We start from the raw sequence: 106,660 nt of genomic DNA on the forward strand, positions 1-106,660 counted from the left end.
TAAACTGAACAGCCCTGACTTCCTTAGCCTTACCGCGAAGGGCAGCCGTTCCATACCCTATGAGGTAAGGCTATCCTTTATCTATCCTTTATCTAATTATTTTTATGGGTCCAAAACTGCGAGTGATGAAGGTGGGATGGAAACTTTACAGTTGGATAGTCCCAATCTTTCTACTTTTTTGGAAGTGTCCATAGATGATATGTTCTCTAGATGTACTTTATTAGTTTCATTTGTGGCAGAAAGAGATAAAGATTTGATTTTCCAAAAGTATTTTAAGAATAAGGATTTTTTTGTTCTGTGGCCGGAAGATTAACATTTTTCCTGACATCACTCAAGTTACTCAACTTCAGAGAAAATCTTTCCTCCAGTTGAAACAGACAGTTTTGGCCCTTGGAGTCATTTTCTATCTTACATTTCCCTGCAGGTGTTTAATTGCTTTATCATATTAATACGTTTACCTTCTTTGAACTATTCATTTGGAAACGTTTAAGTTGACAAGGAGGGATTGAATAGAGGTGGTAATAGGTAACTAAGGAGGGTGGTTTAGGCCTACATCGATGGTGATTTTCAAACCAGTGCGCAGGTGCACACTGGCCCGCGCGTGCATCAGCCTGCACCCAGGTACGCGGCCATTTCACAGCTGGCACGTGTATGTGCAAGCATGTTATAAAATAGCCTGGCTGCGTGCCATGTACGCCCAGTTTTAAGTGGATGTGCGCCTGGGCACACAAATCCCGCTTGTACCGTGTAAGTCGGGGGATTTTAAAAGGTGCGCGCGCCGATGCCAATCCCCGTTTACCAGTTTGTCCACCAGTTTGCCTCCAACCCCACCCTACCTTGATAGCTTAGACACACCACACTCCCCCCCTCCCCAATTACCCCAGACCCTTTAAAGCAGGCAGAAATTGCTGGTTTTAATTTTTTATTTTTTTTTTAAATTAAAACCGCCTCCCTAGGAGAAATAAATTTATGAGGCAGAGGACCTGGGCATGAGCCAGGGCGGTGAAGAATTTGTGTGCACATCTCTTGGTTATGCCTTGAAACACCCAGGCCGTGCCTAGACCCCGCCCCCTTTTTTTTTTTTTTTTTTTTTAAATCAAGTGACGAGAGCGCGCAGCGGGAGATACGCACGCATCTGGGCAGCTTGTGAAATCTGATTGGCGCTCATAAACCCGACTTGTGCGCGCATCCCCTCATTTATGTGTGCGCCGGGCTTTTATAAATTCACCTTACAGTGTTTTGCTCTCCTTAACATTTTTCTTGTTTTCTCTGAATAGGCCCCTCGTCTTTCTTTGGGGGACTTTTCCTGATTATGGTATTATCGTTACTTTTGTATTTGTGTGGTATTTTATTGCTTGCTGTTGTCAGAATTTCTTGATCATTGATGCATATGTACTAACGATGTAAATTTAATAAAAATTATTTAAAAAAAAGAAAGAATGCTACAGTCCCTGTCTTCCATTCTGGGGTAAAAGGAAGTGCTGTTTTATTTATTTAAGATCTTAAAATGATTAACACAGACCTGCTGTAACACTGCGCCTTCTATTTTATTTGAGAAGTCGTGAATGTAAACCTTGACCCGCTGTAACACACTCTGAGCTCACTTGTTGGAAAAGGTCGAAATAAATAAATAACTGGTGAGGAAGCTGGTCAGCCACTGGAGAAAAAAGGCTAAGCTTCTTTTTAACTCTACTTATGCAAGTTAGCAGAGGCTCCTTTCCGAAACGCATGCATTAAAAAAAAAAAAAAAAAACAACCCTCCACATTTCCTCTGCTGGCATGCGATTAAGTGATTTCCCCAGTAAGTGGCTCAGTTACGTTGATGATGACCAGAATTGCCTCTGGAGGTTTAGCTCAGCTCCCCAGAACGTGCACGCTGGTCGCGCTCCTCGCAGCACGCACAGGAGCACCATGCACGCTGGTTGCACTCCTCGCAGCACACACACAGGAGCACCATGCACGCTGGTCGCACTCCTCGCAGCATGCACAGGAACGCCATGCACGCTGGTCGCGCTCCTCGCAGCACGCACAGGAGCGCCATGCACGCTGGTCGCGCTCCTCGCAGCACGCACAGGAACGCCATGCACGCTGGTCGCGCTCCTCGCAGCACGCACAGGAGCGCCATGCACGCTGGTCGCGCTCCTCGCAGCATGCACAGGAGTGCCATGCACGCTGGTCGCGCTCCTCGCAGCACGCACAGGAGCGCCATGCACGCTGGTCGCGCTCCTCGCAGCACGCACAGGAGCGCCATGCACGCTGGTCGCGCTCCTCGCAGCATGCACAGGAGCGCCATGCACGCTGGTCGCGCTCCTCGCAGCACGCACAGGAGCGCCATGCACGCTGGTCGCGCTCCTCGCAGCACGCACAGGAACGCCATGCACGCTGGTCGCGCTCCTCGCAGCACGCACAGGAGCGCCATGCACGCTGGTCGCGCTCCTCGCAGCACGCACAGGAGCGCCATGCACGCTGGTCGCGCTCCTCGCAGCACGCACAGGAGTGCCATGCACGTTGGTCGCGCTCCTCGCAGCACGCACAGGAGCGCCATGCACGCTGGTCGCGCTCCTCGCAGCATGCACAGGAACGCCATGCAGCAGCAGCAGTCAGCACCTCTGCTGGAAAATGCTTTCTCCTAGACCGTTCCTGGGGGGGGAGCTCTGGACAATGCATGCCCCCTCCATTTGAAAATTTGCAAAACCTAAATTTCCTCTAGCTGGGTGACTGGGTGAACTGGTTCCTTGAGTGTTCTTAAGAGGACTCGTCTGACAGAGGGGAGCTCCCAAAGCCTTGCTGGTTTTCAGCACAGTCCTCCACTGTTTACGTTTTAGCCTTCTCTGCACCATTTTTTCGAAGGTTTTATGTCTCATTTATTGTGTGCGTATCGGGGGGGGGGGGGGAGGGGAACGGGCTGGGTGCAGGGATATGGCTAATTCTTAAATATGAAATCCATCTGTGAAACATATTGTATATTCACACTGAAGGATAAAGTCAGTTTTTAATTAAAAAATTTCTATACCATTTGTGTTTCACGTGGTCCTGGTTTTTATGAAACATTTCAATCTTCTTCCTAAAACACATATGTCTTCCACGTTTCAAGATGTTCCTTGTTGCTCATGCGGAACCAGCTTCTGAGTTCTGTCACTACGGCGCCATCTGTTCCGGGGTTCATTTCAATTCCCTGTCTGGCATTTGTGTAGGCAGCATCTTGGCTGTCACACCAGTAAGCTCTATACTATTATTCTAATCTTTTTGTAAAGCTTCTCAGGAGACATAAAGCAGTGAAAAGTGTTGAATAACTTATGTGTATTAACTTCGCTCAAAGAGGTTCTTTTTGTGTTCTTCCTTTCCTGCAGGCCCTCGCCTCTCTTTCCCTTCCAGCATTGGAGCCGTTCTGTGTGGCCACTAGTTATCGTCCCAGTTTGACACACACACACACACACACACACACACACACACACACACACACACACCCTCAAAACTCTCCAGCCTTCCCTTCCCCCCTCTTTCGCAGTGTTGATTTTTATTGCAAACTCTCCGTGGATGTGAGGGAATCCTCAGGCCACTGGAGATCAATGGCAGAGAACTCTCTCGGCTAACCCAGGACTGTTTTCTTTGAGATTCCCACTGTGTTGCCTCTGAAAATGCAGAGAACCTACCTGTTAGTTAATAAGGACTGAAGAGGTTCTGTAAATCTGAAGTTGATTCCGAGGCAGGGCCGGCGTGTTCCATTAGGGGGCACCGAAGAGCAGCCATGTGGGGCCGGAGCCAAGCCTATCCCACTCGCGGCAAAGAGAAGTAGAGATTTGTCGGGCTGCGAGCGGCACCCAACCTGCTTGCAGCCCAGAGAAGCACACATTCGGCGGGCGCGACTGAGGTAGGAGTTGGGGCTGAGACCGGGGGGGTGGTGCGACCGGGGAGGAGGGGGCGGCACATGGCAGAAGGTTTGCCTAGGGCGTCTAATACCCTTGCACCTGCCCTGTTTTGAGTTACAAATAGTGGACATGAGGAAAGGAATTTTAGCCAGAGGATACCCTAATAAATGTGTAACAGAGGGAAATAAAGCAGAATTATCCAACAGAGATCTGATAAGCTGAAAGAACAGAAGAGGATATGTCTGATCGAAAATCTTTTAAGAAATCATTGGCATATTGTTCAGGATTTGAGCTGCTGTGAGGATAACTACTTTATGTAGGACTTCACTAAGAGTTGCAATATAAAAGACAAATTGGTTTCATCTGCCTGTGCCAGTGCAGCCCCACAAAGTCATTTCACACGTGGCAGCTGTTGAGTGTCCCCCGAGTTTTGACAACCAATTGTTTTGTACATCCACTTACTGGCATGACAATTCATTTCAAGCATTTCTCTAAACTTTCTTAAACTTACACCATACAAAGTACAGATTAACCTACCCTACGAGGTGGCAATACTAAAATCATCAAAACGAAACAAAGGATTTCTCTATTGCCTCCCCTACCCCCGCAATACTTCAAAAAGAATATTCACCTTTAATCCAATTATTCACCCAAGCATTTCCAGCACTTGACTCTATACCAGAGCTTCCCAAACCTGTCCTGGGGACCCCACAGCCAGTCGGGTTTTCACAACGAATATGCATGAGATATTCACAATGAACATGCATGAGATACATTTGCATGGAGATTCTGTATATGCAAATTTAACTCATGCATATTCATTGTGGATATCCTGATAATCTGACTGCTGTGGGGTCCCCAGAACAGGTTTGGTAAGCCCTGCTCTACACTAATCGGAGGAGACTTTAACTTGCACATAGATAAAACACCAAAATCCAGTGCATGGGAAATCTTTTTAGACACAATAGGGCCGATGCAATATTTGTGTGCAGAAAGCGCCTGCTTTCCTAAAGTGCCCCCACTTTATTTAAATTAGGGGTCGCTTTATCAAGGAGGCGCTAGGCTTGAAAACCCAACCCACTCTTAAAGCGGGTCATATCCTAGATCTAATATATGCCAACTACAATAACTGCCTAATCAATACCATCCACAAAATATTACCCTGGTCTGATCACCAACTAATAAAAGTGAACATAACCCTCCTCAACGCAAAGCAAACAAACCCCAATAATAGCCAAATTTTCCCCTTCAGAAAAAAAGATGAAAAATCAATAAAAAAAATAAGCTAGTTGATTTTAACCAAACTAATGCCTCTTCAGCCTTTGAATCCTGGGAACAAATCATCATTGATATTGCAGATAACCTAAGCCCAGTAGAGACAAAAACAATCCAAAATGATCAGATCACATCTAAACAAAAGTACCTTGGTACAACGAAGAGCTAAAACTCTGAGAAAATCTGAGAAACAGTGGCAAAAATGCCTGTGGAATCCCTAGAAAAATGCAGATCCCTCCTAGCTAAATACAGTGAACAAATCAATAAAACAAAAAAAGACTACTATGCAAAATGGATACATGGGGTAATATTTAATTCCAAATTACTCTTCTAAACTATAAAACACCTAATCAAGGACTCATCTTCATCCTTCTCTAGTAGCTCCAACTTCTCAAAGAATGCTTGCAATGAATATGCTACCTCATTGTTAGATAAAATCAATAAGTTAAAAACACAATTTTCCAATTGCTCACCGACTAAAGAACCTGAAGAAAAGCATGGGTAACTTAAATGGAACACTTTTCACTTAGTTGCTAAAATGGAAATAAACCAAATCATTATCAAAATAAAACCAGCTAGCCACCCACTGGACCCAATTCCAGAAAGTATTCCCTGAAAGCAGTACACAATGTAATCACTCCAACAACTGCAACCATAATCAACCACTCTCTCTCAGGAGTGGTCCTGACAAGGTGAAACAAGCTGTGATTAAACCAATCCTAAAAAATAAAACTGGCAGATTCGATGACTGGGACAATTATAGAACAATATCCAACTTATGTTTTATCGCAAAAATTCTAGAAAAAGCAGTGTTATCTCAACTGGAAAACCACCTAGAAGACAATGATATTCTATTCCCAAACTAATTTGGATTCAGAAAAGATCGCTCAACAGAAACTCTACTTATATCCTTAATGGACCTGGTACTACAAGGGTTTGATAATGACGAATCTTACATCTTGATTCTATTAGACTTGAAAGCAGTCTTCGACACTGTAGACCATACCCTGGCTCTGCAATCAGACGAGAAAAATTGGCATAGACGGAAGGCGTTCTCAAATGGTTCTCTTCCTTCCTGACAGGACATTTCAAGTCAAACTGGGCAACCACATATCTGACACTTTCCCCATCGATACAGGTGTCCCCCAGGGTTCAGCACTATCTGCAACACTTTTCAACTTTTATATGCTTCCGAAGGGGTTGCTTTTAGAACCCACGCGCGTGTGTCCATGTGCGTGCGGTTCCCGGCACGTGCACATGGACGTGGCTATTATTTTATAACATGTGCGCATGTTATAAAATACAATTCCCATGAACACATATGTGCCCAATTTTATTATCGGCACACGCATGTGTGGGTGGGTCACGACTTGCACACGCGCAGGAGGGAATTTTGTAAAGCACGCGTGGTGACACGATCGGGCCTTTGCACAGTTCCCTCCCATTCCATTCCAGTTAAGGAGTGGGCTGGGAGGGAACTTCCCTATACCCCTACCTACCCTTCCTCCCTTTTCCCCTCTCCTCCCCAACCCCTAAACTAATCCTATCTAACCCCCATTTTTTTGTTTACTTTCTTACTGCTCCTTTGGAGCAGAAGTAAATTCCGTGCGTCGGCCGGCTGCTGGCTCGCACTTCCCTGGGACAGCGTCTATTGGCACTATCCTAGCCAGACCCTGCCCCCAGGCCCAACCATACCCTGCCCACCCTTTTTGATTTACCGGCAATTCTGCGCATACTTGCAGATACACGCGTGGCCGTGCCATTTTTAAAATGTGCTCGGCACGCGCTCGGCCCGGCCACGTGCATATCTGCTGGGATTTGCACACGCTTTCATTTGAAAACTCAGGCGTTTGTGTATTCTACTAGCAAAACTAGGAATCAACTTTTTCTTATATGCTGATGACATACAGTTCCTCATTCCCTTCGCTAAATCAATTGAAAATACAGCGACAACACTCTCAACATACATGATGGCAAATCAGCACGAACTGAAACAGCTTAAACTGACACCAAACGCAAACAAAACTGAAATTGTATGGCTACGAAGAAACTCCTCCACAGTCAAACCACCACCCCTATACCTGGGTAACTTTCAGATTACACCCTCTGAAAAAGTACGAGACCTAGGAATACAGATCAATGAGAACGTCACAATGAAAAAACACATAAACAAATGAATCAAATCAGGATATTCCAAGTGGCGAATATTACATTGATTAAAACCATTACTAACATTCCAGGACTTCCACACTTTATTTCAAACACTAATATTCTCAAAGATAGATTACTGCAACTCCCTATTACTAAGCCCTACCACCTGGACTCATAAAACCTGTTCAGTTAATAAAAAATGCCTCTGCAAGACTTCTATTAGGGCCAAGGAAATGTGACCACATCACCCCCTCACTGATAGCTCTGCACTGGCTGCCAGAACAATACTGAATCCATTAGAAAGTACTAACTCTAATTTATAACATTATCAACGTTAGAAGCCCCCGCTTAATAGGTGTAAATCTCCAATCATACACACCACAGTGAATACTAAGATCACAAAATAAAGGGCGACGTAACTGTGCCTACAACGCAAAGTGCACATCTATCGTAAAAAAGGGACTGAATGTTTTCCATAGCAGGCCCCAAGCTGCGGAACTCTCTATCAGAGACATTACCTCTGTTAATAGAAAGAAAGAGATTAGAAAGTGAGCTGAAAACCTGGCTCTTCAGAAATGCATATGACCTAACACAGTATATCAGTATGCAGAGAAGTACAACATCAAAAAAATAAAAACATAGTCAATCTCATAAGTTTGAACAAGACATTATGAATGATATAAAATGCCCTAAGACAAATTCCTGACTACTATATGAAGACAATTGAAATGGAAATTATGTAACACAAACCACCATATAAACCTTCGAGTTAACATGATATTACATGTTTTTAAATGTTTTAAATGTTTAAGTGTACTGTTGGCCTATGTTTAAGTGTACTGTTGGCCTATACAATGAATATTGCTCATTACATGTATTAAGTATTTTGTTGACCTATGTTAAGAATGCCATTTTTATAAACAGTTGTGATCTTCTATTGGAATGTCAGTATATAAAATGTTTAAATAAATAAATAAATACATTTAATACTAAATATGTGGTTATGACAATTCAATGTCCATGTAAGATGCTCTATATTGGCAAAACAAAAAAAATAAATAAATAAAAACTAGGTTGCTGGAGCATAGGAGCTTTGTCATAAGGAGATTCATAGAAGCACCCATCATTGAACATTCGCAGGCCGAGCACACCATTTAGCCCAGTTTGACTGCACATTTTACACACACTATTATTACCCCATATACTGTAAGGGGTAATAGCGCGTTGAAAACGCGCGGCCAACCCCCCTGAAACTAAAAGTGCTCATCACATGCAAATGCATGTAGATGAGCCTATTATTTATCCCTGTGGGATACTGAAAGTAATAAAACAATTTAAATTGTTTTATTTATATTTTCTTTTATGATTATTTAGAATTTTTATTTTCATTTAGGGGGTACATATTCAAAAGCAATTTAGGCAGATAACGGGAAAGTTATCTGTCTAAATGGCTTAGTTGCATTTTTAAAATGCTTACCTGGCTAGAATGAATGAATTATCCAGCTAGAATTTAGCAGGGTAAGTCAGGCGTGTTCCTGGGGCGGGAAGTAGGCAATCCAGGGAGGAGCTGAGTAAGCTGGTTAAGTTAACCAACTATCTCCAACTAACTCTAGATGTGTTTTAGGGCAGGTCTAAAGTTAGTCAGATACCACATATCCATCTAAATGTAACTTATCTGGGTATATTCAGCAGCGCAGCTGAATGTAATGTCACAGCTAGATATCCCGTTAAGTTGGCCTGATATGGGTATTGGTTAACTAGCCACTTAATGGCTAAATATTTATCCCTTAGGCCTAGATTCATAAATTTTGCATGAATAACGCCCGCAAAAAAGGGGTGTGGTTAGGGTAATTTATGAGTTAGTGCAACATAACCTATTTTACCACAACACATATTAAAATATTTTGGGGCCACTTTTACATTCACAGTGAGACATACGAACAGAACAGTACATGTCAGTAAACATCTGATGTGATTTGGAATGAGAAACCATCAAGCTAGGGCGAGAGTACATTGTAGAAATCTCACCTTTGTGTCCCTTTCCTCATTCCAAATCACATCAAATCTTCACTGATGAGGACTGTGCTGTTCGTTCGTCTCACTGTGAGTGTAAAGCTGGCCCCTAAACCCTAGACTATCACCAAAACATTTCCTCGAGTTACTAGTTGATCCTCCTACAGTGGTATAAATACGTTGCCTAATATGTGTGCCATTCCAGAGGCCCTTTCTCCCTACCTACCTCTATTCCACTTCACTCCCCCTGTCTCCTCTTCTGCCCATAAACCCCACCCAAACTCCCCCCTTTGACTAAAATTTAAAAATTTGCATACACATCTCGCGATGTGATAAATAACACGTGCATTATGGCAACTATGTAAACTGCCTGGATAACTTGCCTGACGAGCGGTATGTAAAGTTCAATAAATGAAATTAGAATGAGTGAAAAGTACTTCTGCCTTACTCTGTCTGTCCCAGCTCAGCAGCACACACGTGTTGCCTTTCCTGGGCTCTTTTAATGTTTCTCTTTCTTTCAAGAAATCACCCTCAGGCTCAGGCTGTACTGTTCCCTTTTCATGAACTTCCAAGTGGATGCTACAGTTTTTTTTAGAGCCCTGTCTCTGAGTCACCGCCAAACCCAGCTTCGGTCCCCCTTGGGAGCCTATTGTGAGGTTGGATCTGTTGCTGCTGACTTCAGGCGGGCACAATAAGGTGCACTTGGCACCACATCGCAAAGTTTAACCCTCAGTTACGCGCAATTTTTTTGTGCAAATTTTACTGCTGATGCAACAAGGAATTTTGCACACAATAACGTGTATTTAAGTTGGCACCACCCTTACAGGGAGATTCCATGCTAAGGATGGTATTAGCTACTACTCCCCGCCAATGCAGAGAGGAGCACTGGCTTACCTCGCATTTTCTTAGCACTGGAAACTCAATTCTTAGTCCAAATTGCTGTTAAGTTTCCAGGGTAATAGGCCCGCTAGGCTGGGGGATCGCTCGCCGGCAACCTACGCCTGCCCGGAGGCAGGCGCAACTTAAATAATAAAGGTGGGGGGAGGGGGGATTTAGGTAGGGCTGGGGGGTAGGTTAGATAGGGGAAGGGAGGGGAAGGGCCAAAGGAAAGTTCCCTCCGAGGCCGCTTCAATTTCGGAGCGGCCTCGGAGGGAACGGGGAAAGCCATCGGGGCTCCCCTAGGGCTCGGCACACGCAAGGTGCGCCGACCACGGATTTTATAACATGCGCGCACAAATCTACGCCCGCACACAGGTTCGAAAATCTGGCCCACAGTAACATAGTAAATGTCTGATGGCAGAAAAAGTCAAAATGGCCCATCCAGTCTGCCCATGTTGCTTGGATGCCGCTACATGCAGGTTACCCTCCATAACTAATTTTGGGCTAAGGGCTAATTTTGAACTAAGGTATGGGCCTGCGTGACCTGGACCTGGGTCTCAGTGACTGGGTCTTGACCTCAGGCCCCAGGGAAGGGGGCCTCAGCAACCAGTACCCGGCCTTTCCCCATTCACTTCAATGTAAAATGTAAAAGCAAATTGGACAAATGAATACTTTGTTCATTCGACCAAAAACTAATGAAATGGATGGAGACACTCACCAAATGAACCAACGAACTGAACCACATTTTAAAAGGCTGATATCCCTATTAACCACTGATTACACAAAGCAAACTGGCAGACGACAAAAAAAGCAAAGAGGAAATCTATTTTTTTTTTCTTTTAGCGGTGTTTTCAATATTGTCAGAAAAAAAAAGGTGCGGATACTTTTCTCGCTGTATGAAAACCAGCATGCAATGATTCTTTTGCAGCACAGAATGGCATAAAAGTCTTTCTGAATTTAATACTATATACTATTGAACAGCTATGTACATAAGATCCTACTTAGCACAGTGTCCTTCACACTTTTCCTGCGTGCCCTGAAATAGCTGTGTTATGTGCTGCAGAATGGAGCCCTTGTTTACTGACTCTCTCCTGTATTAAAAAGTATTATAGATCACCAAGAAAGCATGATCCTTTGTGTGCTTTTAGTATACATATTTGTTCTTAGAGACAAATGGATTATACTCCAGTGCACCATAATCCATGCTGAAGATGTACTGTAAATTAGGCTGAAGGAAGGTGTTGAATGGCAGCCCTGAAATCTCCAGAGCTAGAAAGTGTCAGCTTGCATGGCTTTTCTGCTAAGCAACTGATGGTATCAAAAATTGCTATTACAACATTACTGATAGTAAGTTAAAGGCAAATGAAGAAATAGTAAAGCTCGATGCTTCATATACCGGAGAACTATTCAAGCTGGCTTATACTTCTCCACTGCTTTGTCCATGCCAACCCTTCCCCTGGCTCTGGAGTTTTGGATGAACATGCCCTCTTAAACCCATTTCAGCTCCCCAAGCCTTCCCAGGAAGCAGATGTACTGCATATTCCACTGAACTGCTTAATAAAGTACTTGGATGCCTACGCATGGGAATAATTGCTAATAAATGGTTCATTAGTAAGACTTGCAAAGTCATCACTAAGTCAGAACTTTATGGGGCTAAGGTTTCTCTGAAGGATATAGAATACCAAGAGGAGCCTACAGAAGAAGCTTCTCAATTATGAGAATTTAAAATAGATGAGCGTGCCCTTCACTAAGGTGATAATTCATTTAGCTAAAGCTGGACTTTCGTATCCCATTTGTTTTTGTAAGTGCAGTAGTGCATGAGTTTTTGAGAAAAACACAGGTAGCTTCTACAGGTTTTTCTTCAAGTGTCCTTGAGTAGCAATTGAGGGACCATTGCTGGACCAGTACTGATATAAATACAATCCCATCCCAACCTGTTCTTTATCAGGCCCGGTTTCATAAATGGAATTGCAGGCCTATGGCATTCATAGAAACATAGAAATGACGGCAGAAAAAGGCCAATCGGCCCAACCAGTCTGCCCAGCAAGCTTCTGCACTTATTTTCCCATACTTATCTGTTTCATCAACTACCAAGTTCAGGGCCCTTATTGGTAACTGTTTGATTCAAATTTCCTGCCCTCCCCTGTCATTGATGCAGAGAGTAATGTTGGAGTTGCATCAAAGGTGAGCATAAGGCTTATGGTTAAGGAAGGGTGACACTGAGCATAAGGCTTAATGGTTAAGGAATTCATTATGTCTTATTCTTATCTTGCTGTGTCAGGCGTACAGATGTAGCAGTATTCACAGTCGCTGCACTGCAGATTTCTATGCGAATCATTGGGCCAATTTTGAAAAGTAAAAACTAAGGGGTGCATTTTCAAATCATTATGCACATACGAATTAGTGCATATACGTGCGTAAATAGCTTCTACTTGCATATTTTCACTTTCACTCGCACATATATGCACATAAACTAAGGGGCAGTTTATAGTTGTTTCGGGGCAGGGCCAACATGTACGCGCGTAAGTTGCTACTTTAAAAGACGTTTTTATGCGTACATTTTTCAGCTTGCATATTTCTACACCTGCTAATTATCTGGCACAAGTGATATTAACTGCCCTTCAGTCTGACAAACATTTAGATTTAATAGTGCTTATCATTATTATGCAGTTTAGTCATGGAAGTTTGTTGATATTGTTTGAAGATTAAATCCCCCGTCACATTAATTTCCCTTCCCCTTTCTCACCATTCTCCCTCCTCTCCCTCCAATCCTTTCTGCCCTTTCTCCGCCTCTTCTCTCCCCTCTGTTCCCCTTTTCGTATATTCAAATGTAAAAGTAATAAAAATGAGACTGGGAGGGCAGCATGTTCATTTCAGGGCACGTACATTCCCCAAACCCCCCAAATCCCATGCTGCATTGAAGGCGATTGATTTCATAAAAGTGGAATAAACGTTTCTGAATTAAATTAAATATAGCATTGTTCAAGGATCGGAAAAAGGCAAATACGAAAATCAATTCTGTAGATCCAGGCCCAAAATCTCAGCCTGCTAGTTGTCTGACATAATCTGGATGTTCTATCTCCACCTTATACTTAACAAGACCAAGACGGAACTTCTTGTCTTTCTCCCAAACTCACTTCTCTCTCTTTCCTCTTTCTCCATCTCTTTCTCATCCTCCCAGTTCTCTTGGTCCTTAACCTTGGGGTCGTCATGGATAGATTTCCCTCTCTCTCTCTCCTAAGGATGTGCATTCATTTTAAATCAATGTTCCAACTGGGACGAATTAGGTCATTTTTGGTTCATTCCATTTGGAATGAACGTTTTTGGGTATTTCTGTTTCATGAAAAATTCTAAAAAGGGCCTCCCTGTGGGCTCTCCAACCACTCTCCTGCCCTGTAAAATCAAGTCCATGGTCTGGGCCTATCTGGCTGGTAACGCCAAGGCTCGTCTGGCCCCTTCAAACCCCAACCCAAACCATGCAAAAATCTGGTCCTTTACAGCTGGGCCTAACTGTTGTCCCTCTGACCCCTCAAAGGTTTCTGGTGGTGGGGACCTCCCTGACTCCCCCACTTACACACCAGGTGACATCCCCAGGTGCCTGAAAACTGGCACCCGTGGCCTGTTTTCAGGAACCATTATGTTGTACAAAGCTGTGTATATCTAGTAGCACTTTAGAAATTATAAAAAGTAGTAGTAGTAGTAGTAGTAGATATCATTACAAAGGGAGAGACATTAGTACTTTCGATACATTATTCCGGGCATTTGACTCATACACAGAATATATCATAGTATTTTTGGATATTTCAGCAGCGTTTGACACGGTTGATCATCAAATCCTCATTTCAGGTTTACAAGCAATAGGCATAACTGGTACAGTACTAAATTGGTTTTCATCCTTTCTTACAGACCGCCCTCAGCAAGTCATTATCAACCACCAATCTTTACTCATTATACAATTCCATCTGGCGTTCCCCAAGGATCATCACTATCCCCCATACTATTCAATATATATCTTCTTCCGCTTTGTCATATCCTATCCTCACTCAACTTACAATTTAAAATTTATGCAGACGATATTCAATTTCTTGTCCCCTACAAAACTTCCTGGTCCGATACTTTATCGTTAGTCTCACTCTATCTATTTACTATCAACTCTTGGCTATCCCATAACCGTCTGAAACTCAATCCATCAAAAACTGAACTAGTACACTTAACGTCTATCTCAGATACTTCCATAGGCCCTCCATCTCACTTTACTTTCAACGGCTCTACTATCCCAATAACTCGTCATGCCATAAATCTAGGTGTAACTATAAATACAGACCTATCCATGAAACAACAAATCTCCTCCCTAACAAAGAAATCATTTTACAAATTACAACTTTTGAAACGACTTCGTCCTCTTCTCTTCTATTGTGATTTCAGAACTGTTCTTCAATCTCTTATCTTCTCTGGTTTAGATTATTGTAATGCACTCTATCTAGGTTTATCCGATTCATCAATTCACCCACTTCAACTAGTCCAAAATAGTGCAGCTCGCTTATTATCTGGTACCCCGGTTCGCAATCATATAACTCCTATCTTACAATCTCTTCATTGGCTACCCATAAAATACAGGATAAAATACAAAATACTCTCAATCATTCACAGTTTAATCTATAACTCCTCCTCCACCTAGTTATGCACCTTACTTCGTATCTACAAACCGACCCGACATCTAAGATCACTCACTCAAAATCTTCTAGACATTCCCTCACCACGACAGGCCAGATTAGACATAACCAGAAAGAGAGCATTTTCAGTAGCAGGACCATCTCTTTGGAACTCTCTACCCAACCCTCTCCGGCTAATATCGAACCCTCATCACTTCAAAAAAGCTCTGAAAACATACTTTTTTCAACATGCATTTAATAACACCTCTAAGTATTCTTCCAACAAAACTGAAGTTCCCACCTCTTCAACCTCGTCCATTTGACACATACTACTTCAATTCTGCTCACTCAATACATAATACCCTAATTCTGTTTACCATGGCACGCTACTACTATTATTTTATTATTATTGTTTTATTTTTTAATTAAGAATTTTATTTTAAGCTAGTAATTATCTAGCTATTTAACTAAATTTATGTATCTTTTATTTAATTTAATTTCCACTTTATTTTTTAACTTATTTTAAACTACTGTAAACCGTTTTGATAAAATTTTATTTTAAAAAGCGGTATATAAATACCTTTAAATAAATAAATAAATAAATACCCCCGTGGAGCAGCAGAAGCTGAATGCAAGGGAATCAAACTGTATCAGACTTAGAGCAGCAAAATGCAAGGAGTGGTGAAATGGCCAGGAAAATGTATGACCCAACCTGGCTGAATAGATTTAGCACCAGGGATCATTTTTATGAGAGGATTTTGCTCTTGAGGATTTTTCAAATCTTGACTTATGGTTTGTGAACACCTTCCTGTTTTCCTGGGTCTTTAAAAATAAGAGAACCACATGGCATCTCACAAGAGCTTGCTCAGCTCATGACGCTTGGCATTAGGGACCCCTTTAGAAGATCTGCTGGACAGCAGGGTGCTCATGCTTTATTTTAGAATTGCATTAGCACTACCGTACCGGTGGTGACATGTTTGCAGGATACGTGATTCATCGGCTTATGTGAGTTTCTCAGCAGCCCAGCACCTACTACAAAGTCATCACTCCCTGCGTAAAAACAAGACAACCCATCTCTGAAACAATAATTCATGCTCTTGACAGACTTGTCAAGAAAATAAATAGTAATCATTTGCCCATAGACATGGACCTAGCATCAAAGATTAATAAGAAAACATGATGTGGTTTTGTTAATAATTTTTCCTGCCAGTGGCCCTGTATATTAACTATGATTTTGAAAACTTGCTATGCAAAGCAGTGTATGCTTATTAGGAGAATGTGATTCATCACAGCATGGGAGCAAAGGATATATGTTCCCACAATGCCGACAAGTCATTCCCTTGGAAAGAAAAGCCCGACAGATAAAGCTTTAGTCAGCTACAGATTTTTTTTTTTTGCAGTAATATTTTACCATTTTATAGCTTGTTTTAATTTGCTGCCGGAGTGTGTGCAAATTCCATTCCATTATTCTTCAAATTCTAACCTGCTTGGCATTTTTCCCATCTCATCAGCTCAAAGGTTTGAAAGCCTGTAGAATTTATCATCAAACACAAGCCCAAGAATACGGAAAAGTTACCCCAGCTGGTTTTTAAATAGACTTGACTCTGGCATCTACAATAGACTGAACTGTTTCGGCATTTGTTGTCTCCCTTTTATTCACTTGGAAAACAAAGTCGTCGTCCCCCCCCCCTCGTATATCACGGAGACGCTGCATGGAATGTTTGCACACTGCATGCTCTGCAATTCATCTCCATCTGGCGGAAGACGGCGCATCTCCACTTTATTATAGGCGAGGCGCTGCAGGAACCAAATTCTTCTGCCAGTGCCGCACAAGATCTGGAGGTCATTAGTGCAGCTGAAGAAGGTCTGCTCTCGCCCATTGTCCAAACCGAAAGCCTAGCACCCATCATCCAGCCAACCTATATGAATATCGACCTCGGGGTTTACATTCACTTCTTTTTTGTGCAAAGGGCAGGCAGCTTTCTCTTCCTTTCAGGTCGATACAAATCAGCAAGAAAGAAATAGGGCAGCTGAACTCACTGCTTGATGACGCTTCTTCGTGCAGCTTGGGTTCTTTTATAACTTGGCCTCGGGGTTGGCAGTGTGGACCTCGGGTGTTGTTTCACCGCATGGGAAAATCTTCCCCTTCAGTGGCTGTGGTTACAGGGTCCTGGAAGTTAACTTAAGGATGAGCAGGTTGCACCAATAGGAAAGTACGAGAAACCTTCCGACTTTATTTTCACAACTACATTTATTCAGGGCTACAACGAGGGGAGGGTCTTGAAAATGACCGAAATGCAAGAGTGGGCCAGCAGTGGATGAAAAGCCAGGAAGAGTGCTGCTGCCTTTCTACCATCCAGATTGAGGGGCCAGAGGCAGCAGGAGAAGAGCACTGGGGATGAGAGTGGAGGGGGGTGAAGATAGAAGAGTGGAGATCAAGGAGGGAAGTATAGGGGCAGCCAGAAATGCCTAGGAATGGCTCTGCACTGAGTGCTGCCTTCCAGTTTAAATGTTAAATAGCACTGCTGGATTGTTTAAGCAGTAACACCAATGACAAGAAACCTTCCAGGCAGTGAACCAGCATCTTTCTCTCGGAGCTTGGGATTCAACTTCCAGCCTTTGCTTCTTAAATATGGGTCACCTCACGGTATTCACAAGCCATAGCACTATTATAAGTGATTCCTCCACCTCCAGAATGGGAGCTCAGCAGGGTGGTTTGCACGTGCCTGCCTGCAAGCATAGACTTGTTCAACAAGAAAGCTAGGGTCACTCATATCCAACCTGGTCCCATGCGGACAGGCTCCTTTGCAATAAAAGCAGGAAGTTAAGTTTTACTCACAAAATGCCGCACCCCTCAAGCAACTGTTGCAGCTTATTCTATCTCCCCCTCTGGAGAATGTCCGGATCACATCTGGCTGGACCGTTAACTGTCCCTGCACCCAGTGCGACGGGCAGACCAGAGTGGCGAATAACCAGAGAGTACGACACAGACTGGATGTGAAATAGAGGAAACCCTAATTTGCTATCTTGCAGCAAGCACTGCTTGGTAATTGATCAGCGGTGTCTGGTGTGCAGTAGGCAATGCTGCAATTGCACCACCAACAATTATTTGTTTTGCAGAATGATGAGGAGGATTGGGTATGTGTGATTGGTGCTGCACAGACCACATGATCTCCCTCTCTCATTCTTTTCTACCACTAGGTATGCCCGGAGGGTGGGCTAGTGCGGGCCGGGACTAGACGGGTGACAGGCTGTTACTGTGGGAGGAGGAACCATATTGAATCAGGAGCCATCTTTATTTGGAAAGGGGGAGTTTGGGTGGGGGTGGGGACAGGAGGGCATGGTGTTGCCACGGGACTTACAAATTAATTTTTCTCAGTTTTTTCACTTGTGGGCTGCCTCTAGAGGCGGCAGGTTGGTGGGTGTGAGTCTTTTATATGTTGAGGGGAGTCTTTAGGACACTCATGGCCCTTTAAGAAACATTCCAGGAGTATCAGGATGCGTGTTAATGTCCTGATGCTTCCGGATAAAGCTAGCTACAGATCCTTTCAGGAAAATAATGTGGCTTGTGTTTTGTGAGGCACCAAGAATAGTCATTTACTTATTTATTTTAAAATGTACATCCTGCCTATCTACAGTGCAACCAACCACCAAATCTCGGTTCCCCCTTAAAAGGATCATCAACTACTGACCATATATAGGGAACACCCTAATGTGTGGTTATGTGCGGTAGCCATATATATGAAATAACCACACGGCCGAGAATTATGATAGAGAAGACGATTCTGAAGAGATGGATTCTTGTGCCAATTCCTTTCAGCCTGACACATCATCCTCTTACCGGAGGCCTGGTCGTGGGGATCCAACTGGAAGGTCTTTTAAATGGTCCCTTGGGCCTCCACTGATGATGATGCAGGTAAGGGGGCAGAGCTTACTGGCTCCTCCATTTGGCAGGCGTCGGGTTGACATGCAGGATATAAAATGCACGGTGCCTATAACAACAGGACTGTGCTTTTACTATGGCTGCTGACTACATTTCTGGTTTTCAGTTTTATAAATTACGGACGTTTATTTCTGCCAAAAGTGGTTCTAGACTGTTTTGGAACAATTGGCGCTGTTTCTAAGTTGCTTATGTGTGTACAATTTGGGGAGGGGGTGTTGGACACAGCACCATTTCCCAGCATCGCACTGTCATGCGGCTGTGCAGCCCAAATGAGAGTCTGGCTCCCAAGAGGGGACTTTCAGACCTGTGAAGTCGAGCTTGGGGATTATTTTTGTAATAAAAAGTGACATCTGCCTCTTCTTGTTGAAGCTGGTGTCTGTCTCTTTTTGTAAATGTGACTTCTCCAAGTAAGAGAAAATTTGCATTTGCTAGCTAGAGAGTCTCTGTGCATGAAATGACATGGTCAGAAAGTAAAATTTTTAACAGAGGAAAGCATGCACCGGTGTTATTTACAGGCGTGTTAAGCCCTGAATAAGGATGTGCATTTGTTTGAATCAGTGGCACTGTAAGAGGGCCAGAGCATCCCAGGATAACAGAGAGGGACAGGGCAAGAACACTATTGCATCAGCCCAGCAAGGAGCTGAACCAAGAAAACAGGCACGATCAGCAGACCATGCAGCAGCGGCAAGCATAGCATAGCGACTGGCAACAGTGCAGCCGAGCAGGAGAACAAACAGTATGGAAACGGGAACGCTGCATTTGTGCATTCTGTCCTCCTTCCACTTGCATGGGAATTCCGGGAAAGTGAGCAAAGAGGGGTTTCTATTAATGAACACCAACGTTTCCACCCACTCTGGCACCAGCTGTGAATGATGTGGACGCACAGTGTCCCCTGCCATTAAGAATATCCACTCACTATTATTTATTTTATTTATTTATTTATTTGTAGCTTTTATACACCGACATTCGTTTAGTAACATCACATCGGTTCACATTCAACAATATTTCGCAACAGCGCTAAATAAACATAGTGATTAGCAGCAGTGCTTTACAACTAATATTCCAACAAGAGAAAAATAACAAAGCCATATAAATGAAAAATTTAAAATAGTAGAAATTAACTTAATACGAGAAAGCTAAATAATTAAAACATAATATAATTTAAATTAACAGAAAAAGACAATGTGATACACGGTTATTGTAACTTGAGGAACAAATCTCATGGATCTCTATTTAATGAAACTATACTAATGGCATAATATCTATAGGGGCATTATTGATTGCACGTTAGAATAAGCAGCAGCGTATGATACATATAACAGATCTTGATAAATGCGTAATAAAGCGCATGGTAAAATTAAATGAATATGAATAATAGCTTGCAGAAATAACATCTCTGTAGATGGGGAAAATCTCTAGAGAGGAACATATCAGAAGAGCGAAGACATGGCATGTCACACGCTGGAAGGGAAGAGTCGAAAAATAAGAGGAAAGGGGCATATTTGTGTGTAAGAGTGCAGATAAAAGAGTTAAATGAAGGTGGAGTTATAAGGCTAATAGGGGAAAGAATTGCTGATATACGATTGTGATTACCTTATGTAAAAGCCTGTAAGAAAAGCCATGTTTTGAGTTTTTGTTTGAATTTCTTTGGGCATGGGATTCCTGATGGAGATCAGGTGGCATGTTGTTCCAGCATAGAGGCCCGGCTATGGCAATGGCACACTTTCTAGTTGCGTGGAGTAGAGTTGCTTTGTGAGAGGGTGTGTGTAGTGTGGCAGCATGTTGCGTTCTGGGGGGTCTGGAGTACTTGCGGAAGTGTAGGGCATTATTGAGCCAGATCATATTTTCGGTGTGTAGGGTCTTATGTATTAAAGATAGTGTTTTGTACATAATCCTTTGCACAATGGGCAGCCAGTGCAAATCTTTGAGAATGGGTGTAATATGTTCTGACCTTCGTGTGTCATTTTGTAGCATTTGTAATGGCAGGATGATGGTTTTGGGTAGGCCTAGAAGGAGGGCATTACAGTAGTCAACTTTTGCAAATATAAGGGATTGCAGTATGGTGAGGAAATCACATTGATATAGTAGACGTTTTAGTTTTTTTTAGGGTATGCAATTTAAAGTAACCATCCTTTTTAGTATTATTAATGTGCTTTTTAAAGTTAAGATGGTTGTCTATTGTGACTCCGAGGTTTTTTACGTTTTGTGTAATGGCGACTGAGGGGAATAGTGTGTGTGCAGAGGAATCAGTATTATTGCCTTTCTGAGGGGAGATGATCATGATTTCAGTTTTATCAGGGTTGATGGCAAGGTTAATGCTTGTAAGGAGTGCTCTAATAGTTGCAGGGGCTGTGTCCCATGCTTTGAGGGCATTGTTAAGGGAGTCATTGATGGGGATGACGATTTGTACATCATCAGTGTGAATGAAGTACATGAGTCCACGTTCTGACAGGAGGTGACAGAGGGGGAGGATGTATATATTAAAAAGGGTAGAAGAAAGGGCAGATCCTTGTGGTACTCCATGGCTTATACTATATAATTGCGATTCTTTGTTTCCAAAGTTGACTTTGTATTGCCTTCCTTGCAGGTAGGATTCAAACCAACGTAGTGGGGTATCAGCTATGCCTATTTCCCTAAGCCTGGTGATGAGAATATTGTGATTTATGGTGTCATATGCCGCCGATATGTCGAGCATGGCTAGAAGATAAGATTGCCCTATGTCTAGCCCACTGAGGATTGAGTTAGTGAGGGAGATAAGTAGGGTTTCAGTGCTGAGATGCTTACAAAAACAAAATTGTGAGGGTGAGAGAAATTCATGGTTTTCTAAGTGATCCGTGAGCTGCGTGTTTACAATTTTTTCTAGAATTTTCACCAAGAAAGGTAGGTTGGAAATGGGTCAGTAGTTGGTCAGGTTGTAGGCATCGGCTTTGGGCTTTTTCAGTATAGGTTTGATGATGGCTTGTTTAAGCACGGTGGGGACTTCACCAAAAGCAAGGGAGCAATTTATAATGTCAGCAATGGGAGGTGCTATAATTTCTGGGATAGACAGTAGAAGTTTCGTTGGTATGGTGACACTGGGGTGTGTGGTAGGATTGATTTTTTTAATGGTATTTTCAATTTCTAAGGAGGCGGTGGGTTCAAAGGCATTGAAGGTGGCATGTGGGATTTAAGGAATAGTTTTGGTTGGGGGATTGTTGCTTGGAAAACATGTCATGATTTTAGCTATTTTCTCATGAAAGAATTTGGCTAATTCTTCACTTCTATTTCCGGCATCCTTGTCAGAGGTGGGTGTAGTGTTGATTTTAGTCATTTCCGCTACATATGCAAAGAGAGCATTTGAGTTAAATTGCAAATCATGTATTCTTTTTGCATGGTAGTCCTTTTTTGTATTGTGGGTTTGCTCACGGTATTTGCGTAAGGATGCTCTGTATGCATTGAGTCGTATGAGTGAGGGGTTATTACACCAGTTTCTCTCTAATTTTCTGAGGGTGTGTTTCATCATTTTTAGTTCAGGCGTATACCAAGGTTTTTTTGTTGCATTGTGGTGGTTGATTTTCTTTGTGCGTAATGGGCATATTTCGTTGGCAATATTATTGGTAAGTGAATTCCATGATGCGATTGCAGTGTTAGTGTCTGATAGGTCAAGGTTGTGCAGTTCCTTATTGAGAGTATCACTAGGCATGCTAGTAGGTAGGTAGCGCAGAAAACTCTGGGCCATCTTGGCCAGGTCTGGATAAAAAAAAAAAATCCTGCAGTTTAGTTTTCCTATATAAACAAATGGATTTGAAAACAAATCGAAATGAAAATTTATATTATTTTTTAGGGCACTGTCCATTTGTTTGCTTTTAAACAAAAAGAAAATGTCCTGTTTTGTTTCAGATTACCTGTTCTGTTCATTTCAAATGAATGCACATCTCAGGGACACTGCTACCACTGCAGCTACAGATTGAATCTCTCTTTTTCTAGCTGCCTTCAGTCATTGCTAATTAAGAAAAAAATATAAATATGTTGAGACCTTGCTTTTGTGTCCTGAGTGGTAACATCAGCACAGCCAGTCTGTGAATTTTGAAAATGCTTCCAGGGCTGGCATTGTAGTGTAGGACGCTGAAGCTGCCTGTAATAAGATGAACTGGATTCTATGACCTAGACACAAAAACTATTGAACTTTTCGCTGTAATAATACCCCCTGAGGAAGGAGAAACCAGAAACACGAGCCATGTCGGCGATAAAAGAATTTAAATACAGCATTCTAAGATAAGTGTCTGGATGCTCTATTTGGCAATATAAGAATTTATGCATAGTTTCTTAAGAAAGGTATCTAGGGCATCTTACAATTAAGAATATTTTATTTGTAAAAAAAAAATTTCAGAAATAATATGAGACCGACGATTACAAAAGTCGGGCTTTGTTAATCTTAATGGCTATGTGAAGAATTCTTTATTCCTCTATACGTTATCTGATATGAAGGTCTCAATTTAACGATAAGCTTCTAAGTCCTATTACGTGTGATTTTGACTTTTTTGGCATTGTGAGGTACTGGCAGAAGCGTTTATGAAATGCGCCATCTTGCAAGCATGCCGAGTGTTGCTGACCTCTAGTATACAGCAATATTATATTTGGACCTGTTGACTGGGTTGAAACACTGCACAAATGCATGCAGACCTGAATTAACAGTTCACATTCAATGCATAAATTCTATTAACAAGGTGAATTAAGACTGAATTATTTCCTAAATTATTTTTTTTTACTGATAATAAAAGAGAAAAATGGTCGAATAAAGGTATCTTATATAGTCAGATATTACTGTTTGGTCTTACAGTGCCAAAATACAAAATCTTAAAAAATATCTCCCATTACATTTTGTTCTGTTCTTGGCAACCATTGAAATACAGAGAGAAAGCATGCAAAAAACTGAATGAAAAAAAAATGAGAGCAGCATTTCAAAATACAGCACAGCAGGGACATATTTTACTGTCTGTTTTGTTAGAGGCTATGTCATGGAGTCCTGCTGGATTCCACTATTTTACCTGGCAGACAGAGGAGGGTAATTACTACAAATATCAAAATGTTGCATCATTGACCAACCAAAAGTTGGATAGATAGAACACATGCATGGCATTTTATAGTGCCAGTACAGTATACTGTATACATTGGGGTAGATATTAATAAGTTAGCAATTTTTTGAAGTTAGCTGGGTAGACATATGCAGCTAACTGAAACGCGATATTCAGTGGATGGCTAAGTCGCTGAATATAGACGTACATATTGGTGCTTAGCCACATAAGTTATAACTGGCTAAGTTAGCCGCTAAGTGAGAACTGCCACAGAGTAGGACTAAGACTGAATATCGCTAGTTAGCCTTATAAGTTATATGGCTAAGTAGGTTCGCCCCAGTTCACCCACTACACACCCACAATTTGTGTGACTTTTTTCAGTCATATGTGGCTATGCGGCACCACTGAATATAAGTGCATATTCAGTGGCTCGCCACTTAGCTGCATAAGTATAACTTATGCAGCTAAATAGAGCTGAACGTGCTTTGAATATTGACCTCATTCTGATTATATAGAATTTTTTTCTGAAGTTAGAACATGGAGAAAATCCTTTTTAATCCAGTCCCATAGTTTTAATGTCCATCCTCCTTAGCAAGGAAAAAACGTATTTATTTATTTATTTAAAATCTTTTCTATTAGAGATGTGCTTCGTTTTTTTCTGCCGGGTCGTTTTTTGTCTCGGATACTTCATGGTAAATTTCGGGTTTCCTCGTTCCGTTTTTTTGAAAAACGAAACGAGGAAACCCGAAACCGGGCCAAAAAACGAAACGGCAAAGGAAGCTTAAAAAAAAACCCACCCCAAGCATTTAAAATCATTTTTTTACATACATACACTACCCCCCCCCCCATCCCGAACCCTCCCCAAGCCTTGGGGCTTGCCAATAATCCCTGGGGGTCCAGCGGGGGTCCGGGAGCGATTTCGTTGTCGGCTGCCAGTAATCAAAATGGCACTGATAGCCTTTGCCCATACTATGTCACAGAGGCTTTCGGCGCCATTGGTCAGCTCCAGTCACATGACAGGAGCACAAAATGGCGCCGATGGCCATGTGACAGGGGCTGACCAATGGCGCCGGTAGCCCCTGTGACATGGTAGTTCAGAGGCTATGCGGCACCATTTTAAAGAGCACGGCTTGCAGTAGCACGGGCACAGAGGGAAAATGGAACCCGGGACCCCGCTGGACCACCAGGGATGTACTTCGTAAGTCTTGGGGAGGGATCGGGATCAGGGGGGGGTGTTGTATTATAGTTAATGTAAATGTTTGGGGTGGTTTGGGGTGTTTTTTAATTTAAAAAAAAAATTTGTGCCCCTCTCCCCAGGCAAACCTGAAAAACGAAATTTCCCCGAAATTCAGGGAAAATTCTTTTCGGGTTTCGGGGCCTCCGAAACAAAAACGAAATAGGAAATTTCGGGTAATTTCCTATTTCGGGCGAAAAACGAACCACATCTCTATTTTCTATACCGTCGTTAAGTTATTTACCATCACAACGGTTTACAAAAGGCACATATGGAAATGTTCAAAAATTGAACTGGGTAATACGTGTGAGCTGCCTAGTAAAGATGTATAGTATATGGCAAGCACACAAACTCATGTAATAAAACATTTTTAAATAATGCAGATCTCAAAATGGACATTTTTGGCGCAACAGCCTGCATTATGCTTCTCAAAAAAGCTCAGCTATTGCAATATCTCACGTTTACAAGAAGCCTTTATATGCCCATCCCCTAGGGTTCATTCAATACAGGTTTCTTTGATATTAAATTTCAACACTCTTCCAATAACCATGTCAGACATTATCTTTTGATCCTCCTAATATTGCCATATTTTTGTATCCCCCAAAGTAAGAAGAAAAAAGCCAAGATGAGAATATGACATTGTTCATTTCCATCTGAACAGTTTATTAATTCCACAAAAGCAATTACAAGGACTATCTTCATCCAAAATATCCCCAGAGAAAGATATTAATGGCGAGTAGAATTAGAGCATTGATATCACAAATTCTCCTCCATTTTGGTTTTTCTTCAATACTGGTAAGTTTTCTTTCCAAAGCTTCTCGTTCTTCCTTAGTTAACCTTTTCACAGGGTCCCTGGATATACCACAAAACCAGTAGTACGATTTCTTCCACCAAGGAAACTCAGATGCTGAAGTAAAGCAAAGAAAAAAAAAATATGCTCTGTACTTTATGCATCCAGGTCAACAAAAACAGGTCTAAAGGAGTCCGTGTTTTCACCCATTTGGATGAGTCGGCTCCTGTTTTGCCAATACTCTCCATAACAATTCAGTTCCAGATCTCGCCCCAAAATCACACATCTAAATGACCTGTCCTCTCCTGAACATCTGTGATGTCTTCTTGCCATAGGATTTGCAAAAAGAAAAGGTTAACAGCAATGATGATTTTTTTTCTAACAATTAATGCAAGAGTGCCGGACCCGGGGTTATTCACAACTGTGATGGAGTTCAAGCATCGCTCGAGACAGATACAGAGGGTACAGGGAACAAAATGACTGGAGAAGGACTGAGATAAAAAAATGATATAGTTGGTTGGGGGAAACAGGCAGAGTCTTGACCCAATGACTCTGTCTGTTTCCCCCAACCAACTATTGGGTTAGTAGCATATAAATTGCATTAACCCTGATTGGGGAAAATCTTTGGGGTCTGATTTTCAAAAGCATTTATGCACTTAAAATGCACTTTCATGCACTTAAATAGACTGTTTGAAAATTGCCCTGGGCTTGTGTGCATAAAAGTATGTAAGAACATAAGAACATGCCATACTGGGTCAGAGCAAGGGCCCATCAAACCCAGCATCCTGTTTCCAACAGTGGCCAATCCAGGCCATAAGAACCTGGCAAATGCCCAAAAACTAAGTCTATTCCATGCAGTGGCTACTTTCTAAGTCAACTTAATTAATAGCAGGTAATGGACTTCTCCTCCTAGAACTTATCCAATCCTTTTTTAAACCCAGCTACACTAACTGCACTAACCACATCCCCTGGCAACAAATTCCAGAGTTTAATTGTGCGTTGAGTGAAAAAGAACTTTCTCCGATTACGGTAGTTTTAAATGTGCCCCATGCTAACTTCATGGAGTGCCCCCTAGTGATCCCATGCATACTTTTACATGCACTGGAAAGAGGTGTTCAAAGGGGCAGAGTTGGGGGTGGGGATAGCAGCCATTTATGTGTAGACTTTTAATTTTCGAAAATATGCGCATAAAAGTGACTCATATGCATGTATACACCTAATGTAAATCTCTGTGCGTATGCAGGGCTGAGTTCTGTGCGTTCATGCTCATTTTCAAAACGGACATGTGTACAAGTCCTGTTTGAATTGTGGGCTAAAGTCTGTGTGCACTCTCTACATGGAGACTTTAGCCCTGAGCGCAGTTATAACATTAGCCTTGTAGATGATAATTTTAACAGAACCCACGTAGGGTTCACGTCCACAATGTACTTCCATGCATAGTTTACTTTGAAAATTAGCAGGGGGTTATGCAAACTCCTGAGCGGCATCCACGCAGGCACTTACGCGTGCTTGGGAGCGGGTGCAAATCTGCATGCATGCATTTCCGGGCATACTTCTGAAAATCAAATGTAAAAGGGTTTCCCAACCCCCAACTGCGCCCCCAGGCTCACCTCTGTCAAGTATACATTATTGCTTCCACATGTACTTTATCGTGTACATCCTCCAAAGAGCCCATTTATGTACATAAATGCTTTTGAAAATCTAGCCTTACATAAATAATAACTGATAAAATCACCTTGTAACATTCGTCAAGAAAAGTCTGACCCATTCAGAAAGCAGAGATTGGAACAGAACATCCAGTAATATTACATTAGCATGGTTAATGCAATCATACTAAATAGAATCTTCAAAATATCAACTTGCCTTTTCCTGGAATTGGTTGCCTTTTTTTTTTTTTTAAACTTATTACTAGATCACTTTTCAATTTTTCTTAACATCATTCTTACATTTTTATACTTAACTGGAATTTTAAAAAGGCATGAACTCAGTGGTTAATCCCTACTGTTTTGTTGTTCAAATCTCCTTTCTCAAATCTACCCTTTGGGTGTCCACGAAACATTCACATCCTTTGTTGCAATTCTTATGAGGATCAGCACAACAACCCACCTGATTTACTATGGTTTATAATGATGGGAGTGACTAAGCAGGAGAAACTTTAAAAAAAGGAATAAAAACCAGAGGAATACCTACCAGAGGAATTAACTGAAATATATCTTTTGCTTGCTAGTACTTTTGAGGGCCTGCTTTTGGGTTGCGAAGCAACCTACATCTAAGAATACATCATTTCCAAATGACAACTGTCTGACTGTAAAAGGCCCTCATGCTAACACCTAGATGTGTTAGGCCAGAGGAAGGATCCCACTATCACGGGAGGTGGGTGTATTGTGATAGTGAGGCCCCTTCCCCCGTAAATATGTGGCTGTATTGTTTTCTCTCATGACCAAACACAGTGGGATAAAACAACACGGCCTGTGGGCCTTTAAGGGTGATGGTGGTCCCCAACCTCAAGGGAATGCCATCGTCTTAAAGGGCCGGCTGCTGACACCGGCAAAAATTAATATCCACAGAAGAAGAAAGCACTCGGGAGCTTTTTCCCCCCAGGGCAAATTTCAAAAGAGACAGCATGCATGTACTTTCTCCTTAATAAATGCTGCAAGGTCCATGGATAAAGTATCCGTGGGCTTTGCCTTCACGTCGGCTGGCAGTTCTGAAAACTGCCTCTGAAGAGCCATAAATTGGTAACATAACAACAGGTATTGCTCGCATCCTCTGATATTTCCTCCAGCGAGTACCCAATGGGAGAAATACTGCGTGGACCGATTTAAATCAAACGTTTGGCTGACATGTAGGCCACGGAGTGAGCGCTACATGTTGGGAAGACTGAACCGGCTGAGAGAATGTGCCCCTGCTGCACAGAATATCCAGGTAGTCAACGCACATTGCAGATGAGGCATTTAACCTAAGGATGGATGACCCAGTATTTTAAATACAAACTCCATCTGAATGGAGGAAGGCTTCCTAAGAGAGGTGACCAGAGCATCAGACTCCAGCTGTAGTCCCTCAGAAATAAAGGTAAACAGAGCCACCTGGGGTTTAACTTAGAACATTTTCAGCTCCGTATCTGGGCAGTCCAAAACTTGACGACCCCGTTCAGAAACTGAGATTTGCGCTTATATTCAGAAAACTCTCTGAACTCTTGGATTAGTTGTTTCTAAATATGAGTCTTCAGATATTCTGAATAATGCAAAGCATTGAATACTGAATAAAATTGGAACCGATCCAAGGATCTGGGTGGGAGGAATAAAAATAAAATGAGTGATACAAAACCAGGCTATATTTTTAAGGCAGACTGATTCTTCCAACGAATCTGACTAAACCATTTACAGGAGGAGCTTCACCCCTTGTAGACGTATTTGTACAGCGACAATGCTGAGATACCTGTTTGCGGATGTAAAACAACTTCTTGTCTTGGAGCTTCTGACTCATTTGATTGGTTCCAAGGTTCAACTAGATCAACTCTCTGAGCCCTGCTGTGCCGACTCCACCATGTCAAGCGAACAAGCTAGGGCAAAAAGGCATTGAAATTAGGAAAAAAAAGAAAACACTTCATTTTGGAACATTGTAATTCATTAGCAGTTTTTCCTAAGCTTTTAAAGCTGGTACCCTTCCAGAAGAAGGTTGAAGAACGGCCCAATTGGCCCTCTGTCCTTTTCAGTCATCATTTGTATTTTCAAGTCAGTTCTCAAGTCTTAATTTGGAAGTAATCATTATTCAATAAAGGGATGGACCTACATGCCATATGTTACATCATGAAGGCAACTCAACATTCATGGAGGAAGGAAGTACACAGAGATACCTACTCCCCCCACCAGAACAAATACCACTGCACTATCATTACATGACTTCCCTACGACTGTGTAGGTTATAGCTGAAGCAGCAGTAACAGGGATGGGGGAGGAAGGGGTAAAGACCCTGACTGAAGCAGCAGCCTTTATGAATTTGATGACAAAATCCAGGACACAGTGAGTGTTAATAGATGATAACATAACCTTGTTCCTCCAGCTAACAGGACTCAGTGGCACATGGGGGAGCGCAGAGGCCACATTCTGACCCATGCTCTTGGGTTCTTCTCCTGATGGGCGGAAAAGGCTCTTGGCACCCCATAACGACACCTGTGCTAAGTGCCCCCCCCCCCCAAAAACGGCTTGCCAACCCAGTTTTGTACATCAGATTGGGCAGGGATAAATCTAATCCCTGCCTGATCTGATTGCAAAGATGGAGTGCCATCAGCTATGTAATCCCCTTCCTTAAATTCACCTCCCTCCCACTTCCCTCAGCCTGCCACAGAAGAAGTGTTTAAGCAATCGACATCTCTGCTGCCGTGGGGGCCTATCTTGCAGCTCTTGCCACGGTTATCAGCCCCGAGGCAGCAGGAGATGGATGTTCCTTAAATGTGATTCCTGCCGCCACCTACCCACGCCAGGATGATTGGCGGAGTGGGAGGGAGCACTGCCTCCTCGCCAAACATAAAATGACCCGGCAGTCTGCTCCAGAGCCCGTCCCGCCGTGGCCGAACGAAAAATAGGGGAGACCCAAAGGCCACCAGCAGATCCCATTCCACTGGTGGCTGAAGAGAGAGAGGGGGTGGGGGGACACCCGACGGCTGCCAGAGGACCCCATCCTGCTGGCAGTTGAATAAAAAAAAGAGGGGGGATCTGGCAGTTAACAGCGAACCTTAACTTGCTGGCGGCTGTAGGAAACAGAGAGGGGATTCAGTGACTGCCAGTGGAACCCATCCCGCTGGTGCCTGAAAAAGAGAGTGTGTGTGGGTGTGGGTGTGAGAGAGAGAGTGGATGTGTGAGAGACAGGGAGAGAGAGAGAGTGAGAGAGAGAGTGGATGTGTGAGAGACAGGGAGAGAGAGAGAGTGAGAGAGAGAGTGGATGTGTGAGAGACAGGGAGAGAGAGAGAGTGAGAGAGAGAGTGGATGTGTGAGAGACAGGGAGAGAGAGAGTGAGAGAGAGTGGATGTGTGAGAGACAGGGAGAGAGAGAGTGAGAGAGAGAGTGGATGTGTGAGAGACAGGGAGAGAGAGAATGAGAGAGAGAGTGGATGTGTGAGAGACAGGGAGAGAGAGAGAATGAGAGAGAGAGTGGATGTGTGAGAGACAGGGAGAGAGAGAGTGAGAGAGAGTGGATGTGTGAGAGACAGGGAGAGAGAGAGTGAGAGAGAGAGTGGATGTGTGAGAGACAGGGAGAGAGAGAGTGAGAGAGAGAGTGGATGTGTGAGAGACAGGGAGAGAGAGAATGAGAGAGAGAGTGGATGTGTGAGAGACAGGGAGAGAGAGAGAATGAGAGAGAGAGTGGATGTGTGAGAGACAGGGAGAGAGAGAGTGAGAGAGAGTGGATGTGTGAGAGACAGGGAGAGAGAGAGTGAGAGAGAGAGTGGATGTGTGAGAGACAGGGAGAGAGAGAGTGAGAGAGAGAGTGGATGTGTGAGAGACAGGGAGAGAGAGAGTGAGAGAGAGAGAGGAAAAAGTTCGTGTACCTTCCTCACCCCTCCCCCACTAATCCATGATAATCTCAGGGCATCTGGAAATCAAACATTTCCAGATATGGAGCAAGGATTTTTTAAAAATCCTATTTGTTTTAATTATTTTGTGGTGTTTGATATATCTGGCATGCCTCTTTCCATACTTAAAGGTGACATTTAAAAGTCTGGCGCACACAGAAATTAGGGGCTGTGTGAATATGGCGGGCCGGTGCGCACCGAGCGGATTTTAAATGCCACTCGGACCAGTGTGTAAATGCCGCCGCGCACACCAGTGGAAAGTTTCCAGAAGGAGCGGGTTGTGGGCGTGGTCTGGGCAGGGCATGGGCGTTCTGGGAGTTTGACTTAAAATTAGCGAGTAAGTACTCACGCGATCCGGCGCGTGCCGGGCTCCCCTGCCGTGTAACTTTACTTCTGCTATGGGGGACGTGTAAATCACTAAACAAAAAATACCAGATCTGCAGATCAGCAGAGTTTTAAAGGTTGGGGCCAACAGTGAGGAATAAGGGCTATTAAGCTTGGGGGGGGCAGTTGGAAGTCCTATCCCTTAACTGGATGAACTGGGAACGAACTGGGAAAACCGGCAATGAGGTTGGCACCCGTGCCTTTTAAAATCCCCCCACATAGGCGGTAGAGGCGGCATTCGTGCACGCGACCACTTAAAATTGAGCGCGCATGTGCGCGCGGTCAGGCTATTTTATAACACCTGCGCATATTAAAATCTACCCCTATGTGCTTCAGAGGGACAGGGCACTTTACAGAAGGGGTTTGTACACGACGGGCCATGTTCCCAATGAAAGTCGCGAGAACTCCCAAAGAAGTCACTCTGAAGGTAAAGTCTTAACAAATGGTTTGGGGGATTTTAAGATGCCTTGAACAGTTTAACAGGCATTTATTTGGATAAAAGCTATATTTCGGGATGGCAGCTCTTCAGCTTTGACGCCGGCCCCACTGTCCATTTCTGTTGCTGCCAATCAGTAACGAAGCCCTTATATTCACGGACCTCTGTTTCTGAAGCACACTCATTTGTATGAAAAGTACCTTTCTCAGTAAAAAAACAAAACAAAAAAGTAAAACACCCCGGGAATAAAATTTGACTGGAAAAGACATGAAAACGAGTGAACTGAAAATATTTTGCCTTCACATCTCTAATAACTATGGGGAGTAATTTTGTAACATTGCGCATAAGTTAGCCGGCAAGTATGTGCATAAGCTGCTTTGAAAATTATTGTAGCAAAACTAAATGCAACCAATTATACCTGCAATTTGGTACATATAATTTAGCTGAGAGAATTCGCATGCATACTTTTAAAATAAAAAAATATATGCATGTCCCAACCCAACCAAACACACAATTTTCTAAAGGGACATTTTTGCTTTGAAAATTACCCTCCTGAAGTTCTAGTAGAAATGCAGGTCAATCTGGCAGGCCACACAGAGAATCTAAGAAGCTGGATGTTTGGATGATAAACAGTGGTAGATGTTCATATGGGTAGACCTTTAGAGTGTGGAAAGCTTTTTGGAGAGACAGGTACGGAGTGTGAAACTAAACGGGATATCTAGTATGCTCATTTGCCCAAGAAAGCAGAGTGCAAATATGGAAGATGACAAACTGTCCTGGGCAGGAAAAGATATCTTACTAGCAGTCATGCTATATGGCTTACAGCTGGGCTATATTCTTTGCAGTATGAATGGGAATAACTGGGTAGACGGAACAGGATGATTATTTTCTTCTGTCGTCACCTACTATGTTACTATAAAGCTTCTGTCATCACCTACTATGTTACTATAAAGGAGCTTATTATTATTATGGTGGTAATTTTAAAACGTGGGTGTGTGCTCTCATATAAACGTGTATAAGGACACGTGGCGAGATGCGCTGAAATTTTATATCCTGCACGTGGGTCCACACACGTTATAAAATAGGCCTCAAGCGTGTATGTGTGCTCCCTATTTTATTTGTGTACGTGCACAGCAGAGAAATGTCGGCTTTTAGACACACAAGGGAGGGAATTTTGAAACATGCACACATCCAGGATTATAACCAGTTTCACCAGTCCGTCCACCTCTTTCCCAGACTCCTCGGGCAGCTCATATATGGTTAGAAATAGTTTATTCTGACTTATACCGACATACGCGCACCAGGACGCCCATGTCCCGCCCACATTCTGCATCTCAGTGCTTGCGTGCGCATGTGGCAGGTTTATAAAATCAGGCGTACGGGCGCGTGCGCTAGAAGCGTGTGCAACTCCTGGTTTTGGCACGCGCATCACTTTGAAAATTCACCTTTATATCCTTTTTTTTTTTTTTTTTGATAAATATGGGTAAAATCAACAATGGTTCGATAAGGGAAAGCCAGAGAGCGTAAGCTTTTAAGGCAACCTCTTTAGGATAGAGAGGAAGTACAAAACAGCCATCAAAGCCTATTCCAAGCATAAAGAACAGCAAGGTGACGCTGGGAGCTGGTTATTGGCAATGGAGGAGGAGCTCACCTCTATGAAATATTGCTAAATCCAGTTTACAAAGCGACTTTAGTTTATGGTTTTTACTATAAGCTCCTAGAGGACGATATTCAGCTCCACATAGCCGGCTTAATTGGAGGTGGCTGAATATCCAGTCCCGTTCAGCAGCCACCACTGCTGGTTAAATAGTTAGCTGGGAGGTGATTGGCAGGATCTGGGCGTAACGGGAGGAGTTACTTATCCGGTTAACTTAGCTATAAGTGCCAATAAGTTAGCTGGATAAGTCAAAGACAGTCGTATAAAACCTATCCAGCTAACTTTAAACGTATTCAAGTGTGTTCAGCGGCTCAGCCGAGCTGCTGAATATCCTGGCTAACTTACCTAGCCGCATATCTTTAAATATCTACTTCATAGTTAACACACTATTTTGCAAAGAATTGCATGGTAGTGACTTCAAGCATGAATTTAAATAAAATTTCACAAGCATAAAACTACGCATGAAGAAAAAGCTGCTGTGTTTGTGAAGCAAATAGTTAAATTGTGCGTGCTAAAAGAAAAAATAATGCACACTATTAGTTTGGTTTTTTTTTAGCCTTTGCGCAGTTTTGCGTTTTGTGTGTGTGTGTGTGTGTGTGTGTGTGTGTGGTACGTCGGCCTCTTTGTTCAAAGAAACATTTGCGTGTGCTGCTCCTAGGTCCACTTTCTCAGCCCTGTATCATGACCCACAGTTCCGGAACTTTCTTTCCACTGATAAATGCTTGGTTCTTGAACATTACTTACACCTCTCAGGCCCCTGAAAGCCTCCATCGTATCACCCTTCTGCCTCTTGTCTCCTACAGAATGCGTATAGCTATAGTATTATGGATATTTGGTGGGCAGTAAGGGGGGGGGGGACACATCTCTCTAACCTTCTCTTCCAGCGATGTGCCACATCATAAGTTAATACAGCAATGTAGCAGGAAGTTTATTTGCTCAAAAGCATGAGTAAATACTAAATCTTTTTGCTTCATAATAAGCTGTTAACCTAATGGTACCAGATGATTGAAAACTACCATTATGCTTTCATGATTATGTGCCTAATGATGGATTTATCTGTCACTGATAACAGGCACGATCCAAGGAGAAAAATAAATTTGTTCCATGGTATTAACAGGTGTTGTGTCTTATATTGTAATTGACAGCAATGTAAATAAAAAGTGTCTGTAATTTAAAGAGATTTTTTTTTATAGGGTGCTGCATGGGAAAGGGACAAGCTTAGTGGCAGTGGCTCCACCATGTTGGGATCCATGACATTTTTTGGGGGGGGAGGGGGTGGACTGCATTTTTCCTTCTGCTTCTTTGGGTCTCCAGGTCAGTGGAGACCAAGGTTGGGATCTGATGCAACTGCCCAAGGATTTTCCCCTCTGTTTTATATCCCCTTCCAACTCACTTAGGCCTAGATAATGCAGTGACGACCGGAAGCCTTGCACCGGGCCATCTTCTGGATCCCTGCAATCAAGGGCCCTAAATTTGGCCACTAGGTGTCACCATTGCATGACACCTAGTGGCCAGAAATTGAATTGCGTGGCTCAGAAATTGAACCCAGGCCCTCCACATGTGGGCTGAAGTTGTGGGACTCTGGTGGCCAGAGCCAGTATCACATACCCTGGGGAGAAATTTTCAAACCATCGGCATTTGGATAAATTCCGCGAGTACTTTTCATCCATTGTCTTTGCATGGCTTTTCAAAGCTAAAGTTTGCAAGTGCCTTCACTTTGAAGCTGGCCAGGGGCTCTTTTGCACCAGCTTTTTCTGCGAGCACGTTTTCCATGCATCATTTTGAGAAGACAATCTATGTCTGCACTTTTCCTTGTCCGTCCTGAACATGCCCTCGGGAAGGTCTTCTCTAACTCTTAACTATTAGCCGCATCGAAAGGGCGCAATATTCATAGAGAGCTGAGTGACCAACACTAGTAGAACGCTTTTTAGCAGCATAAATCACTCTAAACCAGTGTAAGTAATGATGGCGAATGGGGAGGATGAGGAGGTGAAAGGCTCCTCTTTTGATGGCCTTGACAGTAAACTCATTAGGAGTTAAAACTTTAGGAACAGAATAATTGTTTGGTGGATGGTCTGGACGTTAAACAGATATCATTGAAATTGTTGGACCTTTAAACTCAATTTTGAAATGAACACCCATTTTGTAGACATACTACTTATTCTTAAGGGAGCAGTTTGTTTATCGCATTAACTTACAAATACTGATGTTTCTATGGCAAAATGTAATTATCATCGAGGTCCAAGTTCAGCGCCATTTGTCCGGCTAAGTTAGGATTTAGCTGGGAAAACTGCACCGTTCGTATATCCACCTAATCTCAGTGGCTAAATCTTAGTCTCTCAATGGGGGGGAAATATTTAAACCTCAGATTTATCCAACTAAGTTCCTAACTTAGCAGGACAAATCCTTTTGAATGCTGACCTCATAAGAACATAAGATATGCCATGCTGGGTCAGACCAGCATCTTCTCTCTGACAATAGCCAATCCAGGTCACGAGTGCCTGACAATCCCCAAAATGTAGATTTATTCCTTCTTACTCACTCCCAGGGATAGCAATGGCTTTCTCTAGTCTAGCTGGCAAATGATGTTTTATAGACTTTTGCTCCAGGAACTTATCCCAATCTCTTTTAAACCCCACCTTCTGGTAACAGATTCACCAGCTTGATTGGGCATCGATTTGAGAAGTATTTTCTACAATTTGATTTAAATCTTCTGCATGTAAGCTTCATTGAATATTTATTCTCTTGTTTTAGTATCATTGGAAAGGGTAACTAACCATCCTTTATTTACCTGCATCTTGCTCAGTGTCCTGGTCTTCAGCCTGTTCCAGTGTCTTGGTCTTTACCTTGTTCCAGCACCTGGTATCTTCAGCTTGTGTCAGCATCTTGCCAGTCTCTGTGTCTTCAGTCTGCCTCAGCACTCCGGTGCCTTCAGCCTTCAGGCCAGAATCCTGTTCCAAGTCTTCAGAGTCCTGCTCCTGAGTTCCTAGGCCTGTTCCATAGTCTTCTGAGTTTCCAAGTTCTGGTTCTGAGTTCCTAAGTTCTTGTGCATTCTCTTCTGGAGTCTTGATCCTGGCCTTGGTCTGTTTGGTCCTTGTTCTCAGTCTTTGCCTGGTCCCTTGTCTCATCTGGACTGCTTGTCTTCAGTCTTTGCCTGGCTCCTCATCTTGCTTGGACTCCGAGTCTTCAGCTTCAGCATTCCTCATGCCTGTATGCACTCACCCGCCAATGGTGTGGACCAAGGCCAACCCCAGGGTTGTGTTGATTGCGTCATGGCACGGGGGGCCCACGCAAAGCTGTAGTCCAAAATGGCTTCTGGAGTGGCCGGAGGGCTACCTCCTGGAACCAGCCCTAGGGGCTTCTGGGGCTGGGTTCCTATGATGGGTCTAATATGTATTTATTTATTTACCAGGTTTTCTATACCATCATTAAGATAAAATCCATCACAATGGTTTACACAATCTTCAAAAATCACCATAGCTAGCTCACATTTTTCCACACAGTCTCTTTCTCCAGAAAATGATGGGGTGAGACATGCAGGGACTTTTGTGGTCAAGTATCCGTGTCAACAAATTTTCAAAGAAAAACTATGCGGGGAGAGGGGCGAAGAAATTAGGTAAATAGTCAAGTGTTAACTTGTAAATAGAACCCTAAGACTGCCATTGGCTGTTAAATGTATGTGAATCATACAACTCGATTTGTCAAGTGCCGGGATGGCTCTGCAGATGTTGATACCACCTAAATCTTGTTTTTTTTCTGGCAAATACAAACAACACAGGGATTATCACACATTGACAAATGAATTACTTTGCTGTGATACCACATTCTTTTCCAATTCTTGCATAGTGATTTCTTTTGCAGTGAAATCATGGAAGTGGTGATAATCAACAAAGTTCCTATAAATAAAACTAAATCTTCTGTTTCAATCACCTTCAACTAAAGTTTTCCTGAAGCCAAGCGCTCAGTTTATGAAGAGCAGCAGAGTGAGTCATTTCTTGGTTCATGAAGAGAAAGTGTTTTGCACATTGCATCTCATGCAGCAGAATGAAATCTTCACATCTTAACACCTCTGAACTACCATTTCACATTCCTCCTCACATCAGCGCACACCACTTTCAGTCGGTTTCTTTCACACTGAACGAGGAAAAAAAACTGAGGCCGTAAGCAGGCTTTGGCCAGCTGCGCCCGCGTGTGACTATGACTACTGAATGTAATCCTGGAGGGGTCTTTAAGCATCTGCTGTACATTTTAACCCCCAGTTATAAAGCCCAGATTCGACACTATCTGCAAGGGCTGTTCATTCAGGGTAATCATTTGGATGTTGTCTGCCTCTTGCCCCAGGACAGTTATATGGAACACCACTGTGTCTGCTCTGTGATGGCTGCAGTGTGCCAGATTGTTGAAAAGAGCTGTAGAGTCTTCCCATTTTCAACCTTTTTGCTTCTGCTTTGGTTTGAGTGGCAGAGGGGATCCCCTAGCTAATATTACCGCACTTTCCTGATGCTAGTGCTAGCTGGTGGTGTTTCTATAGGTGATGCTGCATATAGCATTTCTCAGATACCCCAGTTTCATCCCTCAACTGATTGTCTTACTGCAGTGAAAACACTGAGCAAAACATACAAAATAAACTTTACAGACCAAGAAGAAAAACTGACAAGGTTGTTTTTCTGTTGTCTTTCTGCAGTCTGCATTATAAGCAGTGCGCTGTCATTATGCAGAATCAGATAGAGACGCAAAAAAAAATCATGTGCATTGCTTTTGTCTCTGCTTGGCCCCAGTGAATAGACAATGCAGCACCTCTGTCTCTCTCTCTCACAATAACAGAACTGTGACTGCAGCAGTAAAGATAACAAAAATTCCTATGCCAATATCAACATTTTTCTTCTCCGTTTCAAGAACCTTTTATTTCATTCTAACAGAGCTTCCAAAAAAGTAACCTTTCCCTGTGAAATCCAACAGAATCTTTTTCTGCATATGCTCAGACCTTTCAATGGGATGATGTCAGTGCACTTGATCCAGATGCCAGCTATAGACTAGTTTTAAAACAATGCTTCACATGTATTTGTCCTCTGTCTACTTTATTTCTCCTTACCTACTTCTCCTGCCTTGGCTCTGTTCAATGGTCAACATAAGCAAGTAGCTCAACATAATCAACAAATGATGTTGTTAAGCAATTTGATACCAGAAAATATGGTTCTAAATTTAAGTGATGAGTAAGCGAAGAGAGAAAAAAAGAATCTAAATGCAGATCAAATATTAGTTTGCTTTCAAAAGTTTGGGTAAAAGAGAGAAACTGAAATAGTGGATACTAAATTTTTGCTTACACTTTCATCAGGAATCGCTGGGGTACAGAGACTAACCACAATGGAGACGACTGTTGTTAGTGCAAAGAGAATCAGAGCAAAGTAGAGGTAATGGACATCCTTTAGCACAGATGGTCTTGTATCCTCCTCACCGCAATAGGGTGCCCGGTAAACAAAGTCCATGACCATTCGAATCAAACCTATCACAAGCCCCACAAGTAGACCCCAGAAAGCACCCTGTGGGGGAAAAAAACCCAATGAACAAGTGTGAAGAAACAAACTGCAACACAGAAGACATGGTTTGAAGTCATATTGAACTTAGGGATGGATGACCTTCCCCTATTCTGGTTCAAATTCTGCTTCAGATATATGAATATTAGACTCAGATTAAATTCAGTAATCAGAATTAAGATTCAATCATTGTTCAAATGTACCACCTCCACCCAAAAATTCAGACTGGTTCTCAGATGCAAATGTTCTCAGATACAAAAGCACTGGGAAGCAATTTTCAAAACTGTGCAGCCAATTGCAAAATCTGCAGGCATTTTTATGCACAGATTTTTCACCAAATCTCAGTACCTATAGAGATTTATAGCTATTTTTTCTGCACGTGCTTTTTCCAGCCAAAACAATGTGTCTATTTGGAAAATGCAAGGAATGCTTCCACAAACATGCAGGTAAAAGTGCACGCATGTGGAAGAATTTACATACTTTTACCCTCTTGCAGAGTGGGTAGTTTTCAGATGGCATTTACCTGGGTGAATGGCATTTGAAACATCCCTCTGAAAGATACTGGAGATGGCCAAATACTTTGAATGTGTGCGTGAATTTGTGAATATTCACATCTGAACTGATTCAGAAGGATTAAAATGGACCATTTGCATGGTCTTGTCATGGTTCAAGCAAGATCCATCTTTTTGTTTGTTTTATTCGTTGCATTTTACTGCGCATTAATTGACACGAAACAAATGACAGCTCATCCCTGTTGTCTGAATCTTCCCAGGTGAGTGTAAAGTACAGATTTAATCCACATTGATCTCTCTATTCTTAATTAAAAATTTAAAAAAACAGAAGATACAACACAGCTACTGAAAGAGACATGTTACAAAGCACTCTGGCAATATTAGCCGTTGTTTTGATCATTTTTTACAGAATGGAAAAAAAAAAAAAAGAAGATCTTCAGGTTGCCCATGTGAGACTGCTCTACCTAGGTCACCTTGCATGCTCCAGTCATAAAAACAGAAAAGTTTAAAGCCCTTAGACCACATGATATGACTTAGATAACTGTGAACCCCTTTATTTTAGAAGCAATTTTAAAACCCCATGGGGAACCTGCAGTCCTGCAGATACTTTGCATTCCCCCTGGAGTTTCCTTTTGAAAAGGTGAGGTTGATGATGCCACAAGTTCATCCCTTAGAACTTGCATCTGCTCTATGGCAGGAACAAAGTCCATACTACATCCAACATTGTCTGCCAGCTCCACTCTCTCCCCCACTTTTCAGCAGAGCGGGGGGGGGGGGATATTCATCCCCCTCCCCATTCTACCCGGGTAACTATTTAGTAACCTGGTAAAAATCATATGAAAAGTGTTCTCCTCAAACCTCTAGCATGATGGCCTCAAGGAATGTTGCGAGCACGCTCTTGAAAATAATGCTCAGGGCATGTTCAGTCTTCAGTATGTGTGGAGACTGCGTGTGCTGTGTTCATTGTTCAATCCAGATCTCTAGGAAGGACCCAACAGATCCCAAAGAGCAGATCCATTTCCTGCTGCCCATTTCCAGGGGATAAGTGGTAGCTTTCCCCAAGTCTGCCTGGCTAGGAATTCTTTATGGACTTTTCTTCCGGGAATTTGTCCAAACCCTTTAAACTCAACTGTGCTATATGCCTTGACCACATCCTCCAGCAACAAACTCCACAGTTTGATTGTGTATTGAGTGAAAACGTTGTCCTCTAAGGGGTAAATTTTCAATGCGGCTCGCAGACGTCCCGGTGCGTGCACATGGATGTGCCGATTTTATAACACCTAATGGCGCTGGCCCGGCTGGCCCCTGCCCCGCCCAGACCCTGCCCCAACCCTCCCCCAGCCTGCCCCTTTTTGCACAGCTGGCTCTTCCGCATGTACCGCGAGATACGTGCATGGCCGTGGGCGTTCTAACATGCCCGCGATGCACGCGCGACCTGGCCACACACGTATCTCACAGTTTTTACGTGCGCTGGCTATTTAAAATTTACCTGTAAGTGCATACAAATTGATTTTTATGCCCCTCATTTAAGGAGAACAGCCATAGGCAGGCAGTCTCTGACTGTCTTATTTTTGCACAGTGACATCGGAAGAATATTATTAATATTAGAGATGTGAATCGGAACCAGAATCAGTTCAGTTCCGGTTCCGATTCAAATCGTGCATTTTTTTTCGACCGGCCCGATCGGGTTGTTTTTTTTTTATCGGCTGCACCCGATCCGATAAACAAAAAACCCACCTGACCCTTTAAAACCGCTCCCTTAGCCTCCACCACCCTCCCGACCCCCCAAAAACGTTTTAAAATTACCTAGTGGTCCAGCGGGGGTCCAGGGAGCATTCTCTCACGCTCGGGCTGTCGGCCAATAAACAAAAAACCCACCCTGACCCTTTAAAACCGCTCCCTTAGCCTCCACCACCCTCCTGACCCCCCCCCCCCCCCCCAAACGTTTTAAAATTACCTAGTGGTCCAGTGGGCCCTGGGAGCGATCTCCCGCTCTCGGGCCATCGGCTGCCACTAATAAAAATGGCACCGATGGCCCTTTTCCCTTACCATGTGACAGGGTAACCGTGCCATTGGCCGGCCCCTGTCACATGGTAGGAGCACTGGACGTCCGGCGCCATCTTTAAAAATGGCGCGGGCCATCCAGTGGACGGCCGGCGCCATCTTTAATGGGTGGTTGGTTAGGTTTCCAAGAGAGTGAAACTCAAGATGCACAATGTAAACTCTATATACATCAATGGACTGATTTGCACTTGTTTGCACTTTGCATTACCCGACATCAAGCCTGGTATTCAATACTTGAGAACAGGCATCATTGAACTTGGACTAATTTGGAAATCATGCAGCAGCAGGCGTCAAAGGGCTACAATGATTAATCACAGTCAACCTGAAATTGATGGCTGCACCTCTAGAGCACAAGGCAATGGCATTAAGGAATATAATGGAAGGGGTTTTTATGTAACTGCTTTTATAGTCTTTGAAGAAACTCTGTGACAGACATTCAGGCACTATTTTATGCCTTTCTTGCTCCAACTCCTTTTCCAATGCAAAAATGTGCTTGTGTGAGAGAACTCTTCTGTTGAAGATGTTTATTAAACATTCAGTCAAGATACGTGACCGAAACAAAAAACCTTCTGGGTATTTGTGCAAGTCAATTAAGAGGGCAATTTTTAAAGTTATTTGAATAGGTCAAGCAGTGATTTACCTGCGTAAATTCAGACTTTTAGCTACCTAAGGAGGCGGCATTCCTGGGGCATGTTTTGGTCGGGGGAAGGGAAATTACACAAACGGTTCACATCTTCAGCTCTATGCACATCGTTTTCCATGATAAAAGCAAAGAAGTGCAAATGTCCGCAGGGACACTTTTACCTGCAGCAAGATTCAAACTGGAAGCATGTGTGCCCTTTCACAGTGAAACTTAGAGCAAAGTCCACACAGTTTGAAAATTACCCCTAAATGTCTTAAATTGACCTTAAAAATGTTTATATCCACCAAGAGATCAGAGGCAGCCAGGGTGTCTCATCATTCTCTGTGCTAGGGAGAGCCCCCTTGGTTCGGTGAAGATCGTAAGTGTACCTCTTTAACCTTTTCTGGTGGAGATCGATTGATCACTTACAGGCTCGTTGATTCTCTTGCAGAAGATCGCCAGTATAAATAGCGCAGCAACTGGTGGAGACAGGTAACTGGTTACTGACTGCATGTAGTCAAACAACTGGCCGCTATTAGCTGCCTGAATTATGGGAATCCAAAGAATGCTGATTACAACCAAGATGGCAACAAAGATTCTAAAAGAGAGGACATGGTGAAGGAAAGTTAGTTTTTTCATTTGTGCATCAGTTGAAAAGCCAAGTTTTGACCCCTGTTTTGAACTTTTTGATGCATGGTTCTCGACGGAGTACAGATGGCATCGAGTTCCAGAGGGTGGGTCCAGCAATGGATATGGCTCTTTCTCTGGTGGAGGTGAGAGAGGCACTTTTGAGTGAGGGGGTGTGGAGGGTGCCGGAGTGTGTGCTTCTTGAGGGGCGATTGGTGGCGTGGAGGCAGACGGGGTCCTCAAGCCAGGGGGTGATGATGATTGTGCAGTGAGTTGTGGATTATGGTCAGGGTTTTGTATTTGATACGAGAGGATATGGGCAGCCAGTGGAGTTCCTTCAGTATGGGGGCGATGTGCTCGGATTTACGTGTATGTGTGAGGATTCTTGCCATGGCGTTCTGTAGCATTTGCAAGGGTCTGATGGTAGTTATAGGGGAGGCCTAGGAGCAAGGAATTTAGGGGAAAATGACTCAGTCCCACAGCAAACCAAGTTGGAAGAACCGAGCGGACCTGCCCACGATCATAAGCTCCACCTCCGTTGCATGCCTACGTATCCTCAGCCAGATGTCCAGAGTAAAGAGAGTGCTGCTGCTGTTGAAGATCGAGGTAAGGGAACTCATGAGGGCAGCCATCATAACGGCCATCATCAAGCCCTTTAGACCTAGAAAGAAAAGGGGGTGGGGAATAAAGAGCCAGAGGAGAATCACGAACTGTAAATGGCACTCCAAGCAGGCAGAGTCAATGAAAACGTAAGACCCAGAAAATTCCAGCACAGAAGGCTCCACTGCCTCCACTGATGTCAGCGGGATGAACAAGTAATGGTAAAGGAAGCTTATGCACTCAGTTCAGACATATGGTCCTTAAGTAGCACTGGTCATTCCTCTTATCATATCACTCTCGGGAGGGGACTAGTTAAAGAGTTTTCCATAATAAACAAAAACACAAAACAGCAGAAGAAGAAGAGACGTCTTTTATAGAGATAAAGATCTCCTGTGGAGTACACTGTCCTCACCATGCATGCACATTAAGGGCTGCCATTCAAAGTGTGGGTTTACATGCATAGGTGGGCTTCTTCAAACATTACCCCGGCGTGGTACACACGGAAGCAATTTCACATGTACTTTTACTTGAAAGATGCATTCCCAGGGGGGGTGGAAAATCCACTTACATGAATACTTTTGCTTTTCGAAAGTATGCGCATAAATGTACCCGTGCGCATGTACCCCTGCTCCCAAGCAGACGGAAATGTGTGCCCGAATGCCGTCCAGGGTTCCGCCTATACCCACTAATATTCCAGGCGGACTTACATATGTAAATCTGCTTTGAACATTAGGGGTAAAGTTTACGTGTACTTTCTACATGCAAACTTCAGTTCTAGGTTATAAAATTACCTTCCAAGGGTGAATGTTTATGCATGTGTTTGCTCACATTTATTAAATCACTTCTATAATTCTTCTGCTTTTATATTTACTGCTGACCACTACAAGTAAAATGTGGATTTCCACATGCAATCTGAAAGCCCTTGACTGCTGATACTTAAAAAGAAAAATAAAGAGACATCTGGAGGTTTTTCCCTAAAGCTGACTGCAACAAAATCAGGAGAAATGCACATTTTAGCAGTCAGTGTTAGAAAAACAAACAATTCAGTTTTTACTATAGAACCATTCTGTGCAGGCTCGGCACAACCGGGTGTGCATTCAGTGCATTTGCATGGAGTGGCACACCCGAAGGGGGGGGGCAGGAGGCTGGTGGCAGCAGGAGAGGCCATGGGTCTTCCAGCAGAGCCTAACTCGCTGCAAGCTGCTGGTGGAGCTCAACTCGCTGGTGACTGAAAATGAGAGGCCCGGTATTCCCTTTTATTTGGGTGCAGGTACATGTGCCTGTAAACTTTTCCCGCGGGTGCGCACAGCTTCTGCTACCCCCCTCCCCCCAAGCAGTAAGGCTGGTGGGCCATGGCGGAGTTCATCCCACCATGGCCTGAACACAACAGGAGGCCCGTGGGGCCATGGTGGAGCTCATCCCACCCTGACCAAATGACAACAGGAAACACATGGGGCTGTGCTGTAGCTCATCCCTCCATGGCCTGATGACAACAGGAGACTTTGTTTGTATGCAAGTGAGCTTGTATGTGTGTGTGAGTAAGTGAGAGAGAACCTGGAATTGTCTGCGAGAGCCTATGTGTGTTTGTGTGACAGTCTGTGTGCCTGTGAATATGAGAACCTAAGTGTCACATATAGGCTCTCACAGGCATGTGCACACACACATACACACATAATGTATCTGTGAGGGAGAAGGAGCCTGTGTGAGAGATGACTGTTATTGATTGTGTGTGAGAGTGAGAGAGAGAGAGAGAGAGAAGATAAAGTTTGTGCAGCCCTGTTTCCCCCAGTCCACGACAATCTCAGGGTGACTAGAAATGAAAAGATCACGGGTATGGAGAGCAGGCGATTTTTTAATCTTTAATATTTACACCCAATCTTTATTAATTACAATCAATGATCTAATTATTGGGTGTAATTTGATGTTTCTGCTCTTTTGAAATATTTAATTTTGGGGGGGAACTAGAACATTAATTACTGGATTTTTTATTCATCAGATGTTTTGAAATATGTTATTGGTGTTTGGGAAATTTTGGATATTCTTATTCATTAACTGGTTTGAAATATTTATTCTTTTTACAAATATGATTTTACTATTATGATTGATGTTTTATATTTCTTGATTATATTATTTAATGTTTTTATGAAGAATGGTACTGTTTCTCTTTTCCATTGTTGCTCTGCATGTAGAGACTGGCTTGTTGTGGGTTCCAGTTCAGTTCCTCTTAGCATGTTTCTGTTTATACTTTCTGATCTCTTTATTCTGTATTTGGTGAGGGTCTCTCTGTGTTCCGTATATGTGACTGAGGTGAGGTATTTTGCTGGTATGTAATTTCTGTGAAGGAAGCTAAGTTTCCTAATAAGAGTTTTATTGGTGTTCTAGGGCCTGGTGTGATATGCTCAGTGTTGCCTTTTCATAGATAAGGTTGTTAGGGTTGTTTTGGTAAGGGAGCTTTACTATATTGTAATGGTAATAATTCTGTTTGTTTATGGCTTTCTGAGGGCCAAGTTCTCATCCAAAGTCTAATTCCATAGGAGCTCCAAGTGACTTTTTCAGATTTTTCTGGTTGGCAGCACAGCAGTGCATATAAATATAATGTGCATGTTGTAAGTGATATTTTGCCTCAGAGACTGTACTTTGAATGTTATTTGTCATGTAAAATGTGTTATAAATGCATAATTTAATTATGTGTGTCTGTAAAGGGTGTGGGGGTGTGGGGGTGGCATGTCTGCAAGGTTTGTCCGAGGTACCTCATTCCTTTCCCTATCCAGGGGTTCTAGGAGAAGGGGGGAGGGACGTGTTCGTTTTTAAAAACATACAGGCCAATTCAGTAAAAGTTGCGGGGAGAGCGGGCGGGCGAGCTCCCGCTCTCCTGTGCGCACGATTCGGGGGGGAGAAGATGCAAATTAGGGCCTGCGATAAAGAGAGGCGCTAGGGACACTAGCGCCTCCTTTTTGACAGGAGTGGGGGCTGTCAGCAAGTTTGACAGCCGACGCTCAATTTTTCTGGCATCGGTTCTCGAGCCCGCTGACAGCCACGCGTTCGGAAAACGATGCTGGCATAATTGAGCGTCCACCTTCCGACCCGCAGGCCGCCAGCCGATTTAAATTATTTAAATTTTTTTTTTTTTTTTTATTTTGGGGCCTCCAACTTAATATCACTATGATATTGTCGGAGGGTGTACAGTTTTTTCTGCTTTTCTGTACATTTTCCCGGTGCCGGCAGGCGTTAATTTCTGAAAGTAAACTGTGCGGCTTGGCTGCACATTTTGCTTTCTGGATCGCGCGGGAATACCTAATAGGCCCATCATCATGCATTTGCATGTTGTGGGTGCTATTAGTTTCAGGGGGGGCTGGACGCGCGTTTTCAACGCGCTATTACTGAATAAGGGGTAAAGCTAGCATATCTAAACCCGGGCTAACATTGCGCTCCACCGGAGCGCACTGTACTGTATCGGCCCGACAGATTGCAGGAGGGAGCTTGGCTTTATTTGATGGGCCTGGGACAGAGACTGAATATTGGGGAGGTGGGGAAGGGGGCAGCACAATAATTGTTTGCACAGGGCAGCAAAAAAGCCAGCATGGCATGTGTGTGTGTCCGTGATTGCATGCGACTGTGTGAGAGTGTTCTGTGTGAATGAACATTGACGTGTGTGTCAGTGAGTATGTGAGAGTGTATATTTGTTGTGTGTGTATGAGAGCAAGAGGAGAAAGTCTGTGCACATCCCTCAGGTCCAACCATCTCAGGGTTTTTGGAATCAAAAGTTCTGACATATTGTATTTATTTATTTATTTTGATGTAAGAGTATGGGACCTTTTATCTTTATTGGTTTTAATTGTTTTGAAATATTTTATTGACGTTTGGGAAATTTTTTAAACATTTTATATACAATTGTAATTATTTGATATTTTTTTCATTGACTGTTTTGAATACGTATTCTTTTTATTAGCATGTTTTCTTCTATTATGATTGATGCTTTATGATTTTGTTTATTTTATGAAACACGATGATGTTTCTGTTTTTCCATTGTTGCACTGCATATAGACACTGGCTGGTTGCGGTTTCCAGTTCTGTTTTATCTGCATATTTCTATTTATACTTTATGGTTTCTTTATTCTATATTTGGTGAGGGTCTTTCTGTGTTCTGCATGTATAACTGAGGTGAGGGATTCTGCTAGTGTGGGGATCAGTAGCATCCCAAATTCCTTTGTTTTCCTAATAGGAGGTATATCGGTGTTTTAGGGCCTGGTGTAATATTCATAATGTTACCTTTTCATAGGTGGGATTGTTACTCTTTGAGTGCTGGCTGGTAGTGCTATTTTGGTATGGGAGGTTTACTATAATGTAATTCAGTTTATGCAAAACTTTCCAAGGGCCAAGTCTAAGCCTAACAATAGACCTAACACCATATGGGTGCCAAATGTCTTTTGCAGGGTTTTGTGGTTGGCACCCCAGCAGTGCATGTAAATAAGTAATGTTTTAGTTTAGAAGACTGTACTTTGAATGTCCTTTTTCATGTACATTCAATTATAAATGCATCATTTTTAATTGTGAGTGGGGAGGGTAGGGGGTGCAAAACTGTAAGATTTACCTAGGGTGCCTAATACCCATGCACAGGCCCTGATTGCACTGGTTCCATACGGGAAAGCAGGAAGCCACCTCGAGCTTTGTGTCAGTAGCTGTCCCCAGTCTTGGCTGCAGCAGTGATTACGTGCAGTCTTGGCTATGGCTAAATTTTATTTTTTATAATCCATGAGAAATCCAGCGGCATGAACGACTTCTGGTCCTCCCTACCCTGGAATAAGTAGGCAGAGCAGAACCTGAAAAACCATAACTATAAAAGCAGCAGACTGTGCAGCACAGTCAATGGGAAGGGGCTGAAGTAGCAGGGGGTGGCAAGCTACAGTCACAGAAAGGGAGGGGGGGAGGGTGAGCCAGGAGGAAGTGCCTGTGCATTGTTAGTGAGGCTTCTGTCTGAGGTGGCAGGACTGAGCTCTGAGAGGGGCAGGTAGCTGTGGAGCCAATGAGTCTCCTGGAGAGTGGGGCTGCTGAGAAGGGGTGGGAAAGGGAGGGGGTGCAGCAAGAACTTTAAATAATGATGCAAGGGGCATTCACTGGGGGGGGGGGCTAATTTTAAAAAGGATTTACACGCTTAAAACTGGGTTTTACGCATGTAAGTGGGCTTTTGAAAATTGCTAAAATATATGCCATTGAATTGCCAATAGGTCTGAGACGCATAAGTGTACTGTAAGTGTGTAAATGGGCTTTTAAAATTGATAATAGTATGTTATGTTTACATGTTAGCTCCATTGAAAATTACCTCCTGAATGAGCACATGAGCAGCAGCACAACAGCAGAATATGTGTCTGAGCCATTGGTTGGCATTGTGATTGCCTCATCACTTGGCAACGTTTCAAGAGCTGATTGGTTGGCAAGAGACTTTAACAACAGGTCAGGAATCCAGGATCTATATATACATGAGAGGGACCGTATCTCAAAAGAGACAGAGATGGGATGGAAGCAGCCCAGAGAAAGGCAACCAAAATAGTGAGGGGTCTGCATCAAAAGTCATATGAAGTGAGACTGAAGGACCTGGATATGTATTCCCTGGAGGACTGGAGAGATAGGGGAGATACGATGCAGACTTTTAAATTCCTGAAAGGCATTAATGATGCACAAGAATAACACCTTTTCCAATGGAAAGAAATCTGTAGAACTAGGGTCACAATATGAAACTTTGAGGGGATAGGAACAGTTAGGAAATATTTCTCCAAGGGGGGGTGCGATGCATGGAATGACTTTCTGGAAGAGGTGATGAAGTTCAAAAGGGTGCGGGATAAACACAGAGGATCCATAGCAGCTAAAGGATGGAAATGAAGAAAAGCAGAGCAGCAGTTGTTGTTACCCTAAACGAAATAAAAAAAACTTGCTGGGCAGACTGGATGTTCTACTTGGGTCTTTTTCTGCTGTCACTTAATGTGTTAATCAGACTTGTGGTGGGCACAGGGTCAGCCAGTTGACTGGATGGAAGGGGGACTGCAGTTCAGTTTGATCATTCATGGTCTAGGGATCTTCTTAGTTACTTAGGAAAAATGTGGAATTTGGTTTTTTTGATAGTTTGGCTGCAGGTCACACGGTACTCTCAAGGGTCGGCTTCCTACGCTTTTGGGAGCTGTTGAAACATGTGCTGCACAGACAGCGCACAAGGATGTTGGACACATAAGCCTTGGGCCTATTTTGAAAAAAATCCCCCGGGCTGAATTTTTCTTACAATCCGCCCCTGCTTTAAGAAATAAAATGTGTCATCTTATCTAAGTACTGAAGCAGCCAATAATGTAATATCTGTAATCCTGTGCAGTCACACACGCTCTCTTCCCAATCAATGGGCTCTTACCTACAGGCATAAGTTCAATGACCATCTTAGGGTAAGCAATGTTGGTGCAGCCCACCTTAATGCCGCAGACTTTCTCACAGATAGTTGGATCCACACAAGCCACTTCATCTGTAGAAAATTGCAGTGGAAAAGGCAAATGGGTTAGTCATGGCATGTTAGGGATGTGCAGAGCAAAAGTTTATGTCCATATGTCCAGAGGGGGTCCCATTTGCGGTCAATATTTATTTATTTTATTTATTTAGCATTTTTATATACCGACGTTCTCGATACAAATATCAAATCAGGTCGGTTTACATAAAACAAAACAATCGCGGTGAACAGAATTCAATGAGTTGAGTATATGTCCATATGTGCAAATAAAAATTTAAACCCCTCACCTTCCTTAATCCCTCCCCCCCCCAAGACTTACCACAACTCCCTGGTGATCCAGCGAGGAGTGAGGACGCCATTTCTGCAATCCTTTGCGAGGAGCACGTGACGTCGGCGCCACGTCGAGTGACGCGGCGCCACGTCGAGTGACGCGGCGTCACGTGATTCCCCGCGGGGTCGCGCCGGAACGCTCGTTCGGCCCAAAAGGAACTTTTGGCCAGCTTGGGGGGGGCCTCCTGGCCAAAAGGAACTTTTGGCCAGCTTGGGGGGGCCTCCTGACCCCCCCAAGCTGGCCAAAAGTTCCTTTTGGGCCGAACGAGCGTTCCGGCGCGACCCCGCGGGGAATCACGTGACGCCGCATCACTCAACGTGGCGCCGACGTCACGTGCTCCTCGCAAAGGATTGCAGAAATGGCGTCCTCACTCCTCGCTAGTTTACCAGGGAGTTGTGGTAAGTCTTTGGGGGGGGATTAAGGAAGGTGAGGGGTTTAAATTTTTATTTTGGATCAACAATCGCGATTTCCAACATATCCAACATAGCTATGTTGGATATGTGGGAAATCCGATCGTTTATGTCTCATCACTTTTTTAAGTTAAAAAAAAAATATGCGTAGCGTTTTACATATGCGGTCAATACGAATGCACACCCCTATGGCATGTACCCAAGGGGCTACTTCCAAATGCATTCTGCCAATTGCAGGAGGAGGGCATGGGATAAGCATTGTGGATCCACAAAGGCAAGAGGTTAGACACTGAAGAAATGGGTTCATGGGGTAACCTGCATGGAGCGGCAGTTATTACCCTAAACAGAGACATGGGGGTAACCTGCATGGAGCGGCAGTTACTACCCTAAACAAAGACATGGAGGTAACCTGCATGGAGCGGCAGTTACTACCCTAAACAGAGACATGGGGGTAACCTGCATGGAGCGGCAGTTACTACCCTAAACAAAGACATGGAGGTAACCTGCATGGAGCGGCAGTTATTACCCTAAACAGAGACATGGGGGTAACCTGCATGGAGCGGCAGTTACTACCCTAAACAGAGACATGGGGTAACCTGCATGGAGCGGCAGTTACTACCCTTCAGAACACATTGGCCACCCTCCAATCTTCAAGTACAATAGATGAGTTTAATGATATCTTACATCATTCAGGACCATCTGATCCAGGTGATTTATTACTTTTTGGTTTGCTAATTTGACCTATTACATTTTCCAGGTTCACTGTGATTTGTTTCATTTCCTCCAAATCATTACTATTAAACACAGTTTCTGGCATGAGTAACTCCCTAACATCCTCCTCAGTAAACACCAAAGCAAAGAATTAATGTAATTTTTCCACTGTGGCCTTGTTTTCCTATTTATCCCTCAATCATCTAATGGTCCAATTGACTCCCTCATAGACTTCCTGCTTTGGATGTAGTAGAAAACATTTTTGTTAGTTTATTTCTATTTTCCTCATTTTATGATTGTCTCCTTTTTGAAAGTTAAATGCTGGAGAAGTAGTTTGTTGTAATGTCTTTCCTCTAGTTATTAAGTCTAATTTGATTGTGCTACAATCACTATTGCCAAGTCGCCCCACAACCATTATCTATCGCATCAAATCCTGCATTCCACTAAGAATTAGGCCTAAAATAGCTCCTGTCTTGTCTGTTCAAGAACCAAATGCTCCACGAAGCAGTTATTTATTTCATCTAGAAACTTTACATCTGTAGCATGTCCTGATGTGACATTTACCCAGTCATTATTGGGGAAATTGAAATCTGCTGATTACATTTTGTGGTATACCATCGACTCTTTTTTGATAAATTTGTGGAAATTGAAATCTCCCATGATTATTTTGCTGCCAAATGTGTTAGCTTCCCTAATTTCTGTTAGCATTTCATCATCTGTTTATTCTGGCAAGGCGGATGGTAGTATACCCCCACCACTAGACTCTTCCCCATCACACATGGAATTTATATCCATATAGTTTAGAACCTATGAACCCTGATCAAATCAGTGCCTTTTACTGTACATGATCACTTCTGGGAACCCTAGGCTTGCAAAATAAAAGTTATTTTGTTTGAAGATACATCCAGGGTGAGACCCCCCATCTAAGGTGGGGATGCTTAACAACCATGTGTAGGAATGAAGAAGAAATTGGGGTGCAGTCAGAGGGGTCACAGAGGGAAAGAACTTTAAAGAAGGTTTTCCTATCCAGCTGGATGAAATACCCTCTGTGCCAGTTCCACTACATCATCTGCTCAACCATTTGCTGAAGCAAGAAGCCACAGAGACTGGTGCCTAGCTCTTAAACAGGCAGCAGACACGCTATCATTTTATATGTTCCTTCAAGGAGTTTACACAGAGGATATCTTTGCTATAAGGCTAGAACTGTTCCCCTCTGTTATGTTAGAGCTGAGAATTTCATTGTCTCCTAGATGTCCATGTAGTTTCAGGAAATATACAGGATCCGCAGCCTAGTGCAATACGAATACTCCACTATCAGAAACTGAAAATTATTATAAAAAGAGACACATGGGAATCTGCAAATCCCAGTAAATCCGCTAGTATGTACACATCTATACTAACAGGAAGAATAGTTCAAACAATACAGGAATCATGCTGTAGCTTAAAAAAAAAAGGACCTACCTGTATAAAGTGCTCTGCTGATCATACCTGGCATGACAACAAAAAACATTGGTAGTATTTTCAAATATCCTCCCAGCACAGAACCCCCTTTGGCATGAGACAAGTTCTTGGCTGCAAGAGACCTCTGAACCAGCACCTAGAACACATTAGCACAAGATAATGGTAATATAAATTTCAGATCAGCATGATGGCTCTGAATCTTCCTAGGATTAGCATCTAGGGATGTGCACAGGAAAAATGTCATGTGAGATTTCGGTATTTTTTTGTTGCTGCATTTTTTATTTTCATTTGCTTTATTTCATTAATAAAATGCATTTTTATATACATGTATACAATTCATGTTATCTATCTAAATAAGATTTTTATGGGCACAAAATAATGCATGCAGGTAAAGTAACAAAACCTAACAAATTAATGTGCATCCATATTTGCATCTATGGTAAAGTGCAAAGTATAATTTCATTTCAAAAGAATCGGGTGCCTTCATACAAAAATGATTGAGTTTAGAACTGAGCTGGTATTAGCAGTAGTCAGGCTTTTGTTATTGATCATAGTGTGATGGATGATCCTGGTTTTCTTGGTTGAGTTTTGTTTTTAATTATGAGCGTTTTCTGAAACTCGCCACAAACAGTGGAGCAAGAGAGAAATGCATTTCTATTATTATTACAGTACCATGAGGACACAAGAGAAAAGTTTACTGTTTAGTAAATGGTAATATGTTTTTTTTCACAATGGTTCCTATAGTGCAGAAAAGTATACCTTATAAATCTCTGAAATAAAACTTGGAATTGCATATAAATGCCATCAGTTTCAAATATTTGGAACCCTATTTCTGAAAGGCAAAGCTTGTTCTATTTCTTAACATGACAAAGGCAGCAAAAAAAAGGCATGCGACAGAAAAAAATTAGGTTGTTTTTTTTTCACTTTTCCATGTCTGGCCATTCACTTAAAAAGAATAAAATTAAAGAATGACAAAAACCACGAGTTTACCTGATCAGTGCACCAAACCCATGTAGCTAGCACAGTAAGGCCAAATATTAGCCCTGGCCAAGGAAGATCACCAGTGATGGGATCTCGGAGCATATGGAAAGAATCCGCACGGGGAAGGTGGCAGGTCGTGTTCGGCACTATGACACTAGGTATTGCCTTCATATACTTCTCTTCGAGTCCCGAATACCAGCCAATTTTATTAAAGCCTGAAAGGAAAGCCCAAAATATCCATAATAATAACATGCTTTGACTGTCAGCATTGCTACTATTCAGTTGAGCAGACAGAAGAAAATATATGACTTGCCTCGGCTAATTCAGGACAAGTAACAGTGAGAACACAATTTAGGGAGTCAACTTCTTGTGATGGAAAGCTAGGCTCCCAGAGGCTATTTGCATTTAAGCACACAGTATCTTTCATATCCCTATTTGTAAGTTATTTTATCTGACTGAACAGATCAGAATTACATATTTGGTTCAAAATGCTAAGAAGAGAGTTCTACCTTTGGTGTTGTATCAGAGAAAGACTAGACCTCAGGGATTATAACTTGCTCGTCTGACTAAAAAGCTTACCAGAACAGAGATCAAGTACGATAGTTAGGCTCCCCGGCCGCGGACCCGCATGGCAGGGTCCCCTCACCTCGGGGCCAGAAGGCTCGCTCCTGCCCTGTTTGCAGCTCGCCTCCGTCCTTGACGCCGACCTCGGTAGGCGCGGCCTGCTTCCGCCTTCTCTGTGTCTCCTGACGCCACTGCCGCTGTCCAAGGTCCCCCCAGGCGCATGGGAGACTTCGTTTTTGGGTACTTGCCAGGAACATGTAGCCTGGATTGGCCTCTGTTGGAAACAGGATGCTGGGCCTGATGGACTCTTGGTCTGACCCAGTATGGCAATTTCTTGTGTTCAAACTAGGCAACCATTTATCAGATGTTTTCCAAAGTGATACGGGTGTCCCTCAAGGCTTAGCCCTGTCAGCAACACTATTCAATATATACATGTTCCCACTATGTAAAATACTGATGAATCAAGGAACATGCTTCTTGTATGCTGACAACATACACTTTTATATCCCTCTTTCCGGAACATTTGCGGAATTCCGTATGGTACTGCAAACACTAATCTTCTCAGACCTACACTACTGTAACTCCTTACTACTAGGACTTCCAGCATGTCACTTAAAACCACTACAACTATTACAAAATGCTTCAGCTAGACTCTTATTAGGATCTAGCAAATATGATCACATAACACTCTCGCTGATGTCACTATATGGGCTACCAGTACAAGCCAGAATCTACTATAAAGTATTAACAATTATATTCAGCTTCATTCATTCCAATAACACTGGCTTGTTAGGAGTGATGCTACAACCTTACATTCCTAAATGAACACTAAGATCTGAAAATAAAGGCCTACTAATTATTCTCACATTACAGAACACGCATCTGATGCAAATAAGAGAACGTGTATTTTCCATAGCGGGTCCAAAGCTCTCGGAACTCAATGCCTGAGAAGCTACAAATTTTACCAGACAGAAAGAGCTTTCAATATGAGCTAAAAACATGACTAATCAAAAATGCATGCAATCTAACTTAAAAACATCAGAATATACAGAGCAACAAAGACTAAAAGAACAAAATATAATAATCAAATTATGAAGAATAAACCAAACGAGAGAATGTAAGATTCTCAAAACAACACTCTAAGATGTGAAAACTATCATTTCATTTTTATTTTACCTTAAGTACTAGATCAGTTATTAATATGTAATAGATAATGTCTCTTGATAAATATTAATATCTGTCTATGAATACCTCTTCTATAACCAATCATTGTTTGTTGAGGCATTACTTTAAATGTCACTCTGTAAACCACTTTGATCTGTACATGAAACGACGGTATATAAAATGTCTAAACAAATAAATAAATCAATAAATAAATATCAGTGACATCCAATGGTATAAAAGGGTGAGACGCACAGTGAGCGTGCTCTTTTTCTCCCAGCTGCTTTTGCATTCCAGTGCTTGGTCTGCCTGCTGCTTGTTTGTTGTGACTTCCTGGGGCGGAAAAATGGAGGGAGTAATCCCAACACTGTACTCCTAGGCTTAAGGCCTAGTTTCTTTTTGGAAGAGCTTCTGGGAGGAACCATAGGGATGACATTTATCTCAACTGCAAAGAGTCAAATAAGTGGTGGATCTTTCAGCAGATGAACAGTGCAAGATGTTTCCAGAAAGGAATTCCCCCATGATGAGGGATCAGCTGTGCATTTACTGTGGAAGTGGAACTTAACCCTTTTGTGTGTGTTTAACAGACTTTGGCAATGCTAGAACCACTCATCCAAGGTGTGAACTGAACTGATTCTGTAGTCTTTAGGTTAGTCGGAGGCGGAGGCTGCCCATGAAGAGTAGCTTGTCAGAAGAAGGTTCTGGTGCTGGGGGAAGGGAGAAGGGTGGGGAGGTTGTCTGTTCATCCACAGAGAGGGAGAAGCTTCCCTGTCTGGATAAGAAATACCTCCCAGCCTGATCCACTAAGCTTACCTGCTCAACTATTTTCAAAGAACCCAAGTGAGCAACAAAAGACTGGAAATCCCAGCAACCTGGAGTTATTCAAGGATGATTTTATCGCAAGCTTCTCCGTCAGTGCCTAACAGAGTAATGTTTTGCCTTCCTTCTGCATTGTTAACAGTAACATACCGGTAGTAATGACGGCAGAAAAAGACCGGAGCATCACACCCAACTATCTGCATTGAAAACGGTCGACTGGTTGATTTGCATACCAGATGCATTTATTTTTTACCTTATATCATATGCTGTAAGTCAGATCTGTAACTACATTTTTAGAGAAACACAATTGGCTTTATAAAAATGAAAATCTCCTGCTTTCTTACTTATGAACATCAAAGAAAAGGATCCAGCGACCATGATTATAGTTTGCAGCGTATCTGTGTATATCACTGCCGTTAGACCTCCTGCAGACAGAAAGACAAAACAGTCACAAAAGGTTTACTTCTCACATTTCTGTCAGCAGCGACTGCATCCCTAATTTGCTGGACCTATCCCAAGGGTCATGTAGGCTGCTGTGCAGTTTTATTCTTGGGTGCTCTGAAGGCAAAACCTCAGCTACTGACAGTGCAGAAAAAAAGCACCATCATGAGTGAAAAACCTCCAGTCCAAATTGCCTATTTTTATGCAAAAAATGTTTTTAATTTACATTTTTGTTCCAAAAACATTGAGTGCATCGCTACAACAGCATTTTTCAAATTAATAAAAATTTTTGCATAAAAATAGAAAAGGTTTATCACTCATGATGGCGCTTTTTCCACATCAATGGCATGTGTTGCCAAGATTGTGCATCTGAAGTTTTCCTCCAACTATGTTATGTGATTATATTCACAATTTTGGGGTGCACCTGATGTGTTGTTTATCAATATGAAAATGTACGTTTTTCTGAATGCTTTTTTCCCCCCCTCATTAGAAAAAGATCAATCGCTTTGGACATTACCCAAAACACTTGACTTAGGCTGACTCAAAGGAACTCACGCTTCTATTACTTCGACCTGATGAGCCCAGCAGAGCTAGCTTTAGGTCGGTCTGGATAGTGCTATTGCACCGGGCATGATGGCTGGAGGTGTCTTGTCATGGTCGCACCAATCCAAGACTACAGAAAGGCCAACAGCAGAGGTTAGCGGCAGAGCCAGCTCTTGCAGTGGGGGCCACCATCAGGCAGGAGGATGCAGGAGTTGCTTCCTCTCTTCTCTGGAGCAACTCTTGTGAACCACTGCTGCCACCGCCCCCACATACAGCCCCCCCCCAGGCTCACTGACTCACGCTCAGGGGAACCAAGCAGCTGCGGGAGGGCGGAGGAGGAGCATTGGCTTAGAAAGGTTTCCTTCTAGCTCCTGAGGTGGTCACAAAAAAGAGAGGTGAGCGCAGTGGGGTCGAGGTGAGGGGGCGAGAGCCGACAGCAAGGGAAGCAAAGATAGAGGGGGAAGAAGGGCAGGATGCAAGAGCAAGGGGAGGATGAGAAGTGAAAGCAAAGGAGGGGGAGAAGGTAGAATGGGAGGGAGGGGTGTGAAAGACATCCCAGGTGAGGTAATAAAATAAGATCCACACCGGGTCCTGTTCCAGGATAAAGATGGTTCTGGACCTCAATGCCATCATTCATATCTATTGTACAGTGTAGTATATCGGGCTTGATTTTAACTATTTCTTGCCTATCATGTATTGATGAAACGTTTGATCACATATATTTTAATCAGTAGACAAAGAAGCTGTAGCTTAAACCAGCGGAATTACCGGCTATGGTGTAGAGAGCAGTTACCAGCAATAGTATCACTGTGGCGAGGTAAATGTCCCAACCCAAGGAAAGCTGGATAAACAGTGCTCCTGAGAAGATATCCGTCTGGAGTGAAAGAAAACAATGTTTATGTCTAAAATTCCACTAGAGAGAAGATAAACAGACCTTAAACAGGGTGAGGTACGGGGCAGGAAGGAAGAAATTAAGGAAAATATGAATGGAGAGGCAAACCACATAATTTTAGCCTAAAAACGTATGAGGTCAATATTCAAAGCCATATAGACACAGATAGTTCACATCTACAAAGCCACTCACCGACCTGGATTTTAGCCGGATAAGTCATTACACGGCTAAAATGTAGTCATGATAAAAAAAAAAAAAAAAAAAAAGGTGGCATTCCAGGGAGGGCTTCAGTTATTTGACTGACTTCAGCCCCATCCAGCTAAGGGCCCTTCCCGTACTGGGAGTAATCTACGCCTCCAGCGCAGCTTGCAACAGAAGCTGCACTGGGAGGGGGCAATTTCAGACTCTGCTCCCGGCAGGGAGTTTTATGTTGGGGGGGGGGGGGGACGGTGCCAGGTTCAGGGAGGGATAGGAATGGGGGGGCAGTGCAGCACATTTAGACTGTGGCAGGGGAGAAGGGCCCGCTGGCAGGACCACGTTAGGAGGGGAGGACCAGAGGGATCCTGGAACATTTTCCTTAAATTTAAGAGGGGATTAGGGGGTGGGAGTGCATGGCCAACTTGACATGTAGGAAAGTTTGTGAGGAACTGGGCCATAGTCTCTTCTTCTTTCATTTTTTTTCACTACGCTACTTAATATGATGTCCTTTGAAAAGATCTGGTTAAGTAGCCACACGAGGCCGAATAACTAAACACCGAACCGGTTATAATCAAACACAGCCGGTTAGGTTTTTAAGTTTAGGGACGAATATTCAGTGGGACGTTTATCTCACTCATAATATACAGAGCAAGTTATCCTCGCGCCCGACTTGCTGACTACAAATCTCAGTGGATCCTAACCTAATATAGAGAGAAATGGTCATGCCACGGTCTGTATGGGGTCTCAATGCAGGATAGGTATTTGTGTTCAGATCCAGAAATGATATCGTCTGAGCTGCTGGGGAAAGCTTAGATTAGATTTCTGGCGCATTACATTTCTGTGCCTTCTCTCTTATTGGGGCATTGGTAAGGAAAGGTTCATTTAGATCATGCAAGGCAGTGGCGTGTTCTTATATTCTTTCAAAATATTTCCATTGGCCTGAACTGAAAACGTGTGCAAACATACAAATAGCTTTTTATTTGTTTGTATGTTTTCTTTACACTTTTTCCCATCATTGGCCAGGCATTGGGCCCTGCAAAGTATCTTTGCTTACTTATTTAACGTATCTATCGTCCTTTCACCTAAGACTCTGGGCAGGTTTCCAGTTCTTCTGGCTCATTGTGCTTTGCCTGCTGATGGAATGAGTGGACCTGCTGTTGGGTCGTTTCATTCTGCCCCTTTTTGCTGACCCATCTAGGGTGTCACTGGATCATGCTTTGGATACGTGTCTCGCTTAACGCAGCAGTATTAGACCGGCATATCTGTGTTTACAAAATACATACGAATCCTACTATACTAAACACAGGGGTAGATTTTACAAATGGATGCGCCGATTTTATAACATGCATGTGCATGTTATAAAAATCCAAGCACCACGCACACATGCGTGCAAGGGGGAGGACTCTTGCAATTTCTGCATGGCGACACATCCCATAAGACTGCCAAGACGGAGAGACAGCACGCTTACATGCCAGGGTAATAAACTTAGCCTTCTGGGAAAATATGAAGTACACTAGTCAGGGATATCCCAGAAAATGCAACAGCAGTCTTCCTGCAGGCCACATCAAACTAAAGTGAGCATTGCTAGTAAGTCTTTCTGCTACTATTCACAGGATTTCCACATGGAAAAGAAATAAAGTGCTAAACCATTTAATGTCAGGTTTCTGTCCTATTCCTGTATTGACTTTTTGTCTTCTCTTAATATAATTCTGTGTATAGGATAAGTGAGTTACCAATCTGCTAGATAACCCATGAGCATTACTTTCCATCATACGAGCAATACTGGTGTCATCCTTTGAAGCGTCTATTTCATATATTTAAACTTGTATTGATCAATTTCACTATTTCAATATTGAAAACTTTGGGCGTGTACTATCAGAGCCGTAACTAAGCATTTGAGTACCCAGCCCCTGCCCTCACCCTGATCCCTCCTCATCTCTCCCTCTACCCCCTCTGCTCTGATCCCAATGAATCAGGTCAAACTTTCCCCAAATACGTCTGGGGAAATTAAATGAATTTCCCCCCTGCTCCCCCCACTGAATCTGGAGAATATTGCAAACTTATGTCCTAACTCAGACCAGGCTGAAATCCACCAGCTCGGTTTGATTATGAGTTTTCCATGCATCTCTAATCATAGCATGAAAGATAAAGAAGCCTATGCAGTAAAACAGAGACAAAAAAAAAGGTTTTTAAAAAATGCAATCGATAAAAAGTTTACATCCATGGTAAACCACCGCTTAATGTGGTATGCAATACGTTATTAATGTATTAAAGACCCCAATAAGATCATCTCTGCTCAATAAAATCAACCCTCACATAGACCTATATCATATATATAAAACACGAAATTGAAACATAAAGTATTTTTTATTACAGCTATAATTATACGTTATACCAGTAACACCGTTAACATTATGCCGGCAGCAGCATCAACGGTAACTAAAAAAAGACGCTGTGTCCGCTAGCTACCTGCCCCAATCCCCTGTGGCTAACCAAGCCACAATGAAAGCAACTGGAGGGAAGGAGCATCTGAATGTGCACATTTAAGATCGTTTGCATGGCACGCTGGGCCTTGCTCGTGCAAAAAACGGCATTGACATGATGCTGAACTTCACTGTGTAGGCCCCAAAATGTTTCTGTCAAGCGGCATGCACTGAAAGCTTGCACCATCACTACTGGCCCCGCCAGCAAATAGAAATAAGGCAAGTATATTTCCCATGCTGCCTTAAGATACAGTATATTCAGTTTGTATAGCACCGTGAAGAGTGGTGCTATGTACCTTAAGATCAACTGTTTGTATTTACGTAAACTGTTCAGCTGCCGAACCACTGCTTTAGCACCAGCTGCATCAAAAAAGTTTGCACAATCCCAGGCAGGTTTCAGCAACTCGGGGATCACTTATAACAGCAAAATGCCTAAAACGGGCAATTTCAGGTAGAAGAACTCAAGCAACATTACTGAACACATGCTTTCCAGATAACGCAATCGGAGTTATTTTTTTTTTTTTGGTCAAATTTCTTTTATGGTTTGCTATCCTCTGTTCATCTTTTTAAGCATTATGACAAGGTACGGGAGATACCTTTTTTTTTTTTTTTTACACTTTGGGTGTTGCATTCAGTAAATCTCTGCACAAACATATTATTTTCCAATGATGGTAATTAACTGTTCTTGTATGAGAGAACACCTACTGATATTTTGGTGAATATATAGAGAATTAGGGACATGACAGACATATAGATTCGAATCCTCTGTCCTCCAAATCGCTTCTGCAGGTATTCCGGCAAGGTAACAACACCTGCCGCGATGTAAACAGGTACAAAAATCCAGCCTAGGGCAACCAGCACCCAGGTCGCCTGTCAAGAAACAAAACGAAGCCTTCTTTAAACATTTATATACATTCCGCAATCTCTCAGCAATGCCGTCCAGCACGGAGTACATAACCATAAAAACCATACAGTTTATAAGAAATAAAAACAAGCACACATAAAAACACGACACAATCATAAAACAACAACAGTACTGGGATGGTAACTTTCAGATTGGTGCGCGGGCGCACGTGTGCGTACGTCCGTCGGCCCGCGCCCAGGGACGCGGCTGTTTGATAACATTCGTGCGTATAGGCCTGGCCACGTGCACAAGTACGCCCAATTTTAATTGGGCCTTTGCCTGCACGCGCAAAAGCCGCTACTACAGCTTGGAAGTAGGAAATTTTCAAAGGGATGCACACGGAAACCAATGTTCATTTTCCCAGTTCGTTCTTAGTTCGGAGGTTAAGGAATAGGTCTTCCAAACTTCCTTGGTTTAATAGCCTCTCCCCCCCCGTTAGCCCTGACCCTTAAAACCCCGTTGATCTGCCTGTATCTGTTTTTCTTATCTCTTTCACGACATCCATAGTAAAAGTAAAGTTACATGGCAGGGGACCCCCGGTGGCGCTTCGGATCGCGTAAGTATGAACGTGCAAATTTCAGGTTGAAATCCCGGAACGCAACCTGTCCCACCCATTCCCCGCCCAGACTATGCCTATTCCCCGCCCCCTTTTTCAGAAGTTCCAAGATGCGCACGCAGCAGCATTTACGTGAACGTCCGGGCGGCTTTTCAAATCTGCTTGGCACGCGCCGGACCGACGCATTCCTGCATCTCCTGATTGATATGCTCGTCGCCCTTTTAAAATTCACCTTTATATTCTCTGCAGTGAACTTTTAGAGGGCAAACTGGCAGCCAATGCTTTGGAAAGCCTCTTGCAGCCAAACAATTGCTAGCATTTCGTGTCATTTTGTATTTTTCCCATTTTCTTTTTTTTTTTTTTTGTTTGTTTCATTAATTTTTAGTGTGCACTAATTGAAATGGAACAAAAAAAGCCGCTGCACATCTCTAAGTTATACCCCGCCTTTCTAGCCCAAAAGGTTTTCCAAATGTGCCTTACAAAGTTGCTAAACAATTCATAAAATAAGAAACACAAAATACATTTCATGTAAATTCAATACAAGGCAAAATACACTACAAAGAAAACATAACACAAAACATGGCCTACATCCTGGCACAATGTTGTATAACGACCATTAAAAGAATTATTTGGGTAGCCTAATTCCAGCGCTGTACACTGCTATATGGAAGGTCTATGATTTGATGTCCGAATCTGGTTTTCAGCTCCCTGTAGCGACTGGGGCAGGGGATGCTGTGAAGGAAGATATTCATAGCTAGGAATGTGCATTCTTTTTCAATGAATGCCAAAAATGAAATGAGGCCATTTTCAGTTCATTCCAAAAATAGCCTCCTACGAAAATGCCCAAAACTTTTTGAGTATTTGGTCTTTGATTATTGTTTATTTCTGTTGTTTTGTCTTTCAGATTTTATGACTGTTTATGCTTTGTAACACATTTCGAACTTCAAAGAGTGTGGGAAGTAAACCTTTTAAAGTAAATTAATACTTGTGGCATTGTTGTTTTTTTAAAATAAAAAGCAAACAGGTCTCCAGCAGCTCTGGCTGGGCCCCTCAGGTCCATATGGATCCACACTCCTGGGCGAAAAAAATGAATCTGGCTGTACATCAAAATGGTGCCAGCCACATCAGAGGAAGGCGCTGGTGATCTCATGCTGGCGCCATCCGACCTCAGGGCAGACGGTGCGATCCTTAAAGCACTGGGAGCTCCCAGGTGAGAGGGAGTGGGCATCACTTCTGCCCTTTTTGAACAGAATATGGGAAGGGGGTAAGTAGAGGCCCAGGATGGGAGTTCCCTGGCCCAGGTGCTTTTAAACAGGGGACGGGAGGGACCCGAGCAAACTCCGTTTTCTGGACCAGGAGTAGGGGGTTTCAGGGTCCCAGGGACGCCCAAGAGCGGCTGAGCTAGGCCTTCTTTTTTTTTTTTTTTTAATTCCTTTTTAATTCCATTTGTTTGGGGTTTTTTTTCATGTTTGGACGTGAATTTTCAAAATTCCATGTTTAAAAATTAGCTTATACGCGCATAAGTAGCCTCTACTTAATTACTACGTATTTTATAAAAGTTAAAAATATGTGCATATTTTCACTTTCGCGTGCACATGTATGTGCGTAAAAAAGGCGCAGTCTAGGGATGGTCCAGGGTTGGGTGAACTCTTAAGCACGTACATTTGGCAACTTACTTGTGCATTTTTATACCTCCTAATTATCTGGCGTAAGTGAAATTAAACGCACTTAAAGGTGAATTTTAAAAGCCCAACGTGCATGTTAATTAGGGGATGCACGAATATGTTGGGCTCGCGTGCGCCGAACCGGATTCTAAAAGCCAACTGGATACCTGCGTAAACACCGCTGCGCGCACATCTCGGAACTTCTCAAAAAGGGGCGGGGAATGGGCATGGTCTGGGCGGGGCATGGGCGTCACGTGACTTTAACCAGGACATCGTGTGTCAATCTTATGCGATCTGGCATGCACTGAGGTCTGCTGCTGTGTAACTTTACTTCTGCTATGGCTGACGTGCACGTGAAAAAAATAAAGAAAAAGCAGCCGGCTTTAACTGGAAGAACTGGGAACGAACTGGTATAACTGGCAAATTCGTTTGGCACACGTCTTTTTACATTTTCCCCACTTACGTGGTAGAAGTGGCTCCTGCGTGCACATGGACTGCTGACCAGGCTATTCTGTAACACGCGCGCACACGTAGGCTGTAAAATAGCTGCGTTCCTGGGCATGGGCTGACGAGCATGCACACACGTGCGCCTCCGCGCCACTTTGAAAATTACCATCTTATTGTGTGGCGCTGACGGGGCGGGAAGTCTGGGTGAACTGGCGGGATTTCAGGCTGAAGAACCAGGAAGCTCTCCATGACCTGAGGAAGGACTGGAAAAACCGGTGGAGTAATTGGTAAGCTGGTTAATTTCATTTATGCGCGCATGTTTTAAAATTGACTGACTTATCCATGTACATTGGGATTTATGCAAGTAAGTCCTACGTTAGTTTTGTACATAAATACAAGCAAATAGTTTTAAAATAGCTAGGAAAAGTCTGCACATTCAAATCATTAACAGACATGGTTTCAATGCACTGCATACATTCGCACGTAAGCATGCATACCTGTGTATGTTGTGGGATAGAGTATGCGTATATCACAGGTGCGGGTTCTAAAGTACTTGCATAGATCTGCTTGCGGCCGCACACGCACGTAAATGCCACCGTACGTGTTTGTTTGAAAATTATCATCATCTTAATGGATTTTTTTTTTTGGTTTGTCAAGTGAACTGAATAAAATGAAGCGCCCCCTTCAAAATGGAAAAAAAAAACTGATTAACGTTTGCTTAAAAAGTGTAGACTCGCTTACGTTCCACTCAAAGCCACCAACGGCCAAGCCTCCTGCTGCCCCAGACCCAGCCATGCCGACGAAGAGGCCACTGCCGACGTTGCTGGACATCAGCGATGCTCCTATCTGCAGTGCGGAAGCAAAGAGAGAGAGAGGGGAATGCATCGTCACAGAGAGTCTAGGAGTGGCAGCAGAGCCGCAAGCGAGGCGTTTTTTTTACCCAAAACAAAACGTGAGCGATTTGCTAACCGGGAGAAAACGTGTAGTGAGCAATTCAAAGCAAATTGCATTCAGGTACTGTGGGTACTGTGCATGATGGAGAGCGCTGGAGAGAGAGAAGCCCTCCATTTAACCGTAGGATGGGCACACCGCGCACTGACTGGGAGTGCCGGCTTGCCTAAACTGTGCCACTAATATGCCCTTATGTTAGGTAGGGAGCAAAGCCAATGTGTGAAAAAGAAAATCAGTTTCTAAGGTCCTACGGTTCCTGACTTCACTTCTATTTTATTTTTTATTTTAAAGTATTTGTATACCGTCTTTACAAACAAAGTTTAATCAAAACGGTTTACATAACTAAATGAAACAAACGTAAATAAAAAATAAAAAAATGTAAAATTATAAAAAGCATAAAGTTACAAAAAATGGTCAATAGAAAATAAAAAAAAGTATCTAAAATAATAATTAGTTTACATAAGGCAAATCAATATATAATAATGTTATAAATAAATATATTAATAACTCTAAAAGGTGCCAATGAGGCTTTAGTTACGACTCTTTCTTTTTTAAGCAAGGCTTGTGGATTTCCGATTCCTGACCCTTTGCAACTGGGGCTATGACACCCACACAATTTTATGTACGCCTGAAGAAACCGGGAATGGTCATTTTGGCTCGCTATTCTCTGGGTCTGGATTTAAGACACAGAAAATTCCTTGCGATTATTCCCTGAACATTTAAACATTTTGGGGGCAGTTTTTCAAAGGGGTACGCACGTAACCCCTGAAAAGCTGGCCCTTCCACCCCCTGCACGCACAAGCCCCGGGACGCGATTAAGTCCCGGGGCTTTCCGGGGGGGGGGGGGGCGTGTCGGGGGCGTTGCCGAAGCCTCCGAAACTGCTCCCGGCCCGGGGAATCGCGCGGCTACGCGCGTATCTATTAAAATCCGGCGTACTCTTGTTTGCGCAGGGTTGCGCAAATAAAAGTTCGCCCGCGTGCTTCTATTAGGATCTGCCCCTTTATATATACTGTCGTTCCATATAAAGATCACAACGACCGGTCAGCCAGCCCAACCTAAGTCTATTTCAAATTAAGCAAAATAGGTTAATTGATAAAACGTCCTGTTAGCACATAACCCCTTTAAACCTCATATAATGAAAAACTTGTTTTTTTTCTGTTCAAGGATGTGACGTGAGGAGTGAAGGTGAAAGCACAGTTTACCTATCCTCAGCTGTTGTACACAGGTTGAATATTCAGTGCACGAGATAGCAAAACATCATCTAAGCAAGGAACCGGGCACGGACACCTCAGCAGAAAGGAGGAGGCAAATATTCAGCGCCTCTGAGCTGGATAGGCAGGGACTTTTCATGCTAAGTGGCAACGGCTGAATATCCGATTCCGTTCACCGGCTGCCACTTAGCCAGATAAGTACTTAATCCGATTAAGTAGTCAGCCGGATAGATGGTGGGTAGGATGTGGGCATAATGGGGAGAAGCTACTTACCCCACTGTTTTATCAGTAATTGGCTTTAAATGTTTATCCGCTCCTCGGATTTCTACTGGCAGATGTAATGAAAGCTTGAAATAATTTTCTTCAGATTAAAAAACAAAAGAGTAAAGACACACAGAATATGATGACAGGAAAGATCCCTAAGGCACATCTATATCTCTGGCTAATTTCCTTCTTGTTGCAGTGCCAGAGACCCTTCTTGATCCTGTGGCTTTCCATTCACTTCTTTGCAACCAGGGGAGATCTTCCGCGCCTGTCCCAGGCTTTCTTGAATCCTGTTCCTGTTTTTTTGCTTCCACCCACCTCCTTCGGGAGGCTGCTTCACCCATCCACCACCCTTTCCGTGAGGAAATCGTTTCTGGTGCTAACTTCTGTGTCTATTCCCTTGGAGCCTCATAAGAACATAAGAAAATGCCATACTGGGTCAGACCAAGGGTCCATCAAGCCCAGCATCCTGCTTCCAACAGTGGCCAATCCAGGCCACAAGAACCTGGCAAGTACCCAAAAACTAAGTCTATTCCATGTTACCATTGCTAATGGCAGTGGCTATTCTCTAGGTGAACTTAATAGCAGGTAATGAACTTCTCCTCCAAGAACTTATCCAATCCTTTTTAAACACAGCTACACTAATTGCACCAACCACATCCTCTGGCAACAAATTCCAGAGTTTAATTGTGCGTTGAGTAAAAAAGAACTTTCTCCAATTAGTTTTAAATGTGCCCATGCTAACTTCATGGAGTGCCCCCTAGTCTTTCTACTATCCGAAAGAGTACATAACCGATTCACATCTACCCGTTCTAGACCTCTCATGATTTTAAACACCTCTATCATATCCCCCCTCAGCCGTCTCTTCTCCAAGCTGAAAAGTCCTAACCTCTTTAGTCTTTCCTCATAGGGAAACTATTCCATTCCCCTTATCATTTTGGTAGCCCTTCTCTGTACTTTCTCCATCACAATTATATCTTTTTTGAGATGCGGCGACCAGAATTGTACACAGTATTCAAGGTGCGGTCTCACAATGGAGCGATACAGAGGCATTATGACATTTTCCGTTTTATTCACCATTCCCTTTCTGATAATTCCCAACTCGCAATTGTTGGTTTAGAAGCTTTTTGACCCTTCTTGGGATCGCCCCACAAGACAAATGATTGAAAAGTCGGACAGGATTTGTGACCTCCAAATAACGTAACAGAGATTGTCTGACATCTAACCGATGGAGTTCTTTATCTAGCTGATAGAGAACAGGTGAAGCCATTTAAAGGGATTAGGTCCCTTTAAATTTGTAGAGGAGGCGCGGCCTCGCACCTAAGGATGGCGGCTGCCATCTTGGATTTTGCACCGCGGAGGAGAGACGCCGCTGGACGCCGCGAGGGGGGAGCAGGACGGCTCCCCCTGCAGCGAGCAGCACCGGAGGCCACACGGGAGCGACGGCCCGAATTGGGGCCCTCCCCAGGGGCTCCCGCAGCGAAGGAATGCCGCAGCCAAGGTAGGGGGCCGCGGTCGTGGGGCGCCACAGCTGTGGAACACAACATCCTCTCTGTTTTCTTGTAACCAGTTGGCAACCCACAATAGGACACTGCCCCCCCCCCCCCCCCCATGACTTTTTAATTTCCTAAGAAGTCTCTCATGAGGTCAAAAATCCCTTCTGGGAGCGGGTTCAGCCCTTACCCGCTCCCAGTAAGGTCCAGCGCAGCTTCTGTCCAAGCCTCGCTGGAAGTGTAAACTACACTAGGTTTACGCTAAAAGTCTAGCCAGAAAAGAGGCAAATATACCAAAACTTGCCATTTAGACAGATAACTAAGTTATCTGTCTAAATTGCTTTTGAATATTTACCTCATAATTTTTTTTTATTTTATAAAGTATGAGTGTAAATTACAGTAGCCCCAAGCAAGATAAATTATGCCGGGGTAGCTCTGTGCAAGCTAAAATGTGCATGTGCTCAGGCGATGCACAGAGGTTTTTCAAAATTATCTTGTCACCTAAGTTCACTTTGGAAATACTCTGTCAAGTTTACATGTATATTGTAAATGAAGACTGTACCTCTCTGCAAGTCATTATAAAATTAACTGGTTAACAAAAAAAAAAAAAGCTCTAATAAGCAGACAAAACTTTGAAATTGTCCATTCAGTGTGCAGCAGTGGTCAAAAAAGCAAACAATGTTAGGAGTTGAGAAATGAATGGAGACTAACATGGTGAATGTCATAATGCCTTTGTATCGCTCCATGGCAAGGCCACACCTAGAGTACTGTGTACAGTTCTGGTCCCTGCAGCTCTGAAAGGAAAAGGTACAGAGAAGGGCAACCAAAATGATAAAGGGGATGGAACAGCTCCCCTATGAGGAAAGGCTGAAGAGGTTAGGGCTGTTCAGCTTGAAGAAGAGATGGCTATGGAGGGATATGAGAGAGGTCTATAAAATAAGGAGTGGAATAGAATGGATAAATGTAAAGTGGTTATTTATTCTTTCAAAAAATACAAAGACTAGGGGTCATTCCATGAATTTAATAATAGAACATTGAAAACACATCGGAGAAAATTCATAATTCACAATTAAGATCTGGAATTCATTACCTGAGGATGTGGATAAGGCAGTTAGAATTGCTAGGTTTAAAAAAGGTTTGGACCAGTTCCTGGAGAAGTCAATAATCTTTGGGAATTTGTCACTACTTATCATTGTGCGATAGTCTGCATGGGATCTGTTTAATGTTTGCAATCTTGCCAGGTACTTGTGACCTGCAATGGCCACTGGTAAGTTTTAAATTCCACCAAGTCAAGCCCTGCTAAATTCAAATAAAGACATAAGCTAGAAACCTGGGGCTCAGTTTTTAAAACCCACCGAGCAGGTAAGACGACCAGGTATAATCTGAGCTGACAGTCAGCCGGAACTAGGAGCTACTTAGTTTTTTCCACATGACTATCTGGCTAGAGAAAAGTTTACATCTAATCTAAATATGAGCTGGTAGATACTTATTTTTGCAGCCTGGGTAGAGCAGTTAAAATTTCACCAGTTCGTGCTGAAGACCACGCTAAGCGGCTAAATTACAAAACGCACCCTGGGAGCCCCTCCACGTAGGCCCCTTTTTATTGACTGCAGATCTGAGCACAGCGGGGATGATATTTTAGCAGGTTAGATCTGTGTGGTTAAAGCCCCATAACAACGACGGCGAGCCCAGCCCAGAAAAGTTAACGGGCCCTTGCGGCACGTCGGAGACTTACCGGTATCCACGTCATTGTTCTTCCAGCAAGGAAATAGCCCCCTACGGTTCCACGAGCTGCACGGACGGAAGACTGCAACACAAGGGCAGATTATTCAGCTTCACCGGGAACCGATTTACAGAACGGCAAGAAGCAGGGCTGAAGGGCCCCCAGGAGACAGCTACATCATCGCGTGGTGCATCGCACACAATCGCTTTCTTTTCTACGTTTTGTCATTTTAGCGTTTTTATGGCGCTCCAAACTTGGGCGCCGTGCAGAAAATGTCACACAAATAAAACGAGGCCTTAAAAGGGCTCACAATCAAAAGGTCCCGATACTTTCTAGCAGTTTTGGCCTCCAGGGCGCAAGCAGCAGATGAATATGGACCTTTCCAAAATATCTACTGTCATAAAAAGGGGCTATTCGGCTGCTAGGCAGGGTGCATTCAAACTCTCCAAAATGCATGCACCAGGGCCCAAACAGAGATATTCGGGACAAACAGCAGGCAGAGTACATTATCTGCATCCTTTCCCATCCTCAAAGATTATATTCAGTATTCTCGATACACGGCTGGGGTGTTTGCCTTCCCAGGTCCTGTACTCATGCACAGAGCTAGTCTACATGGCCTCCCTTTTCCCTGGATTGCTCCCATTATTTCTTATGGGAAGAAATGTATTTTTTTTTCCTCCTATGGAATAGAATCAGAAGAAACATTTCAGCAAAAACTGCAAAAGAATCCCTCACTTTATTTTAAAGAGGCACAGTGGCACTTGTCTCTTCTCAAGCGGTTTTGCTGGACCTTACCTAACGTACAACCATCTCACCACATTATGCTCATCTCCCCTCGGCCTCCACTATCCTAATTCATATTTCTTTCTGCAAATCACTCTCGCTAGTGGCCTCCCCACTAAAATTAATGTCCCAGGACAGGGAATGCAATGGCTTCTGCCAGTGTTCTCTAAGACTGGAAATGAAAGGTTCCCGAAATTGGAGGTGGGCGGGATATGGTGAACCCTAAGAGAAATCCAGAGAGGAGAGCCCTCCGGGAGAAGGTGAGAGCAAGGGGAACCAGAGCAATCAGAAACTGACCGCACTTGTCCTGAACCCCGCAGGACGAGGCCAGTGTGCTCCCGGCCTGCTGTGTCTCCACCTAGGCATGCACTTTCTGCAGTTTTCAAGGCCCCCGTGGCAGGAAAGGGACAGACGGTGATTCCTGATGACCTCAGCGCGGCTGGGTATCTGAATCCCAGCCGTGCTCTTAGTGGATGCCTCAGCAACAGGTCCTCCTGCCTTGCAGTGCGTGTTGCTAATAGGGATGTGAATCGTTTTCCATATCGTCTTAACGATAGAAATCGTGTGGCAGGGCAAGAAAATCGTCTTAGGCACGATTTTTTAGTTAAAAAATCGTTAAAAATCGTTTTTTCCGATTAGTGCGCACTAACTCGAGTTAGTGCGCACTAACGGGAGTTAGTGCGCACTAACTGGGAGTTAGTGCGCACTAACTGAAAATGATACAATTTGACACTTTTCAGGTCAGTTAAGGTCAGTTTAGGAATGAATATGTATTCCTATTGGCTGCCCTCTTATTTATTCATGTTACCAAGTTTCCTACTGACAGTATATGGGGGATGGGAAATGGAAACAGTTGGTAGCTTGACAAAACAAGTAATGTGATCAGTCAATGTGACTAGAACTTGTGCCCTAACCCTGATACCAGGGGTATTGTGATCTTCCTGCACACAGTGCCCTATCCCTATTAATACCAGGAGTGTTGTGATCTTCCTGCACACAGTGCCCTATCCCTAATACCAGGGGTGTTGTGATCTTCCTGCACACAGTGCCCTATTCCTGATACTGGGGGTGTTGTGATCTTCCTGCACACAGTGCCCTATTCCTGATACCGGGGGTGTTGTGATCTTCTTGCACACATCCCGATATCAGGGATAGGGCACTGCGTGCAGGAAGATCACAACACTCCTGGTATTAATAGGGATAGGGCACTGCATGCAGGAAGATCACAACACTCCTGGTATTAATAGGGATAGGGCACTGCATGCAGGAAGATCACAACACCCCTGGTATCAGGGATAGGGCACTGTGTGCAGGAAGATCACAATACCCCGGAGGAGTGAGGGTCAGGCAGCTCCCCCCTGTCTGTGAAGCCAGCCTCTCACTAGTAATGCAGGGAGGGAGCTGTCTCAGACTTCACCATCCTCCCCCCCCCCCTTACCCACACACCATTCACTAGCTGGGACATGGGGGGAAGTCAGGAGTGAGGGTCAGGCAGCTCCCCCCTGTCTGTGAAGCCAGCCTCTCACTAGTAATGCAGGGAGGGAGCTGTCTCAGACTTCACCATCCTCCCCCCCCCCCCCTCACCCACACACCATTCACTAGCTGGGACATGGGGGAAGTCAGGAGTGAGGGTCAGGCAGCTCCCCCCTGTCTGTGAAGCCAGCCTCTCACTAGTAATGCAGGGAGGGAGCTGTCTCAGACTTCACCATCCTCCCCCCCCCCCCTCACCCACACACCATTCACTAGCTGGGACATGGGGGAAGTCAGGAGTGAGGGTCAGGCAGCTCCCCCCTGTCTGCGAAGCCAGCCTCTCACTAGTAATGCAGGGAGGGAGCTGTCTCAGACTTCACCATCCTCCCTCCCCCCTCACCCACACACCATTCACTAGCTGGGACATGGGGGAAGTCAGGAGTGAGGGTCAGGCAGCTCCCCCCTGTCTGTGAAGCCAGCCTCTCACTAGTAATGCAGGGAGGGAGCTGTCTCAGACTTCACCATCCTCCCCCCCCCCCCTCACCCACACACCATTCACTAGCTGGGACATGGGGGAAGTCAGGAGTGAGGGTCAGGCAGCTCCCCCCTGTCTGTGAAGCCAGCCTCTCACTAGTAATGCAGGGAGGGAGCTGTCTCAGACTTCACCATCCTCCCCCCCCCCCTCACCCACACACCATTCACTAGCTGGGACATGGGGGAAGTCAGGAGTGAGGGTCAGGCAGCTCCCCCCTGTCTGTGAAGCCAGCCTCTCACTAGTAATGCAGGGAAGGAGCTGTCTCAGACTTCACCATCCACCCCCCCCCCCCTCACCCACACACCATTCACTAGCTGGGACATGGGGGAAGTCAGGAGTGAGGGTCAGGCAGCTCCCCCCTGTCTGTGAAGCCAGCCTCTCACTAGTAATGCAGGGAGGGAGCTGTCTCAGACTTCACCATCCTCCCCCCCCCCCTCACCCACACACCATTCACTAGCTGGGACATGGGGGAAGTCAGGAGTGAGGGTCAGGCAGCTCCCCCCTGTCTGTGAAGCCAGCCTCTCACTAGTAATGCAGGGAGGGAGCTGTCTCAGACTTCACCATCCTCCCCCCTCCCCCCCCCTCACCCACACACCATTCACTAGCTGGGACATGGGGGAAGTCAGGAGTGAGGGTCAGGCAGCTCCCCCCCTGTCTGTGAAGCCAGCCTCTCACTAGTAATGCAGGGAGGGAGCTGTCTCAGACTTCACCATCCCCCCCCCCCCCCCTCACCCACACACCATTCACTAGCTGGGACATGGGGGAAGTCAGGAGTAAGGGTCAGGCAGCTCCCCCCTGTCTGTGAAGCCAGCCTCTCACTAGTAATGCAGGGAGGGAGCTGTCTCAGACTTCACCATCCTCCCCCCCCCCCCCCTCACCCACACACCATTCACTAGCTGGGACATGGGGGAAGTCAGGAGTGAGGGTCAGGCAGCTCCCCCCTGTCTGTGAAGCCAGCCTCTCACTAGTAATGCAGGGAGGGAGCTGTCTCAGACTGGTATCAGGGTTAGGGCACTGTGTGCAGGAAGATCACAACACTCCTGGTATTAATAGGGATAGGGCACTGTAAGAGATGACTGTAGTAGATTGAATAAAGATCTGATGTTTCTGCTCTCCTCACACCAAACAAAAACAACACACAAGCAGAGAAGCCCTTCTTACAAAGCTGAGCTAGTGAGTTAAGTAGGAGGAAAAGTAAACATACTGGTGCCAGTGTGGCTACTTAAAAAATACACTTACCAACAATCAATTACATATATTTGAACTGTGTACAGTTCCAGCCAGGACCACCTTTCTAAAATGCACAGTGATTGGCAAATTCAACATGCACTAGCATTTCAGGTGCCTGCTAACAAAAATAATAAACAAACAAGTTCTAGTCACGTGAGTGCTGATCATTACATTACTTTTTTTGTCAAGCTTCCAACTGTTTCCATTTCACATCCCCCAACCATATTGGTAACATCAATAGATAAGAGCACAGCCAGCCAATAGGAATACATACATACATATTCATTCCTAAGTGACCTTTACTGACCTGGGAAGTGTGAACACTTTGTTTCATTTTCTGTTGGTGTTCGTTAGTTTCCAGTTCCATTTCCCATCCCCCCAACCATCACCTCAGTGGTAACCTTGGTAACATCAATAGATAAGAGGGCAGCCAGCCAATAGGAACACATATTCATTCCTAACTGACCTTCAGTGACCTGGAAAGTGTTTATTTGTATCATTTTCAGTTAGTGCGCACTAAGCGCACTAACGGGGAGTTAGTGCGCACTAACTCGAGTTAGTGCGCACTAACACGATTTAACGATTTTTAACGATAAATCGTTAGAATTTCTATTGTATCGTGTTCTATAACGATTTAAGACGATATAAACATTATCGGACGATAATTTTAATCGTTGAAAAACGATTCACATCCCTAGTTGCTAATCCTCCCTGTGCCTTGGTCTTGATGCCCTTGTGCCTGCCTCGGGATCCTGCTATCTCACCTTGCCTTCTTCGTGCCCTCAGGGGTGGTTCTTTAATGAGGCAGGGTGAGGCGGCCGCTTCAGGCGGCAAACTTTGCAAGCAATAAAAACTGGGCCCCCCCCCCCCCAAAAAAAACTCCTCTAGCGGCCGCCTCAGCCTGCCGCCAAAACAACATAGGACCCGCGGACCTCTGGAGGATAGTCCTGGGGGGAATAGCAATGACGGAGGAGACCCCGGCATGCCACGAGTGGAGCACGTCCTGCTCGCGGCGAAGATGAAGGTCCATGCAAATGGAAATGAAAACGTCGTGCCGACGGGGAGGGGAAGGGCCTTCTCCGGTTCTCACTTGGTACCGGTACCATGGGGGGAGGAAGGGGAGCTGTAGAAAGCAATTCGTGGGAGGAGGTCACGCAGCCGTGAAGGACTGCAGTTGGCGGAGCTCTCCCTCCTCCCACCAGTGCCATGCAATACGCAGCCCAGCACTTCCAGCAGTTAAACCAGCAGCGACAGGCCGGCCTTCCTGTGCGGCTGCACCGTCCGCACGGGGGGAGGCCCAGTGTCGGGCCCACTGGAATGTGCTGGTCTCCTCTAGCGGTTACTTTGGGGTCAGCCCTGGAGGCAGCGTCTTCCTGCATCAGAATCAAGTCGAGGCCCGGGGCTTCGAGGAACCTTTAGACTTTATTTACAGGGGCCATATCAGTCTGGCCAGGTAAACTATTGATATAGTGGGATTTTCTCTACTGAGATGCAGTTTGGTGTAAAAGTGCTTTTTGCATGCTTTGAAGACTTCTCCTCGCTAATGTGCACAGATGAAGGGGATTTCCCAGGATCAAGTAGAACAGCAAAACTGAAATGAGTAGAGCTGAATCTTGCACTTAGTTTTTCCTCCGAAAAATAAACTGACAGAGTCGCAACCTCCTTGGCCAATATTGTTTTTTTATGTGAAAGTCCGAGTTATTTGCTAGAAGTTTCCTGCAGCAACTTAAATCAAAGAACTGAATTAGTAGGTCAACTTGAAGAACTTATACCAGAGCAGCCTTAGCATCTAATTATGGATAGTTCTTTCTTGGCTGATGGTTGTTTAAATGAAATGGCAGTATTTTTTTTTTTTTTTTTGCCAAATCAGTTTGAAAATCCTACTTCCAAGCTGGTGGGTCTATCTGTCCTGTGTCCAGTTGTAGGAGCAGTAAAACGGGAGAGATTAGGACTGTTCAGCTTGGAGAAGAGACGGCTGAGGGAGGATATGATAAGAGGTCTATAAAATCATGAGAGGTCTAGAACGGGTAGATGTGAATCGGTTATTTACTCTTTCAGATAATGGCTATTAATCAAGTTAACTTAAAAGCCCGATTTTAAAAGGGCCGCGCGTGTAAAAACAGGGGGTTACATGCATAGCCGGGACTTATGCGCCGAGCACAGTTTAGAACGGGCCCGGCCATGCCCGTAAGCCCCATTACGCTCAGAAGTACTGGGCCCTGCAAAACGAGCAGGCCAGGGGGCATGGTCTGGGCGGGTCAGGGTGGGGCCGAGCCAGGGCAGCGCCATTAGCAGCTGTCCTGGGGAAGAGTGCACCGGCAGCCGGCCGGCAGACGGTGTTTACTTCTGCTCCAGAGGAGCAGTAAGTACAAAAATTAAAAAATGGGGAAGGTTAGGGTTAGTTTAGGGATTGGGGATGAGAGGGGAATAGGTAGGAAGGGGCATATTTATAAAATAGCCGTGTCCCAAACTAACTTTTAGGGAATAACCACTGCTATTAGTAGCATGGGATCTACTTAATGTTTGGGTACCTTGTAACCTGGATTGGCCACTGTTGGAAACAGGTTGCTGGCCTTGATGGACCCTCGGTCTGACCCAGTATGGCAACTTCTAATGAAGGCCCCAGTCAGAGTGAGTGAGAGAGAGATTGTGAGCCTGGGGGGAGATAGGATATGTGTGGGGGGTGGGGGCAGAGTGGGGGCACCATCTCTTCCCTCGCCTCAGGCAGCAGATTGCCTTAAGGTGCCCCTGCATGCCCTTGCCTTGCCTCTTGCACCCTGCCTGGTCCTTGTCCTCAGTGTCTTGTCTTGATTCCTGGCTTCGTCCCCTGCTTCGGATCTCTGGCCTTGCTTCTGGACTGCCGCCTGCCTCCACCCTAGCTTGGACCTGGATGCCTACTGCTCGCTGTCTGCCCCAACCTCAGCCTGGTCCTGGATACCGTCTACTCGCTGCCAGCCCTGACCGCTGCCCATGCCTGAACGTCTACTGACCGCTCCTTACGGGACGTTCGCCTAAGCCCTGCCGGCCCCTGGACAACCTGCTGGAAACGGGGCTGGGGTAGGTGAAGCTCCAGTTCCTGTAAGAAGGAGTCCACCAGCTAAGCGCGCCACGGCCCAAGGGCTCGCATCATCCGTGACACCATACGCATATTTAAACTAAAAAAAAAAAAAATCCCAACTCAGAATGAAAACCTCTTTGAGACCAACTTTTAAACATGGATTTTGGTAGATTTCCTAGAGGAGTAAGTTTCAAAGTTGGGACCGTATTTGTCATCTTCCCTTTATAAATTACTATTACTTGTTCAACCCAAGTCAGCCTCACTCTCCCCAGACTTAATCACCGCCTCCTTTGCTAATATCGGAATTTCTTCATTGTAGCTGCCGGAAAGTGCAAAGTCACAATCAGTGATGAGGCAGCAGTTTTACAGCTGTTAGCACAGATTTTCTGAAAAGAAGATGCTAAAGCACACATCTGTTTAAAAGCGAAATAATCTTCCGGAACTATTTTTATCTTAATTAACAAAGCTTGGGTGGCATCTGACTAAGATGCATTTTCCCCAGATAACGTCTATGCTACGGCTCAATCCGTTTTTTATTTCTGTTTACATCCTTAATCATGCTGGACTCCATTTCAGATACTATCCCATGAAGAAGAAAATTGTAATCCCGGTTATAGGAGCGGTAACTGGACTGAGACCGGGGTCTTGTTTCACGGTGACAAAAGGCTGGCAGGGGGGTGATGGCTTGGAGCAAAGGTTTGCACGTATGACCAGCGAGAGGTAAAAGAGCCACTAGCCATTGCGGGCGCAGTTCTGCAAGTTTTCCCAGGTGGAAAGGAAACTATTTAAGGCATCGTGGCTTCTTAAATCACACCCAAGATATACATTTCCAGCAAATATCGGAAGACAGAGAAAAGCTGACAAATAAAGTTTTATAGGGGGCATTTAAAAAGCCAGTTATTCTGAGGCTTTAAAAAAAACAAACAAAGCTTGGCTTTCAGAATCAGTCTTCCAGGTCCCAGACATTTCTGACCTCTTCTTTCAATTGCCATGGGCTAAGCATCCATTGGGAAGCTATTGAACTGGTACCCAGTTGGTTGCTTGGTTCGTAAACCATGAGAAAACATCTATTACATGAATCCAGAAATCACCCAAGACATCTGGGGGTCTGATATTCAAAGCACGTTCAGCGCTATTTATCTTATTTATTTAAAATCTTTTCTATACCGTCGTTAAGCAGTTGCCATCACAACGGTTCACAATAGGACACAAAAACTATATGTTGTGAATAGTGTCTAGAATTCTAACAATTACACACGTGCCATCAAAATACTGTAACCGTTTCATCATAACTATTGTATGGTGGGTGTTATAAGTCGTGTCCAGTTTTCTCTGTCTACCTGTAAGATAAATTACTACTTAATATTTATTTATTTATATTCTTTTTTATACCACTGAATCCACATTCAGCGGCTGTCACTTAGCCGTACTGAGTGCCTCACACAGCTAAAAAGTTAGCCGCATCAGAAGTGGGCGTTAAGTGAATGCACTGGGATGCAGCGAGTCAGCCGTACAACTTATGTGGCTAACTGCCGATATTCGGACTTAGCTGCGTAAGTTGTACAGTTAAGACAGATGTATCCCAGAGCCGGTTAGAATTACATGGCTGAGCGCTCCCTTATACACATAGAGTCAGCGACATAGCCGTGCTGCTGAACATACATGTTCTAACCGGCTAAGTTACTTAAGCGGTCAGTTTTGAATATTGACCCTCTTGAAGCCTCCAAATAGTTTCATCTAAATTGAAGGCGCTGGTCTATAATAATTTATTTTTTGGGGGGGGGAAAGCCCCAAGCTTACCCATATTCCAACGACAAGAACAAAGATAAAATAGACGACCACCACGATGATGTCTGGTGTTCCAAACTTCTCATGACTTGGGATGTAGCTGCCGGGAGGCCGAGTTGGCGTTTCGGTAGCATGGCTCATGGCTGCGGCGTGAAAGGAGTGTGTGAAGTGCATCCCCTGCAGAACGGACTTTGATGCACCCTTTCTTCTTGCCTCACCTTTAATAATTAACCTGTTCAAGAAGATAAACGTTAACGAAAGTAACTCGGACTAATCACAGCGGCGAGCCAAACACTTGGTTTTTATTTCTTGAACGTTAAGTGCGTGCGGCGGAGGTGCAGTTCTCACTGCTGGCTGGCATTTCTTCGAGGTTCTGCCTTTGGGCCTTGCCTCTTGTGTCGTGATTGTGAAAGCTCATAAGAGAACACCGTCTGAGCGCAACCATCCAGTAACCCAGGTTAGGTCATCCTGTATGGACTGTGCTCGGAGCCTGGCCTGGGACTAATAACAGGGTGTAAAGTCCATATGTTTTTTTTTCTCATCAGAGGCTTTCCTGCAGCTTGTAGGTGACTTGACCTGTTGTTCTAGGTTTTGCGTTATACACTTGGGAGGCTGAGTTCTGGTTTCGATCACATACAGTTACAGAACCAACGCATAGAAATGAAAACATTAATGGATTGGGGGGGTAGCCTCCTCAAAGTGGCAGTGAGAGGGGTCCTGGGCATGCATAGGGAGGACAGGAAGTGGGGCTCAGCTACCAGTCTGGCCACGTGCTGCCAAGCACAGCAATGTAGAGCTGTGGCATAGCAGCAACCTATTCTTCCTAAGCTAAAAGCTTACAGGGTGTAAACGAAAGGTAAAATGTCAAACTTGAACATACCCATGCATTTTTACATTTTCTGCTAACATGAAAAGGGCCCTCCTGCTGCCTTTGCCCCACTTGTTCTGCCACTGAGATTCATTTTTATTAAGCCCATCCAAAAGCTGCAAAAAAAAACAGTGAAGGTCACGCCATTGTGGCAAAGAGAATCTCTTTAGTGGCTGGCATTGTAGCGTCTGCGCCAATGGATACGTAAACAGTTTTAATCAGGAATCTGGTAAACTCAGGGAAACGAGTAATCCGCTTCGAAGTGCTGAAAAAGTGCGAAAAGCGGAACAATAAAGTCTACATTAAAAAAAAACCCAAAAACAAACCAAAACTCAAAGCATTCCAAAATCCAATCCAAACCAATTATTTTCTAGTAGGGATTCCCCCCCCCCCCCCCCCCCATTAGAAAAGAAGCAAAGCTCAATGCTACCCATGATCAGTATTTTCACATACTCAGGGAGCGCCCTCTGCTGGGTATTCCAGGAAAGCAGCAATCAGAATTCAACAAGGGAATAAAGATCAACAAAGATAATAAGGGGATACCTTTTTAATTGGATTAACTCATCACAATTCTTCATGGGGAGTTAACATTGTCAGGTCAAAATAAAAAAAAAAAAAAAAGGTCAAGGCAAAAAGATGATGCCATCTGAATATTATTCTTGTTATTATTAACCATTCGCATACCAAATGTGCACAGCACTATAAAGAGATTACACGTGAATCACAGATGACAAGAAGTTGCCCTGCTGTACAATTTTGATTTTCTGGCTTTTAACTGTTCAGTTGTAATCCCTTTCAGAAACAATTTGTGGGCAGATTTGCAATTCAGGGCAAACTTAAAGCTTGAACAAGTGCTATAGTGAGCAAATGCTGTGTGCTATTGCTCAGGAAACACTTTTTTTGTTTTCTTCAAGTGAATTTTTCATGCTTTTCGAAAAAGGTGGTAGATTAACACAAGCACTAGAAACAAAAGTCATCCGTGTATCCCCAGAACAGGTACAGCATGCACAGAGGCCAGTACCTCCATCATCACTCTGCTCTGGAGGGACCTTACCAATGTATGAAATGCATCCCCTACCTGTCTGTTTATAGATACTACTTAACCCAAGATTCCTTCTTTACTCTACCTGTATTTATGCATTCTCTGTGGATTCATAGTACTTTTTTTTATTATAATCTACCTCGAGACCATCTTAGGACATGGCAAAATGTTAAATGTTTATAAATAAATACATAAATAAGAATCAACCAAATAAAGATATTTATGTGCACAGGCTTTCAGAAGCCTCCTCAGATAATCTGAGGTCTGGAAAGCTCTTTATTTAAAAATTTACGGTATATTCCATTTCATTCTGGAATAGTGTTTGAAGCAGATTACAAAGGGTTATAGACATAATAAAATCGCAAGTTACAAACAGCCAAAGGAAAACTTAAAAAAACCAACGCAGAATAATACAAACTTACTCAGGCAGGTAAACATGATGATACTGCTGTGGTAATTCATTGCTACTCAGACTTCCATGGTTTCAAAATGCTTGACAAATTAGGTAAGTCTTCAACGCGTTCTTAAAGGCTTTAGGTTAAGCACTCATGTAACGAGTTCCAGGAAAATGGGCCGGCTACTGAGAAGGCTCCCTCACGCGGGGTGGCGAGGTGCGCGGCTTTTGACCAAGAAACTCCCAAGAGATGTTTTTTGGCTGGGTGTAGAGATCTTGATGGTTTATAAACTCTCGGTATGGTATTAACCCAGTTTGTCTCCTGGTCCAGGCAAGATGCCACCACAGTTAAAGCAGAGGCTTCTTTCAGTCTTCAAACCAGCATCACACAAATCCTTATTAGTCTTCCCCTTCAGGCTTCCTGAGACGCTGGGAGAGAAATCTCTGCCTGTCCACCTGGGAGAGGGTCCCAGCTGCAAATCTCATTTCAGCTCTGACTCTGGAGAACTAGGGATGGTCGGGGTTCTTATTACCTTCTCCTTAAACCAAGTCCATAGAGGCTGTACCCCCACTGTCTGCCAAAAAGTGCATGTAACACGCTCTGACAAAAGATGACCTTCATTACTAGAAAGCTCTCCCATCCTCTAGTCCAGCCTACATGATTTCTCTTAGGAAGAAAATCTCCACTTTAAACATGGCACATATTGTAAATATTACACCATTTACAATCTGTGGTTTAGGGTTGGGACAGATAGCCAAACAGTAATAACTGATGCTGCAATACTTGAAACTAACAGGAAGCATATTTAAAACAAACTGGAGAAAGTAGGTTTCACTCAATGCACAATCAGGCCGTGTGATTTATAGCTGAGGATATGGTAAAGTGCATAACCCACCGTTAACTGGATAGACTTGCTGAAAGCCATCACTTATGTCCGGTGTGAGCAACAAGAAATGGATCTATTCTTTCGGATCTGCCAGTATTTCCTTGAGATCTGAATTGACCAATGTCAGAGACAGAATGCTGGGCTCCATGTTCTCATGTGTGGCAAGCTCCACAACACTCATAAAGCACATCCATCCCTTCACATTACCTATTTCTTCCCTTGTGTCTAAATATTAAATTAAATAATAAAAAAAAAGAACGTAACTGGACTTCCGGTCATGCTCTGAGAAGGGTGACAGCAGCCTGGCAGAGTACCCACTTAATTCTTCATTTTAAGTGGATTGCAGCACACTCAGAGCACGACGTCCGTCTGTAAAGAAGTGCGTAAGCAATCTATGCTGTCTCTGTGGGTGCATCACAAGGCTAAACACACCACCAGGAACAGTCAAGCTACAGAGACCTAGTCAGCTGCACAGACAGATGGCTCTCAGTGGCGGACCGAGGGAGGGGGAGAGGGGGGCCAGTGCCCCTGGACGCAGGGCCAAAGGGGGGCGTTGATGGCCAACCTAGAGGCCCAAACGGCCGCCGGTGAACCTCATCCCACCGGCGTCTGAGCAGGGAACTACTGCTGTGCTGTGTGCCGGACGCGCACAGCAGGAATATCGGCGGGGCCACGGTGGAGCTCATCCCACCACGGCCCAAAGAGAAAAGGTCACGCCCAAACCTGCAGGTGCCCCTCCTACTTCCTGTGCGCACGCGGCCCTGGAAGAAAAACGTTGCTGGAGCCACGCGGGCAGGAAGGGGGGTGGCGTTTATGGGTCCGAGAGGATCGGAGCCACCGTAGAGCAAGCTCAAGAGGCGAGAGGGAGGCTGAGGGCTTGTCCAGTGTGTATGGAGAGACGGCATGTGACAGTGAGAGCCTGTGCTTGAATGAGACAGCATGTGCAAGAGAGAGAAAGTGTGAGTGTGTATGTATGAGAGACAGCATGTGAGAGTGAGAGCCCGAGTGTGTAAAGGAGAGGAAGCATGTGAGAATGAGAACCTGAGTGTGTGTTTTGAGGGAAGAAGATGGAGAGAAAAGAAATAAGAAAAAAAAACACAATATAAAAGGAATTGGCAAAAAAAAATAAGAAAGGGAAGGTGGGAAAAAAAAGCCTGTGACCAACCGATTAGAAAACTAAGATCAGACAGCAAATGTTTGTGAATGTGCAAGAGTAGCACTATATGCCGATCTCGCAATATACGAGATCAGTGTGGAGCAACTGGAAGCCCACAAATGTTTAATACCGCGGGGCCTGCACAGAGGAGGCAGCAGAATGGGCTTCAGCGCCTCCCCAGCAGCCACGCGGCAGCAGAGGAACGAGAGAGGCTCTGAGGTTTTTGGCAAAAGGAAGAGAGGGGGTCTGCCTTCAGTGTGCATGGAGCATGTGTATCAGGGCCAGTGCAAGGTAATAGGTGCCCTAGGCGAACCTTCTGGTCACAGCGCTCCTGCCTCCGATCTACTTCGGTATGCTTCTCAGGGCCGCAAGCAGCGCCCGACGAATCTGTACTCACTCTTTGCCGCAAGCAGAGCACTCACAGCGCCACATGGATGCTCTTCAGCGTGGCGCCCCCTACTGGTCGAGACCATAGGCGACTGCCTAGCTTTGCCTAATGGATGCGCCGGCCCTAATATGTATGAATGGGAGTCTGCCTGGGGGTGTATGTGAGTGAATGCATGGGTGCCTGCATGAGGGTGTGTCTGTGTATGAGAATGAATGGGTGTCTCGCTGGGGGTCTGTTTTGTGTCTGGGTGTATGTATGTGTGAAAATCAATTGGTGCCTTCCTGGGGGTCTGTGTGTGTGTGAGAATGACTGGGAGCTTGCCTGGGTGTGTGTGTGTGTATGTGAGGGAGCCAGTGAGAGTGAGACCCTGTGTGGGAATGAGAAAATCCAGGGGACTGTGAGTGTGGGGGGAGAGGGTCTTAGAGCCTAAGAGTGTGTCTGTGTGAGAGAGAGAGAGGTTGTGGTAGGTATAAGAGCATGTATGTGTGTGTGACAGTGTATGTGTGAGAGAGAATGGATATGTGAGTATGTGTGAGAGAGAGAGGATAACCTCCTAATCCTCGACAATATCAGGGTGACTGGAAATCAAGAGCTCCCATGTATGGACAGCAGGGGCTTTTTAAAATCCTTATTAGTTTTAATTACTGGGTATTATTTGCTATGTGTGCTGTTTTGAAATATTTTATTGGTGCTTGGGAATTTTTTAAAAAATGTATATGTTTTTTTAAATAGAAATTATTCTATTTATCAGTAGTTTTTAAATATCCTATATTGTAGCTAATGTTGCCAGAAGAAGTATCTCTCTAAAGTCTCATCTATTGTTCATCTGGTCTGAACAGTCACCCCGGAGCTACCAGGCCTGCCACTGCAATAAGCAGAGTATGCAGATGTCTAGCAAACAGCAGGCGGAAATCCTGCCACCACATCGCTCCTGCAACTGTGCCATTGACTTGGTTCCAGGGTAGGTATCACTCAGGGTTAAAGTCTACCTGCTCTCTGCACCTGAAACAGAGGCCATGTCCAAATATATTAAAGAAAATCTAGCCAGGGGGTTGATTTGCCAATGGCACCGGTAGCCCCTGTGACATAGTAGGTCAAAGGCTATCGGCGCCATTTTGATCGAGGCAGGCCAGACAGCCCGAAGGGAGAAATCCCTCACGGGACCCAGCTGGACCACCAGGGATGTTAGTAAGTCTTGGGGAGGGATCGGGATGGTGGGGAGGGGGTTGTATTACAGTGAATTTTAATGCTTGGGGTGGGGATTTAAAAAATTAAATTTGGGCCCCTCCCACCGTACAAACCCAAAAAACTAATTTTCCTCATAGTTCGGTGAAAATCAGTTTCGGGGTTCGGGGCCCCCGACCCACGACGAATTAGGCAATTTCAGCGAAATTTCAACGAAATTGCCTAATTCATGCTGAAGTATGAAAGTAAACAGGCAAAATTGTTTTTTGTCCTTAAGCTCAGAATTGTTTTGACAAATGGAAGGAATGAGTGAGAATCTACACGGCCCGAGGTTAAAGAACCAACAGAATTTGTAAAAAAAGAACTCTTTAAACGATCAGACCAGCAAACAAGGAAAAACAATTGGCAAAATCTCAAATAGAGTGGGCAATATATAGAGTTGTTGTTCCAAAACAAAAATTTCGTTTACCGGATGCAAAAATGAAAGCATCAGTAATACCCAAGTCCAAACAAACAGACTTTAGAGTTTTAACACATCCAAGAATACAAAACTCAATTTCTCAGGCTGCTTGAGTAACTTGGCAGGAAATTGTGACTTTCCTTTGTTCCCAGCAGGCCTTGGTCTCCCTTAGAAACCCATCCGAGACTTGGGAAAAGTCCTCGTCTCCCAGTTTGAACAAAAGAAACCCCTGGTTGGTGCACGTCAACTCCTTCTTCCATGGACTTAGGTCACATATCTAACAGAGCATTGCTGTCAGCTGGGTCCCTACACTAGGGATGTGCAGAGGGATGCCATATGTTGCATTCGGGATACATATTCGTCGGGAGGGGGGCAGATACGTTGCATACGTCTGTATGGCGCCCCGATACAGTTATACGTCTAATCCTATTCGTTACCCCGCTAAAATTAAAATTTACTACAACCCCCCCCACCCTCCTGACCCCCCCAAGACTTACCAAAACTCCCTGGTGGTCCAGCGGGGGGTCCGGGACAGATCCCCTGCACTCTCACACTCTCGATACCACTTCAAAATGGCGCCGGATAGCCTTTGACCTATTATGTCACAGGGGTTACCGGTGCCATTGGTCAGCCCCTGTCACATGGCCATCGGCGCCATCTTGTGCTCCTACCATGTGACAGGGGCTGACCAATGGCACCGGTAGCCCCTGTGACATAGTAAGGGCAAGGCTATCGGCGCCATTTTGATTCCTGGCACCCGACTGCACGAGTGCAGGAGATTGCTCCCGGACCCCCGCTGGACCCCAGGGACTTTTGGCCAGCTTGGGGGGCCTCCTGACCCCCACAAGACTTGCCAAAAGTCCAGCGGGGTTCCGGGAGCGACCTCCTGCAATCAGGCCATTTTGCCAGTATTTAAAATGGCGCCGGCGCTACCTTTGCCCTCACTATGTCACAGGGGCCGACGGTCGGTGACATAGTGAGGGCAAAGGCTAGCGGCTGCCAGTACTCAAAATGGCACCGGCGCTAGCCTTTGCCCTCACTATGTCACAGGGGCCGACCGTCTTGGGGAGGGATCAGGTGGGAAGAAACTTGCTGTTCAGTCTTGGGCGGAGGCCCACTCTAGTAGGTTCGACCCAGGCCATCCACCTCCACTCTTCACCCCCCATGGTCAGGCCTGTTTATAATCTTAGCTCATTAAGTGTAAAGAAAAGATCACTGTACTTCTTTAAAAATAATTTCTAGTCCTAGTTTTAATATTGAAAAATGGCCAGTGTAAGCCTCCTACCAGGTCTCAAACTGAGGTGATTTTCTGCACCTTTGCAAAGCTTTGATTCATTTGTTTAACCTGAAGGCTCCATGTCATGCTCCATGCAATTAGGAATCAGGCAGAGTAATAAACTTCAGAAGTCAGATATAGTTAAAGGCTTCTGCTTTGCTAATTAACTACAATAAATTAAGAACAAGGCACATTCAGTATTCCAAGTTTCCAGCTTCTCATGCCCAAGCTACTACTCCACATGAAGACAGAAAGAAAATAAGCAGTGTTAGTGCACAGATTCACGGTGATAACAGCAACCCCTCCCATAACCTACATCTGCCACTGTATGTATGTTGGTAACTTTAATTTTCAAACACCGATAAAACAAAACTGGTCCCATAAATAGTAGCTTAAAACAAAATCCTTTACCTCTTTCCATCTCATTTTCCTCGTAGCTTGCCTGAGACTGTGTACACAAGTCACATTATTTGTATATCCGTGATTGTGTCTACACACACTGCACTGCCCCTCCCTGCTTGGCTTTCCGCGGAGATCTGGCATTTCTAGCCATTATGGTAATCACAAAAGGAGAGAATACAGATCCCCTAATCTTATACTAAACGCACAATTCTATAGGGAATCTTATATCAAAGATATGAAAACTTTAATATATCTCTGTCCTACACCTCATCCAATATTCATATAGGAACGCTCCACCATGTCCCAACAAGGATCCTTATTTCGCCACAGCTTCTTCAGGGGACGGTTATTCCCAACTCAACTGGAGGTTAGCGTTACCCTCCAATCACTTGTATAATATACAACTTCGAGGTGAATCAACAACTGGTTTCTTACAAAAACAAAATTAAAAAGAAATATTAAGCAGATAATCCCGCCCAACATTATCACAATAACCCCATACAATCCATAACTCACTTGCTCCACAGCTTTAACAAGAGCAGCAGCTATTCACCACATAGATGGTACCACAACCTAAAAATAAAAATAAGCTCTTAAAATTCTTCAAACAAGTACCATTAATCACAATTCTGTATAAATCACATGTGCTACCCTTTAAGAACATAAGAACATAAGAAATTGCCATGCTGGGTCAGACCAAGGGTCCATCAAGCCCAGCATCCTGTTTCCAACAGAGGCCAAAACCAAGCCACAAGAACCTGTCACTAGCTTTCATACTAGACACATTTCAAATTGCTAATTCAATCTTTCAATTCACAATCCAATTTGCGTGTACCTATTGCAAAACAAAGTACACAAAAATAATACCTCCTTCACAAATTCCCACACCGCTCAAGTTGACTGGAAAATAATATCACATACCTATCTTACCTTTACAATAATCAAATTCAATTTGAAAGTTCCCAACTATACTCCACGATACAGCAGCACAACCAGCTCCAACCGACAAATGTCTCTCAATGCAGCGATTCAGATTACCACGGTGAAGGTGACCAAATGGCGTATAACTACGCCTTATAATCGCACATTCAACAGCCACACCCAAAGAACCAACCCATACAACACAGACCACAACCAATCAAAACAAACCATGCTCACTCCTCAGCAACGTACAACGTACCCATTCACAAGCCAATATACAAACGTGCAACCAATAAAAAACCACATACTATCTAAAGCCACAAAAACATCACTTCGTAACCGCAGCAAAGCCATCGCTCAGTTGACCACTCCTCAACACAAGCACAATGACGTCATAAAAACCACATCGTGCAACCTCAACTAAAAGTCCACAATACAGCAAACATATCCACAACACAACAATCACTCAATTTACCCACTCATCTTCCAAAACACAATTGGAACCAAATGAATCATGGGGTTGATCAACTCCAATTTTTTGTCATCACTCAACTAAGGCCCAATACCCAAGGAGATGTGACAAGCATCCTATGGAAGCTTGAACAGAAATTAATATTCTGGTGGCGATCGGTTCAACTGTATGGCTTGAATATGGGAGTTGACTGGGAAGTATTCTATAAATAGTGTGTATGTTGGGTAATATCATTACTGGTGAGTGTGTTGTGTGGTTACAAGTAGGGTATGGTTTTTGTGTCATGGAGAGAATTTAGTGGTGGAGTTGTGTGTGTGTGAGCAGTGTTTGGTGGTTGATGAGTGTTGGATTTGTGTGGTGTGTTTCTGGTGCTGCGATTGTGTTTTGGAAGATGAGTGAGTAAGTTGAGTGATTGTTGTGTTGTGGATATGTTGTGCTGTATTGTGGACTCATATTTGGAGTTGCGCGATGTGGTTTTTATGACGTCATTGTGCTTGTGTTGAGGAGTGGTCAACTGAGCAAAGGCTGTGCTGCGGTTACGTAGTGACGTTTTTGTGGGTTTAGATAGTATGTGTTTTTTTATTGGCTGCACATTTGTATGTTGGCTTGTGAATGGGTACGTTGTTGTACGTTGCTGAGGAGTGAGCATGGTTTATTTTGATTGGTTGTGGTCTGTGTTGTATGGGTTGGTTCTTCGGGTGTGGCTGTTGAATGTGCGTTTATAAGGCATAGTTATACGCCATTTGGTCACCTTCGCCGTGGTGTTCTGAATCGCTGCATTGAGAGACATTTGGTTGTGCTGCTGTGTCGTGGAGTATAGTTGGGAACTTTCAAATTGAATTTGATCATTGTAAAGGTAAAATAGGTATGTGATATTATTTTCCAGTCAACTTGAGCGGTGTGGGAATTTGTGAAGGAGGTATTATTTTTGTGTACTTTGTTTTGCAATAGGTACACGCGAATTGGATTGTGAATTGGAAGATTGAATTAGCACGTTGAAATGTGTCTAGTATGTTAAAAGCTAGTGAAAGGTTAGCATATGTGATTTATACAGAATTGTGATTAATGGTATTTGTTTGAAGAATTTTAAGAGTTTATTTTTATTTTTAGGTTGAGGTACCATCTATGTGGTGAATAGCTGCTGCTCTTGTTAAAGCTGTGGAGGAAGTGAGTTATGGATTGTATGGGGTTATTGTGATAATGTTGGGCGGGATTATCTGCTTAATATTTCTTTTTAATTTTGTTTTTGTAAGAAACCAGTTGTTGATTCACCTCGAAGTTGTGTATTATACAAGTGATTGGAGGGTAACGCTAACCTCCAGTTGAGTTGGGAATAACCGTCCCCTGAAGAAGCTGTGGCGAAACAAGGATCCTTGTTGGGACATGGTGGGGCATTCCTATATGAAGATTGGACGAGGTGTAGCGGTCCTATATGAAGATAGTTAAAAAATTATTTGGGGGTAGTGGAGTATGTTTGTGTAACTATTGGATAAGATTGTGTCTGATAAATTGTAAAGGGGTGAAATTGACTCTGTAAAGATATATAATAAGAACTATTGTGGTTGTGTTAAACAAGGTGGTACGTTATTAGTAAAGAATTAAACACGAATATCTTTTGTTGAAGTAGATGGGTGCATATTCTTTAAATGAGTGTGGAGGTTTTATTGGGTGGGGAGTGTTTGAGGTATGAATGAGTGTGTTTGGAATGGGATATTTTAAGATGTTGAGTGTTAATTGTTAATGCTATGCTGGGGCAATAAAATATGCTATGTTGCACATATTTTGTATTAATGGTGTATTAATATACATATATTTGTGATGTTTGTATTTGTGCAAGCAATTAATATAATTCCTAATGCATATTTGTAAAGATGTCATTGAAAAATGATGTAAAATTGTATTAGTGAGATATATTAAAGTTTTCATATCTTTGATATAAGATTCCCTATAGAATTGTGTGTTTATTTCTAGGCATTAGCCATCAGAAAGATTACTGTGAAAAAAATAATGGTAGATATTTATATCCATGAACACTGTCCATTGTCTTTTTTTTCTCATGGAAATATTAACTTTAGTGGGCACATGCGTTGGTTGCACAATGCCCGGCATAAAAGAATCCTTTGTTCTAGCAACCTCTGGAGAAGACAGCTCTGTGTACAATACAGGGCACCACACATACTCGTTTAACAAGAAAACCTTTTCCTGGAATACCTGTGCACTTTGCTTCATTTGGCAAACTTCTTCATGGAAAAAAAAAAAACCAGTCAGTCCCCCTTGTCTCTGTTGCTTTGGGAAGATACGATGAGCTATTAATAGTCCCGTTAATATTAATTCTTTTGCCAGTTTACATTGTAAAATGGCTAATGAAAGAATCAAGCATTGATTTGTCAAACGGTAATCACATGGTTGTGCATCAAACACCTCTAATGTGCAATCATCTCAATAATATTAACCCAAGGCTGCTTTAAGAAAGCCGGATGACATCACAGCACTCACTAAGCTGCACCACCACCCAGCTGTGGATCTGCCGGCAGAAAAAGGAAGGTGTTTATTCCCATTGCAAAACTAAAATCATCAGTTTATTGCAAGATTTTTTTTCAATCAGTGCAATAAGGCCCTTCACATAGAAGACAAGCCACCCATTTAGAGGCCAGAAGGGAAGGCAAAGGAATAAATTATTTGTGCGGGCGAGATGGAAATATCGTAGACTATCCCGAGGCTGGTCAGGAGTAAGGATCTAGTGCCTTCTGCACTGTAGGCATGGCTTTGCATATCCTGCCTCACTGTGATGTGCACGAGGTTCGTGATTCCTTTTCGGACGCACTAAGCCATTCCTCTGCCGTCAGCAGACTGCAGCCAGTGGGGAAGGAAGCGCACAGAGGATGCCCAAGGTGTGATATCATCACGACCAAAGGGACAAGAAGTCAAACATACCAGCGCCACGTTTTCATAGTAACTCTGCCACATTTCTAAGTATGTCCTGAAACACTTATGTGGCCAGACTCATAGTGTACAATGAAGGGCGGGGGGAGGGGAGAACCAGCAACCATATACATTGAAAATGCCTCGTTGAAAGCCCAAAACGCCAGCCAAAAGTGCTTAGCAAGGTGCAACGAATAGTAAAAGCGACAGAACAGCAGGCTTACAGGGCAAGGAGGGGAAAGTGAGAACAAAAACTTCCTTGCTTTCGGTTGAAGCTGTCACTTTGGAATAAATGTACGGCAAACACATCGGCATTCCAGGACACCGGAGGAAAAACAGTGGCTTGGTTTCAATATCTTTTTTTTTTTTGGTCATCTGAAAGTTTGTTTACACATACTCAAGAGTAAAATTTCATATATTTATTTTTCCATTTTGGGTCGCTTTTCCAACCTTCTAAAAGTGTATCGAATTGTTTTGAAAAGAAAAAAAAAAAAGGCATTTATCACTCAGTATGCTGACACAGGGAGGATAGCTTTCAAAGGACTGCACGCAGTGGCATATCCACACGTCCATGGCTGCGTGCAGATTTATGATCACATTTTAAACCCACTTGTAATCACACCTGCGTGTATTATAAAATGCACCTATCTCTACCCCACAATAGGTTTATGCACAAACATATCTTTCATAGTTTTGAAATATACCTGCATGCATTTTAGGGTTACTCCCGTAAATCTCCCAATTTTAAAAAGTGCACATGAAAATAAAATTAACCAATTTACCAATTAGCCCACCAGTCCTCCTCCTGCTCATCTAGACCTTCCCTTCCCTTCACCCAGACCTCCTACCCAGTCGGTACTACACAATCAGCACGTTTAATATAATATCACTTACGCTAGATAATTAGCAAGTGTGAAAATACACCAATACACCACATATATCTTAAAACAGCAACTTAGATGCGTAAATGTTGGCCCCATCCTCGGAGCTCCCCTAACCACCCCCCCCCCCCTTTTTTTTAATGCACCTTTATTTGCGAATGTAAGTGAAAAATCGCATGCATTTTCGACTTTAATAAAATACGGAATATGGAAGTAGGGGCTGCATGTGCATGCTCGTTTTTATGTGCATAAAGTTTGAAAATTCACCTCTTAAGGACGAGGCGATCCTGTTCCCTTGGAGGGGTAAATGAATCGCCCTTTGGAGCCAGAAGTCACCCAGAGAGAGCTGCAAGCTCATTTCCAAAAGGGAAAAACTCCTCGCTGCAAATTACATGCAGAGGTTTCGTTACGCAATCTCTGCGTAGAATCTCCTTCCCTTCTCTGCTCCTAACCAGCAAACCTATGTGCACCGTGAACGCGCCCAGAGGAGCTGGGCAAGAATCAGACCGCGTTTTAATGCGGGTTAACACAGCTGTTCCCAGGCACAAAATATCCCAGTATCGTTCCCTTAAGAAATGTTTTTAAAATGTAACATCTGAATAGACCATCCAATTGCATGACTGGATGCTTGCCATACTCCCCCCTCCCATGATATTTTCTATTCTGTGGCACAAACGTTTTAAGAATATAAGAAATTGCCATGCTGCGTCAGACCAAGGTCCATGGAGCCCAGCGCTCTGTCCCCGACAGTGGCAACACTGCCATTCTGGCTCTAGAGAAGACTGAATTATTCAAAGCATGCGATTCCTTGGCCTTGCACCAGCGTAGGACCCGCAAAGCTTACAAATGTGCCAAAAGCTACAACCGGTGCATTGAATCGGCTTAGCTGGTTCCATTGCTTGGCACCACAAGGCCCCCCCGAGAATTTCTGTGGGTGTCTCTAGTCTGCATAACTTTAAAAGATTTTTCTAAATTAAGGCAGGCATAAAAGTAAAAATGCCAGCTGAAATCTGTCTTTTCAAACAGACACCACCCCATCCTAAACCACCACACACATATCATGCAAACTAACCTGACGTTGTTGTTGCGGTTATTATAATGGATTTTATTCCTGGGAATGCTCCTCCGTAAGAAGCTGCGTCTCATTCAGTCTCATTGCTCCTGTGAACAGAAGTTGGACTTCACAGCACTTATTATTTCCTTGTTCTCCTCGGCTTTCACACTTCCTTTTGTAATGTGTGTATATTGCTAATTATTGCCTTGTGATTTCATCCTTGAAACCGGGAATATTCCTAGAAACCAGTCTGACCAGGAAAAGAGCCCTGAAGCCAGATTAGCTGTAAATTAAAGGTTAAAGTGTGATTCTGTGAGCACTCTCACGTATTGAGCTGAAGAGGAAAACATTGAAAACTCACACTCGGTTAAATATTTCAGTGGCTCATTTCTGCCAGCAGATGGAAGTAGGGTTTCATTAAATTCTCCTCCTGCCTCTGTACAGCTCTACAGTGGCACATATGCACTTTTTTTTCCCATACTGTGCCAGTAAATGGAAGATTTCAGGGTTCAGGACACTGACAAACTCGTTAACCTCTAATTTCCAGGCCTTCTTGTTAGAGGACTGCTATTCAGATGAACAATGGAAGCTAGGAGTTACCAGTTGACTTTTTTTTTTTTTTTTTTTTTTTTAAATGATTGACTGATCCAGTCTTCAGCTCTACCATGCTACATGCATGGGCTTATTGCTCAGGAAAATAAGAACTACAAATCCCTGCATGCAATGGGGTGAAACCTTAGCCTATCAAGAAAGAAAGGCTGAGTCAGTTTGCCACCTCAGACTGGAAACTGAAGTCCTTTGGCTACATACTGTTAGGGTTTCCTCCCAGGTACGAGGAAGGGGAGATCTCATTTCGAGGATCAATTGGATTTTCGTGCCTCTCCTGGGGTGTCCAGTTAGTGGACCCAGTTATATTTGTTAGTGGCCCAAGTGTAAACAGTATAGAGAGCACAGGGGACGTGTCACTGACACCCCGGACAAGCAGCTAGCAAGCGGTGTGCTAGAGAGCAAGGCACAAATGTGCCTAAGGCCCAGACACTGCACTGATAATGCCCATCTACCTACCGCTGCTGGCTTACCTAAATTCATCCTGGCAGACGATGTACCTCCTGTCATCATGACCTTTTAATACATCCGTAGGGAACTAAGTTGTTATTCAGGAACAGAGATTAGTGACTAGGGGTTGGGCTCTGAGCTCCCCCATGTGGAAGAACGAGGTGGTGCATGCTTCAGCCATTATTAACCCCCCTGCCACCATCTTAGCGCGTGGATTCTCAGTTCAGATTTTTCCCCGAGTTGTCCTGCCCTGTTGTGCAGTCCCCTCTTTCGATGAATTTTTCTGTGAGATGAACTTTTGAGAGTCCTCGTCACAGAGAAGGGTAACAGTGTCTGACTCCTATATTTTTGTCCTGAGTTTTCAGAGACCTTTCTGTTTAAAAGCGGGACCTTTTTCCACCCTTCCTTTCTCTCTTTTTTGTTTGTCGTATTTTTACTTAGTTTTTTTTCTCTGACTTTTGTTATATTGGGTCTAAGTTCTCGGTTTAAGAACATAAGAACATGCCATGCTGGATCAGACCAAGGGTCCATCAAGCCCAGCATCCTGTTTCCAACAGTGGCCAATCCAGGCCACAAGAACCTGGCAAGTACCCCAAAACATCTAGAGGAGGAGGAGCTGTCTTTCGCCTGGAAATAACCTGAGGGGGAATGGATCCCCATCTATTACAAGAGGGAAGGAGATATTAAGGTATTTCTCATGCAAGTTTTCACTAGTGACTCACGTGTGCGGCACTTGGAAGGCAAGTGCCCATTCGGTGCTATCAGAAGGCGATTTGTGAGAACAACGTGGTATGAGCCATTTGTTAAGTGGCTGGGGCTTCTAATCTGGCCATGCCACAGTGGGAAGTGCTTGTTGTAAATTTGAGAGCTTGGGAGAAGGTTTACACTTTCTTAAATTGGAATTATTGGAAAGGAGAAGACGTTAAATTATTAAGGAATTGGCTATCACACATTCTAAAGAGTAAGGCCACAAATGTATTCGTTTCTACTTGTATATCAATGCAATTTAATATTAAAGAGCTGTAAAGCATATTTTTTATCCATTTAATCTACTATTAGTGGAAGAAGTTGGAAACCATTCAACTTCCAGAGTAATTATTGCTGTTATAGACTGTGGAGATTATCAGTGCTGTGTGCCAAGGGGCTGAGAGACTGTGATGCATGCAAAACGGCTTGGGAGCCCTGGACCCCTCAGAAGTTTGAGCTATCTGTGTGGAGACCAGGGCAGGTAGCATCTAACTTAGCACCTTGGGAATGATTACCAGGGTTTTATACCACCCAGGGGTTACATATACCAATAGCCATCAGCCCTGGAGTTCTGCAGGCTGGGAGTGAAAGGCCAGGGCGATCCCAAGGACCTCACTAGGACTCGGCTCCTGCCTCCTTTCAAACGAATGTCAGCTCAGCATGAGGTAGCAGTGAGAGGTTTTTACAGAAACTCGCCCCAGCCTGGTTTAAAGCCCAGCCCTGCATATCTTCACGCTGATTTCTTCTGAAGGCAAGAGCGCAGCGTCGGCTCTGTGTTTATCCCCCCCCCCCCCCCCCCACAAATTAGTTCAGCCTGTTTTTAATTGCGAGGTTTGCCATTATAAGACGGCCCTGTCTAAGCCGCAGTCAAGCAAAGGTTGCATGCATCTTTCTTTAATTCCTCAGGCCTGGTCCTGCTCTCCAGAAGGAAACTCGCACTGAATAGAAACAGTTATGTATAATCTTACACCGCATCACCTTCCGCCGCTTTGCAAGCTGGTGACGGGCTTGGCGCACACAGAGTACTCGCTCAGGCCGGCGCGCCGCCGAAGCCTGGGTGGCAGAGAGCGCGCAGCGCGACGGCGTCCGCAAGAGGCGCACAAGGCCCCATACAGAGGAGAGCTGTCTTTAAGTCCTTCCAAAAAACAAAAAACAAAAAACCAGGAAGACCACCTCTTCATGTCAAATGAAGAAAAAAACAACCATTGTTCACCCCTTGCCCCATCAAACAAATTCTACTCTTCGAGACGCCGGCGCAGTCATTTCCATCTCCTCGGCAGATAAAACAGGCCAAGCCCTGAATTTCCGCAGGAAGAAAAGCGTAAACCTGTGCCGTGAAGCTCGACGCCCGTATCCGAGCACAGCGAGAATGTTTCGGGCAGTTTGCATCCCTAAGCTGAGTTCCATGATCTTGAGTTGGGGTGGGCGGGATCGGGTGGGGAGGATAGGAAAAGGGTGGGTGTCAGGACTTCATTAAGGGGGCCAGTTTGCAAAACTGTGCAGATTGTCTTGTAACTTTGAACCCGGGGAATGCTTTAATATTCACAGGGTCAGCCAGGCCAGGAATCAGGGCTGAGGCACAGACAGGTCAATACAGTAAAGTGCGGCCGCGGTTACCCTGCTCCTAACCCGCTTTCTACTCACTTTTCGGCCGAGTTAGTCCAACCCGCAATACACTATCCCCTTTACCCCATTCTTACCGCCTCTTTAAATCACCGGCATGTATATTAGATGTAAATGATCGAATTAGCTATTCCCTCCCATACAGTAACGCGTGCCCCGACTATCGCTTTTTTACCCTGCCGTTTTGCCACGCATTTAACCTGCTAACTAACCGCCTACCCTTACCCCTGCCTCTAATGCAGGGGTAAACTTTCCCCCAGCCCCCGCTCACCTGCCCTGGCCGAGTCCATGGGTGCTGGTCTCCGGGGCAGCCCCAGTCCTCTCTCCCCTCCTCCCGAAGCAACAAAAGTGGAAAAAAGCGAAAAAGCAAAAAAAAAAAAAGTAGCAACGAAGCAACTTACTTTTCTTGCAGCCCTCCTCCGGAGACGGACATCGGCGGAAACAGACCGCGGCTCCCCTGCCTCCCGGAGGCAGCTGCTGGCAAAGATGGATGCCTGCACAGGCGAAAGCGGCCCCTGTGCATGCAATTGGGCTGCTCAAGGCGTGACGTCACGACGTTTGGCGTCACGGCATGAGACGCCACGTCTTGAGCGGCCAAATTGCACGCACTGGGGCCGCTTTCGCCCTTGCAGGCATCCATCTTCCCCCGGGAGGCAGGGGAGCCGCGGTCCGTCTCCGCCGATGTCCGTCTCCGGAGGAGGGCTGAAAGAAAAGTAAGTCGCTTCGTTGCTTTACACTTTACATGTCGTTTCACCAGTCCTCTCTCCCCCCCCCCCCCCCCCCTCCCTGAGCCTTGCTTCGTGAGGAGGGGAGAGAGGACTGGCAATCCCGAGCGTAGGAGAACCGTCCACTTCCTGGTACCTGTCATTTCAAATGTCATTTAGCAGAGATTTATTTAAAAAACAATCTTCACGGCAGTTCGGCCTCTTCCTTCAGGGTGCTCCTCAGGCTTCCATGGCCCCTCCTAGCACTCATGCGGCCGACCGCCACTATAACTTTAATCTCGTTCTCTGCTGTGTCGGGGAGGGGGAATCCCTGGGCCTGCCTCTTCTTGTGCTCGCGGCTCTCAGTCACAATTATTTTAGTGGTGGCCGGGTGCTGCTGGCAGCAGAAGGCTGCCTCTTGTTCTGGGCCACCTCCAAACCTTCCCGGAGAACTACCCAAGTCCCGAGGGGCACCTCTTCAGTATCGTGGCTGGGGCCAGACTACAGCGGCAGCGCTGGGGATGCTGCCACTGCGAGCTTAAGGGGGGGCAGACAGCATCAGGGCTGACATCAAAGCTCCGGCACAATCATAGTCTAGGCCCAGGGGTCCTCACTGATGTCGGTAAGTGATGTCAGCGAGAGGCTGCCCCAGGAAGTGCCTGAAGAAAAATGTTTTGAAAGATAAAAATTAAAATAAATGTTTTAAAGATTAAAAAAGGTGGCAATTTTGGTGAGGAGCATTAAGAGAGGCTCCCACCAAAAGTACAGCCCACGGGACGCACCCTGGTGAACCCTGCACCAATAAATTTAATAAACTTCTCCAATTTAATAAAATTAATTTATTTGACAATGTTGGTTGGGTTTAGGGGTTACATTGACCTGACCATATCCAGAATTTGGGGTCAGAAGTGAATATTAATAGAGTTATCCCACCAGTTTTCCTCATGGGGTCCTTGTGATTAAAATGTGATGAAAAGTGTCAGAAACTGGGGTTTGATATTGATGGTCACCAGATGGGATTATACAAACATGGTTTTAACCCTTGGTTTGGGAAAAAATATTTGTCTCAATTTAAAAATATAATTAGCTTTAAAAGTGCTTAAAATAATTAATATGGCCATGAAAAGACATGGTACCTTTATGACATTTATTGAGAAGCTAACCTGTTGTGGTTTGAAATTGTGCAAGTGGAGTTTTTGTTTGGTTTCACAAAACTAATTTTTCCTATTCCTTTTAATGGAAAATGTTAAAAGTGGTCAAAAATGAGATCTGTCCAGTCTCCAGAAAAGGGGGGGGGGGGGGGGGGGAAACTCCTTAAGCCATCCCACAGACAGGGTCATGGCAATGCCAGACCACCTCAGTGTCTATGCAAAGCAGTTAAGTGATCAGGTCTGCATTACAATACTAAATTAAGTCAAGTCACAGGAAGATGTAAGAAGTAAGTTACATTAAAAGAATGCTTTGAGCTTAATGAAAATTATTTTTAAAACTGTTTTCCTTTGCCAAGGCGTTTTTAAGTGATTTCTTAGAGACTAAGAAGGTTTCCTGAAGCAGGTAAGTACTATTTGCTAAAAATGACATCAGAGGAGTAAGGATCTCTGCTGAGGGTTTTCAGAGCACATGATGTGAAATTGTAAGGCAGAGCTCAGCTAGAGACTGAATGAGAGAGACAAGGTGACAGGTTCCTTTCACAGAGGCCTAGACTGAGTGGAAAGGCACCCAGATACCTTAGGAAACACTAGTTTTATGTGTAACAGTGTGTGAAAATGGCATTTATTATAATTCTAATCCTATCTGAGGTAAGGAATTAATTAAAATTAAGGTTAATTATCTATAGCTGACCCACGGTCTTTTGTCAGCATTGTTAGTTGAATGTGAGAAAAGTGGATGATTGATGGTCCGATTCTGAGTTGATTTAATTAAAATACATTCTACCTCAGAAGAAAAACATTTCATAAAGTCCCATAGACTTGAAATTGTAGACATTCCACCTGTAGATAAAGGTGTTGCAGTGTTGATCACAAAACAAGTAGATAATAGTACTTCTGTGGTGTTTCCTTAGAGGGAGAAAAAATCTTTGAAATAATTTGGAATTTAAAAAACCTATAATTTGTTCCTGTCTTTACTGGCCAATTTATAAGCGTGGAATGTGAGAGGGTTATTAAATATTTTTCTTACTCTGTAAGTTTCACAAAGCCTGCATAATTAGGGCTGAAATAATTATCTTTTGATTTCTCTTAGCAAGAACTCCAGTCTCAGTTAAATGACACACACTATCAACATTGTAGACTGCGGAAATAGCGGTGTGAGGCAGTTGGTCTTTGTTATTGATTTGGTTTGAGTAGATAAACCACTGTTTCCTGAGACTTCGTGATCAAGAATGGTTGGTAGTCAAGGTCCAGTCTGCGCCATCAAGCAGCATAAGCTATTCCTCGATCACAAGCCTCCAAAGCATCATATCATTCCTGGGTCAGCGTTCTTTATCCAGTGTTCACTAGCAGCACTCTCAAAATTCATTACCCAGAATTAAATTAAAGATAAGTGCGCACCAATGAACTGTGTCACAACTTTGGTAAATTACACTAGTGCAAAAACACACGTGGACAGACAAGAGGTGATAGTCAATCATTGAGTTAAACCAGGTTTAAGAAAAAAAAAATCTGTTCATACTTACCTGAAGGGAAACCTGGAGGATTCCAGAATATCCTGAAGAGCCTGTAATGGTAAAATGTTAACACAAAGAATCACATTTCTTGAATTAAAGTTAAGAATTCAACATTTGTTCTCATTAAGAAGTACTGAATAAGCAAAATAATTATCTGATAGTATCTTGGTGAGAAGCAATCCTTGCACGAGAACTAGTTTCTATTCAAAACACTGGGATCTTCTTAGTGTTTGGGTAATTGCCAGGTTCTCGTGGCCTGGATTGGCCACTGTTGGAAACAGGATGCTGGGCTTGATGGACCCTTGGTCTGACCCAGCATGGCATGTTCTTATGTTCTTATCTATAGGGTCTGGAGCTCTATCTCTCTCATGTATATGTAAAACATCCTTGGGCACAATACTATTTTGGGCACTGTCACGTGAGTAGCCAGGTGGTAAGGCTATTGGAGTTTCCACTTTAAAAGATGGTGTGGAAATAGTTTTAACACCCAGAGTATCTTCACCAGAAAAGAATTAAAGATAATTTTCCAGGTTATTCTTTTCTAGAAACACGTGTAATTATTGAACAAAATAAACATTTCAATAATGTCAATATTTTCAGTGAGAAATGATTCACTTCTGATGCACAAAACAATTTTGCATATGTGACTCTCACCTTAATTCTTAACACAGTGTTTTGAATAGAAACTAGTTCTCGTGCAAGGATTGCTTCTCACCAAGATACTATCAGATAATTATTTTGCTTATTCAGTACGTCTTAATGAGAACAAATGTTGAATTCTTAACTTTAATTCAAGAAATGTGATTCTTTGTGTTAACATTTTACCATTACAGGCTCTTCAGGATATTCTGGAATCCTCCAGGTTTCCCTTCAGGTAAGTATGAACAGATTTTTTTTTTCTTAAACCTGGTTTAACTCAATGATTGACTATCACCTCTTGTCTGTCCACGTGTGTTTTTGCACTAGTGTAATTTACCAAAGTTGTGACACAGTTCATTGGTGCGCACTTATCTTTTCACCCGGACGCTTTTCACCCGGACGCTGCCGAGGGGAGAAGACGACTTGGAGCGGTGCAGGGCCTGCGCGATCGGCGCCGGAGGCCCGCCGGGGTAAGGCCTACTTAATTTACACTTACCCACGACCGCCTCCGACCCCGACCACGAGGCAGCCCCTGCCTTCCTCCGGGAAGCGCTGACGTCATCGGCCGACCTTCCTCCGCCTCCGAGGGACACGCTGCCGACGCACAGCCAATCAGGGGACAACCCTGATTAACCCTCTAATTATAAATATAGCAGGCTCCCAGGCGCCGCGCGCAGAAGGAGCACGCCAAAGAAGCCTGCTCCTTTGTGCGCTCCTTCGTGCACTCCCTTTGTGTACTCCCGTATGCTCCTCTGTCTTCAATGTTCCTCCCCTCCAACCCCCCCCACAGCCCTCAACAACTACCAGCCCCATTATATTCTTCCCAACACTCAACATATGAATCTCTGAAAAGTAATCATCCAACTCTCAAACAACCTAACAACCCCTACCACCATTCACTCCCCACTCAGCAACCAAGCAACAACCTTCTCACACAAAACTCACACAATGGCCTCAGCCCAATACATCCCCAAACTAACCCATCGCCACAACAACCACCACACTCCTAAATCCACACCCACCACTAGACGCCTCACCAAAATTCACCCCAACCCTAACATACCCTATACCACAATCACACTCATTACTCTACTCCTCATTAATGCACAGTCAATCACCAAAAAAATCCCAATCATCCATGACATACTCACAGACGACCAACCAGACATATTCTGTATAACCGAATCTTGGCTGAAACATTCTGACACAGTCCTACTCAATCAACTGCCCAAAAACACATACAATATTTTCTCCATACCCAGAAACAAAAGAAAGGGAGGTGGCCTACTATTCCTAGCTCACAAAAAACTTAAATTCTCTTCCCACTCCCTAAACTTACCACCCCCTATCGAGACCAACCTATTCAAATCAAAACATCTCCAAATTCTCCTCCTATACGCACCTCCTGGTTGCCTACAGCACAACCTTTCCCCCCTGATTGAATCCATCACAACCCACATAAACTTACAAGAACCAGCCATAATACTAGGAGACTTTAACCTCCATATCGACACCCACCCTCCATCCCCCACAAGCGAACTGCTCCTATCCACCATGTCTGCCATCGGATTCACCCAAATCATCAACTCACCCACTCAAAAATCAGGACACACCCTGGACTTAATATTCATAAACAACAAAATATCTGCAACTGAACCACCATCTACAACCCCCACCCCATGGTCTGACCACAGCCTCATCCAAGCCAAGCTTCAACTCCAATCAAACCCACTACAAACAAACAACCGAATCATCAAATTCACCAAACCATGCTCCAGTGAAGACATCGCCAAACTGTTACCTGAGGCACTAAAAACAATCAACTTAAATGATGCCAACACAGCCACAAACTCCTGGATATCTATCAACGCAGACATAGCCAATACATTATGCCCCATGATAAAAAAGGAAATAAAACAATCCACAAAGCAAAGAGCACCATGGTACACCCCAGAACTGAAAACCTCAAAGCGAACACTGAGACAGACTGAGAAACAGTGGAGACGAACCCCCACCTCAAACCTGAAAGACAAATACAGAACACTACTACACAACTATACAACTGACCTTAACACAGCAAAGCGTAATTTCCACACATCAAGAATTCACGATTACCAATTTAACCCAAGGACCCTCTTCGCCTATGTCAAAGACCTTACCAACCCCATCCAAAATGACAATATGCCAAACTCCAGCAACATCTCCAGTGAAAAACTAGCACAATTCTTCAAGGATAAAGTCAACAACATCATTGCCAAGATTCCCCAAACCCACAATGACTTAATTGACACCCCCCCTCCTATCCACTCATGGTCACAATTCACTCCCGTTGCTACCACAGAAATTGAACCTATCATCAGAAAAACCAACCCTGCATCCCACCCCTTAGACCCCATCCCCATCAAAACCCTAAAACTCATCAGAGAGATTATTGTCAAACCAATAACCTACATCATCAACCTATCCCTAGAACAAGGAATCTTCCCAGAAAAACTCAAAAACGCCATCATCAAACCAATCATCAAAAAGCCTCAACTCGACAAATCCGACCCAGCAAACTACAGACCAGTCTCCAACCTCCCATTCCTAGCAAAAATCATCGAAAAAACAGTCAACAATCAACTCACAGACCACCTTGAAACCTTTAATGTTCTTCAGCCTGCACAACATGGTTTCAGAAAACTCTTCAGCACTGAAACCCTCCTCCTCTCCCTCACCGATACCATCCTCAAAGGCCGCGACAAAGGCAAATCGTTCCTCCTGATACTTCTTGATATATCAGCCGCCTTCGACACCATCAATCACAGAACACTCCTCACCAGACTTAAAGAAATTGGTCTCCAAGACACCACAATCAAGTGGTTCAAATCCTACCTCTCAAACAGATCTTACATCGTCAAGATGAACTCATCTGAATCCTCACAAGTGCCCCTCACTCATGGAGTCCCACAAGGTTCTTCCCTATCATCAACCCTCTTCAACATATACCTCATCCCACTATGCAAATACCTATCAGAGGCAAACCTCACCTACTTTGTCTATGCAGATGACATACAAATATTACTCCCCATAAACAACTCCATTCAACTCACTATGGAAAAATGGAACAAACTCAGCTCAAACTTATCCCACTTACTATCTCAATTATCACTATGTCTCAACCAAGCCAAAACAGAAATCATTCACATCCACGATGACCATCCCTCCTATCCACTCATGTGCACCCCCTCTGACCACCCAGGAAACTCAATCAACCCGGGAGTGCCACAAATCTCACAAACCTCACTCACGCCGTCCACAAGAAACCTAGGCGTAACAATTGACAGCCAACTCAACTTTAAACAACACATCTCCAATACAATCAAAGATGGATTCTTCAAACTGCAAACACTAAAAAAACTCAAACCCCTTCTCCAAGAGCACGATTTCCGAACAGTCCTCCAATCAATTATCTTGTCAAGACTCGACTACTGCAACTCCCTCCTCCTCGGACTACCAGAAATACACATCAAACCCCTCCAAGTTCTACAGAACGCTGCCGCCAGAATCATCTCTAACAACAAAAAATCCCCTCACATCACACCCACGCTCAAAGAACTCCACTGGCTACCCATTACACAAAGAATCCAGTATAAAACCCTCACCCTCATGCACAAAAAAATAAACAACAACAAAATGGACTGGCTAAACAACGGAATACAACCTTACCCCACTCAAAGAACTCTCAGATCCACCAACACTGGACTCCTAGCCGTCCCCAATCTCAAAGCTGCACACCTCAACGTCACCCGCAAACGAGCCATAACAATAGCGGGCCCCACCTTATGGAACACCCTCCCCACCTGTCTCAGAAACAAACCTTCACTGCAAGTCTTCAAAAAACACCTCAAAACATGGCTATTTTTAAAAGCTTTCCCACCCGACACATAACCCACCCAATAGCACCATCCACTCCATGCCCCCTCCACAAGCATTTCGCCCCACACCTTTCCCTCCCTACACAAGCATCTCACACCACCCTTTCCCTCCCTATCACTACCTTCCTCCCACACATCCCTTTCTCTCCCCTCCCCCCTCTACACTCCCTGCTCTCCTTACCATAATTTATCCTCATCAACAAGCCATTTATGTACATATGTTATATACTATAATCTAATGTTCCATGTACTCCTGTTAGTTCTGTTACAACTTGTTATATTTATTACCATGTTATAATGTAAAATATTCTTGTTATATTTATTACCATGTTATAATGTAAAATATTCTTATATCTATTTAATACCATGTTATAATGTAAAATAGGGCTGTTATCACCCTATTCCTTTAGTTATCTGGAAACCGATGTGATATCTCGATCGAATGTCGGTATACAAAAGAAATAAATAAATAAAATAAATAAATCCCATGCTACTGATGCAATTAATAGCAGTGGCTATTCCCTAAGTAAACTTGATTAATAGCAGCTAATGGACTTCTCCTCCAAGAACTTATCCAAACCTTTTTTGAACCCAGCTACAATAACTGCACTAACCACATCCTCTGGCAACAAATTCCAGATCTGTCTGGTCTCTGCGTCTCTCCTCCTCCTCCTCATGACAGTATTTGTTAAAAACATTTCCTTCTTACCGTCCCGGTTCAGGGAAATAAAACTTTGCCTGACTTTTTAATTCCACCGTAGGTTTTACCATCTCTCCATAAGGCAGACCAGGTAGGCCCAGAAGGCCACTGATCAATGCAGAAGAGCCTAGAAGGCAACAGAGCAAGGCAAGGCAAGGAAGCCTGGAAGGCAATAGAGCAAGGCGGGAAACCAAGATAGGCCATAAGGCAAGGTAGAAGGCCAAGGTAGGAGGCCTGAAAAGGCCACAAAGCAAGACAGGAGGCCTGGATAGGATGAAAAGCAAAGTAGAATAGCAAGACAAGGCTGACCAGGTCAAGAAGCTGAGGTGAGTCCACGAAGAGGTACAAACTGGGTTGGAACTGCTGCGTTGAGTGATCAGTGAGGAGGTGGCTAGGGCAGCTGTGAGTGGAGCTTGCTGAAGGCCTCTGCTGGTGGAGAGGCTACATAGTAGGCAAACCTGTAGCATAGGGAGGCTGCATAGCAGGTGGAACCCTGACACCCAGGGCCTCCCCACTCCACCAAACCTTACCCACCCTAGCTCTTACCAAATCCAGGTTCCGCAGGACTTCTAGGGTAGGAGCCATACCTGTTGCTTCTGCACCTCCTCGGGCTTAGCAAAATAGGCATCGGTCAACTCAAGGACCAGTACTGGTCTCAAATTCACTGGCAGCCATTTTGCTAAGCTGACAGACCAGGGCAGGAGTGACGGGGATGGCTCTTTCCCCCCACAAAGACCTGGGTAAGAGCTGGGTTTGGGAGGGAGTTCTGGAGGTCTTCAGGAAGCGGGTTTAGTGGGCTGGGTTACTTCCATTTCCTTTGGATTTTAAGGATTTTTTGGATGTTTAGTGTTTCTTCCTTTTGGTTAATGGGAGAGGGGCT

The 106,660-nt window shown here is 43.9% G+C and overlaps 1 protein-coding gene across 5 annotated transcripts; it reads right to left on the reverse strand.

The window, feature by feature from the left end:
• Positions 1-25,233: 25,233 nt before the first annotated feature.
• On the reverse strand, positions 25,234-93,945 carry SLC5A9 (solute carrier family 5 member 9). Of its 5 annotated transcripts, none has more exons than XM_029617940.1 (15): positions 93,748-93,942; positions 79,434-79,653; positions 70,570-70,641; positions 65,656-65,760; positions 62,049-62,213; positions 58,539-58,644; positions 57,131-57,211; positions 54,252-54,457; positions 53,262-53,397; positions 50,259-50,366; positions 43,775-43,925; positions 43,067-43,235; positions 39,230-39,445; positions 29,299-29,422; positions 25,235-25,977 (listed from the first exon to the last, which is right to left on the reverse strand). In XM_029617940.1, exons 1-15 carry the CDS (start codon positions 93,819-93,821, stop codon positions 25,769-25,771), a joined length of 2,142 nt encoding a protein of 713 aa, XP_029473800.1. In that variant the 5' UTR covers positions 93,822-93,942; the 3' UTR covers positions 25,235-25,768. The 5 variants fall into 5 exon arrangements, with proteins under 5 accessions (XP_029473802.1, XP_029473804.1, XP_029473800.1 ...); XM_029617941.1 differs by lacking the exon at positions 93,748-93,942 and adding an exon at positions 80,302-80,324 and having other exon boundaries at positions 25,236-25,977; XM_029617942.1 differs by lacking the exon at positions 70,570-70,641 and having other exon boundaries at positions 25,234-25,977; positions 93,748-93,944.
• Positions 93,946-106,660: the final 12,715 nt, after the last annotated feature.

Source organism: Rhinatrema bivittatum, chromosome 10 (genome assembly GCF_901001135.1).
Source record: "Rhinatrema bivittatum chromosome 10, aRhiBiv1.1, whole genome shotgun sequence".
Taxonomy (NCBI): domain Eukaryota; kingdom Metazoa; phylum Chordata; class Amphibia; order Gymnophiona; family Rhinatrematidae; genus Rhinatrema; species Rhinatrema bivittatum.

What these genes read in the sequence shown, in the direction of transcription:
- SLC5A9 (XM_029617940.1), bottom strand. Translation starts at nt 93,821, where the DNA reads ATGAGACGCAGCTTCTTACGGAGGAGCATTCCCAGGAATAAAATCCAT. An exon ending in CATTGAACTTATGCCTGTAG is followed by an intron (nt 43,926 to 50,258) that starts GTAAGAGCCCAT and finishes TTTTCTTTCTAG; the next exon opens with GTCTAAAGGGCTTGATGATG. An exon ending in CAGCGATTCCTGATGAAAGT is followed by an intron (nt 29,423 to 39,229) that starts GTAAGCAAAAAT and finishes TTTTTGCCCTAG; the next exon opens with CTTGTTCGCTTGACATGGTG.